Below are 140,784 nucleotides of genomic sequence, written 5' to 3' on the forward strand. Positions count from 1 at the left end.
TTATATATTTAATTATACTATTTTTTTTATTTTAATTTTTTTTAGTGATATAGTAGTAGGGCTGACAATGAACCGAACCAGTTTGAAATTCAATTCAAAAATTAAATTATTAAACTAAGTTCATGAACCAAATGAACTGAATATGAGCTAAAAACTAAGTTCGTTAACTAAATGAGCTGAACTTGAACTATACATAGTTCGACTCGTTTAGTTCATGAGTCAACTCGATTATATATGAGATAAATTATATTGTCTTTAAGAGTAGGTTTAAAGATTTGCTCCAAATCTTAGTCCCATATTTTCTTTTATTCTAACGGTTTTAATTAATAATTTATATTCTCAAGCGAGCAAAATATTTCTACAAATAATTATACAAATAAAATCAACATTGTATAAATTACGATCTAATAACTTTTATTTTATTTTTAATTTTAAAAAAATTAATTTAAACTGTCAAATATATATAAAAAATAGACTTTAAAAATTACTTTTAAGTCTATGAAACAAACAAGTTGAACCTATCGAAATACACCTAACGAACGAGTTGAACCTAGTTGTTCGTGAGCTTCTAACGAGTCGAGTTTTAGCTGAAAAAATTTGTGATGAACTCGAACTCGAACTCAACCAATTCTCAACGAGTCGAGTTTGAGCTGAAAAAAAAGTTCGTGATGAACTCGAACTCGACCAATTCTTAATGAGTCGAACTAAGTTGAGGCGAATTCGACTCAAATCGACTCATTTCTAGTCCTATATGATAGACTGCTTGTTTTCTTTTGAATGATTATATTGCATATCCATTAAACTCTTTTTTTTAAGCTGAAAATATTATATAAAAATAAAAAGAAGAACCAGAAACACAAGGGGGCCAAGCCAAAACGCTTTAAGAGCGAATTCGAAGTCTAGGGGGTACCATCCTTGTCTAACAGTAATCCTTAACAATGGCGGAATGAACAAAAGGAACCAATAATAACAACCTAAAGACAATCCTAAATTCGCAAGGAAGTCAGCACAAAAATTGGCTTCTCTAAAAGCGTGAGAAATCATGAACTCGATCGAGCGAGTGTAATCTATACAACAAAGCCAACGAGATCTAATCTTCCAAGGAACCAAAGAAAAATCCGAGAACGCTTGCACCACCATCCTGCAGTCGGTCTCCATCCAGAGTTTATTATATCCCAAATCTTTAGATTTTTCAAGAGCCACCATAACCGCCCATAACTCAGCCAAGAACGCATCCCCTTCCCCATGAAGTCACAGAAGCTACCCAAATGCAAAGCAAGATGATTGCGAAAGATGCCTCCGCAAGCAATCAAAGAAGGAGATCCTCTAGCTAAGCCATCAACATTAACTTTAACCCAGCCAAGAGGGGGAGGATTCCACAAAACCTCCAGTAAAAACAAAGTGTTGCTAGGCAAGATATTAACATCAAAACTTTTAAGGATGGAGAAGTTGTTGATGTTATTGTAAGAGCAATTAGCAGTAGTGTTCCCAATCAATTTAGCTCGAGAGATAATACGACTAATGCAAGTCTTCCAATGAATCAACTTTCCTTCAAACAATCTTTGATTTCTAGCATGCCACACATGATAAAAAAAACACTGCAAATGCAAGACAACGCCACGTCCTTAGCCTGTTGGGACCACGACGAGTTTAACAAAGTGAAGCAATCCTGAAGACAAGTAACCTGAACCCCGCATTGCAGCCTTTGCACAAGCCACTTCCAAATGTTCAAGATATACTGACTTTGAAAGAAGAGATGGGATGTTGTTTCGGAGCACTTACAGCACAACACACATCTAGAGGGAATTGATTATACTTTTAAGAAAATTAATTATTAGACGACTAAAATTTTTTTATTTTTTATTCAGGGGTAAAATAGGTATTAACTTATAATTAAAGAAAATCCACGAGTATAAGAGAAAGTCCAGAGCACTTCCGCTCGAACGAGTATCGTTGTGGGGTTTAGGGCGCAATCTTTTCACCTTTCTCCACTCTCTTCCTTTGCTTAAATAAAATCTTTCGACTTGCTTCAGCTTAGGTTGAAAAATGGAAGAAAAAAATGGAAGAAAACGCGAAGGAGAAAACCTAAAATCAAAGAAGAACAACAAAAAGCATAATCAAGTTTTCCAATACGGAAACTACAAGAGTTACTACAACTACCGAGTAATCACCTTTAACCTTTATTACATTCACCTACATTATCATCGCCGTCTTTATTATATTTTGATCTTGTTTCAGATTAGTGAAGGCGTTGATGAAGATCCTCGCTTGAAAGTGTTAAAGAAAGAGTGGTTTCAAGGGAAGGATTGTCTTGATATTGGTTGCAACAGTGGAATAATCACCATACAGATTGGTACTTTTCTGTCTTAGCAATGTCTATTTTTCATGCATGATTAGGTTTGGTTTTATGTTCTAGAGAAATTACACTAACTATTAATATTATATTTCTATTTTCCAAAGCATCTAAAGCTAGAAAATTTAATTCCCAAGTTTGAGAATCATCAAAACTAAATTATTCAAGTCATTCAACTTATGAGGGTGTAGTATAGAATCACTTAAAAATGTCCATTTTATGTTATAGCGTTGTGTTGGGGTGACACCTATAATAGAAAAGATGGTGGAAAATAGATTTAGGTGGTTTGAGTATGTAGAGACGAGACCTGTAGATTCTATGGTAAGGAAAGTAGATTAGATGAAGATGAGTCAAACAGCTAGAGATAGAGGAAGATCTAGAAAATTATAAAAGAAGTTATTAAGAAAGATCTTGAGATTAATGTTTTGGATAGAGGCTATGTTATTAATCTTGGAAAGCGGCGCGGTCAACCCCAAAATGGGAGCGACACGAAAACAGGGAGCGGTGCAAGCGCTATTTTAGCGACGCGGACACTAAAAATAAATATTTTAATGGCACTTACATGCTGAAAACATACTAGCAAATACCAAAAAAAACTCAAACTTCATGAAGTCTTGAGCAATAAAATACTTTCAAATACATAATAGCTTACTTCCAATTCCAAATACCATTAAAAGGCATAAGTCTTAAGCAAAAAATTGCAAGATACTTCCAAATAGCAATAAAATTCAAGAAAACAAACACTTAAGTATCTAAATCTTAAAATAGCTAAACAACAAAACTCTAATAAAAATTCAAGAATCATTAACATGTAAGTCTTCATCATCACTTCCTCCGCCACTAGCATCTTCTTCATCCTCTCCAATATATTCTTGATCACCAAGTTCATCATCTATTACTACCACTTCCTTTGCTCTTGGCTTAGATCATTATGAAGAAGGTGGAGGTGCAACTGCATTCTTCTGCAATGCTGCTTGGCTCCTAGTGTTGCTTTTAGGCTCAGCAACACCACTTGCAATTAAGTAGGAACTAAAATTTCAAAATCTAAAATAAGAAACAGAACAATGTAAAGGGAAGCAGGAAGGATAAATTTTTTTAGAACAGAGCAGGAAAGTGAAACAATTGTATAAGTAAAAAAAATGTGAGAAGCAAAGGAAAGAAGCAGAGAAACAGAGATGATGAAAGAAAGCAAAATACCAGAAGCAATGGAGGAACAAAGATGATGAGCGATGGAGGAACATAGATGATGAGCGATGGAGGATCAAAGAAGAACGAGCGAAACTTTTGCCATGGAGGAATATACACAACCAGCCGCAATTGAACCTAGGAAAGGAAAAGGATTAGGGTTTCTTCAAACTGTTTAAAATTAAGGGTAAAACTGTTCGTCTCGGCCCGTTTTGCCAAACCAAATAAACCGTCCGCTTTGGATCGCATTCGACACGCTACCCGACCCGCAAACCCGCTTTCTCATTTTGTGCCGAACCGGTATGCTTGGAAGCGGCTGCGCCGGCTGCTATTAACAACATAGGATAGAGTCATGATCCTGGATAGAACATTATGGCGGAAGTTGATCCATGTAGCTGACCCCACTTAGGGGGATAAGGCTTGGTTGTTGTTCTTGTTGTATGTTATAGTTTTAATTTCCAAAAGTAATTTCTATCATGGTGATCTTAATTTTACCTCCTTCTGAACAGCATTGAAGTTTAGCTGCCGGAGCATTCTTGGAATTGACATTGATTCTGGTAAGACTCATATCTATTCAGATCTTTATTGCATATGGGAACGGTTCTAGTTTAAATTCTTTGTTTTTTCTTTTTATGTTACTATCTGATGAGGCCTAAGTATGTGCCAAAGGTAGCATATTTCTGATGTGTATGCTCAAAATGAGAGATCAAACTTGCAAATGAATCCTTAAAATGCTGAATAATTATCATCATGTTACTTAAACCAACTCTAGCTATTAGCAAAGTCTCCTTGTAACATTACATAGTTGTGATGAATAGGTTGCTAATATGCATTATGCTATACAACAAAATCAGGGTAGATTGAAACACTCAACCTCAAAAAACACTTTATCTCATATTTAAGAATTAAGATGTGATCTTATGCTATCTTAAAGATTTCTGACTCATGAATCCTATTGGATGCTTATTAGAATATATAGTTTTCAATTACAGCCATACTGCTCGATATTTGGCAATAGATATTAGGAAGTCCTTCTTTTGTAATCCCAAATTGTTTAGTTTCAACTGTTTATTCTTTTGTTTTTATGGGTAATGCTAGACCGAGTGTGTGATGCAAATTGGAATTTGAGAAAAACTGCTAGATTAAAATCTGCCGGGAATAAACCTTCCAAGGTCTCCAAACTCAATGACAACAGCCACACGGACAATTCAAAGAACAGTGTCACTCCATCATCACATGTTGAAACAAAAGACATTTCAAATGAGCCTTCTTCTTTGGAGCAAGTTGATCTTTTCAGTATTGTTTCTTTTCAATGTGAAAATTTTGTTCAGAGTCCACACCCACCAGGAAAGCAATATGATACTATTCTTTGGTAAGTTGTTGTTTCTTTTTCTGCTTCTCTAAATAAAACCTTTTCTTTTGGCATTCCTTATGCCTCTTGGGATATTAAAGTCCAGTTCATAATAGTTCGCCTTTTTGATTATGTTTATACTTTTGGGCCTTTTCTGGCCTGTTGCCCATATTTGTGTTTGACTTCTGCCGGATAGTTGATATCTCCAAATGGGTTGTCTATATACTGTAGTATACATTTTTAAACATGAGCTCAGTTGCCTTTCTGTTCACCAAGCATTTACTTCATTTTTAATTACTAAGCTTCAGGTAGAAAGAAATTCTTAATCTTAAGTTTCATGCGACTTACTCTTTCTGTGTATTGTTACTATTGTTTGCAGTCTGAGTGTAGCAAAATGGATTCATCTAAATTGGGGTGATGATGGCTTAATTACATTATTTGCAGAGACTTGGAAGCTGCTCCGACCTGTGAGTATTATCTCCTACCATCCGTTTTTCTCCTTCTCTTAAGTTTTAACCACATAATATAAAAGTTCAGTTAGTAAAAGAAAAAGCCATGATATATGGGACATGTCTAATGAGAGGAATGTTGTACTTATGACGAGTGTAGCAGCATTATATTATATTCCTTGCCTGTGCTTGAACCCCTTCTAAACAATTTATATCTGTCACCTGTCTCTGATAGAACTCACAAATTTAATGGAAGAAATTGTGTTTTATTTATGGAATTTGATTGATCGTGAATTTCTACAAGTTGAAAAGATAAACCAGACTATGAATACTCAATTTGAAAGAGATGATTCTCTCCTAAGTCCTAACAGAATTCCTCATTATGCAAAAATTACCCTTCCATCTAGCCTCTCTCTTGCTAATAACATAACCCTGTAGAACAAATCAGACTAACATACTTATTCCCTTCACTCCTAGGCTCCTAGCCCATTTTTCGTTCTCGTGCAAACATGCAATATGGTGGTTTCAATCCTCATCTCCATTCCCACCAGTAACTCAACCTCTGCTGAATAATGAATTCTAGCTGAATCTGGCAGGTTCCGCTTACAAGAACAGCTCCAATCTTCTAAATTATGTGGAATTGTCCAAATTAATGTGGAGCCAATGTTTGATTGATTTATCTAGCTACTGTTTTTTGTCTATGTGACCTCAGTTTTTAAAACACCCACTCCCCACCTCAAAGTTCAAACCTCTTCTCTTTTGGCTTGCATACCCTTTCATTTGTCGGACTCAAGTCAAATGGTGCTTCAATTGTCACAGTGCTTCATCCCATCTTATCAACTCCATTGCCACTGCTTCCACTCTTGTCCTTCCTATTGAAAATCTCACCAAAGGGGGCAGTTTTCTCCCATAAACTACAAAAAGCGTGGTGCATCAAAGTGTGTTTTCTCTGTTCTAGAGATTCCAGCTCTGATTCGTTTTCTGAACTTGAATTGTATAATGGTGCACATATTCTTTGGTAAAACACACCAACTTAACCTTCTTAATATATTCTGTTACTTACAATGTAGTATTTCTTCTAAGCAGGGTGGCTTTTTTGTGCTGGAACCTCAGCCATGGAAGTCATATGAAAGCAACCGTTATGTCACAGAGGTAACAATTAGCTTGCTTTCTTTTCTGTGATTATGGATTTTATAGCTCAAACGGTATACTTTATACAATTATCTTGGATCCATTTATTTTGTTAATTAAGTGCATGGTTGTGTTTGTGGAATCATTTCCTGAAATTTGAATCTATTATGTTTAGAGATTTGCTTGTGAGCAAAGCAAGTCCTATCACGGGGATAGATGTTCTCTGTTTTCTTCTGTAATTTGACTTTATTTTGGTGGAGCAACTAATGCATTGTCAATATGCTAATACTATAACTCTTTAGCACTTTTAACTAAATAAGGAAGGGCTAGTATTGAGTCATTTTTTCTCCGTTATGCAGAATACTTCTGCCAACTTCCGTAATATTAAGATTCGACCAGAAGAGTTTCAGGAAATACTGCTAGATAAGGTTTGTATTAAATCCTTCTGGAATTATATTTTGAAGTTTGCTCCATTTATAAGTATTCCTTTTGTTTTGCCAATTTATTTATTACAATTTTGTTTAGATGCTAATGGATAATATTTAACTTATTTGTAGATTGGATTTAGAACAGTAGAAGCAATCACTTCAGATTTGACAGGTAGCACGACTGGTTTCAACAGACCAATTTTAGTTTTTCAGAAATAACCAATGTAGAAAGCCATACGAGTAAATGTGCTTCTTCCCAGCTGAGAGAAGTACTTGTTATATATTTTGAGATCAAAAGTGGTTACTAATAGACCCCAAACTTGCGATGAAGCTGCTGTTTAAGATGATTACTGGCATGCATGGAAACAAATTTTTGGTTGAATGAAAACAGTGTCTTGTGCGTAGCGTTTTTGCTGTCAAGTTTTATTATCACATAATTTTGGCCAGCAAGGGGTTGACTTGTTTTCTGCCAAATATCATGTTAATTTTGGCAGTTGGTGTCAATGAGTGAAAGCATGTTCAGCCTAATTAAAGTTGTTTTTACCTTGATACTACGTTAGTATCATTTTGGTGCAGGGTGGGTCTTTTTAGGGATGAAAAGGAAGAACATGAAATGATGATTTGTATTGTTTATTTCGATTGATACTTCATGTTTTCTTCACTTCTAATAGAATGAGGAAATTTATTTACTATATCTGTTGTTATAGTCTAAGGGACCTATTTGATTTTGAATGATGGCCTAGCTTTATTTAGATGCTTTTTCTTTTGGTCTCCGTTACTAATAGTAATTAGTACATGCCTGGGAAAAGTAATGTTATTGTCAACATCCTTTATGGAGGTTTTAAGACTTGGACAGTGCCATCTTCATTATTACACAGATTCAATAAACATTTTTTTCTTAATAGCATATATAATCATAATTATACAGTGGACAATAACTTGCGGTGCTACTTTATGGCAAAATTAATTCTCTTAATCTTAAATATTATATTTATTGTTCTAGGAGACAACATTGTTATGCACATGTCTTTGTATTTTCAGTAAAAGAAGTGTTTTTGGTGCTAGAAAAGTGTCCAAGACAAAATCTAAACCCTTTTGAGAGCTGTTTTGCTCATAGCAAAATCTCTAGCCATCAGTCCCATCAGTGGGGAAAATCAGTCAAGTATATAAATGCATGTTTTTCTCCTATCCATTCATAGACTAGAACATTTGCTGAACTAAGTGGATCTCCCTTCCTGTGGGTTAGTCAAGAAATGCACAGACATCTCTTTTTTCATAGACACTCCCACAAGCTTAAATATATCAAATAGGACATCACTAACAAAGTCATATCGATATTTAAATCCTGGAAGTTCCTTGCAATGAATATCGTGTTCCCCAAATGTATCCAAGCATGCCTTGTGGCAAACAGGACAAACCTCATCAACATGAAATAAGGGAATCATAAGTCGGTATTTAAAAATGATACTTTACTATATCAAAGATATATGTTGGCCTAGACAGTCAATAGGAATAGCAGGAGAAAATCTTGAGCATGTGCCCATCCCTAAGGTATAACCTTACTTCCTGACCATAGAGAAACTCAACCCTTAAAGAAATAAATAGACATCACACCCCCACCTCTCGTAGAATGACTGGTCGATTTATCAGGTTGAAAACATTTATGAAATTGACTGTGAGCATAGTCAAAGAGCCATCTCCATGTTACTTGCTCAATAGCTTGTTGGCACTATGTATAATGGCCTCAGCACCACCTGCCGCACCAACTCCAAACTAGAAGTCATTGAGATATCCTGCCACATCCTTACGGATCCCTTTCATTACAACTTTAGATACCAACCGCCTTCAAATAGTGTTGGGTGAAAATATGGTGTAAGAAAATAGTCTAGAGGGGGTGAATGGACTTTTAAAAACAAAATCAACAGATTTTTTGAAAATAAAATATCTGAGTTTTTTTTAAGTATGCACGCGAAAGTATTATATCAAAATAGAGTGAATTATACTTGCATAGAAATCGACTCACGTAAACACGTAATCAATATACAACAAACACAAATTGAATTAATGATGATACACATGTATTCAATTCACAAGAAATGATTATACAAAAATTCAATTCACAAATTCTAAAACAATTTTTTTAAATTTTAATCACCACTAAGGTTCGATTATGTTTCAATTCCAACAAAACATAATTTTAAGCGATAAATCGCTATCAATGCAATAATGGTAAAGAAAATAAAACTTCAATTCTGGATCTTGACTTGAATAAAACTTCACGCCAAACTCTTATGTGCAATCTTTACTCGATCGACTCTTCTAAACCTTCCAATATCACCAATTCTTCTCCAAGTCTTTATTTGTAGCAATCAACCATTTGACCCTACCGATTTTTTGAACGTGAATTGTTTGAAGATCAAAGAAGAACTCCGACTTATCCGTAGCCTTCCTCCCAGTCACTACTAAAGAAACATGGAGCGAAGAACCTCCTTCTTTTCACACTGAAATTTGTCAGCACCAATGATAACTCCTCAATCTAGCAACAATCTAGAAATCTTTAACCAATCTCCACGAATTGTTAGTTTTAATACAACGTCTCCCCCAATCAATCAAAATCTCTCATGATCAAGATTTGAAATAAAAACTGAGGTTGAAGAAGAAAAAGATTCGCATGCAAGAACTCTGAACTTTTCAAAGTGAGAGAGTTGATTTCACAGAAAATCACAAATGAATATGAAATTTCACACATGAAAAAGTGTTGACAAAAGGTTTTATATGTGCTTGAGTTTAAGCACAAAAGTGAGTGATAAAAATTGGTTAGATTCGAATCAAGAACAAATCATGGTTTGAGTCAAATGAGCAAGTGAATGGAATAAAAATAATTATGATTTTTGACCCATTTTTTATTTGATTCAAATCAAATACAATGTCAAATTCGAATCAACTGCTTCAGACCCTTAAGAAAAATGCTGAAAAACTGTGATTCCGAATCAAATTGAGTAGAGATGACCGAAAATTGCTTGATTCGAACCATGTGCAAAATCTGTTTTGAATCAAATTGTTTTGAAAAACTTTGGTTCATCCCTGTTGGATTTGATCCGAATCATAATAATGTGTATTTTAATTGATTTGAATCAAACTCTCAAAAACTCAATTTTTTCATGATTCAAAAGAGACTTTGAGATTTTTATTTGCAACTAACTTGAATCAAACACAGTTTTTATTCCACAAATTCATGCAATTGACTATAAATATCTTGATCAAATTCAAACGTAACTATTGTTTCATGCATGCTAAAATACTAATGAATTAATTTCAAACTTGATTTAAAAGATGTGCAATAATGAAAGAGACTTATGTAAACGATAATAAACGAAAGCGATAAGACAAACAAAATAATCATATCGAGGAAGCTCCCCTTGCATATGATAAGAAGATGCAACAATTTCTTTCTAGAGAAATACAACTACAAATAGAACCCACAATATTTGATCTACTCATATTTATTTTATTTTTACATTTGATATAGTTTGTTTTTATAAAATCAACTTGTTAGGTGAAAGACAAACTAGTGATGCTAATGCTTAAATCAAACTTGTACTCCAAAATTTACAAAAATCACACATGCCAAGCATCAACTAATTTTAGCAGGGCCGGCCCAATCAACGCAGAGGCCCCGTTTTAATTTTAAAAATGGGCCTAAATTTAAAATAAAAATATAATTATAATAATTGAAAAAGACACATAAAAATAAAATTATGGATTAATCAATAATATATTTAATTATAATTATTTTGAGGTTTGATCTATCTTAATTTTTGTATGCATTAAATTTTTACCATAACATTTTTTTAATTTATTTGATTTTTTTTTATAAAATTTTATTTATTTGGATCAATATTTATGAAAAAAAAATTAGACATTTCAAAATTTTGAGACTCTTTAAATTTGAGGCCCTATGCTGTAGCACTTCTTGCACATGCACAGGGCCGACCCTGAATTTTAGAGAGATTAATATAATATAGCATGCAAAGGGACAGAAGTCAAATATAGCAAAACAGCAATGTCAAAATGTTGCCATAATAGCACCCTAAATTTTCAAAACAATGACCCAATTGAATTATGATGAATAAGTGCCTCATTACTTTTTCTTTCTACGTTTTCTTCGTTAGATAACGGTCCTCATTATGGCATTTTACGACCAGTACTGCACTCATAACTCATATATATCAACACCATTGTGTAATGTTCCAACTCATTCAACATATCAACTATGGATGCCACAGGAAACTCAAAGCAACTACAAAACTCTGATAATAAAGAACAGTATACTTTCCATTATCTTCTTTTCACCCCAAAAGCCAACACTGATATTGACAATTCTGATGTCCCTCTGCATGGTGAGCATTCTTTTGAGAGCTACTCGGACTCCGACTCGTCAAGCGAGGTAGATGGTGATGTATCTCATGAAGTAGAGCTTCTGTATGATGGAAAAACAATGAATAAAATTGAAGTGTTGGCTTCAATGGTTGGTGTTGATACTAAGGAACCAGCGGTTGTGTTAACTGAAGTAGTGAGAGTTCTCAAGCTCTTAAAAGAGAGTATACCATTATCACTTTATTGTTAATATTTAGAATATCCATAGAGCCCAACTATGGTTTTTATGATTTTCTTATGGTGCATACCTAACTTGTGTATGTTCCTTGCTTCTTTTTATTCTTGTATGATCTTCAGAATCTCTTCCAATTTGATGGTTTTTACGTTTTTTCATTCTTCTCCTTCATGTAGACTTTAGAATTTGTTATAGGGTAAAACCCTCATACAAGTTTTTTCATGTATGTTGCATGTTGTGAATTTTGTTTAGAATTTTTTAATGATATATATAAAAAAGAAATTAAAATATAAAAAATACTACATGGACGTCTGAGCCATTTGAGATGGAGGGGAAACATTAAAATTATTTTTGGTCTTTCAGCGGTCAAAACTGGTTTATTTGAGATATTAATTTAGGGAAAATTCTCAGGTACACACATATAAGAAATTCTTTTACATACAACTTATCACAAAATTTTGATTAATTAAAAAATAAATACAAGATTTTAAATTCTTAGATAGACACACACATAAGAAATTCTTTTACATACAATCAATCACAAAATTTTGATTAATTAAAAAATAAATACAAAATTTTGATTAATGTAGAGTGTATTAGGAATTAGTTTTAAAATAGAGGATAATTATAAAAAAACTTTTATCAAGGCATATCTATCTTAAACGTTTAACAAAATAAATAAAAAACAATTTGATAGTTTGTTATAATCCAAGTGCAAAGTTGTTTAGTTGTTTAGTGTAACTTCTTTGTCAGGGGCGGAGCCAAGACCCAGCTAGCCCGGGCAGGCGCCCGGGCTCAACCCCTATTTTCTTTGTACTCCCCCCAATTTAATAGTCGATTTTTTGACAAATTCAGGAGCAAAATTAGGGGCAAAATTAGTAAAAATAGGGTATAAAAATTAAAACAGAGGAATAATCAATGGTGTAAAGTTTTTGCCCAGGCTGCATAAAATTTCTGACTCCGCCACTGTTCTTTGTGAAGATATAACTATGTTTTTCTAACTAATTATTCTCTCCATTTTAAAATGAGTGTCATTTAGGATTTTTGCATACAGATTAAGAAATACAATAATAATTATAAAATATTATACTTTTATTAAATTAACCTTATTAATATATTGAAATAGTATATAGAAAGTAATAACTAAATGACATAATTAAAAAAATAACAATCATTTTTATATTGAAAAGTAAAAATGACATTCATTTTAAAATAAATTTCTTCTCCTAAAACGACACTCATTTTAAAAAAGAGGGAGTAGCAAATATGTTTGTATAAATAGTCAAATGCTGTGCAAGATATATAAAGGTGTTCTAATAGTCAAATGCTTAATTTAAAAAAATATGTTCTAATAGTCAAATGCTTAATTTAAAAAAATAAACTCAACTAAAATCTTCTAAATATTTAGACTGCACAAATGGTTTATAAAGATAAGTGAATGGTAAAAATGTAACCTTTTTCTTTACTGGTGTAAAAATGGAATATTTTAGATATAGTGGACGCTTCAAGACATTATTAATTTATTATGCACGACAAAAACCACACTGATTGGAGACTAGTACAATATGTTCCAAGATGCTTTCGCGTCTTTTGTTATGTAAATTACCTTGCTCTCATCCTTTAGTTTATTTGCGTCTCTAGAATTACACATTGTTTAGTTATAGTGAACATGAGTGGATTGAAAGCATAGAGGAAAGGAAGCTTATTGGAAAATAGACTTCGATGGTTTGAAAAGAAATCTCATTGCACTCATTCAACAACTTAATAAATTATTCGACATGTTCATTATAAATGGTCTTAAAAAGAAAGAAAAGCTTAATTTTGGTGGGGCCCATATCCAAAAACTTTCACTTCAATTTGGAAGGAAAGTATGGAAAGTATGAAACGGCCATGTCATTAATAAAATGACAAAATACTCCTGATATTAATATATATTTTTCTTATATTGTTCTATTTTATATTTTTGATTAATTCTCGGCTAGCTTACACTATTCAATATTCACGTTTATATTATGACAAAACTTAAGTACAATTCCTTAGGTGTAGTTCTTCTTATTTTTCAATGAAAATATGACAAATATGTAACTTTCTCTTACACGTATGCAAATTTCTCCTATTTTTACTCACTAAATGACATTTAATTATAATTGTTATATTTTCATTAAAAAATAGTAAAAACCACACCTAAATAATTGTACCAAAATTTTATCCTTTATATTATTGATTTATGAGTTTAAAGATAGTGCCCTGTCAGTATAAAACAGTTTTACACATACAACCAATCAAAAGATTTTAATTTGTCATGTAATTTTAATTTTTAAAATTAAAAATAAAATTTATTCTGATGCATGTCTCACATTGGTTGACAGTGTAAAAATACTTTACATTGTCAGTGCATTTTCTTTTTTCCCTTGATTTATTTATTATTATTATTATTATTATTATTATTATTATTATTATTATTATTTCTTTTTTCCCTTGATTTATTTATTATTATTATTATTATTATTATTATTATTATTATTATTATTATTATTTGAAAGTAAAACTATATATAGTTTCATTAGTGTAAGGGTATTTATGTCATATACTATATATATGTCTTTCTTTCTTTTTACATTCCTTTTACTTTCATTCATACCAAACAACAAGAAAATAATCTCTTTTTCCATTCATTTTTTACTCACTTTCTTTCCTTTAATATTCTTTCCATTAACCTTCATTCCTTTCACTTTCTTTTATCATCCAAACATACCATTAATCTTCACAATCCCCTACTATTAAAAATCATAAGTTTGTCGTCAATTCCTTTGCACAGAAGAAATCTTGAATTTGAAATAGGGAAAAGATATCTATACACTAGTTTAAACAACTACACCGTATAAGTATATACAAAATATACTATTCTTAAATTTTTTAATAATTTATGCAACTTTGATTTTTGTGCACCCAATATTTTCCTCTATTGCCACATACGGTGTGCATACAGTGTAAGGAAAAGAGAGTGTAAGAATAGCACTCCTGTTTGAAATATATGTAAAAAAAAGCCATCATACATACGAAATACCTCCAAGGAGTATGCATGTACGTTGCTTCCATCACCAAATGAATGCACTAGCAGTTCTTTCTATCTAAAGATAGTCTAAAAATTATTAAGAATAACAAACCTAATAAACTAAACTATTACAAATGTGGTGTCTGTGAGAATAAATTACTGCTCAAGATATGAAATCTACCGATCTTGAGATTTTGATCTATATAAATTATTTTAGACATGTCAAACCAGTACAAAACACTGATAATACATCATTTATGTAAAGCATGGATTGATTAATAGAGAAATACATGTTGTCCTAAATAGTTTTCCGACCAACTTTCATATCATAAATAACTCTTGTTTCAAGCTTGTCACCAAGCAAGTAATTCTAAGGAAATTTGAAAAATCCCAACCGCAAAACTTTCTTTTAACAATATCGTAGTGAAACATCTAATGTTCAAGCTCCAAAGCTCATCAAACTTCAGAGGTGCAAATTTCAACTTCTCTAACAGATTCAAAATGCTCAAGAATCATGAAATAGCATGTCACATACAGGGAATCAAAATTGTGAAACCTTCAATTTGAAATTGACAAAATGTGAATTCATTGTTTTGGTGCCACTGTCAAAGATGTCAGATGAACAAACCTATATCAGCACAAAGAGCCTTCAATTTTTCTGATCGGTGTTACCTTGCATGCTCTTGCAACAAGCAAAGATAAATCAACTCATTTCTTGTCAATTGTTACTGCAATTCAAACCAAATGATTAATTTGGCGCAGAAAGAGTATCCAAAATTCTTGAATTGAAGCAACATAACTATGTAACTCCCCTTTCTCTAGTTGAAAACAATGAAAAGTTGCACAAACCAAAGAAATCACATTGACTCATAATCTCCAATATTAATTATTCCTGGGTGCATTTTCATCCAGAGTGCTTAAACTGATTTGTTCATCAAAAGTAGCAGCAGCATCATGAGTATGTTCCTGTAGATAGTGGCATATTACTTCCATTTTTCATCCATCACACAATATATTCAGCAGAAAAGGAGGTCCTGCAAAGATAAAAGTATGGACTAATACTGAGTGAGAATCACCAAATTTATTTTACCAGTTCGTTATCAGATGAAAATGAAATATACATCAATTTATTCAAACCTTGAATCACACTTGAAACACAACTAGATTCAACACTTTCATCCCTAGAATGAGATCACAAATTAACCTCAGCAAGGGTCAAATTGTGCTACCTACAGTAAAGAAGTGCTTGATCAGCATCAGAGTTATAATAAATAATTACAACAAGCTGATAAAAACATAAATAAGTACCTGTTTAGCACCAGAGTTATAATTAAAAAAACATAGAACAAGTTGATAAGATCAAAGACAAACTGAAATTTTCTTATCAATACAAATTATCAATACAGATTTTTTAATCTCTTTCAACAAAAAACTTCAAGATTCAAGCCAAACTGATAAATTCCAAAAGGTGAGATACAGATCTTGATAATTAAATCATCCCATCACCCAAGTAACAGACAAGCATGAAATAATGTGAGTGTGAATAGATGCCCCCAAGGACTACCTTCGAAAACTCATAAGAAACCATTATTTCAGTGACCTTTCAGCCATAACATTTGCCTGTGATATCAATATAACTTCTATTTTTGATAACCTGGTCATTAACAAGAAAAAGTGCAAATTACCATCATGAAATGCAGATAAATGTATGTATCAAAGAAAATAAGTCTAAATGAGAACAATTTATATTTGTGAAACTCTTTTGAGTTTAGAGCTCTCCCATTCTATGAAAAAAAATGTATGCATGATTCTAAACATGATATGTTGTAGGCTATAGAAGTGCGAGTGTACTGTTTCTAGATCAGACAGAAAAAGCGAACAAGTAAAAGGAGAAACAACGACTATAAAAACTGTGTTTAAGTATTTCTAAAAAATACCTTTACAATTCATAATATTGTCAATAAATTTAAAATTTGTAAACCAGGCTGTATTGCCACTTATCAGATGGTATATGGATAATAATCATCGAGTAACATAACAAGAAAATGGGCTACTTCACACATTAATGTTACATGAAGACACGAATACATAATGCTCTGTGCCACATTTGACATCTATGTACAGCACCGGCACTCAAACCTAGATAGACTGAATTTTGTCAGTCACCTCAAATAGGAGCTATGCAATTTGTCAACCATCCAGCACATTCACAGCGTCCGTGTCCATGGATACTTCACTTGAATATTCTTTGACCAAACACTTGAGAAAAGATGCAAGCAAACCATGACGCATTTGCAGCTTCACACATGTATTCTTCTAGGAATCTTCAAGAGATTCAAGCCCGGAGATAGAAATACTACAAAATGCAAACAATAAAGTATCAGTGTAGTTACAAATAAAACTCAAGTGAAAATGGACATGACAGCGGCACGAACCAGAAATTTCTTAAAATAACAGCATGAAGCAGAAAATTACCACATCCGACATTCATTTGGAAGAAGATATGCGCTGCAAAGATGATATCCAGCTACTTGAAGGGCCAATTTTACTTCCTTGCCCATGTCCAGGGTTGGAAGGTTCGGCAGACAAGGCAGGCTTCAAGGGGTTCCTTTTTGAAGCTCCAGCAGGAGAATGCGAAGTAGAGGGCATATTTGCTTCTCCAAAAATCTACCAAAAAGAGAATAATTACTAAAATGCTAATCTATTTAGTTTTTAGATATAATGTTGGGCGATCACAGAAAAATAACTTTAATATTGCATCACAACCTTCATAGGAAGAGTGAGTTTTTTAAGGCAAGATGACTTACATTCTTGTCAAGAGGGTTATCAGAACTCAAGTTTCTACCAGTTGGTGATTTAAACTGTACTTTAACACCAGGACCAGTAGCATTTCCTGATTTAATTCGCTCTTCACCGTGCCCTGAATATGCATTAAAAACTGAATTAGGTCATAACAAATAAGAAATTTGATTTAGTAGAAAACTAATCATTCAATGCATCTTCCAAGACAAGACTTCGACGCAAGGATTTAGCCAACCTTGCAGGTAGTCAACAAAAAATACTTGTGTTGCCTTTACTATAAATTTGTGTAGCAACCAACATAAGTTATTTCTTGATAGGAATTTAGGAAACATCTAAAACTCATAAATGATATAACATGCTTAAGACACAAACCTTGATGTTTGTCAAATTCCATTGGGACGGCACGATTGTTACTTGCCCCAGGAACTGGCTGTGATAAAACAATTTTAATATTGTCAGAAGCAGGGGAAGATTCCAGTTGTGTAATCATCACTTACCTTCAAAAATCAAATATACTTACAGATAAGGAAGGTGGCACTCTATGCTTCTGTGATTGCTGATACTTTAAAATGCTCCAATCAAAAACGAAATCAAACTCATAGCCTGAGATAAATAAAGGAAAAGTAGAGGGAGGGAAAATTATATTTGGTGTAGCAATGAAAAATAAGAGGCCCTTTTGGCATGCTTGACTACTTACTAAACAACAAAAAGATTCATGTATCTAAATTAAGTAGCACATATATATTAATATTGAGTCCTCATTCTTGAGAAAATAAGGACTTCTCCTAATCTAATCTCCCTCAATGTCCCGGCTACATGACTTCTTTGACATCAAGGATATATATATTTTTATTCCTTTAACATACTACTCAAATTTAGACAATCTTAGGTTTTCGGTTACCAAAACCAAAACATTTTATATCTATACAATTAAAATTTAGTAGATTTAAGTTAGAAAGTTAAATCTTCGGTTGTATTTGATATTTGTTTAATTGTAACTTGCTAGCTTACACCCACTCATCTTTTAATGGATGTAAGCTATCAAGGTATAGGTGTATTTGACAAATTTGTAGTCATTACATTGTGTTAAGAAGTGTGGTTAGGCCTAACTCAACCCTACAAAACCGGCTTGTAGGGTGAGGATTGCCCCCACTTATAAGGACATGTTCAGGCCATATATTGTCCGATGTGGGACTCTTAACACACCCCCTCACGCCCAGGACTAGACAACTGGAGCGTGGAAATAAATGGTGGGTGGCCCGATAGCGGAAACCATAGAAGGTGGCCCACCGGATCTTAAACGAGGCTCTGATACCATGTTAAGAAATGTGGTTGGACCTAACTCACCCTACAAAACCGGCTAGTAGGGTGAGGATTGCCCCCACTTATAAGGACATGCTCAGGCCATATATTGTCCGATGTGGGACTCTTAACACACCCCCTCACGCCCAGGACTAGACAACTGGAGCGTGGAAATAAACGGTGGGTGGCCCGATAGCGGAAACCATAGAAGGTGGCCCAACGGATCTTAAACGAGGCTCTTGATACCATGTTGAAATACGAGAGACTAAGAGACATTTGAATAAACCGTGTGTTTTGTAAAGCACTACGGAGACTTTATTATATATAGAGAGATTACAACTAATTATATGATATAGTCGATGTGGGACTATTCTATATACAAATATTATTAACACTATATATTTACAAATATCAACACATTGCTAACTGCAAGTTACAAAGATTGTAGAATAATATCAATGCATAACATATTGTGCAATGATTGTAAAGAGTACAATACTGTCGAAACCCAACTTTTTATATAATAAAAAGTGAGTAATATATGCATTGTAGAGTGTGATTAAAATTTTAACATAAATTAAAAGAAAATATTTGAAATGTGTGAATTTGAAATTAAATAGTTATGAAGAGTTTAGACATTAAGAACCAAAAATATCTATGATTGACTAAATTGAAAGAATAGCATTCGAAAGGAGCCCCATGATTTCCTTGACAAAGAAGGAGCCCCATGATTTCCTTGACAAAGAAGGAGCCCCATGATTCATTGAAAGGAAGACTAGATTAGGAGTCTCAAGTATTATAAAGATTGATAATAATGTCCATGCCCTAAAAAACAGTTTACAAAAGCATTCAAATAAAATGGTGCATGTAATTTCTTATATTAATTTAAAAAGGAAAAACAATCACCTTCCCGAGCAAATAGGTCTCTAAATAAACGCTTCAAGAATCCATAATCAGGCCGTTGATCAAACGTCAAAGAGTGGCAGTAATGGAAATATGAAGCAAACTCTACAGGATGAGATTTGCATAGTACCTTTTGGAAAGGAAAATAAAACAATAAGTATGCCAGTTATTAGTTTTATTCAGGGCAGCTGATGTGCTTCACAGTACACATAAATGGTTAAATACTAACCTCGATGGGAGTTGATACTTTCTTCTGGCATATCTTATCATACTTCTGTTTCTTTGTTGCAGCCCTTAGACCTTGCCAGGGAAGGCTAAAAAAAAAATATTTATTAATATATAATTAAGGACTATTCATTATATTGTCTCGGGAGATAATAGGTTATGGACAAAATACTTTAGGAAAGATCAGGTGGAACAGAATGCCATACCTTCCCCTAAGGAAGTAGAGAAGTACGTATCCTAGAGATTCCAAATCATCCCGTCTACTTTGCTCTAAAAAAATATGGCAAATGAGAATTTGTAAGCATTTATTCAAGCTTGAGAGGTTAATATCTTCTTCTAACTTCAGACTTACCAATCCCAAGATGAGTATTGCAACTTGCATATCGAGCAGTCCCTGTTAAATTTTTGTTCTCCCTGTGAATTACATTTGTTAGTAGTCCAGGTATTTCCAAGGGAAAGAAGACAAAATGGGGGAACTTCCAAACAAAAGTATTAGTCACGAAAACTGATTAAGGTGGTGGGATGATGAAAATAATTCATAACCAGATGAGTGCAATTTACAAGATATAAATGTTAAAAATGAAAAGAATGAACTACCTGTAAGGGATGTGGCGATTGCTTGTGGAGTCCCGATACCGTTTTGCAAGCCCAAAATCGATCATGTAAACCTAACAAGAACAACACAATTACACACACAAGTGAAACCTTAATAGGTAGCAACAAATAGTTGATGGAGGGGCAAGTCCAACTAGCCATCAATAAAAAGACAGTTACCTGATTGGCTTTCCGACCAAGTCCCATGAGGAAGTTATCGGGTTTAATATCCCTATGTAAATATCCTTTAGAGTGCACATATTCTATTCTAGTAATCTGCGCATGACAAATCGAGAAAAGACAAGAGAATTGAACTAATTAGTATCAAATATTATATGTTTTGGTGAAAAACAGAGAAGCCAGACAACATATACCATTTGATCAGCTAACAGTAACACAGTCTTCAATGAAAACTTCCTTCCACAATACACAAAAAGATCTTCAAGACTAGGGCCAAGTAAATCCATAGCCAGTACATTATCCTCCCGATCTACACCAAACCATTTTATGCTTGGAATGCCACCTGCCACAAGAAATCCAAAATCTCAACCTCATGACTCACAATCACACCTCTACCTCCATCAAACAACAAAAAAACAAAAACTTAATATTGCAAAATGCATACTTCCTCCTTGAAGAACATTGTAGACCTTTGCCTCGTAAAGTAGTTGTGGATGCTTTGTTTTACTATTCTCCTGCAACATTCAAAAGAAAGAATTAGCATCAGAAAAATCTGAAGTTAAGTTTCGGTGAATTTACTTAAGAACCTAATCCACAAATTAACGCATACTGAATTGCTACTCATGTTTTTTTACGCAGAAATTTGAAAATTCGAATAGGCAAATTGAATTAGAAAATTGGAGTACAAAAAAACCCTAGCAAATACATGGAATTGAAACTTACGATCTTGATAGCGACAATTTCATAAGTATCAATATGCGTAGCTGCAGCAACACAAGAATTCGTGAAAAAACGGTTAGAACAAATAAACCTAAAATGAAGAATCGTTTTGAAATCAATAACGGAAGCTTGAAGACGCTAACCGAGGTAGATTTCACCGAAGGATCCACTTCCGATCTTGCGGCCGAGCTTGTAGTTTCCGCCAACGATTCGCTCCATGCTTCTTCTGTCACTGGAAAATTGAAGAAAACAGAGCCACACACAATAGAAGAAGAAAAACTGCGACGAGAGGCGGGGGCATTTTTGTCATTTGAACACGCAATTGAAATCTGGACGGTGCAAAAGTAAATTCGATTTTCGGTAAAAGCCCAACTAAGATGAGTCCAAAGATGGAGGTGCAAAAAGTAACTTCGATTTCAGGGAGTGCGATGCGGAGAAGGTGAAACTGTGAAAGAGAGAGCAAAGATGGAGAAGATGATCGCAGTGGGAATAATATGGGGCGCCACCAACGCTATCATGCGCCGTGGTGCACTTCTTTGGGACGAAGCACTCAAATCCTCTTCCGCGAAACAACCACATCCTCAATCAACAAATCTCGCTCAAAAAATCGCGTTCTCTCTACGCAACTGGCTTATGCTTCTCTCCATTTGGCAATACTCGATCCCCTTTCTAGTTAACCTCTCCGCCTCCGCCACTTTCTTCTCCATCCTCTCCGAAGCTCCTCTCTCCCTCGCCGTCCCCGTCACAAACGCCACCACCTTCGCTTCCACTGCTGTCGTTGCTACACTCCTCGGCGAACAAACCAATCTCCCCCGCACTTTCTTCGGTACTGCTCTCATCATCATCGGAATTTGCTTATGTATCAATTCATAGCTTGATTTCTTTCTTTCCGTTTCATTATTTTAATTTCTGTATAATATGATGTGTAATTGAAGTTACGAGATTCGAATTCAATTAAAAAGCCAGGGTTTATGTTTGACATGAATTGAGTATAAGAGCTAAGCTCTATAGCACGGATATCTCTGAAAAATGTCTATGTGTTAGTGTCCGAAATTCACACCAACACTTGTGATTGCGTTTAATTTATTTTATTTATTATTACCGGTGTTGACGTTATCACACCAAGAACAAGTTAGTGAAGCTAACTTGTCACTCAAGCCACCTTGATAGTTAATATATTTATAGATAGAGGTAGTTAGTAAGGTTAGTTACGGTAGTTACAAGTTTGTTAGTTGTTATGATTATATAGAGCCAACCTACTATAACTATGCTACATCTATGCTGCTACTATATATGCTTCATGTATGGTGCTATCTCAATTAATGAAAAAGTGATTTTACATAATAGACGTGTCTGTATGGTGTCAATGTCATGTTTCCGATGCATGTGCTTCGTAGATAACAAGCGATTTGTTCACGGAAATTTATTGTTATTATTACTTCTTATATATAAGATGATAATTTGATTCAATACAAGAATGAAATCACTAAATCACCAAGATCGTGACAAATTGAACACATATGGTTGATTATTCATGGCAAATCTTTAGAATAGAATTAGGAATTAGGATTGTATTTTGAAGCATTCGTGAGGGATGTGTCCGTTGAATCGTTTGTAGTCTTTGCAATAGTCATAGACCATAAAATTCTTCCTCACCAAGTTCAATAGCTTTATCTGGCCATAACTCAGTTGTTTGTAGATGGAAGATTTCCACCAATTTGCTTTGACATTGGAGGCACATTGATTAATACTAACTGCTCCATTCCACTTGCAAGCCCTTGCTCTGAAATGATGAAACCCTACCTTGAATGGTGCGTTGCTCCAATCGGTTTTCACTAGACCGCCTCTTGTTGCCCAGTTATCTGCGTTCCATAGGCTGGTATAAACCCTCATTCCTTGCTTGTTTGGATAGTCAATGCCTTCGTTTTCGTAGTTCCGGAAAACCCGAATTGGTATGCTATCGACATACCACCTGAGAATTGAGAATTAAGAAATTAGATGGGTATTAATTAATATTATAGTAAGTTGTTGTGTAATAGAGAAAGTGAATTGCTTTGTTCTGCTACAACTTACACAATTTCTGTGGGATTCCAGTGAATGGTGTAATTGTGAAAACCAGCACTTGGGTCAAACCAGAGGTGAAATTGTTGCTCTCTGCTTCCTTTTCCTTGTGTATAAATGTTAGTGTTGACTGTGTAGGGTTGTCCTGAACTGTTACCTAAGAACTCAAAGTCTATCTCATCATGATGGCTTCCCGCGGAAGATAGCTGCGTGGATTTTAAGTAAGAAGCATTAACATTTCATTTACTAGCACAATTATGATAGATTTGACTGTTCTAGAGTACATTTAAATTTATCTTTTTTTAGGGAATTTAAGAAGAGAGATTATGTGTTGTGTGTATAGTTCTTGTAGGTCGAGTGAACTTACATAGTACGCTGTGACTGTTCCTGCAGAATTTCCTGGTATCAGCTTGATTAACATTTCAATACTTCCAAATAAGAAAGATCTCTTCGAGCGAGCAGCTGATCCTGAAATTCAAAGGCAACACCATATGTTTCCACATTAGCCAATAACCGATGTATACATTTCTCAGTTTATTCACTTTACTGCAGTTTGCATAATGTTCTGTCAGATTGCAAATCGTTAGTGCTAGTATAAATTTATAGACATGATTCTCTGGTATTTGGTCATAAATCATAATATCATTTTGTCTATACTAAATATTCATTTGCAACATACTATTCACTCTACCGCAGTTTGCATAAGGTTTAGCCTATGTTGATATTTTTAAAAGTCACGGTGCAACCGCACGGTATGTAAAAGCGAGCAATTGTAGTTTCAGAAAAATTGTAGTGGAAAGCATCGTAAAGCGCAGTAGCAGTGACTTGCATTGTTTCCAAAATTTTATCCTGCTAGAAGACCCAAGTCTATTGAAACCAAAACTGATGCAGCTAAGTATAAAAAGAAATTTACCCGAGGTTTTATCCAACACAAGGTGAAGATCTTCACCAATAATTGAAGAATGTTGGACACCCCAGGTGAGGTACATGCTCTTTGAAAAGTCTGCATTCACCTGGATTACGTTGGATACAAATGCACAGATAAAAAAAGCTACCAACATTTTTTCAAATTTGGCCATGTTAACCCCCATGAAAAACTTGCACCTATGTTTGTTGTAGTTCTATGAATAATGAAGTTAAAACTTGTTGATTCATAATTGGTTGCCTAGTTGTCTTTATATAAGTTCCAATCAGCAATATGAAATCCATGTTCATGGGATTTGTAGTCATGACATTATTGCTTCTAAAATGGAGAGCCTGAAGAATTTATTTCAGGATTCATAAATAAGTTGGCTCCTCATTGGATACTAGTGGTCAAATGTGATTCCAATTTGTTGTTTTGTTTTTCAAAAAATAGCTACCTCAAGAATGTCTCTGATTTTAAATGCTTGTGAATAATTTGAAATAGAGGTGGTTTTTTTTATGTGTGCGCGTAGGGTTCATGAAGCTGCCAAGCCTGGGTGGGAACATTAATTATTCCACGAGACTATTAGGATGGGAGTGGCTCTAATGGTAATGGTAATACATTCAGCTACGTGTTGGATGATAAAGCTGATTTGTCTCACTTTCAACTAGGTCGGTGAATGGTATAGTTCATTGAGAAAACTGAATCGGACCGAATTATAGTAAAAGTTCACTTAAATTAAACTGAATCGTTTCAAAATTTCAAACTCGTTAGAAGTCAATTTTTTCCATACCAAATCAATTGAATATTAAATTATTTTTTTATTTTAAAAAAATCGAAAACTTTGTTTTTATTATCTTTTTAGTTTTGATTCGATTCTAAAATTATGTGTATAATATGGTTTAATTCATTAATCAAACATAACAGCTCAATTATTTTAACTTCAATTCGGTTGTTCGATTCAGTTCATGATTTTTTTTTTAACAACTTTCTATTTTCAACATATCTAAAAACAAAACATGGTTATGAGTGTATTTATAGAACACAATTTTATTTTATTTTTAATGTGTACATTTGAAAGTCATTTTAGGGTGCAGAAAGTTATTGTTTTATTTATTTATCTTTCTTTGATCATAAACTCTAAATCAGGACAGCTATTTAAACATTATGTACACAGAATTTCAACGAGATGAATTTATAAAATAAAATAATATTTTTTATATTTTCCGATCAAAATCAAATTGTCATCTTCATGATTGCATATTTCTGATTTTCTTGTTTAAATAAAATGTTACAGTGTCATGAATTGGGATCAAAATAATTTGTAATTTGAAATAGAGTCTATCAGATCAAGCTCTTTAATATCTTTTGTAGAACGTGTTTGGTAACCGTGTGGGTAACTGCTGCCGCAAGTTTAAGGTCATTTTCATTGTAATTTTAAAAAACTGGTATATGTAACTTCCTGTCTATGGCAATTTTTCATCAAAATTTTCTAAACACACCCATAAGATTATCATTACACTTGAAACAGCTTTTTGAGAGCATATTATACATATTTACTACACGCATTTAACCAAGTGTAACTATAAATGTGTTAACCAATAGCACATTTGAAGCCTTGCAAGAATGAAAATGTTCTTCTGTTTTCTGATTTCTCCCGTAACTGCAAATGAAAAGATTTTCAAATTTACATTTCTTCTTGAAAAAATAAATAAATAAATAATGATGAGAAATAGAGTTTGTTTGTTCTACTTTTATTGAATGTGCACCCATATTCCTGTGCTTGGTATACCACGGTGGACAACAAAGAGCAAGTAATATCCAGGAGGAGCAATAGCCCCCGACGGCGGCGCCGCCGTCTTAACCCTGAAATTTCCTTGTTCTTGTTCAATGAGCTCATCAATCTTGAGAACCACAAGTCTCTGACCCATGGAGAAACCATGAGTAGTGAAAGGTGGTGCATACATTGTCACCTTTATATCATTTGCTGTCAAACCAAACCCAACTTCCACTGAAAATTCAGTTTCAAACAAATCTCCATATCTCAACACTTTCTGAGATGCAACTTCATTGATTTGTGGCCTATATCTAGCAAAAGCCTCATCCAAATAAGGAGGAGAAAATGCTTCAATCCTAGTCTCAGTTGGATACTTAATATTATCTTTATATGTATCATGTGTGTTGCTTCCACCAACCCAAATTTTTCCATTAGGAAGAACCAAGGAAGTTGAATGATACATTCTTGCAATTTGAGTAGCTTTCATTAACTTGAATCTCAACCCCTTAGGCTTCTCTGGTTCATACAAAACTGGTGTGTAATTTGGTGCTTCAGCATCCCACCATGCAGCTGTACCTAACTGTGCACCATTGATGAACAAAAGCTGTCCGTTCGGGAGGATAAGACTGTCTCCCATGGTTCTCCTCGATGGCATCATTTCAGTATCCCACTTGGGGAACTTCTCGGAGATTGTTAACCTACCGCAATCTTGAAGAGCTGGGAGGAATATTTTCTTTGTTTCGGCTAACAGGAAAGCCTCGGGGAGGTTTCCACCGCAGACTATGACTTCCGCCTTGATGGTTTCCGCGTTGAGGTCTATTGGTAGGAGAGCAGACTGACCTGAGGCGGGATAGTTACGTGATCCGCCGAGTAAAACGGGGAAGGTACGTACTACTTTATGGTTAGTTGGATTCAAAAGGAGGGAACGATTGTTTGAAAAAATAAATAGGTTTCCGTCTGTCGAAAGATGGACAAAAGGGTATAAGTTGTTCTCATCAATGTCAGAAGTTTCATATAAAAATGGAAAAAAGTAAGATTTTCCGGCTTTTTGGCCTTCTTGTAACGGAATGAACTCGTAGCTAAAACTTTTTCGTCCTCCGATCAATATGATTTCTCCGTTCGGAAGAATTTGTTGAGTTGCATACCTATTCATTTGTCATAATCAAATTAGATATTAAGTGCTTATAGCATAAGTATTCATGATATACATATTTATAGTTGAGTCGCGTATGCATATGCGTACCATCTTTCATCAACCAATGTCTCATCATATTCCCTCCATTTGCAATCTTGGCAACCGCCACCAAAGTGTCTAACGGTTTTTCCTCCGTCGGCAAAACCACCTGTACTAATAAATGTACCGTCGGGTGTAAGTCCTCCAGACGAACACCAAGGATCTCCGCGGTTTATCTAATGATATAATTAACAAATTTATATACATTCATTCTTCAATGTAAATGAAAAAAATAAAGAATATGATAATACAAACCTTGAGGGGTCTAACTTGATTTGTTTCAATATCATATTCAACAGAATGAGCAAAACAATCAATTCCATTTTCTTGAGTCCTAAAATCTTTGAATGCAAGACATGGTTCGCCTTCTGGTAATCTGATTCTCGATGTCCGATAAACCTTAGCATCATATATAATGATTTTATTTGTAGGTAACAAATTAACATGCATTGCTGATACACCAGAATCCTGTGAAATTATCTCCCATTGACCAAGAGAAGCTATTGCAAAATCAGGCTTTTTTACATTCTCTTTTACAACATCTTCTGTAGGGATAGGATTTTTAATAATGGGAGTTTCATCATTGTTATCAATTATAGGTAGATCAAAAGCTGGAAATCTTGGGAGTAAGGGATTTCTATGAAACTTGGGACGATATCTGTATGGTATGTGATGTTTAGGTTTGGCTTCCGCGGCAAGTAACAAGATAGAGAGAATTACAACAACATTTAATAATAAATGTGTCATAATTGATAATGAGGAACACAGACACACTTTCACGAGGCTTCCTCGTGAAAGCCTCGGATTGAAAGAAAATGTGTGGAAAAAATTTGAAGTTGAAAGGGGTTTTAATATAAGATTGCATTTGCTATAAATAGCAAATTAGTGGTTTCATCCTTGTTTAGAGGAGACATGATTAGAAATAGTTGTGCTATAACCAGAAAATCCAACATAAATGTGTTTATTATTAAGTGTATAGTAATAACCATTTTCATGGACAACCATTTTGATATGGGAAAGATAGGATATGTTATGAATTTTTGACCAACATGCATTATGTAAGATTGTAGTATATCAAAGTAATAACATAAAATAGCAAGTTAAAAAAAATAATATTTACTCCCTCATGTCACTAAATTTAATACATTTGTTATTTAAAGTGCACGGATATAGATGTATTTTTAGGTCAAATTTCTTATTGCGTCAACAAACAACACTGTTATTATTTCTTTATTCTCTTTATTTTTTGTCTTAGATTTGATTGTTTGAAGTTCTTTTTCACATAAGTTCTAGATTTATTATTGGTTGAATATTTATTTATATATTGGATTGTTTAGTTTGTGTGTCATTGTTATTGTATTTGTTCCACTTTTCTTTTTGAACCTTTGATTCGTTTAGAATATTGCTTAACAAATAGAGTCGTATTTGGGGACGAAACAAATCCTTCATGTATACATGATGGGCACTAAATGAGATATCAAGAAGTTTTTCAAAAACAACAATTTTGATCTATAGAAAATGAAGATTGAAGAAATTTTGATTAAACAAATATGTATAGATGCTTCTAAAGGTGAAGTGTTGATGCCTTTTGAACTCCAAGACAATTTATAACAAAAAGGTTTTATATGATCAAACTCACTACAGTAATGACATCTCCAAGTTGACGATTGGGATTTAGTTGAAATTTTATTATGTCTGCCAGGATGTTGTAACATGTGAGTGGCCATGGTGATCATTTTCTTCTTTTCAGAAGGAAAGGACTTCTCTACAGACATTTTTTTTGTTTATTATCATATTGATAATTAACTCCTGTATCTCCAGCCTCTTTAATCATATCAACTTCACCTCTCATCCTTCTCAAAGAATCTGTCATGTTATTAAGCTTGAAATTTAAGAGAGTTACCCCATTTTGTAGATGAGAAACAATACATATAATTTTCTTCTTCTCATTCTCCAATTCAGTTATGATCTTTCTCTAATTTTCTCTGTCTTAAGACTTTTTAACACCTATCACAAGGTTCCTTGTAGGACAAGGGAAAGAGGATGAAGAAAGGGAAGGAAGGTGTTTGGTTAGGAATGATATTCACTTTAACGGTGTTTGCTTCAACTTAGAGGATTAAGTTTGGTTGATAAAGTTGATAGTTTGAAAGTGGTCTTTTGTAGGAGGTATTCTCATTCCAAATGTAATTTTTATGAGTTCTTTTGTAGGAGGTATTCTCATTCCAAATGTAATTTTTATGAGTTTTGTAAGAACCCTATTTCTTGTTTAAAGTAGAATACAATTGGTTTGAAATCTCTCTTTTTGTAGTGGACAAGAGAACTTCTAGTACTTTATATATATATATATATATATATATATATATATATATATATATATATATATATATATATATATATATATATATATATATATATATATATATATATATATATATATATATAAAATAACTTGCTTTTAAAAGAAAAAAGTTCAGCAACGAATTCATAGATATTTTCATTGAAAATAAAACATGCAAGCCAAGTACTGAGAGGTGCATGATTTAAGGCGAAGAACACAACTAAAAAGCACACAATTTATATTTTCCTATAACCTTAATCAAATTCTTTCCTAATATTTTCAATCAAAATTAAAATCATCAAAGTAATAATCACAAGGATAACAATAATTGCCATCAAGTATTGGTGGAATGAATGATTTGATTTGCTCACTGCACCTTTTCTTCAAACTTTGACTCAAACTTGTACTTTTTGAAGACATATAATAACAATATTCCAGGTTAAGAGATTCAAGGAGAGAACATCCATCAAGAATGGCAACAACCCTAACAGATGTAAGCCTCCATCCTGAAATTGTAAGACTGCGTAATCCATGCATTGTTTTAGCGATAACAATTGCCTCAACATTCTGGTAAATGGACACATCGTTGTCGTATGTCAGTGTTTTCAAAAAAGGGCAACATGACCCAACAGCTTCAAAAGAATGCTTAGATAGATAGTTGTTTGAAATGTCCAGTTCATCAATCAATGGAAATTTCTTCACAACTTCAATAAATCCTTTATCTGAAAGTTTGTCACAATATACAATCCGGAGGCGCCTTAGATTACTCGCCCTGTAAAATTCAAATAAAAATCTTAACAATCTAAACAAAATATGTTGATATGAATTGAAAGTTACAAGAATAATCCTCAGCCATCACCTATCAGCTATCTATTCCAGGAGCTCATCGTTTCCAAACATATATATGTAAATGTCTTCTAGATGACCGCAACTTCGATCAACTGCATATCAGCACATCTTCATCCAATCCATACATTTATAGTGTGCATGGTAGAATTCGGGCATACGAATGGTGCGCCACATGTAAGGATCTTTGCAGATATTCCACCATAAAGGACACACTAAACATGCACTTGTGATTACTTCAACGGTATGAAGCCTCTGCAGCATGTTTAATGTGACATCTCTTGGAAGTTCAAGCCAATTTGGCTTTCTTGTTGTGTTTTCCATCTTCACTTCCCTTGCTAGAACCCTAGAAGACGCCATATTATTGATCTAGTGTTTTTATAATCTTTTATAGTATGGAGTAAGAAACGATTTTGATTGGTTGTTTATTTTACCAAATATCAATCTAATGAAAAAATAATAAAAGCATTTATTAAAGGAAATACTAGTATGTTGGAACAAATATTTTAAAAGAGAAAAAAATATTTATATATGAAATTAAGCAGTGATTGGTAGACCATTTATAGTTCAATTCGTTTTTTAATCACAATCAACAATTAAAGTTTATTTTGCAAAAAAACAAATCGAGGATATAATAATTATTTTTGTTTTATTGGTTTTTATTTTTATGTTATTATTTCTTTATTCTCTTTATTTTTTGTCTTAGATTTGATTGTTTGAAGTTCATTTTCACATAAGTTCTAGATTTATTATTGGTTGAATATTTATTTATATGTTGGAATCTTTAGTTTGTGGGTCATTGTTATTGTATTTGCTCCACTTTTCTTTTTGAACCTTTGTTTCGTTTAGAATATTGCTTAAAAAATAGAGTCGTATTTGGGGATGAAACAAATCCTTCATGTATACATGATGGGCACTAAACGAGATATCAAGAAGTTTTTCAAAAACAACAATTTTGATCTATAGAAAATGAAGATTGAAGAAATTTTGATTAAAAAAAAAGTATAAATTTTGATTTATAGAAAATGAAGATTGATGAAATTTTGATTAAACAAATATGTATCGATGCTTCTAAAGGTGAAGTGTTGATGTCTTTTGAACTCCAGACAATTTATAACAAAAAGGTTTTAGATGATCATACTCCCCACAGTAATGACATCTCCAAGTTGACGATTGGGACTTAGTTGAAATTTTATTATGTCTGTCAGGATGTTGTAACATGTGAGTGACCATGGTGATCATGTTCTTCTTTTCAGAAGGAAAGAACTTCTCTACAGGCATTTTTTTTGTTTATTATCATATTGATAATTAACTCCTGTATCTCCAGCCTCTTTCATCATATCAACTTCATCTCTCATCCTTCTCAAAGAATCTGTCATGTTATTAAGCTTGAAATTTAAGAGAGTTACCCCATTTTGTAGATGAGAAACAATACATATAATTTTCTTCTTCTCATTCTCCAATTCAGTTATGATCTTTCTCTAATTTTCCGATGTCTTAAGACTTTTTCACAACTATCACAAGGTTCCTTGTAGGACAAGGGAAAGAGGGTGATGAAAGGGAAGGAAGGTGTTTGGTTAGGAATGATATTCACTTTAATGGTGCTTGCTCCCACTTAGAGGATTATGTTTGGTTGATAAAGTTGATAGTTTGAAAGTGATCTTTTGTAGGAGGTATTCTCATTCCAAATGTATTTTTTATGAGTTCTTTTGTAGGAGGTATTCTCATTCCAAATGAAATTTTGATGAGTTATGTAAGAACCCTATTTCTTGTTTAAAGTAGAATACAATTGGTTTGGAATCTCTCTTTTTGTAGTGGACAAGAGTACTTCTAGTACTTTATATATATTCTCATTGAAAATAAAACATGAAAGCCAAGTACTGAGAGGTACAGGATTTAAGGCGAAGAACACAACTAAAAAGAACACAATTTATATTTTCCTATAACTTTAATCCAATTCTTTCCTAATATTTTCAATCAAAATCAAAATCATCAAAGTAATAATCACAAGGGTAACAATAATTGCCATAAGTATAGGTGGAATGAATTTTTTGTTTTGCTCACTGCACCTTTTCTTCAAACTTTAGCTCAAACTTGTACTTTTTGAAGACATATAATAACAATATTCCAGGTTAATAGATTCAAGGAGAGAACATCCATCAAGAATGGCAACAACCCCAACAGATGTAAGCCTCCATCCTGAAATTCTAAGACTGTGTAATCCAGGCATTGTTTTTGCGATAACAAATGCCTCAGCATTCTGGTTAATGGACACATCGTTGACGTATGTCAGTGTTTCCAAAAGAGGGCAACATGACCCGACATCTTCAAAAGAATGCTTAGATAGATAGTTGTTTGAAATGTCCAATTCCTCAATCAGTGGAAGTTTCTTCACAGCTTCGATAAATCATTTATCTGAAAGTTTGTCACAATATACAATCCGGAGGCGCCTTAGATTACTCGCCCTATAAAATTCAAATAATAATCTTAACAATCTAAACAAAATATGTTGATATGAATTGAAAGTTACAAGAATAATCATCAGTCATCACCTATCAGCTATGTATTCCAGGAGCTCATCGTTTCCAAACATATATATGTAAATGTCTTCTAGCTGACCACAACTTTGATCAACTGCATATCGGCACATCTTCACCCAATCCATACATTTATAGCGTGCATTGTAGAATTCGGGCATACGAATGGTGCGCCACATGTTAGGATCTTTGCAGATATTCCACCATAAAGGACACACTAAACATGCACTTGTGATTTCTTCAACAGTATGAAGCCTCTGCGGGATGTTTAATGTGACATCTCTAGGAAGTTAAAGCCAATTTGGCTTTCTTGTTGTGTTTTCCATTTTCACTTCCCTTGCTAGAACCCTTGAAGACGCCATATTATTGATCTGGGATTTTTATAATCTTTTATAGTATGGAGTAAGAAACGATTTTGATTGGTTGTTTATTTTACAAAATATTAGTCTAATGACAAAATAATAAAAGTATATATTAAAGGAAATACTAGTATGTTGGAACAAATATTTTAAAAGAGAACAAAAATATTTATATATGAAATTAAGCGGTGATTGGTAGACCATTTATAGTTCAATTTGTTTTTTAATCACAATCAACAATTAAAGTCTATTTTGCAAATAATTAAATCAAGGATATAATAATTATTTTTGTTTTATTGGTTTTTATTTTGATGTTATTATTTCTTTATTATCTTTATTTTTTATCTTAGATTTGATTGTTTGAAGTTCATTTTCACATAAGTTCTAGATTTATTATTGGTTGAATATTTATTTATATATTGGATTGTTTAGTTTGTGTGTCATTGTTATTGTATTTGTTCCACTTTTCTTTTTGAACCTTTGATTCGTTTAGAATATTGCATAACAAATAGAGTCGTATTTGGGGACGGAACAAATCCTTCATGTATACATGATGGGCACTAAATGAGATATCAAGAAGTTTTTCAAAAACAACAATTTTGATCTATAGAAAATGAAGATTGAAGAAATTTTGATTAAACAAATATGTATAAATTTTTATCTTTAGAAAATGAAGATTGAAGAAATTTTTATTCAACAAATATGTATAGATGCTTCTAAAGGTGAAGTGTTGATGCCTTTTGAACTCCAGACAATTTATAACAAAAAGGTTTTATATGATCATACTCACCACAGTAATGACATCTTCAAGTTGACGATTGGGATTTAGTTGAAATTTTATTATGCCTGCCAGGATGTTGTAACATGTGAGTGGCCATGGTGATCACAAGGTTCCTTTTAGGACACGTCCAGATCTTCATATAGGACATTTTCATCACATGATTCTACTTCATCTGCCCATCTGCCAGTGAGAGCAGTCACAAGTTTGACAGTCTCAATGTTAGGTTCCTCTTTTGACTTATCATCATCAGACCAAGATACAATAAAACCTTTTTTATGTCTCTTGAAAAAGGTGGGACATTTTGGTTTAATATGACCAAAACTTTCACACTCAAAATATCATTCCCTTTGATTTGATTGGACTTCTCTCCATTTCTGGTTTTCTTCTATGAATCATAGTTATGATGTCAGATGAGATGTTCTTGACATTTGGTCTTCCCTTCTTGTTCATTCTCTTCAATATTCTATCGAATTACTTCTCAAGTAACACAATGGTATTTGACAATCCTTTCTCAGTATCCAAATCATCCTGACACTCTTCATCTTCAGTATTGGATACAAAAGCTATGTTATTATTCTTTTTCTCAGGCTTGTCACTAATAACCAAATCAAAAGTTTGAAGTGACCCAACAAATTCATCAACTCTCATGATGATGATCTCCAGAGCTTCTTCAATATCTATTATCTTTATATCAAATTTTCTAGGTTGATACCTAAGAATCTTCCTAACAAGCTTTTCTTCTGACATCTTCACCCCCAAGGCGCTGGATGCATTTGCTATTTCAAGAACATTCATGTGAAAGTCCTGAATGCTCTCATCTTCTTTCATCTTTAGATTCTTAAATCTGGTAGTGAGAAGTTAAATTCTTGACATCTTCACTTTAGATGTGCCTTCATGAGTTGTCCTAGGAATTTCTCAAGCATCTTTAGCAACAACGCAAGTATTATTTAACATAAAAAACATTTTTGTCCACTTGATTGAATAGAGCATTCAAGGCTTTGGAATTTCGAAGAGCTAATTCATCATCCTCTTTGGACGAGTCTTCTATTGACTTCAAAGTCTCATTCCCATCTTTGTCCTTTACAACGGGATGATTTCATCCTTTCAAAATAGCCTTCCAAGATTTGTTGTCCATGGATTTTAGAAAACCTATCATACGAACCTTCCAATAGTCATAGTTTGCACCATCTAACAGAGGTGGTATGTTATTGTATCCTTTTTCCTTGTCCATCGTACCATAAAATATTTTCCCTGGAGCTCACCCAAAAACAGAACAGGGTGCCTGCTCTTATGCCAATTAAATTTTTGGAACTTAAAATAGATGTCTAGACTGATGTCCCAACACCAAAACACAATGTCAAGACAGATGTTAAGACATCATCTACTGACAGAATACTTTTATCAAATCAATAAATTATGCAGAAGAAAATAGCATAAGGTAAAAGACATAATCAACCCAATTTGGTGCAACTCACCTACTCTGGGGGCATCTAAGCCATGAAGGAAATCCACTATGGTAGTATTAGCTCAAAGCTTAAACAACCCTAGTTTACAATTTATCACATAATCAATACCTTATGCAACTTCTACCTATGACACTACGAGATATGAGAAACCCTTCTCACTTCCCACAATCACACTCCTATGATTGTCAACAATAACAATTGACAGAAGAACACATTTCCAATAAAACAGATTGCGCTCTTGTTTAAAAGCTCATGAGTGAATCACAATAAACAATCAGTCAAACTCTATGTATCAACATGATACTTGAGTGACATACACAACACAAAGAACGGACGAAACCCTGAAAGATATTAATCATTATTCCCCAGCTTCGTGATCTTCTTAGGTTTAGACTTCTCCTTTTATAAGACAATGTAGCGCTTGGGGTTTTAAGCAAGGGGACCCTCTAGCAACGCTCTTTTTCCTACTTATGGTGGAGGGTCTGAGTGCTTCTATGATGAGGCAGATCTCGATTGGAGCGTTTACGGGTTTTAAAGTAGTTTTATATTTCTTAGAGGTATCCCACCTTCAATATGCGGATGTCACTGTTCTAGTTTATGTTCCCTCTATGGACAATATTTTGACTATTAAGGCCATCCTTAGTAGCTTTATCCTAACTTCAGGGTTGAATGTCAATTTTGCTAAGAGTTGTATCTTTGGGCTTAATGTGGGAAGAGAATTATTTGCATTGTAACTATGATATCCTTCCTTTCAAGTACCTGATCTCCATATTGAAACTAATCCCAAAAGATAAGGGACGTGGGATCCTCTTGTTAATATTGTGTCTAAGAGACTTATTTCTTGGAGAAATATGTTTGAGGGTCGAGATGGGAGGGTTGTCCTGTTGAGTTCAGTTCTGGATTCTTTACCAATCTTCTTTCTATATGTTATGAAGATGCATGTTTCAGTTAAGAAAAAGCTATCTTGGTTACAAAGGCGCTTTATCTAAAGGACTTAAATAGGGATGCGTTTAAGGTTGCTTAGGAAAAATGGGTGGGTGTGTGCAAATCCAATTGGAATGGTGGATTAGGGGTCAAGGATTTAAGGTTGTTAACTTGGCTCTATTAAGTAAGTGGGAGTGGGAGATGCTTGAGAATAGAGCATATTTGTGGAGGAATATTATTATTTTTAGGTATGGTTATCATGCAGGTGTTCCTCAATTAGGTGGTCAGAGGAAGATTTTCTGAAAGGTATTCCCTAATGGATAGGGGTTTCTCCCTTAGGTTCTATACCCGATCAACTTTCGAATTGGTTTGCCTATTATTGCACCAAGATGGTATGAGAACTAGGTTTTGGCACAATGTTTGGGTGGAATCGAATTTGTTGTGTGTCTTTTTTGAGGGATTGTTTCTTATTTCTGAGTTAAGAGATCTGGTGGTAGGGTTGAAAAGGGAATGATTGGACACGGGATTTTAGGTGGAGGCATTTCCTCTTGGTTTGGGAAAAAGAGCTCCTGGCAGAGTTTCTTAGGTTTATTGTTGGGGTGGTGAAGAAAGGTTGGGAGGATGTGGGGTCGTGGTTGCCTGGCCGTTTGAGAGGATTTTTTTAGGACTACTTATACTAGGCTTTCCTCTTTGTTGACAGGTGTTGATAGTATGTCGGCTCGAGTGATCCAGGGGTTTGTGAGGGTTTGGAATAGTTAAGCGCCTTCTAAAATGTCGGTGTTTTCTTGGCATTTGCTTCAAGATAGGCTACCAATTAGGTAGAATCTTTCTAACCGCAAAAAACTGTTAGCAGTTTTGGTGTGCGGCATGTATAGGACAGGTCGAGTTTGTGGACCATTTATTTGTCTTGTGCAAGGTGGCCTTTTGATATGGTATAAGGTCCTTATTTGGGTAGGTCTATCTTTACCTCCTCTGTGTTCAATTCTAGGGGAGTTTGAAGTTTTCCAAGGTTTTGTTAAGGGTAAGAAGACTCGTTTAGGCCTTTTGTCGATTTGGAATTTAGTGGTTTTGATAATCTAAAAATGAACACTAAAATCATTTTTGTAGAGAAAGTTTGATGGTTAGTCACTGGGTAAATTTGATTATAAGCTTGACTTAGAAGTGAGTTCATTGTCATGCCCCGGTTTCGGCTTTCTCCTTGTTAGATTATGAGCATGATCCGCTCTGGTGCCTTCACGTTTAGAAGTGTGTCGTATGGTCAACTACCCTCCTTTTGTTTGCAGGTCGCCAAGTTTTTCTCATTTCAGTTATTTCTTTCTAGGGTATACTGCATTGTTTCCAGAATTGAGTTGTTTGTATTTGGGAGCTTGTGTTATTAGTAGGTTTTTCCGTTTCAACTTTTTGCTTTAGTTGGGTGTTGTTTTCTTTTAGAGTAGTGCTCGTGCTTTTTGGTTGTATTTGTTACACTTTTTCTCTCTCTTTGATTACATATATTATCGATCTGCTTTTGTTATTAAAAAAATCTTTACGCACGCAGAAACACTCTCACAAAAGAGAAAGTAAAAAAAAACACAATTCACAAATTTATTGTGGTTCGCCACTTCATATCTACAATCACAATATATCAACTAAACATTTCACTGTCCAACATGTCATTTTTACTGTGACAAAATTACAAATCATCATACTATTACAATATTTACAAGAAAAAATTACAAATTCTCTAAACTATTATAATTTTTTCATAGAAAAAATTGCAAACCCTATCTTTCAATTATATTTTTTTAGAAAGAAAAATTATAAACTTTCTCAATTGTAATTTTTTGTACCATTTTTTGTAGACCTTTTTGTTAAAATGCAAATGTAAGTTTGAAGTCTAACCATTTTTAAAATATTGAAGATTGAATAAATATATAAATGAGATCATAAACTTTTAAGCGAAGGTTTAGTGTCTCTTATGTAATTGCTCTTAGTCCAATGTAAATATACCCCCTCGTGACCTATCATATTGTGATTGTAATATCGTGTGTCTTTAATAAGACCACACGGTGAATTCCTAACTATCTGTGTAATTCTAACTATATGTGTTCATTTTGACATGCATTCTATCCTCCACTAGTTGGGTTCCTTTACCATACAATACAATGCAGATGATGAGATATTAATTAACTTAATCATGCTTGGTATGATCAGAGAATCATTTATATCGAACCAAATCCAATGTAGATCCTAACAGCACTTGGGATGTCGGTTTTCTTGATTATTAAACTAACAGCACTTGGGCATGAGACAATGAAGGAGAGAGGACACATCACATATATTAGTATTGCCACCTTTCCAAGTAATCAGTAGCAGCTTATGCATATAATTGCTTTTTATATTAAGGTTCTATATTCAAGAAAAGCTAGTGTTGAATTTTGAAGTTCCTTCATGCATGTGGTTAGGATCATTTCCTTGCTGTTTCCAAGGTTCCATTTCAAATGTGCCATTATACAATCTTAGCTAGTTGTTTATATTCATATGATGCGTGGAAACTTATTGTAGTTTTATATTATAAGAATATCCTTCCACCTAAGTAAAACAAGGATTTTGTGGGAATCAAAATATTTCGTAAGCATCTTAAGCAATATAGAGATCTAGGATAAAAGGTTGGAGATACATGCTTTTAAATAATTGGATATCAAGGTTTTTTTAAAGGTTCAGGGAGGACACTTCATTAAGTGTTGGAAGATAATTGTATCAAGAAAATCATAAGTTTTTAGTTTATCAATTTATAGATCAAAGTATCTCTTGACAAGTCATTTCAATAGTAAGAGTTTGACTTTATAATATAAAAAAAATAAGAGTTAAATTTCATTTTGAGTATGTAGACTTTGGGAGAATCATACTTATTTATATTTGTGTTGTTGCGTGTTTTAGAAAAAATTAAATTTGAAAATTTTGAGAATTAAAATGAGAGTTTGAAAAGATTTTTTGAAAAGGTTCTAGAGTTATGCAGCGGAAAATAAATTTGCATAATATGGAAATAAAAAGTTTAACGGAAGAGAGAAGACACTAGGAATTATACAAGTTCAATAAGAAATGACTTACTCATGTACTCAAGAATTGATTTTGAGAGTCTCCAATAAACTTAAGAGTTTTTAGTAGGTTGAACACGAGAGAGAAGCGGTGAGTCTTCCTTCTAAAAGATGGATCTAAGCGGTTAGTCTCCTTTCCACAAGAAACTTAGTGCGGTTAGACTTCAAGCTTCAAACAAATCTTGGGAGCTTTTATTACCGGGTTGAGCTCACGAAACGAAACTTGGTTTTATACCGGACTAACCAAGAACCTTTGAGATTTTACCACCGAATTGATCTCGAACTCAATAAAAAATCACGGATTGAGCTTGAACTTGAATTTGGTTTTATCACGGGCTAACCAAAAATCTAAACGGAGACTTAATCACACAATCTCCACATCAAAGCTTTTTACGAGTTTAGCTTTTAACCCAAACAAACAATCCTTAAATGGATAAGATGTTCAACCAAGGTATAAATAAATATTCCTTGTTGAACTTACAAAACTACCCTTCCAGAATTACAACTTTCTCACTTGCAAAATGACTTTCTCGAAAAGCACTTCGACTAAACTTTTAGTTAGAGAAAGTAAACAGAAAGAATTTTTTTAAAGAGAGTAAGAAGTGAGAAATGAAAACTACATTCTTGTATATGAAAAAGAGTAAAACGGGACCTCTATTTATAGGTTAAAGGTTAACACACAAAAAATTGTATGACCTTTTATGACTTATCAATTAATTGGCAACATGCACCAATCGATTAGTTGCCTACGAATTAATCGATTACTATGTTAAAAATGGAGAGGAAAGATATTTAGTTGTTACACCTTATTATGATGCTGTCTTAATTGCTTAGGTCGCATTTTTGAACTGACCCAATCGATTTGGATAAGGTGTCAATCGATTGGCAGAGACAATATTTTTTCCAAAGCTATTTTGATAGCTCCCAACTCATCTGCCACGACTTTAAGGCAAAAAAATAAGTTTGAAAACAAGTATATATGGATGTATGATTTAGCCATGCATCTTTACAAGAATGCCCTTATGCTTTGTAATATATTCACTCAGACGTTTTAAGGTAGACTTTCTTATACTTCAAGACTTGTCAGATGCTTCATCCTTATGGACACTTGCTTGAGTTTACTTTAAGATCAGGCTTGAGTTCGATTCCATTTGGTTTCCATCATTTGATAGTCAAGTCCATCAAATCCTAATATCCTGGTTGCATCTTTAACCGATTAACTACTTTATGTTTGACTTTAGTTGTTATCCTTATCTAGTACATGATCATCTTTAATAGTTGTCATCATCAAAAGCATGTTCTATGACTTGAAAATAAGGTTCCACATTCTCCCTGTTTTTTATGATGACAACGCATCTGTCAGGGAGGTGGCAAAAAATAACAAATATTTGTTTGGAGTAATTAAATTTCCCCTCAATTAAGAAGAAATAGAAGAATAAGAATAAGAATAAGAAGAAGAAAATTAGTGATAATTGAAGAAAAACAAGAAGAATAAGATGAAAAAGAATAATGGTAGACACACAAAGTTTCCACATCCGAGGAACAAACTCATAGAATTTAGATTATTTCACAAATTTTCTGATTTTGAATTGAAGGAGAAATGATTTATAACTTTTTAGTTGAATAATGTAACACATTGAGTTTTCACCTGAATGTTTTTGAGAAATTCATGTATCTTCAATGTCGAGAGCAAGATCGAAAGAAAGGGAAACTTGAAAGTTACCTTAAAATAGGCAAATTTGGGAGCCCTCATGATGACTTGGGTAGCAATGATATGTTGCTAGATACCGCTCACAGCTTATTATGTTAAATGTGATTTAATATAATTGTCAACATCACGAGAACCTACATGGTCACACACATAAGGACAGGTTGATGAGAGGTAGAGTAAATAAGGAACACTGTAAGGTATGATGCACTTAAGTGAATTATAGAACATTGTAAGGTAGGGTGCACTTAAGTAGAATACGGAATATAGTAAGGTACCACGAGCTTAAGTGATATACAATACACCATAAGGTATAGTGCACATGCACTTAAGTGGACTTTTTGGCTTGCATCCCACACAAATGGTTCTATAAATAAAACCCTTGTGCAGAAGCAGTCAATCTTGATGAAAATTCGGTGAGTGAAACCCTAGCCGTGTTTTCCTTTCTCTCACTCAAAACCATCATTCGTATCGGCTAGCACTGAGACGGAAGGCATCTGTTCGTGTGGACTGAGTAGAGACGTTGTTCTTCATCAACGCTCGTGATCACTCCTTCAATTCTGCATCAAAGGTTTTAATTGCCACAAAAAAACTGTTTCTATCACTGATCATGCTCATTCGTACGGATCACTAAAAGAAAATTTTTGTTTTCCGCTGCGCATTGTATCGCATTTTTCCTTCACTTCAGCCATTGAAAGTCTGGTATCTGTAGGGATGGCAAAGTAGGCCCGACCTGCTGGACATACCCATTTTACTCGTACTTTAGTGTAAGGCGGGCCTAGGGTTTAGGCCATCACCCTCTAATGTGCCCACCCCGCTCTGTCCCATTTTTGGCAGGCGCGAACATTAACATTAAATCTTGTATTTTTAGGCTAAAAAGTGCATTGTCCACGGGCTTGCCCTGCCCTCACTTTTAGTGTGACGCAAGCTAAGGTTTTAGGCTCGCACCTTTAATTATGATTGTTCTGCCCCATCCCATTTTTTTGCGGACTTTCGCAGGACGGGTTAAAATGAGGCCAACATTCCTGTTTTCCATCCGTACGATATGGAAGCATTAAAGTATATTTTGAGGTACCTAAGAGCCACCACAAAGAAACCTTTGTATTTTAGAAAAGAATAAATAAAAGCACATGGCTATGTTGATGCAGACTTTGTATATCACATATATAGAAAAATTGTCGTTTTATCCACTACAGAAAACGGGTCTATAACAATAACAAAAACTAACAATGAATTGATACGGCTTTAAGGATTGTTGGCAGAGTTTGGTTTCACACAAGAGAAGAGAGTTATATAACATTTATAGTCAGAGTGTGATACATCTGACAAAGAATTCAACATTTCATTCAAGGACAAATCACTTTGATCTTTTTTATCACTTCATCTTATCTCTATTGGAGAATGTAATACTAACATTGAGACGATTTAAGGAAGAAAGAACTCAATCAATATATTAAGAAAGATGATAATAATTTATAAATTAAAGTTGTGCTTAACTTTAGTTGGTATGCCAGAATAACAAATAAAGCTAATGTATTATCCAGATAACAAAGTATCTTAGAATGCAAGCTCAAGTCCCCGTGTGCATAACATATATGAGAATGAAATTGCAAGAAAAGATAACAATAAAATAGATCCTAAGAATCATGTGGAATGAATAATGCACCTTCAATGTAGTAGTTTGCATGTGTGCACAAATCTATCAGAGATACCATATACGTGTATCTATATATTCCTCACATATCCTCTTCTTAATATTATCTTTATAAAGCAGATTTGATAATTTCAGTTGTTGGATTTAATTTAGCTAACATCAAAAGAAACTAACAAACTTAACTTAAAGTTTAAGAAAAAAATCCTCAATTGAGTCAACTAATATTATAAATATTTATTTTTATTTTTCATATACCGACATAAAGAATAAAAGTTGAATGGTTCATAGCACCAAAGAAAAAAATGAAACAAATCCCAAATCATATAAAGCTAACTATTCTATTAACTATATGTAACTATAAATACTTTGAATATAAACACATCTTTTCTTGAAGCTAACGACATAATTTTAGTTGAGATTAATTAATTAGTGGGGTTTTGTTTTGTTTTGTAATTTGAATGTGTTAAATTGATTCATCACATGTCTCGCCAACAAATTGGAGAATTCACACTTTCCACCTCACAAACAACTCATAAATTATGACCCACAAATCATGTTTCAAACAGCTCAATTAGATTTGATCTCTCATCCACTTATTTATAATAACTACATTATTGTTTCTTATTTTTTTTAATTATGTGTAGATTGCTTTAATTATGTCAATATTTTGATCAATCAATACTTTTATTTTAAGCAACTTGTGGGTCGTTTTAATTAATTATAAATGCATTGCACTCATTCTTTTTTTATGTCATTTCTTATAAATGAAAATTAAAAAAAAAAATAATAGTTTAGGATCTTCATAATATCTAAATTAGGAAAAAGAAGATAATTGTTGTTTACATTGTATTAAATTATAACTCTATAAAATAAATAAATATTTAAAATTTTATAGAAAATAAATGCATGAGATAGTTAAAAAAATATTTTTTATTAATAATATAAAAAAATTAATAGTTAAAAAAATAATAATAAATAAGAAAATGTACGATAAAATAAATAAACATTAATGTGTTAGTAAACTCACAAAGTCACTATTAATTTAGAATTTAATATTACAAAAAATTGAAAAATAATAATAATAATAATAATAATAATAATAATAATAATAATAATAATAATAATAATAATATAAACTATAAACTTTAAGCTATAAATGATTTAATATATGATTTTTTTCTTTGTGTGTGTGTGTGTGTTTTTTTTTTTTACTTTAGCCCCTAGAGATTACCCTAAAAAAGGTACTAGTGTTTTGAATATCCTTTACTTAATTCCCATTTGTGGTTAAATATTTTGATTATTGATTTTACAGCTATGGCATTGATGAATTTAATACGTTATTATTAATTTTGATTTGTTAAACAAGCTTAATACATTATTATTATCAGCTGGGACAAATTGACCGTGAGCTAGGAAACCACATGCAAGATGGAACCCACTTAAAGCATTGTTACCTCCATCAATCAATGTAGCTTAAATTAATCACACAAATCAGAATCAATTAATAACTAAAAATGGCTTTCAGTCATAGTGGGACTGGGAGTGCTAACAAACAGAGAAGCTTTATATTATGAATAGTTCTTTTTAATTACATTATTTTCAACATGTCATACAATTTTAAATTCAATATAAAAATCAAACATACTGTTGAGAAGCATTCTAGAGACTAATAAAAAATAAATTGAGTCTAACTAGTAACTGTCTTAATTAATGTCAAATTAATTATAACAAATCTTCAATTATATCTTTAGTTAACATAGATGTTTGAACATTGCACCCACACCACTAATAACTTAAGTTTAGTCAAATTCTCTAATTGATATATTCTAATAAAAAAAAAATTTGTGAATTATTGTTGTCACTAACTATAATTATCATTGTTTTTCCCTAATTTAAATTATTTTCTTATAAAAAAAGAGTTTCATAATTCAACAAATTAATTTCAATACTATAATAATATATATTACTCTCTTCCAAAGTATGAACTTAAATTTATTAACAATATAATATTGTTTTTTATATATTATTTAGAAGAATGAATTAGTTTATCTTTTGATCATAATCTTTTTAAATGGCAAAGTAAATAATTGTAAATTTTCACCCCAATATCTATTTTCTACAATTTAAATTCTAAAATAATTTTTTTATTGTATATACTAAACTATCCAATTTTAAAAAAATTGTATCAAAATTAAAGTAATTGGCACATGAATTAGAGCCTCTATATTATTATTTTTAATTATATAACTTTTATTGTTTTTACAGATTTAACGTTTCTTGCTCATCAATCCGCGAATATTTTTACATAGCATTTTATTTATGAAAATAAAACATAGACGTAAAAAAATTCACAGGTTAATTTGCAAAAATATCCACATAAAATAAAATAATATGGAAATTCCAGTTCAATTGGCACACCCTATTATATATATATATATATATATATATATATATATATATATATATATATATATATATATATATATATATATATATATATATATATATATATATATATATATATATATATATATATATATATATATATATATATATATATATATATATGAATGACACATAATTGTACATTACAAACTCATAAAATAGCACTAGGCAAAAGAAAAAAAAAACAAATAGGTCATATAAAAATAAGACCAAAAAGTACTTAAAAGAAAATTAGAACTACTAACAAAAGAACTAGATTAGATTCTAAGATAACGAATCACTATCAATAAAATAGAAATTTCAAAGTGCAATCATCTTTAAAAAATTCACACACACATAAATCATTATTAACACAGGCTAAACATTAAATTCGCTATCGAATTAGAGGAAGAATGAGGACACTCCCTTGACCTAAAAGAATCATAATATTTAGAGAATTTCTTTGCCAACCTCTCTACCTTCTAGTCCACCTCTGGTGAAAACCCCATACTACCCCTGACTTCGGAAATGCATTTCCGAAATGCAAGAAAAAGGTGTTTTCGGAGATGCATCTCCGAAAACGCCTTTTTTTTTGAAAAAATTGTCTTATTTCGGAAGTTCATTTCCGAAAACACCATTTCGGAAATGAACTTCCGAAATACTGCGATTTCTGCAGATTTATCAAAACACTCCCCCTCCCCCATTCATTTACCCTAACTCAAATCAAAAACAACCAAAGGCGAAAATTTGTGCAAACAGAATTCCAAGGCTGCATCAAGGCTCCAATCACATTGCTAAACAACATTCAAAAGCCCTCAAATCACTCAATTTGTAAGTTTTGAATTTGTTAGATTCATTATTCAAATGCATGTTATTTAGGGTTTCAATTGCATAAATGATATATGGACTGGTTGTTAGTAGTATTTAGGTTGTTTAGAAGCTTTTTGAATTGGTTTTATGTTTGATTTTGGGGTCTGCCATGGAAGTTGCAGAAAACTCCATCGCAGGGGTGTTTCGGAAGTTCATTTCCGAAAACACCTCCATCTCAGTTTTCGGAAATGAACTTCCGAATTGTATCAGAAGTTCAAATTTTTTAGTTTTTTATTTTGTCTCGCATATTAATCGATTTCAATTGTTTACAGGAACATGTCAGGCAACCAACCAGCACGCATCAGACAGGGTAGGGAGACCCAGACTGCGTCAGCTACACAGGGTAGGGAGTGTCCGTTTTAATTTGCAAGTACTTTATTTTTAACGCCTTTGTTTATTGTGCCTGTTTCTTTGAAGTTTGTGTGCATGTGTTCTGCTTCACCTCCTTTGTTCTTTAATGACTTGTCCGTTTCCCAAGCGTTTTTGTCCCCTTTCTTCTTTTATAAAAGGAGGTCTCATGGACCTTTCTTTCTTCATTTTTACGCAGGAATGGGTGGCGCTAAGGGAAAAAAGGAGGTGAAGGAGAGGAAGAAGGTTTCGACCGGCTCTACTTCGTGCTCTCGCATAGTGAAGGAGGTAAAGGAGAAGAAGAAGGTTTCGACCGGCTCTACTTCTCGTTCCCAGGGGGCCCGGGGCCCGGATGCTCAAGCTCAACTATCTGGCGTGAGAGTCGTGGTTGATGCTGATGGTTCTGAGACTGAGTGGGATGAGGATTGGTATCAGTATCTTCATTCGGAGGAGTTCGCTCGTCGGGCAGAATAATGTGTTTTTGTTTTGTTTGATGTGTATTTTGTAACGCTTGTCGGGCAGAATAACGTGTTTTTGTTTTGTTTGACGTGTTTTGTTTTGTTTTGTTTTGATTTCGGATTGTGTTATTCGCACATTGTTTTTGGATTTTATTTATCATAAGGTGTATTTTCTGTTTATATGTCGCTTATTTTATTTGCCGTTTGTGTTTAATTAAAATGCGAGACTGTTTAAGAAAAAACATAAAAAAAAATACAGTTTCTGCATAATTCGGAAATGAACATCCGAATTCACCCCCATGAGGTGTTTTCGGAAGTTCATCTCCGAAGACACCCCCCATGAGGTGTTTTCGGAGATGCACTTCCGAATTATGAAAAAAAATTTAAAAAAAAAGCGCTTCGGAAGTTCATTTCCGAAGCAGGGGTATTTTCGGATTTTCGCTGGGGGTGACCCCCATAGGGAGGTGGCTAAAGAAATTTTCTAATATTTATTATCAATTAGATTCATTATTATTGATTTTCTAGATACATTCCCAAACTATAAACCATATTAAATATATGTCCACACATTGTCTTGTAGGTTACTTAGTTAACATATTAAATGATATAGATCGAATTGATTTGAGAGTTAGATATGTAGTCTTCAAAATTATAAATATATACAGTAATATGATATGAAACAAGTAGAAGATATTTTATATATATGCCATTATAAAAATAAGTTGAGAAAATAAATAGATATTAATATATTAAGGCAAGAGAATATATAGGTGAAGAGAGAGAAAGAGAGAGAATATAAAATCTAGCTATAACTATAGGTGTGTAGAAAGAAACATATTGAAATCTATACATGCAGAATCTAATCAATCCAGCTAGGCAAACAGCATGATCTGCTTATATAAAAACATCAATTGGGCATTACATCTTTCATTTCTTCCGGGATTTGCAAAATCAAACAGCTAGCTTATACCTTCATAATAATGGATACTACTAATGGATCTTCTTCTTCTTCTTCATCATCAAGAAAAGGAAAGAAGAGCAATGTTTCATCAGAAAATAGTAAAGCAAGAAAACAACCTCAAAGAGGACTTGGTGTTGCTCAGTTAGAGAAAATCAGAATATTACATTCTCAATTGCATCATCATCACCAACCACCTCCTCCTTATTTCAACTACAATGTAATTATATTATTCTATCAACTTCATCTTTTGTTTATTTTACTATATGATCTTCAATATTAGTTTAATCAATTCTTGAATATCATCAAATGCAGGAAGATCCAAGATTACTGCAAACACCATCATACTCACATAATTCATATACTTTCCAACCTCACACTATGAACATATCTGAATATGAAAGATCAAACATCAGATATGAAGATTCTCATCAACCAAACAGATGGCAACATGGCAATGTCAACCACTACTCTCCTCCTCAAACAAACACAACTCAACCGTATCTAAATCTATATGTAAGCATTTTCAATTTTTATATATAAGATATTTACTAGTTAATTGTCTGTGAATTCAAAAAATAACTGTTTTTGGTTTTTGATGTATATTTATAGGACACACAAGAGATAGGTATGCATAGAAGTGATTCTTTGGATTTGGAATCGAGTAAGACTCAAGAGCCAGATTTGGAGCTCAGATTATCTCTCTATTAATTCATTTCTCATTCTATATTTAAACATTTTTATTTACAATTCAAATCATTGTAAAAGAACATGTGTTTTGTTTTACAGTTTCAACTGCTGGAATTTTAAAGGGATAGCCAATAGACAAAGACATTGCACAAAAATATTAATGTAGTATATATATTTACATGTGTGATTCATAAAAAACATTGTACCTTTATATCCATGAGAATCGATGAAAGAGCAAATATGAGAGGATAACTATCATATATGTTAGTAATGTCTATTGGAGTAGCTATTTAATATTTAAACTGTTGAGAACAAAACATTTTACTATCAACACTTAAAACCAATTGCTATTGTGTGAAGCATTACTTGTTTCAAGCATTTAAAATGTGCTCTCAATGATATCAAAACTTGATTGATTCAGATCACCCACCATTTATGTATGTGCATTGTTCATTTGTTGAACAAAAAAAAAATGGAAAGGGTAGAGAAATGAATTATTCTCGTACGACAATAAGAACTTTGGGCGCGGCGGAGTGGGGGCGGACCTACAAAATTAGCATTCTAAGACCCTAGTGGTAGTAAGAGTGATGTGAGAGTAAGAGTGAATTCATATATGAAATGGGCGCGTACGATCCTTATATAGGATTGACAGTTAAAATTGTTTTCGGTTATTCCAGCAAGTTGTGTGGTTCACTGTTAAATTAAATCTAACGGTGAGAGATAAACCAGTGACTAGAATTTTAAGCTTTATGCTTCGTTGAGGTCTCACTTTGCTCCTTGCTTGCTCCACACCTATTATGTATTGGGCTTCATAATTGGGCCTCAATTCGTGGGCCTTGTGATTGGCCTGAAACAATTTCTCCACAAATTTGTGCTGCTTGCTACCTATTGAGGCGAGGGTTTTGTTGCTCAGGTCGTCCTTGACCATTTTCTAGGTTTCCTGGTCGGTCCCCAATTTGCAAAAATGGAAGAGTTAAGAGTGAAAGCAGTTGGCATTTCGAATGTGAGCATTAAATGCATATTTCGTAACCGTATGTTTCTTGGGATGAACTTGATGCATGAATCTAGGTCTAACAACAAGTGGCCCTTCTTTTAAGGCACTTGAGTGGTTGAAGAAATCGAGGTGGGATCACGACCATTGGTAGCATGGTTGCGTTTCTCGGTGTCTACAAGGGTTGATCGTGTGGTAGTTATGCAAGTGATACTAGAAGTCCAAGATAACTTTCTTCTCCCTTTTCCCTTTTGCCGCTAGTGAAATTTGAGACATATTTTTTTTTTTTGCTTTTCTACTTCTAACTTCATCTCTCGCATATGGTTTTTTATCAGCTATCACTCCAACGTCTTTGTTGTGCTTTTTCGATGGCCCAAATTCATGCGAGCCTTTAAGACCGCTCTCTCATCAAGGTAACAAATCAATTTTATTTCCATTCTCTACTTATTTATCGTTTGCTAGGATTTTTGCAGAGATGGTTATATGAGATTTAAACAAGGAAGTTGCGGTTGAAAGTAGGGATTGTTGGTAGCTTCGATCTCAGGGAGATTGCTAGGGTTTTCTTTATCGGCTCTGCCCTTGATGAATCTAGTTGTTGTGAATGATTTCAAGAGAGAACAAACAACTCAAAATCATATTGGAGTGCATTGTCATGCTTTTGATTGTAAGCCTGCAACTAACGAAGTAATATGGTGGTTAAAATCTCAATCTTGTGCTTATACTTATGATCGTTCCTTTTTATGTGTTGGCAATAATCTTGGAATGGACCGAAACGTTCGTCGAGTTGCCCTAAATGCAAGGGACAACAACCAAGCCGCGTGAGTGGACCAATAAATGTTGGATGTCATTTATGTTATCACCAGTAAGTATGGTTTGCAGAATGCATCTGTGCATCTGTAGATTAAGCAGCTGAGCATGTACATCAAACTGAAGAAATATGAAGACATGCATCAGAATATACAAGAGGCAACACATACTCTGTATGTGATAAGCAAGAGGCAATTTGTGAGAAAGCTAACACACATCAGAATATACATATGACTGTACCTTACAAAAGAGAGAAAATTTGTGAGAAAGCTAACACACATCAAAAGATACACAAGAGGCAACGCATATTGTGTATGTGATCAATCTACAGTGTTGTTATACACTAAACACATGCTTGTGTGAAGATGGAAATGGAGAGCATGAACGTGAAAGATGACAAGCTAATTCAATTGCTCCATTAAAGGCAACATATACTATGTGTATGATGGTTAAATTTTGAAATATACATCATATGCCTACCATGAGGAAACTCTCAAAGGATGAAGAAGTTGAACCTGCATGCTTTACAAAATGCTCCATTGAAGAAGATGAAGACATCCAGGAATACTTGATCAAGCATTAATTGATCATGTTGAAAAGCAGAGGAAACTGAATACACTGAGTTGTTTTCTCGTATAGTGTTTCACGTTTACTGATGTTAATCAATATGGTATCAGCTATAACTAGCTACATGATCAGCATTCAAGAATAAGATGAAGATCTATTTAGAAGAAGCAATCAAGATGAGAGCTGATGCTCCATATCTGCTTAAGAAGATCAATGAAGAAGAAGAAATCAAGATAATAGCTTATGCTCTTTATCTGTTTTTAGAATATGAAGATCTCATCCAAAAGTTCAAGAATAGAAGACTACAAGACTATGTATTGTTCTTGTAATTAATTTTAAAACACATAGAGTTGTTGCTCGAAGTATGTTATCTCTTAGGAATCTTTTGTAAAAATGTTTAGGCTCCAGAAGTAACTTCTAGCCAGTGAGTCATAAACATACGTATCGAGAATAGGAGACTATCTTCTTGAATAAGAAGCACATCTGTAAATCTCCAGAAGATGCCTTGAGCGACAAGTTAAGGTCAGAAGCTTGAGAAGACAATTGGCTACGATCATTGTGGAAATCTCTTGGAGACCAAGTGAAGGTCAAGAGTTCAAGAGTTAATGGATGCTATATCTTGTGGAGATCACTGAACAGTCAATTGCAGTCAGTCACAACAGGTAGTTGTGCAGGGAGTTCGTCACAACGCGTTGTTGTGCAGGTTACTAGATTGATGAAAATTATATTCAGTTGGGATCACTCGCGAGTAGCTTGTGCAGGGTTAGCCACAGCAGTTGGCTGTGCGGGATAGTTGGTCACGATGGAGGATCGTGCAGTTGTAATCATGATTTGGTTATAGTAGATTAAGACCTCTGTTGAGAGGCAAATCACCTGAAGAATGTGGACATGAGGTAACCTTATTCAGAAGGTGAACCAGGATAACAATGAATGTGTCTTTTACTTTCTGCACTATTCGTTTTAACCTAGAACGTTCAAGCAAAAGCTCCTCAGAACTGCACTGAGCAAGTCAGAAGTTCTGATGACACGCATAAGTTAAAATGAACATCTTATTGGTTATGTAGTTCTACATCTTCATGCTTCTGCAACATCAAAAGCATAATTCAATAGATGATTAAACGAAAGAAATAAAACACGTTAAAGAAAAGGAAAGGGAAATTTAAAGTGATAAAGAACACAATTCAATCCCCCTTTTCTTGTGTTTTTCTCCACCTTCAGCTTAATCTCCATGTTATTAGAGGACTATCAAATGCAAAAGGGGAAACATTTGAGGGGACAAAATCAAGCAATTGAAACTTGGGGCGCTAAAATCAAACGATTAGAAAACTTTGGTACCAAAATTAAGCAATCGAAACTTTGAGGAACAAAATCAAGCAATTGAGAAATTTAAGGGACTGAAACTATATTTAAACCAAATTTAAAAAATATAAATGTATCTTGCATAATTAAAAAATAATAATAATTCTGTGCGTCTTAAAAGAGGTTTAAATTGAGAAAAAAAACAAATTTCCTACCAATTTCATATGTTATAAGACAAAAAAAAATGAACATTAAACCGTCCACATTTTTTCAAAAAATTAAAGTGTCAAAAGTCGCCAGCTGAAACAACTGGTACGAAATCATAATTCAATGATTAATGAAGTCTCCATTGATTGTTTATTTATCCCACGAGATGTGAAAGGAAAAACATCGAATAAAACTTAAAGGGGAAAACAAACAAAGGTCTTACAACCAATAGAACGGGTAAGGATGTCAGTTACACAAGAAGAAGAGATTAGCACTCCTCACGTCCGTCGTACTCGACGGAGTCCGCTCTTGTTAGTCTAATCTATGGGTGTTATCGAAAAATCTAAAGCCTAAAAGCTAAAGGAAAATGTATGCAAAAGAAATAGAAAAGAAACACGGGGAAAAGAAAGAAATATATACAAGATTGTGCTCGTTCATGCCCGGCGACCTAATGCCTACGTATCTCTTTCAGGAATCAGAGTCACCGTAATTCGGCTCAAAAGTTTTGGTGTGTGTGTGTTTTAAAAGTGAACAAAGATAAGTACAAATAAGAGAAATAAAAGCAAGTTAACCATTTAACCAATTAATTAAAAATTGATTAAATTAATTAACCAAAGTTAAGAAAAATTAATTAACAAGACTAATTAATTTTACTTAACAAAAATCAACTAATTAAATCAATATTTAATTAATTGATTAAAAGCTTAAAGTGTGTAAAATAAAATAAGAGAATTAAAATGCTAATTAAAATATTTTGGAGTTTTTAATATGAAAATAAAATCTAAAATTGAAAACATATTTTTTTGCATTTTTGATGTTATTAGAAAATAAAACAATCATTAAAACAAAATTAAAATAGGAACAAAAAACAAAATGGGCTTAAGAAAAGAGTAGAGGGGGGTGCTAAAAGGAAGTGGGAGCTGGCCCATATAACCGCAGGTCCAAGATCTCTCAAATCTGCCAGGAGGGGTGTAGCTGGTAAAAGAGGCGCTGGGCTGAATCGAATAGAAACATGCAGGCCCAAGCAGAAACTTATGGATTTCAGGATGGGGTACGAATGGAAAAGGGGTGTATAGAATAGGTAAAACGAATTGGGCTTTTAACAACATATGAGCCCACAATTAAAACTAAAACAAAACCCTAGACTACAAGGAGGGTCCGCCTCCAATTTCTCCATTCTCACGATCAATTTCGGATAAAATAAAAATAAATCGTCGACAGCAGGGTTCGAACCTGCGCGGGCGAAGCCCAATAGATTTCAAGTCTATCTCCTTAACCACTCGGACATATCGACTGTTCGTGTTAATTACTTTCAATTTTAATTTATTATATATCTCTTATGTTGTGAATGTTTTAAAAAAAACCTTAACGACGTCGTCTTGCTCTTTTTCTTCATAGCAGAGGCCCTGCCCTAGAACACATCACTCTTCATTCCCGTCACCGCCGTATCGGTGCACCGCCCTAGCAGCATTGCCACAGCACCGCCGCTCAGAGAATGACGAATAGCCAGTTGATCGTGCACATCCCCGACGTGCCGCCACACGATCTTCACCACCAACCTACTGGTTACATTATCTAAACCGTTTACTTCAATACTCTACTACAATTTTTCTTTTCAAAATTCATTCAATTGAAAAAGTGTTGTTTCTGTTATTTACAGTTAGTGTTTTTGCTTCATTCATCGACCCAAAGCACGCCAATCAAATTGTTAGGTTAGCTTCTTATTCAAATAGTACTTCACTTCAACTCTTTATGCTCTTTAACCTAATCTTCGCTTCAATTTATGTTTAGGCGTTTGAATCAGATAGCACCACTCGGTGATCTCCGTCACGTCAAACGAATTCGGAAGAAAGTTCTAGAAGGAGGTACTTTTCATTGCTAATTAGTTGCTACATTACAGTGATAATATATATTATGCAATGAAGGGGTATATATAAATGAATAGTAGCGAATAAAATTTGGTTTAGTTAATACAATTTATTTTACATTCGTATAGTTGGAGTTATTTATGTTTTGTACAATTGTGCTGTTATGTTGTTTTCTGTTGATATGAGCTATCGTTGTTAGACTGAGTCGGCTTTCGGTGACATTGGGAGTGTTTGACAGGACAAATAGAGCTATCAGTGGTCTTGTGCCTGGCGAATGAAGGTGACAAACAATTGAATGGTGTGCCGCCTCATCTTCAGGAGATGATAAGTTCCTATCAGTTGAGTCCTTTTATTACAAATGTGGGTTTTCGTTTGTTTTTTTGTTTTGTTTTTCGTATTAGCTAATGATAATGATTGCTTAGATTATGGTTTTATCAGTTACACCTTTTGATACATGTAGTGTGGAGCTTGATTTCTGTTAAGTAGTCTAAGACTAAGAAATAAAATAGGCGCTGAGAGAGATTTGCTTCCTTTAAGTTGGTCCGCCCATCTTGACTTGGAATCAGATAAAGAGAGGTCCAATGCGACTTTCAGAACCAATAGTTTAAAATCGAAAGATTTTATCATAGAAACTATAGGATGAAGAATACATCAGATATTCATTTCTTAATAGTTATGATGGGTAGAGTAGTCAATATCATGCTGTAGCAGCATAACGAGCCCTGGCCACTTCCAGACACACACAGTAGCAGTCAAAATAGCTAGCCTCTGTCAAGGCAAATGCCGCCTACTGAATTTCAAACGTTGGCGCTTTTTGGTGTGGGTATTTTTGAAATTTCGCTATTAGAAAATACCAAAACAACATTAGCCTTCTCATCTTTCACTCGTGATGGCATTTTTAACCTCTGCATTGGTTAGTCACAAGTCACAACTAGTTGTTAAGTTTTTTATTCATATAATATTGATTCTTACAAAAATAAAGGTCAGGGGATCAGCCATCCTGCTACAGCATTTTTTGGTCATGGCTGCTCTTCCCTGCTATATGGGATTGATACCAGTGATGATGCGTTATGACTTATTTTAGTTTGATTTTTTCAAATGAGATGGAACTGATGAAAGCTATCTGATATTAATAGTGGTACTGGTATGGGACTATGGGTGGTCAATTACTTTTAATTTTCACTTGTGTAAATAATTATATATTTTAGTTTATGGCACTACTGTAATCATTGAAGTTTAATCTTGAAGCTCTCTTTTTTGGTCCTCTACATCTTGCTGACTAAATTTTCCATTTAAGATTAACAGCAAATCCTCAACATTGAAAAACAGTAGTTTCTACATGAATGGAGTTTTAATTTTATCACATGTTTATCAAATTTTAATCATGCAAAGGTTTAAGACTAAACTGTATTACTTAAATGACCATTATTACCTTTTTTAGGGCCTACTACATGTCAAGACTAAGTAATTTCAGTTGGTATCCCGAGGGCCTATGGTCCTTGTTGTCTATAAATTAGTTAGTTTGCACGCTAAATTCAACTTTTAATTATTTTAGGTCTGCAAATATGAAGCAACATCAAAAGAAGAGTGGCAAGAACAATGCAAGTTTTGGCCAACGTCATATCATCCAAGAAATTAGTAAGCTTCAAGTTCTTATTCTCTTATTAATTTACTTTATTTTGAATATTGTTGTGAGCTTTTATCAAAATTACAAATTGTTGGTTTCGTTTGAGTATTTGAAATTCAAAGTAGCTTAAATATGAAATCTGTCCATCAGAATGTTAGACGTATAAAATAGTCTATATATATTAAAACATGCACTGTTGAATGAGATTTCAAGTCCAAGAATTACATTCTTCAATTTGATTAAATGATTTAGAAGATGGTCAGGGACTAAATACAAAAAGATTATAATTTATATCCATCCGATGAGAGTTACAAGTTAGACAATGTGTCTAGTTGGCTTACATAGATGAAAATGTATCACCCTTGTGTCTATGGCATCCAATGTGTAATTGTTTTCTGTCTTTGTGAGTAACCCAGGCTTGTTTACATTTTTATGATGTTTCCACTTTCCAGTAATTATATTATCGGGTGTATCAGATTTGCAGTAGTTTTAAAAAATGATTTATTCTATGTAACGATCTAAGCGATATATGTTACGTTCTATGGGTAGAAGCTACGGAAGTTTGAATGGGAAAAGGTTAGAGGGTATTTTCAATAATTTGGACTGCACAAGTATTGGACATGTTAGGACTGTTTGATGTACCGAGATCTTTTAGTCTCATGTTTGTTTGAAAAACAATGCTCATCTTAAAATCTTTACCATACATAACCCATGCTGAATTACTTTTGGGGAGAGGGGCCCTATATCTTTTTTATTGTCAATAACCTTACTGGACTAAAATCCCAAAAATTGTCTTTATCATAATAGCTGATTTTGCTTATGATGCTGACTTTGCATTTTAACAAAATTACAGCAGCATTGATGGTATTACTGGATTTAGCGAGGAGGACTCGCATTCAGTTTTGAAGTTTATGCAATCTGCAGTAGAGTTGGCGACATCTGATGGCTTGGTAAATATACAAACTTGGCCTTTTTTATTTTGGTTGTGACAACAAATAATGTTTTGACCAGAGGCTTATCTTCTATTACTTTAATTCTTCCGATTATGCCACTACTTGAGTTATGTTCGTTCTGCCCCCTCTATCACATCTCTTGCTGAATTAATAAAACCTATTTTGGTTAGAATTTCCTACTATTCAATTTCACATTCAACTGCTGCTTACCTAAAATTTTATTAATTTAGGTAGTCAATGCTGCAGTGATAGTGGATCCTTCAGATAAGCAAATAATTTCAACCGCACGTGATCAGGTTTTTGTTTGGAATACTTGCAAAGATGACAGCTGCTATAGAAAACCAGATTTATTTAGTTCTCAGCCTATTTCCAATAGATTGGATCCCAAGAAACCAATGCATTTAAGAAGTTCCTGCAATCATCTCAAACAACCATATACAGGTGTTGCTTGCCTATATCCTGGGCAATGGACTGAGCAGCAATCACATTCACAAAGTTCATATTATTGTCATCCTTTACGACATGCTGCAATTGTAGCTATAGAATCATCTGCTGCCAGGGATAGACGTCTTTTCCCAAATGATGAGGGCAGTAAAGAGAAATATTTGGAATTGGATCATGAAAGTCCTTGTACAAGCTCTCCTTCAAAGAGACAGAAAATTGTTTCTGCATCTGTAAGTTTACCTACATACATATGATATATTATGTATTTTTAAGGAATGCCTGTAGATATGACAATGGATAATGGACTATATGGGTACTAGCAAAAATCACACAGAATGGATAGAGTAATTATCTGTTGAATGTGCATGGCTTTAGAGATGGGTAATTACCTGAAAAAAAATTAAAAGGATGGACACACATCTTAATTAATTAAAAATATTAAATTTAAAAGCAATCCATACACCCTTTTGTTAAGGCTGATCAATATCTTCTTACATTTTAATTTAACTTAATGTTCCTGTTGAAGTTAATTAAAGTGTGAGTATGAGACTTAAGTACCGATATTTTTTTAAAAAGTGGGTATGCAAACTATTACTGTTATGCTCTACTCAGTCCCTATCCAACCATCCTTATTGACTGGTGTATACCCACCCAGCTGTGTGAAGTGCAACCATTCCACTGCAACAAACATGTATAAAACATCTTGAACTCCCAGTGTTGCTTTCTTAGTTTCCAAGTTATTTGTTCTATTGGAGGCTAGTTTTTATCACCTTAATATCATGTATTTTCTGTATTATTGTGTATTATTGAGTCTGCGATATTGTTTGGATAAGTAAATATTATGCAGAAGGCTAAGGAGATAGAGCTTTAATTTGCCTAACAATTACTTCCTGTTGAAAAATCTAAGGCCTAGTAAAGCATCTCACTTCAAATTTAACATTGGCAATATGGAAACATACAAAAACAAACTACCTTGGCTATATTTGCTGTTTATTTTCAGTTGAGTGCATTAAGTAGAAATCTTTATTTGATATTTGGTGTGATGTTTCAGGTTGAGGATAATGACAAATTGAATGCTCATAGTCAAACGTCTAATCAAATTGAGGAGAATGATAAATTGAATCCTAATCTGCTGTCAGCACGGCCTTACTTATGCACTGGTTATGACATATATCTTGCTTGGGAACCTTGCACAATGTAAGACTGGCACAAGATTGTTTTATAAACTTTGAAACATTTCATTGTCTGTTGAATTTATTTGATGTCTGAATTAGTCTTGTTACTCTACTATGAAGGTAATATGAGGGAAAAAAACTAGCTGTCAGTAGCATTTTGATTCTCGTTTTTTTCTAGAGTGCCTTGTAACACATGATATGGAGAAATTCTCTCCAAATTTCATTTTCTGATGGTAAAAATCTCTTCCCAAGTATAATTTTTCTGATATATTTTCTTTCCACTTCAATGTTAGGTGTGCCATGGCCCTTGTCCATCAGAGAATTAGGCGAATATTTTATGCTTTTCCAAACCCTAAAACCGGTGCCTTGGGAAGTGTTTACAGGTTACAGGGGGAAAAGAGCTTAAATCATCATTATGCTGTTTTCAGAGTTTTAATCCCTGAAGAAGCCCTCCATAAATATCATACATCAGTTGCAGAAGCTGAAGAAACTGGAATTTGACTAGTTATTTAGTAGCACAGCTTCTTAAAATTCAAGAGTGGATGAAGAAATATTTTAGTTGTAGAGACTATTTATTAGTGAATATTGAATATTTAATGATTAAGTAGTAGATGTACTTTCAAATTGTCATTTATGACAATTTTGAAAGCAATTTTTGTCCTTGTAGATGAAATCATGGTCACATAACATTACTTGTACTGTTGTACACCAATATGTATTCGAATTTTGCTTACCAATCTAATGCATTTTTTTTTCTGATAATTTTGGTCTACTGAAAACATGGTCACATTGACATAGTATATTCATTTTCTCAACCCAATATATATGCTTTTATGGTTTTTCTCCATGGTTAATAAAGGTTATAAAATTGGATGGTTTTGAAATCGGGCAAAGCGGATCCGGTCCATCAGACATGTTTGTTTTGTCTGTATTTTTTTTTAAAAAGATCAAAGTTTTAATCCTACACACTGCACTCTAACATGTTTAAAGTTTTAATCCCGCACTCTCTAACATGTTCAAAGTTCAATCTGTGTTTTTTTTTTTTACTTTTGCATAGACATTAATAAGAATTTTCGCAAAAGTCGTATGTCTGCCCCTAATGATTTAGGGTTTTAAATCCTCACCTCTCGTGTTTTTTTTTTACTTTTGCATAGACATTAATAAGAATTTTCGCAAAAGTCGTATGTTTGCCCCTAATGATTTAGGGTTTTAAATCCTGTCTCACCCGTCCCAGTTTTTTTCCAAGTAGAGATTGTCTCATTCCTTTCTAGACTTTTCCAGATTTTGCATGTAGAGATTTTAAGTCCCTGCCCTCAACTATGTGCCAACTATCTGCGTCCCACCCTATCCCATTTCTTCAGTTTTTTTTAGGCTGGCCTAAAAAATAGACATACCCATTTGGCACCATTGAATTTGCTTTTGAAATTGACTTACTTGATAGCATAAATGTGTTTTTTAATGCAAATCATCTGAATTCTTTACTCACTATTTTAGTCACACATGGCAACTAGTTTCCAACAACCACTTATATAGTGATGGACAACTACATTTTTGATTCTGAGATTTTCTTTCTAAAAAATTAATGTCGCCATGTACACACGGTCACTTTGATTTTAATTTCATAAGAATATTGTAATTAATATGTTCCTCTTTTTGTTAATTTCATTATGTAATCAGAGTGACTTGAATGAAACCAAATGTTTAAAAATATAACAGTAAAAACATCTTCGAATGTACTAAAATAACTAATAATTGATCATGTGTCAAAAATAAGAAAAGAAAGCACGATGTTCTTTGTTTCTTACCTTTTCTATAACAAACAAAAAACTCACTTACATTAACTTGAATAGAGTATGCGAACAAGTTAACAGAGAAATACAAAATTTATATACTAATGACAAACCTAAGATACCTTGAAACATCTACTACACCAAAATGCCTAATATATTGTCATCAATATATTTGGCCTACTATAAAGTTTAGGAGTATGACACTCCAATTCTTGTATATAGAATAATAGGATTAGGATTATACATACATAAGCAAACAAGAAGGTATTTTTAAGCTTAATAAATGCGATCTTCGATCTTTGTGGATCAGTATAAACCAGCACATTGTATCGCGCTAGTTGCGACTTTTGCACTTTTCCATAGCTCGAGGTGCTGCAAAATGCAGAAATCGGTAGTATAGATGAGTCAAACAACAAATAGGAAGGAATGTTGAGGTTTTAATGTAACATTTACATTGGCCTTACCTAGTCCAATTGCTTCAGAACTCTTCATTATCCTTAGCCTCTTGCAAGACTCGGTGAACATCCTAAACCAAGAAAAACAACGTCATTATGGTGAACGTAGCTAATTATCAATGTCGTGAAAAGCCGAAACAGTTTCTTATGAATTACTATATCAGAAAATGGACTTACTCCCATGGAACATCACCGACGAGCATCCAATCACCGTCTTTGTCTTCATAAGTAAGCACATATTCTGAACCATGTAGAAGATCCACCAATCTACTCTCACTTAAAGTTTTTTCTTGACAAGAAACCCCGTACGAGCCACATTGACCTAGACTTGTCAATAAAACCATCATCAGAATCATGCAAAAACAATTGAAACCCTATACAAGATTGGTGATTATGCATGAGAGCAAACATCAAGACACTGAATGCAAGAAGATGATAACAATAAGTAGACAAGAACTCACTGATTGTAAAACAACTGAACATCTTTTCGAGTGCTGAAGAAAGTTCCCTGTAAGAGCTAAAACCATTCAGATCCACTTTCCTCAAGTACGGAGCACCTTCCATGCTAACTTTTACATAAAGACATTCAGACTTAGCTTCTGCATCACCATCATTCTTTTGAGGCGGAGAAACCATAGAGTTCTTCCTGAAAGATCGGATTGGTGGCCATCCTACAACCTGTGCCCTGATTCGCACACGAATTTGCAAAGAGAAAAAAAAACCAATTTTTAGGCCAGTAACAACAACACCTTTAACACAAAAGGCTAACATGTGAATATAGTTGCTTAGCAACAACCATCAACCTCAATTTGAATTGACTTATTTGATTTTGTATACCGACATAAACCATGTGAGACTGTTTGAAAGAACTTATATAAACAGTTTTTGACATGTCCATAAGTTATTTTAAGCTTATTTCCCTAAGCTCTTCCAGATAGCAGCTTATGGAAACTGTCTATAGCTTATATGAAAAGGATTTAACTTTACTTTATTCTCTTCTGAATTATCAACATAATCAATTACTCTAAACCAAAAGATAATCAAATCTCAACAAAATTTAGTTCTCACTTTCAACATATTATAAACACACAGAATAAACTATAAACACTAAACAGTAACAAACCAAATAAACACAAAATTTCAATCAACAAACAAATTAGAAGAAGAAACAACACAAAAAATAGACATGCAATACAAGTACATAACAGGAAGAAATCTTACTTAGCAGAAGGAGGAGAAATCTGTGGTTTATTCTCATGCAAGGTCTTTGGAGAATGAGGAACAGTTTCTTTAACAACTGTAGCAGAAAAAAGATTCTGTTGCTTGTTACATTCACCACCAACACCAACACCAACACCAGAAACTTTACCTTTAGGAGAAAACAAGTTTCCATCTTTACACAACCCCACATCAGATCCACCATTTCCAGACACACCCCATTTCCCAGAACCTCCATCTATAGCATCAGAGAAACCCCTTTTAGCTCCAGACACCAAACACTTGAGCATGGACAACCCACCATTTTCTCTCTCCGGTGACTCAGAGCCAGGCAACCCAAGCCTCAGTTCAGTAGCTTTGAGGTTCAATCCAATGTTCCTCTCAGTGGTTTCCATTAAAGGAACCTCACCACCACCATAGCCTTGTTCTACTGGCACAGACATCAAAAAACCTTAAGCTTCAAAGTTCAAAAGACACTAAAAAAAATCAGAAAATGAGAGTGAAGAATGAGAATGGAAAAAGATAAGAGAATGTTCTTTGTAGCTTATTATATAAAATGAGGAGAAAAAAACATGTACTACATGAGAACATTTATTCAAGTGTTAAATAAGGTTTTGTTTTTTTTAAGAATTTTGTTTAGGGTTGTTGTGTTGTGTTGTGGTTATTTTTTTTTTTTTTAATTTTAATTTTTTATTTTAATAAATTTTTGGTGAATCTTTTTGTGGTCAATTACTCCGACAATACACAGAAAGTACCGGCAAACTTTTCTTATTTTTATTGAAAAGGAAAAAAATATATTATGCTTTATGAATGGTGTGTAGTTAAATTAGGGTGGTATAATCATAATGTATTTAATTTTAAATTAAACTTTAAAGTAAAAAAGTATAAAAATAGAGCTGTTTGGAAAATGTGCAATTATTAATGTATTGTAAAGATGTTTTTTTATTTTTAATAATAGAATAGAATGTGTAATGTGTTAATTTGAGGGGGGAAATAAAGAAAAAAAAGGAAAGAAAGGAAAGAAAAAAGTGCATTGGGTAGTGTTTGGAGGAAAGTTGAGACAGTGAGGGCGGAAAGGTGGAGCAAGGAATAATAACAAGCTTGATATTTATTTTCTTTGACTATTTTTTTTTTTTTAAAACGGACCATTCAAGTCGGTCGAATTGAAAACTAGAAGGTTCATCCAGTTAGATTGTTGAATCTGATATGTTATTAAACTGGTGGAAATCGGTTAAAATAAATAAAAATTAATTAATTAACGGTTTTGGAAAATCAACGGTGCAAATGCATATTTTTTTTTTAAAAAAAAAAGACGGTGTTTTTATAGTTTTTTTTTAAATATAATTAGATTATATTTAAAAAACATTTTTTTATTTTTCTATTGTTTACAATTAGATCTGATTTAAAATTTATTTAAATTTGAATTATGTATTACTTTGTTGAGAGTGGTGATTATATTTAAAATTTAAAATTTAAATTTAAAGAATAAACATGTTAAATTATGATATTTTGAAATTTTGGAGGTATCGTGATATTTTTTAGAGACCGAGTCATTCGATTAGACCGGTTTAATAAATATATAGTTTTATTATAGAGACTGATTTATTCAACCGAGTTATTCGATTTAATCTGGTTTAACCATGCGGTTCGACTAATGGACTAATGACCCAATATCCTTACTAGTTTGGTTATGATTTTTAAAACATTGTTTTTATTGCTTTTTTGGATTATGGAGACAAATTAAAATAAAAGGTTTAATTGCATTTTGGTTGTTTAATTGAATTTTGACTTTATATGGTAAAGATCAGAGAGGTTCGCAAGTGTAAAAAATGAGTTAGATCAAATGGTGATCTTTAATAATTTGGTGTCGTTTCTAAGCTTTGGTTCGACATTATGAGGTGATATATGAAAATATTCTAATATTCAAGTTAGTGGTTATCGATACTTGTTAGAAGATTTATAATTCGATGTTTTGTAAAAGATTAGTATTTGACTGTATCGAAGTAGCTAGTTGAAGTAGTAAGAGTTAATTATATTTGACATAGTCGCTTAAAGGGTCAGTCTAGGATGTAGTTGTAAACTTTCCTACAAAGAATGACCAGAAATTGGGAGTCGCTTGTCCGGTATCTCTTCCCTCCCCCAAGGTAACCATCATATTTATGTACTCCTAAGGGCGAGTTAAGATGCCATTGAAGGATTTCATATCGGATCCCTCACAAGGTCGCAACTTTTCCTTTAATCCAATCTCTCGAAGAGATATGCACACGTGATATTTCAGGAATTTCTGAAATTGATCAATATCCTGGATATGTCGAAGATGAAGCTCACCGTAATTATGACCTAAGGAAAAATTTTGTTAGGAAATCATCTAACCTTCCCAATATCTTATAATTTGAGCATAGATCTCTCTAAACTCTTGCTAGAGGTACTCTCTTCCTTCTTGTTGAACCATCAGTTCAACGATATTTCTTTTTACTATGCCTTTGGACGAATTATTCATTCTTGTCCCCCCATATTGGATGCAATGTATTGGCGTTTCTCCTTATGCTCATCATCTTCTCCTTTATTTTCTTCCTGGCATTTGTTTTTGATTACATCATCAACATCTTTTTTAGGGGATTACATCCTTTAGGGGGAATCCTCTTGGCCCCTTTCGCCGTATCTAGTGTACTCATATAACTTCTCCTTATTGACCAGTCCTTCAAACGCATCATTCAATTGGATACAATTGTTAGTGTCGCAACTGGGACTCTTATGGAAACGATAGTACTTGGACATGTTCCCTGACCATATATAAATTCCTTATTTTGGTTTCCTTAAACTCTATGATAACGCAACCTTTTAAGATCATTTCTTATGAAGTGTTCAGAGGAATATACAAGTCAAACCTTGGATGTAGTATGCATTCGCATTCCTCTTTTGACTGTCTAGAATCCTTGTCAAGTTCTCCACAAGATCCAGTGTTTCCTAGTACCCAACATCCTCGTCATCCAACATCTTTTCTTTATAGTTGATGTAGGGTTGTACTTTACTCAGCAAGTCTTTCAGGTTATAGTCCTCGTTGCATCGTAACTTGTCCTAGAATGCACAATTTGGTCTAACGCCCTTCTCAAAGATCCAACACTTTAGACTCTCATTTGAGCCACCAAAAACCATTGATACTTTAGTGAAATGTCAAAGCGTGCATGGTCTCCTTCTTAACTTGTGTGACCCTACTAATAATGGCTATTGTGGATGGTTGTATTTTCCTAGTAATGAGATAGGCGATTAAAGCCTTGCACAGGTTAGTGCAAAGAGATTGCATTTCATGCCTCCTTCAGCGTGGTAGTAATCCAGTTGATCATTCACATGCTCAACATGCTCGTCCGAATCTTTGTTTTCATTATGACTTTGGAGTTTAAGAGGATTCTTCAAAAACATTAGGATCCTACTATCTAATGCAAACTGTCAGAAGCTTCTTCTTTCATGTTAAAGTGGGGCCTCTTTTTCATTCCTTTCTCTTCTCGTAGTTTGGAGGACTTTCGGGATTAGAGGAAGGAGTATGACACGTGTATCATTGATAACTTGGATACTTTTGGATTGCTTATGGATCTTTCCCTTGTTAGGAGGTTTTATACGAAGTCGCCTTCTACATAATGTTATTCTTTAGAATAATGTTATGTAGGCTTTCTTCGACCCTAGTTAATTTATTTACAAATGCTTGAGAGTTTTTTGTTGAACCATCTAGTATATGTTTTTCATTAACTCATTAGCCCTCTTACAGATCAAGATTAGCTTGCAAGAGCTGGAAATTGGGGTGTGCTTTGTGTCATGTTACCGTAGTACGTAACACAGGTCTAAAGGAAGGTTCACCTAGGTGGAACTATGGAGTGGATCCAACAAATGGAGAAAGTTGAGAATTTTCATGAGTTTCCCTAGGTTGGGAGAAATTCGGCGGCAGAGGAACAACATGAATAATTGTCATGACTTGATCGTTCGTCCTTTGAGGAGAAGGTGAAAGATTCATTGCCGCTTCCGCGATTGTAACTGCTTGTTGTTGAACAACGAAACATGTGGTCTTGGAAGCTACCATTATTTGACGGATTTGATGAAGAGAGTTTAGAGAGGGTGATTTGTGCTTTGATAGAAAGAGATTTGAATATGATTTAGTTGAATCGAGAAACGATGGATTATGGAAATCATAGAATTAAAAGTCAATTCTCACAAACGACATCGTGTTATGCTCTAGAACTCGTTTGTGATCGCAAAGGGTGAATTTGCAGTTCGTTGCAGTGGTTTAAAGCTTTCGATATGGTGGAGAGGGGGCTTACCTGCAAGGTTAGCACTCAAATGCCCAAGTCAGTAAAAGTGTGAAAAATGGAATTTGAATGGGCACGATTTGATACCTAGAGAGTGACACATTTTCCTCTTTAAATAAAGGAGATGGTTAGTAATTACATGTGCGTGAGACGCAGTTAGTTGTTCGATGGATCCTGAAAGATTGCATGGTATCCTCGTGATGGATATTCTGTGAAGCGAAGTGAAAAAAGCTTATACAATTTCCATGCATTAACCGCTTTATCTCGTTACTGGGCTTCGTATATTGGGTTTTGCGGCCGACTCAGAACATATATTTTTAAAGATATTAAAGTAATTTAGGTGAGGCGGAGAATCCTAGGAAAAGAGAATTTGTTCTCCGTCCCCGTTCTTAAAGTGCCTTGGGGGAACTTTATTCTCCATCTATGTTCCTGTAGTAGAAAATTATCTATTTCTGAATCCCGAACAAAACAATTTTTGCGAGGATCTGCATTATCTGATGCAAATTGACATCCTTGTAGAAAACTAACAAAAATACTTGATACTAATTTTTTAGTTATCTATACTTTTATATATAAAGGGAAAACTTAACTTTACATAGCCATTTTCTTCTGGATTTACCCTTTTAAATTTTTTATTTTTAATCCTTTAACTTCTCCTTTTTATTAATATGATGGTTTATATATATTTAATGTTATTATCTTTTCTTATTTTATATATAATTTTAAATAAGATTAAAAATTAATAAAAATAATAATACAGTTATATTTTCACACCTATCAACATTAGAAAAAGCAGACATACTCATAATAATACAAATTTTAAAATTATGAACTAAAGGGTAAACCTCCCATTAGTTTATTTTTAGTGACTTTAGTATATATATTGTCGTATATCTAACATTTTGTTTCGAGTCCCCTCCAAATATATAGTATATTGTTTTGAGATAACAAAAGAAACTTTAAATGATACTTTCCTTTTTTAAAAGTATTATTCTTGATTATGGGATGTTATTTCTGTTTGGTTTTGTTGTTGCAAAGTGTAGTCTTTTGATTAATGGATGAGTATGGTGGGAGACAAAACGCCGTTACTTTACTTTCCGTCGTTACTAATTGTAATAGTATATATATTTTTGTTCCTAAATTATATGCTTAAATTGCCAAATAGTTAATAATATATATATTTTTTATTACAATATTATAGTTGCTGATTTGATGTGATGTTGTCTCAATCCAAAAAGAGAAAGAGTTAATCAATTTTTTATTAAAAAAAAAAGAAAAAGAAAGCGTTGGTCAAATTTTTAACTTTAATTTCTAAAATATATATGTTTATTTATGGAACTTGTTAATTTAAGATACTCATATTTTATGTATTTTAATAATTTAAACTTATTAAATCTTGTCTACCCAAACTTAAGCTAAACATAACTTTTTTTAAATAGAAAGAGTGAAAATCCATTTTGGTCCCTCACAAATATTACACGAGTCAAATTAGTCCTTCACAATAAAATAGACTCAATTTAATCCCTTATAAAATTTAACCCGATCATATAAGTCCTTCTGTTAATATTTTTTTCAAACCGGTTTTTTTCTAGTTTTAAATCGTGACTGGATTGCCACGTTGGATTTTATTTTATTTTCATTTTTAAATTTTTATTTTCAATTTAATTTTTAAACAATTATAAATTAATAATATAAAAAAGCCAAAATTATTTCTTATAAGGAGTTGAACTCGGGCCCATGTGGTTAATCTTAAACAATTCTAAATTTAAAATACAAAATACAAAATTTGTATCAATATGGTCTCGAACCTAAGTCTCTTCAGATTAAATGACAGACAATTTAATAAAATAGAAATTGATTTGTCTATTTGTAAATGATAGTCACTTTACTAAGAATAGAAATTGATTTGTCTAATTGTTATTGATAGTCACTTTACTAACCGTAGAAATTGATTTGTCTAGTTGTAAATGATAATCAGTTTATTAACAACAGAAATTGATTTATCTAGTTGTAAATGATAGTCACTTTACTAACAATAGAAATTGATTTGTCTTGTTGTATATAATAGTCACTTTACTAACAATAGAAATTGATTTTTCTAGTTGTAAATGATAGTAACTTTAATAACGATAGAAATTGATTTGTCTAGTTGTAAAGTGAAAATCATTTAACTTGAAGGGAGTTGGATTTGAGACCTCATAGATAAAAATTTATGTATAAAATTTGTTAATATTAGTAGAAATCATGAAAATTACTTATTTAAAAATTATTTTATAAGAAATAATTTTGGCTTTTTTGATATTATTCATTGATAACTGTTTAAAAATGAAATTGAAAATAAAAATTAATTTAATATTTAAAAAATAAAAAATAAAAAAAATTCAACGTGTCAGTCCAGTCACGGTTTAAAAGTATGAAAAGAACCTGTTTAAAAGTAGGAAAAAATCGATTTGAGAAAAATATTAGCAAAAGGACTAATATGATCCGGTTAAATTTTGTAAGAGATTAAGTTGGGTCAATTTTTTTGCGAGGGACTAATTTGACTCATGTAATATTTGTGAGGGACCAAAATGGGTCTTCACTCAAATAGAAAAGATTCAAGTTTTTCATAAGACTATTTAATTAAAAAATTATATCACAAATTATAAAAAATATTTTAGATATATTAGATCAATCTATTTAAATAAATATAAAAATTATTATTATTATTATTATTATTATTATTATTAATATATTATATTTTATATTTGAAACTAATAAAATAATTATATATTAGATTTATTAGCCTAAAATTTTCACTAATTTAAATTTATTAGCCTACATTAACTATTTAAATATATTATCATATATTAGATTTAAAATATAATATTTTTTATAATCAAATTTTATAAAGTATCAAACTAAATATAAAAATAAAATTTAATTAATTTGATAAACTTATAAAAATACGTTGAAAACACTTTACGAATAATATTATATTTCAACTTTTTAATGGGTTTTTTAGTTTGTATATTTAAATATTAATTAAGTTTTTTATTTACATAATTAAATGAAATAAACATTTAAATTGGTTAACAGATTAATCAGAAATAATCTTTAACTTTTTAATATATTAATTTAATTTTTGCGAGCATGTTTTAATTCCTAATTTCCACCTTCATTTTTTTTACTGATTTTTTTTTCGAACTTTTTGACTGGTTTAATTTGCCAACATACCTAGGATAATATTTAAGAAATTTTAATGAGTTGCTAATTTACATTCATTAGAAAATGATAGGTTCAATTAGCTAATATAATAGAGGTTATAAAGATAGTGTATTAGCGGTCTAAAATAATTTTAGACTATTATTTTTTACTAAATAAAATATTCATTCATTTCAATTGACAGAGTACATTGTTGCAATATAAATTAAAAATCACCAAAAACAAAAAGGATGAATCTGCAAACAAACTCACAGCATCCATGTTAATAGCATAAAACAGCAAATTGCATATGCCTATAAATATAACTATGACTATATTGAAATGTTTGAAATATTCATGCCTCCAGATCTGTAGCGTTAATGACACCAAAGTCATAGATAGGATCTGCGCTAGATCAAAAGTCATCTTTCAACCTGAAACAAATGAACATTGCGCACAACGGAAAAACAAAATACACCGCACAAAGACGGGAAATCAAAACAAACAACGATGCACTAAAATGACAAAATCACACAAAAAAAAAACACTAAATATATATATATATATATATATATATATATATATATATATATATATATATATATATATATATATATATATATATATATATATATATATATATATATATATATATATATATAGAGAGAGAGAGAGAGAGAGAGAGAGAGAGAGAGAGAGAGAGAGGAGGGATCAAATTACACCCTAAGAGTTACACCACGAGTTACACTCGTTCAATAACCTCATTTCGAATTAATATTTTTTTAAATTCAACCGTTGGATTGAAACATAATATCATATAGATCATACCTATAGATCATACCTATAAAGAGAGGAGAAGAAAAACTTGATGGGTTATAACTATTTTACTATTCATTTACTCAATAATGGTTCAAAGATTACAAGTGAATAACAACAATCAACCTCTCTTAACAACCTGAGAGAACTGGTCTATTTATAGACTACTAAGCTAACTTAAACTACAAGTTAACTTAAACAATCAAGGTAAACAAATAGGCTTAATTCGATATGCTAACAAACCAAACATTTCGACTATTACATGCTTGAGCGTACTTCCACTACATCATGCAGGACTTCGACATCACCATGCGACTAGACTTCGACAGCACGCTTAATCTCTATCGAACCAAGAAGCTATCCTTGTCGAGACTAGAGTTCGATCCAAAATCTCACACAAACATTACTTATTGAAATTCATTTCTAACAAGTAACCGTATTGTCCAACCCAGAACATCAACCAATCAACTTATCTAATGTTACTTTTAAACAACTATCATTAAAAAAAAAAACTTTTTAATAAAGTGGCACTATATATTAATTAAATTTAAATATTTTATTTTGTATGAATATAGAAAAAAAAAAGAAATAATAGTGTTTTAATAGAGAAGTAACTTGTTGAGTCTTTAGCAACTTACTCAACTATGACTCTTATTTTATTACTTTTCTTAAATAAATAGAATTAACCCTAATCCATGAATGATAACCTTTTTGAGACAAGATGAAATGATAACAATAATTTTGACAGTGCTGCTCTTTTACCTATCAATTATGATCACATGCAAAATGCAGCTGGATGATACTCAACACACAGTGTGTCCAGGTTTTGTTAGTAAAAAGCCAAAAACACACTCCAAAAGGGACAACACAAAAAATAAAAAAGTGAAAACAAGTAGTATTAGTTACAGCAATGACATGCACACAGGCACAGGTACTTGAATAACGTGTGAAATGCTTGTCTTAATCGGACCAAAGACTTTTGTTGCAGACAACATGAATCTTCAAAAACAATTCTCTTGACCCCATCATGGATTTTACTTCACCATCATTAACTCCACTCTAACCCTATCCTTTCAATTTTACAATGCTACCCTTTAAAAACATAATTAAAATTTAAATTTATCAAAAGTAATAAATAACTATTTTTAATAATTATGTTTATTTAATTATCTAGATAATTCAAATAGTTTGTTTCGAGTAGAAAGTACAATATAAAGAATATAAGATTGATTTTTTTTAGTGAAGCAAGATACTCTAGTGAATAAAATATGGGGAACATTTTTATATAAGGATTCATCTTAAAATAATAACATTTATTTGATAGTTTAGTTCTACAAAATTATTTTTAAAACTATATTTTATTTAAGAGTTATAAAAATTATAAAAAAAATTAAAATAGGTTTTAGAGATTTTTGTTTTCAGTTTTGAAAATTGAGAAGAGAAAAAAAATGAATATTTTTTTACTAACGACAAATTTGTAATATTATATAATTTTAAAGAATTTAATTGGAATGCACTGACAGTGTAAAGAAGTTTTACACCGTCAGTGAATAATGAACGTTGGATTGTAAATTATATTATATTTTTAATTTAATCATTTATTAATTCGTATTAGTGGGTGGTTATGATTCACTGACTGTGTAAAAAATTTTACACTGACAGTGCATAGTAATTAATCTCAATTTTAAAACAGTTTTTAAAATTATGATTGTCAAACATATTTCCTTTTTATTTTTTTCAAAACTATTTTTTAAAATTGACTTATAAAATAAGTTTTAAAAAGTAAATACTAAAACTTATTCTAACAAGTCTTGAATCTTTGATTATATGTATTGTTTTTTAAATTTAGTTCCGGCTGATAGTAAGATAACCTTTTATACATAACGAGAATAAGTTAAACAGAAATATGCTTTGGTTATGGAACGGACTTTGAAACGATCGATTTGACCATTTAATTCAATTTTTACTGTATAAAATCGTCGACATCCCACTCTAGCTTTGTGTAGAGGTAAAGTAACAATGTTGACACGTTGTCACACACGGGTCAAAAATAAGTAATTTAAAATGTAGTTTACGGTAAGGACAACTCGAGTATCGTATCTCAAGGACCCTTGAATTATCATTAACCAACTGAAGCGATTATGAGGGGTTTGTTTTGAATAAGAAAGCAGAGAAAATAAGTGATTATCAAATAAGCTAAAACGACTAATCTACTAATTCTGGTTCCGACTTATCATAGATTATTATAAATTCAATCTCCTAATCTATTCTTATTCGACTACGAAATTCATTGACAAGCGCAACGAATTTTATGTGATGTAATTTCCTATTATCCGAATTATGCAAACGGATTTAAGTCCTTGCGGATTAAGCAAACATGAATTAATTAAACACGATAACGAATTAAGCAAACACTTACGTGATTATAGTTAAGGATCATACAACAATCGAATTAAATCAATATACTCTATGAAAATTGAATTAAGCAAACACAAATCACAAAATATAATTGAACGGAATAGAAACTTGATTACAATTATCATAACCTCAAAGTATAATGGAACTCGTAATCTACAGATTTCGCCTTAGGATTAGTTCTCCATTACAAACGTACAAAGCTTCAGAAATATTTTATGAATATTGAATCCTCAAATAGTATCGCGGCTGAATGCTCTTTAAATAAAATAAGGATTCACAATTCTAATTCAAACCGGGTCGCAAAACATAAAACCGACCCAAAAAATGACCCAAAATTAAATATTTCTTAAGTTTGGAACTTTAACGAATTATTCGATAATCTATCACTCCGAATCATATTTTGGCTTCAAAACAAAACTTGTAGATCTTTCTCTTAGCTTTCCAATGCATCTCATAATACGTCAATCGGATTCTCGTAGCTCAAGTTATGGTCTGCACAGTGAAGAGGTATCAAATAATTGTTAATGCTGAAAATAAAATACGAAAATAAAGTAAAGACAAAAATAAACTAAAATATAAAAACATATAACAAACTAAAGAAACGCTTAAGTACAGTAGTAGAAGAATGTGCAGCAAAATGCACTAATCAAATGTTCCAAGTGTTATTTGAATGTAATGCAACCATTTCTTCCGCTATTGCCTGACGCCAATGGGAATCATTCGTAGACCCAAAATTCAAAGCAGACACAAAAGAGACATATGAAGTAGAGAGACATGTATAATTTAAAACACAAACATATTTAAGATTAGGATGAAGAGATCGAATACCTTTTCGTAATGCTATTGGAAGGTCAAGTTCAGGTGACGTAATTAGAGGAGCAGCTAGAGCAAAAGACGGTGTTGGTGAATCAATATCATCTTTAACCTATGATGTACGGGGTTTAGTCGTTGATAGACCTACAATGGATGTGTAATGGGTGTGGGGATGATGGAAGGGATATCTGGAACATCTAAAGTACAATTCTCCCTAGGTGACACAGAGGCAGAAAATAACAGGGAACTTTCAAAGAAGGTAACATCGGAGGAAACAATGTATCGTTGAAGTTGGGGACAAAACCAACGATATACTTTTTGTATACGTGAGAATCCTAGAAAGATACATTTGAGAGATTTGGTAGGAGTTTGTCTTTACCTGGATTGAGGTCATGAACAAAGCATATGCAACCAAAGATGCGAAGAGGAATGAAGTAGATATCATATTGTGGATTAAAGATAGAGTATGAAATCTGATCTTGAAGGATCGATGAAGGCATTCGGTTGATAAGGTGACAGGCTATGAGAAGAGCATCACACCCAAAAATGAGAAGGTACATCGTGGAGAAGTAAAAGAGTATGTGCAGTTTTAACTAAATGGCGATTCTTTCGTTCAGCGACACAATTTTGTTGTGGTGTCTGAGCACATGATGATTGGTGAATAATTCCCTGTGATATTAAAAACGATTAAAACTGAGATGACATATATTCACGAGTATTATTAGTGTGTAAAATTTTAACGGAAGTGCCAAACTGGTTTTTTAATTTCAGCATAAAACTCTTGGAATATATGAAAAACATCTGAATGATTTTTCATCAAAAATAACCAAATACATCATGAAAAATCATCGATGAAGGTTACGAGGTAATAATATCCTAACGTTGAATTGACATGACTAGGACCCCAAATATCATAATAAACTAAAGTAAAAGGTGATGCAACACTTTTATTAACTCGTTGACAATAAGTGCTACGAGTATGTTTGTCTGATTGACACGACTGACACTCAAATGACAAAAGGTTATAAAAATTAGGAACTAAAAGACGTATTTTATTAAGGCTATGGTGACCCAAACATTGAAGTGTAAGGTCTTAAGAAGCAATGGGAAGCACATGCCACTGGTGGAGATATATGATATAATCCTCCAAACTCACTCCTTGCTCCAATCGTCTGTCCTGTACGTCGATCCTGGATATGAACAGAACTATCATTAAAAAAGACTGAACAATCAAGAGTACGAGTGAGCTTTTAAACAGATATTAGATTGAAAGGACAACTAGGGATATAGAGCACAAAATCTAACGACGAGTTTGGAAGTGGATGTGTCTGACCAAGGTCTTGAACTTTGATACTAGATCCATCTGCCACAGTGACAGAAGGAAAAAAATTAGATTACTACAAGTGAGATAAAAAAATTTATCATCAATCATATGATCAGATGCACCAAATTCAATGACCCAAGGGGCAAAGGAGAAGAATTTAAAGACAAAGGCTACGGGATTGTCAGACTGAGTAACGGTGGCAGAAGATGATGGTTGATAAGCTGCTTTGAATCGGAGGAACTCATTGTATTCAACGGCCGAAATAATAAAGTCTTTGGTGATAGTCGGTTGAGCAATATCAACAACTGTGGTTGTAGTTATTCTCTTGCCTTTGTATGACATTTAACTTCAATGTGACCCTAACGATTGCAATAGTTACAATGGACACCATGGTGTTGACCATCCCGTCCCCCGCTTCGTTCACCACGACCATGGTAGTGGGAATCAATGTCTCTCATGAGAGTTGATGGCTTGAAATAGAAAATGGAGTACACGTCTGAAAGAGACGATTTCGGAGGTATACGTATTTTGTCGAAACGACGTTAGGAGCAGCGACATTAATGACAGCAATGCCAATTGAGGCCGGAATAACGACAATATAATAATGACCGAAACGAGTCACCCAAAATTTTATATACAAATATTCTTAACCATCTCTATCATAATAATAACATTCAAATAAACCTCTCCAAAATTTGTTTTCCTTCCAACTTTAATTTTGTTTCCTTCATTTTAAATTTAAAACTTTGTTCTTAATTCATTGTCACACATAATCATAATTTCTAGCTTAATTACAAACTTACTCCCATAAGGGTATAAAAATGCAATTGTAAAGGTAGCCGGTGAAATGAACCATCTAATTAATTTCCTATGTCAATCAAAAATCACATCCTCACATATATTTCCACTGTCTAGGTTTGTTTTTTTCAATCAGTGGGGAGAGGTTTCATGAATCAGAAACAATGTCAGTAACATCTTAATAAAGCGTACGGTTAAATAATGCAATTGATTTGATATTAAAAAGAATGAGAAAAATATTATCATAGTAAAGTTTTATTTAATATATATCCATAAGAAAACATTTGTATATAGATATAATATCAAGCATGCATATGATAGATAGATACCACTATCCAAGTCATGTCTTGTTTGTGCTCAATGGAATCCATACTTTTACTATTAATTTCATTCAATCTTGTCAAGTATATAGCACTATATACTTTGTGGCATATTTCAAAAAGCTAGCATCAAACATGATGAATTATTGAGATTATGATTCTTTACATGAATTTTTTTGAAGATATGTTTAGTTTTGAATTGATTGATTTTGCTTTACTAATTGGGTAGTGAAAGTGTAGAGTGTACGTGATATGGTACAAGAGAAGAGAGAATGTTAGCCACTTGGAATGCACTAGCATTGGGTGTGTCAAAAAAAGAGCTTTTGGTACATAATCACTTTTTGTAAAGCTAATTAGTTTCAGACGCATGGATACAACACATAAGTTAAATCTTGAATATTTGCATTTATTTGATTCGAATAAAGTACAAAAACTGTTGGTTCTTTAATTTGTATTTCATCGCACTTCAATGTGTGAAGATCTTAGTTGTAGTTCAATCTCTCCTTTACTTAGATTTAAGTTATTAGAATACTCATTCTATATACTTCTAAATTTAAATTATGTGGTTCCTATATAATCCGTTTAAAGTGTCTTTTTGAATATAATCATCAGCATTGCTATTTGTACACCATATAATGACACTACACCGTATAAAACTATTACTTTATAATTTTTTAATATTTTAATTATTCCTCAAAATTTGGGTTTGTACACAATTTAGTATTACCACTCACATGAATATACGGTGTAGAATACAGATGTAAAAATTAAGTGTCATCATATCATTACTCTATAATCATATATGAGATATAGTGCAGATTTTTATTGGCATCAAGTTTATGGTTGGATGATTATCTCATAAAATATTAAAAAGTTCATGGTATTTGTTCTTGCTTGGGAATCAGAATGATTCATGAGATGGAGAGATAAAAATTTGAAAGGATGAATCGAATTTCCGGCACAGCGGCATGGAGGTGGATATGCAATATTAACACTTTAATATCAAAATTAGTGAGAGAATGAAAAACGATACGAGAGAATAGATGGATTTGAATATTTAAAATAACGTTTTTCTTTCTTATTTAGTATGAGCGGTTCAAACCGTCCTCGTGAGATGAAACGCGTTATGCGGGTGGCTGTTTGATCTAATCAAACGATGATCGACAAATCTGGAGGACGAAATCATACACTTTTGATGGAATGAAAGACACCTACTCCATGCATTTTTTCATTTGGTTTCACTCTTGGGCCTCTCACTATGGGCCTCGCAAACGGTTCAGAAGAGTTTCTCCCAAACCATTGTCTCTACTTTGAAGGACGAGGATTTTCCCGCATACGCTCTTAGACCAGTTGTTGGTAGGAGCAAGTGAAGGGTTTTGATGGGGCGTCATTATCGTTGAGAATAAACGGTTCAAATTTCTTTCCTATAATGGTGATGTTTCACATAAAACTTATGACGCGTGTCCTTACCCTAGTTAGCAATGATATCTCTTCTATTTTAGAATGTTTAAGTACTTCAAATGATTCACAAGGAGATCCTAATCGTTGATTGTGTGGTTTGAACTTCCAAATAAAGCGGATGGTATGGTCCCCTGTGGTTGTGCCTAAGGCACATATAAAGAGTTCCTAAAGTACAATATACTTCCCTCTTTCTTGTTTGCTCTTCTACAATGATCTTCTAATTTGGTTCACAAGTGATACTTCGTTCGACGGTATCCAAGACATATGGATAATCATCTTTGTTCCTTTAAGTAAAGTCTTTATTTTATTTTAATTCTATTTTTGCTTTCTTAAAGGAGAGTCTGTTGTTGTTGATGATTCATCAGATAGGGATACACATACATTCTAGAGAGGCCCTGTTGATATTTCTACTTCCTTTCTAACAAACTTTCATTATTGGCATGTTCTAATAGAAGTCTTGAACTTTACCCTTGAATGTGCATTATGTTGTTTCTTCATATTTGCCTTTTCTGTATTGACAATATTCCTTATAATGGAGATTCCCCTATCAGAACTTGGAATGCAAAAGAGGATAACTTGTCGGTGTAGATGGGTCAGGAGACGTTGAATATTGCATATGCTTTTGTTTGTAAAGGCAGTTTGGGTCATGCTTTTACCGAGGTGAGACCTTCCTCCGATTGGAGAGTGTTTGTCCCCGACAAAGATAAAACAGTATGTAGTAAGTATGACATGTGAGTCATTCCTCTCCATGAGTGCTTATTAGTGTAATATATATATATATATATAGTTTTGGGCTGACCGAAAGGTCTAAAAAGGCACAAAGGTCCAATACTAGAAGATTTCAAAACAAGGCGAAGGGTATAGGGTTTATATGTCTGCATCACTCAGATAAGCTCATTCACAAAACTAATTCTTACCACTACTACCTACAAGCTATTTCACAATGGTCAAAAAGGGATACCACCACATTTAACCAACCATTGTGAGGTATGAGGTGGTTGTAAGGATGATGCTTTTCACCACAGTTGAGCGACCGTGATTATAAACCAGGTAACACGCTGCATATCACAACAAGCACTTTAAATAATTGTTGAGATATTCTTAGCATTGCCCAACGACCGCATAAAATTTATCAACGGTTGTACTAAACAACCATTGTGATATATACACTGAGTTTACTATAAATTATGTGAAGTGCTTATTTCGCCAATGCTCACTAAACATATAACTTTTCAATCTGATCTAGAACATTATAATATGACAAATTAAGTTGTATTAGAAGAGCAATTTACACTGATCAGAGTTTAACAAGATTTCTTCAGCTCATTATCTGCATTTTACTCTAACAACAACATACAAGATACAACAAACAACTCTTATTAACAACAACAAAACCATCAATAACATACCATAAACTTCATACGACATACAACTTTTATTACTAACAAAACAAACAACTTTTATCAACAACAACATATCAACTCATAAAATGTTCACGAGCGTACCTGTCATGACATCCACAATGAAAGGAGGATGAAGCTGATATGAGAACTACAAACTTTTGTTAAATTCGAATGGATGTCATTTCACACAAGTTTGTAGCGATTCCTTTAGCTTTATCCTCGTTAATTTTTTTTCTTTATAGCAACACATACCATTAGTGAACCACATTCATAGTATGTGGTTTCTTGAGTTAATTTTTTATCCACCTTCCCTACCTACAAGTCAAAACCAGCGGAAAGTTCACTCATCTTAAGTTATACACGTCATATTATTCTACAAGCATTATCTAACAACTATTGAAACATAAACAATGATACATAAATAACATATTAAGCTAACTTCTAAATAAATTTTGAAACATAAACTATTGAACCATGTAAGAACCTAAGAATCTATATTATATATTGTAAAGACAAACTTGTAATGTATTCATTTCCTAAGATTTGATAAAACAAAGGTAACCCTTCGAAGAAGACGAGTTTGTTGCATGAGTTTGTGAAGAAAGATTGTCAAAATGTTAATGGAGATTAGGATATATGAGAGAGGCGAGTGAGATAGATGCCAGAGTTTTGTTTTGAGAGAGAAGAGTGTTATGTACTGAAGCGAGATAATTTTGTAAGAACAAGATTGATTTTGCATTTGGCCTTGAGTTTTGATGATAACCTTACATGTTATCTTAAGGAAAAATCATGTACTCTAATGGTTTTTGTCTAGTGTGTAACTTTTGCTAAACAGGTTCCGACTCTAGCAAGAAGCATAAAATGAAACTACTGTAGCAAAGAAAGATACATTATTATGTTTTGTTTCATAAAAAAAAGTCATGAAAGTAAAGTCATCAAAAAAATATATCTCTAGCAGAGCTTGCAAAGACTGTGCTCAATGAGACAAATCTTCCTAAGTATTTTTGGGCCGATGTAGTAGGGATGACTTGCTATGTTATAAATTGTGTCTCAATAAGACCAATGCTAAAGCAGGCGCCTTATCAATTATACAAAGGAAGAAAGATGAATATCTCTCACTTACATGTTTTTGTATGCAAATGATTTATCCTTAACAACAAGAAAGATAATTGTGGGAAATTTTATGTTAAATCTATTGAAGGCATATTCGTAAGATATTCTACTTCTAGCAAAGCCTTTAGGATTTTTAACAAAAGAAATCTGACAATTGAAGAGTCAATTCATGTTATTTTTTATGAATCCAACCCTAAACCTGTAGAAGTAGAAATTATTGATTGTACATGTATCCTGAAAAGTCAAATCTAGAGAAAAATGATCAAGAACTTGATCATGACCAAAGGGAAAATCAAGATGAAGAACCAATTCCAAATCAAATCCAAGACACTCCATCATAACACCCATATCTCTCAAAGGTATGGAGACCAACAAAAGACTATCATATCTAGAACGTTAATGGAGACATCTCTAAGGGAGTTACTACTCGACGACCTCTAATTAAAGTATGTAACCTTGTTACTTTTGTTTTGTAAATAAAGCCTACGAAAATAGACGAATCTATTGTCCATGAACATTGGTCTATTTCCATGTAAGAAGAGTTAAATCAATTTGAACAAAATAACATTTGGGTACTAGTTCCAAAAGTTTAAGATAATCCAGTAATTGGTACCCAAAGGGTATTTCGCAACAAACTAAACGAAGAGGGAAATGTTGTAAGAAATAAATTCAAGCTTGTTGCAAAGGGATACAATAAACATGAGGGAATATATTTTGATGAAATCTATGCCCCTATGCAAGATTAGAGGCCATAAGGATGCTATTAACTTTCTTTCGCATAATAAATTTCAAATTATTTCAAATGGATGTAAAAAGTGTACATGTCTTTTTAAATGAATACATATAAGAGGAGGTATCTGTTAATCAACCTCCAGGTTTTATAAACCAAACCTTTCTAGACCATGTTTTCAAACTTAAGAAAGTGTTGTATGGACTAAAACAAGCTCATATGGCTTAGTATGATCATCTGAGAAAATTTTTGCTTTAAAAAATGTTTCAACGAGGAAAGGTTGATAAAAATTTTCATCAAGAAAATCGAACATGACATATTACTAGCTCAAATCTATGTCGATGATATTATCTTCGGTTCTACTAACAAATCCTTGTGCAAAGAATTTTTTGAAACTATGCATAATGAGTTCGAAATGTCAATGATGGGAGAGCTCAAATATTTCCTAGGACTTCAATTCCATCAAACTAAAGAATGAAACTTCATAAATCAAGCCAAATACTATAAGGAATTATTCAAAAGGTTTCATATGAAAAAAGCCAAGGTATTTGAAACCCTAGTGTCAATCTCGTGCAACCTTGACAAGGACGAAGATGGAAAACCAATTGAAGAAAGCAAATACCGAGGTATGATAGGTTGTCTTCTCTATCTAATTGCATTCCGTCCTGATATAATGTTTGTTGTATGTATGCATGTTTTCAAGCATCCTCGTAAGAATCACATCTCAGCACAGTGAAACATATTATGAGATATCCATCTGGCACACAACAAATGGGTGTATGGTACCCCAAGTGAGTATATTGTGACTTATTTAGGTACATCAACTTCGATTTTTCTGGGTGCAGATTGGATAGGAAAAGTACCAATGGTACATGTCACTTACTTGAGAACTCGCTTGTCTCATGGCTTAGCAAGAAACATACAAGTGTCATGTTATCCACAACTGAGGCAGGATATGTTGTTGCAGGTAGTTGTTCTTCTCGAATTATTTGGATGAAACAACCACTCAGTGATTACAGTGTTAATCTTGGAGTCTTCTCAATAAGATGTGACAACACTAGTGCCGTACACCTCACAAAAAAAATCGATCCTTCACTCTCGGGAAAAACACATTAAAGTTAGACATCACTTTACTAGAGATCATGTTGAAAAATAAGATTTTGTAATTGAATTTGTAACATCATCTAATCACGTGCAGATATTTTTAATGAAACACTTTCTAAGGAGAACTTCTTTTTCATAAGAACTGAGTTGGGAATATTAAACAAATCATGCGTGGATTAATATGCATATATGTCTTTATCTAAATACTATGAGATCTATGTGCATATGTTTTTCGTATTTTTAATTCCTGCAGTGCATCATTTTATTCACCTTTTTTATTTTGACAACAGGGGGAAGTATACTCTCTGCTTATTTGAGGGGAGTTTAATCACTCCAAATATATTTGTTTCTTTTATCACCTCCCTTAAGAGACGCATTATCATCATCAAAAAAGGGGATAAAGTGGATCTATGTACTTTCAAGTATAAAGTTAATAATCTCGCAAAAGATCCTCTCTCAAGTTTTGATAATGATAACATCAACAGTTGTGATCCAGTGGCACTAACTCTTAACACTTTGATGATGGTGAATCAACTAGAAAAATACTCATTGCCTCATCAATAAAATAGACTTAAGATTGAAATTATTATATGATCAATGCATCATGCAAAAAAACTTGAAGCCTCAGATAAAGTGTACAAGGTCGTCAGGTAGTTTCTGTCTGAGTGGCCAGAGTTTTGTAAAAGTAAGGGAGTGACTCTTATGTTCTAAGGCCACTCACACACACATAAAAGTATTTCTCAATTGTTTTATATCTTAAAAATATTTTCAAAATCAATCCAAGTAATTAAGAACATGTCCACTATCGTTTAAACAAATTGATTGTGAAAACTTTTTTGAGCGAACCAATAGATTGGAGCATTAAGCCAATTGATTGGAGAAAGTCTAAATGATTAACCAAATGACTAAGACAACACATTAATGACTTGTAATGGCTATCTAACAAGTATTTCTTTATTAGGCAAGATAATCGATTAAAACTATTTCATTCGATCGATTGGAGCAATAAGAAAATCGATTGGGTCATCAATTTGGCCCATGAATTATTTTTTTCTTCTGGATTTTACAACTCCTATTTAAAGGAGGTTTGCCTCCCCTTCATTTCACACCATTTACCAAAGCTTTACATTTTCTTTGGAATTTATCTATATATTTTTTCTCTTTCTCTCTCTAAAAATATTTCTTGGTCACTTAAGTCGACTTAGTGCCATTTAGCGAATTTTTGCTTGTGAGGAGGATTTTTGTAAGCGTTCGTACTAGTCATTAATTCTTGAGAGTGTGGTACTCTTGGGAGATTGAGTTTGGTTCGTGGGATAAACTAGTCATAAAATTTCTATTTTGGTTTCTAGAACTTCACCGTATTTTTTTTTTAGTTATTGATGTTGGACGTGCTACTCCACACATGCATGAATTATGTGTTTCAGAAAAATAGTAATTTAAAAAAATTAGGAACATTTTAGAGTTTAAAATCATTTTTAAATATTTTAGAAATCAGGAGAAAAACTAAAATGCGGAAAGTAGTTACTTAAGGGACATATAGATAACACCAGAAATTTTAGAGGTTCGGTAAAAAAGAAAAGACCTAATCATTTTCCCAAGATTGTTTCTTGAGAGTATCCAATAATTCTTAAGAGCTTTTAGTATGTTGAACTCTCGAACCCCCTTATACAAGAAAAATGAAGTTTCTTGCAAATTTTCAACGAAATAGCGAGCACTGGAGAGAACCGGTTAATCTTAACGAAGGATTGCAGCGATTAGTCTTCTTTCTAAACAACAACTTCAAGCGGTTGGTCGCCAATTTGAACTGAGATTTTACACAAGCTTATCTCGAACCAAGGAGTGCTTTTAAACTAGGCTGAGCTCACGAATCGAACTGGGATTTTAATGAGTTGACCACGAAACTATGAGATTTTATATCGGGTTTATCTCCAACTTTAGAAAGCTTTTAAGTAGGTTGAGTTTACGAACCAAATCTGAGGTCTTACACAGGATAACCACTAACCAACTTGTAATTTTAAAACTGAATTAATCTCGAACTGATGAAATCTTTTAAACATGTTGAAGTTTCTAACCGAACCGATGAATTAGTAACTAAATCTCCAAAACAAAGCTTTTAAAGAGTTTAACTTCAAATCTAAATAAATAATCCATAAATAAATAAACTATTCAACCACCAAAAAAAATGGCCAAAGAGAATACAACTTGAACGATTGAGGATTTGGAATAACCCCGTGTATCCATATAAATAACTGAAGTAAGAAGTAAGAATGTTTTCTCAGGAGCATTTTAACATGAGTAAAAAATATTTTTTTATAAGAAGTAAAAAACTTTAGAATAAATTTTGTAAGATTTAAAACTCTTTTAGTTAATTATTCATTATACTTATATAAAAGGAGAGAGTAAATTAAATATAATATGTATTGAATTTTATTATAAAAAAATACAAGTTAATTTACTTATTTATAATATGGAACAAGAAAAATAGTTTTTTGTTTTTCTTTTATATTTTAGGTCGGAGGGAGTATAAATTTTCAGCAGCCATTAGAATAGTGAACATGAAACTGTGGTAGAAGTAGATGTTTTTTTGTATAGTTATTGACTTAATTAATGCAATAAGCAGCATGTACATTAGAGAAAATGAAGTGACCAGTCCCAATCAGTCAACCGTAGTGGCATTGAAGATAAAGTCTATACTCTATCTTTTCCAAAGAGCACCCACAATAGCTCATTATATTTGACACTACAATAGGCTTCATTATTTACACATGTAGCTATCAAAATCAACCATCTATGTCCAAAAAATGGAGACATTCATGAATCTCTACTAGGTAGGTAGTAGATAACCAAAAGTGGTAACTAACTTAACCCTTAAGGACATATTACATACATACATGAACTTAAGTCATACTCAAGTCTAGGTTGATATATTAGGCCAAATATCATGATAAATAACCCCCCCAAAATTAGTCAATATTGTGAAATCTAGAAAATTATCTAAGATTAAGAAATATACATTGTCAATAAAAAGTTATCTTACATTGACATTCTATCTTAAGACTCAAATGGTAAATTTATTAGCTTGAAAAACCCTTAGAATATGATTTGAGTTAGGGATTGATCTTTGAGTTTATTTGTTCGTAAAACCATTCTTTTTTTAATCAATAAATTGGCATGCTCAGTAGAACTAAATTAAAAATAATTCATTTGTTTTGATTGGCCCTCTTTGAGGAAGAAACAACAATCCTCCTAACCGAAACAACAACAAAGAATAACAATTATTTGAATATGCTTGATCAATAGGTTAACATATCTCATAACACATTATGTATCTTAAATAGATTAAGTAGATTAAGTTTTAAATTTAATTTTCAATTGATTAATTCAATTAAGAATAAGAACGGATATGAGTTCTAACTATTAATCAATAACTAAACATTGAATTTGAAAGGTGAAAAGGTTGGGAAAAAAGAAGCAAAATTGTGAAATCTATAGTCGATCAATCTATAATTAACGGATCGATTGAGAGAATTTTCAAAATTAACTAGAGAGGAGGATTTTCGACTTCAAGAGTTTTGAATACTTGACCTAATACAAATAAGTGGCCCAAACCCGCATGCAAATGCATTGCTTCATAGATTGGTAATTTCGACCATGAGTATGACCAAGATGTTCTTTGGTGAATGCGACGATCAAACAACAATATCATATGAAATCTTGTATCAAAACAAGGAGAGAAAATTGTTGAAATAAATATTTTGGTTACAATTAACAATTTTATTTATCACATTAAAAATACATCGGAGATGTTTGACAGAAAATTACATTTTTAATTTTTTATGATTATACAAAAAATGAATTGAAATCAAATTATATTTTTAAGTTAAAAATGTATTATAATAATATTATGTTTATTAACAAATTTTGGAGACATATCTCCGCAGTATTCTTCAATGTCAAGGATCTGATTGCGACATCCATAACCATAATTTAAAATCGTATTTTCCGCTGTAAATGGAACATCCATGATTGTTTTCCTAAAATAGAAATAATTTTTTAATTAATGGATGGATCATGTTTCGATAGGAATTTTTGAAAAGCAGTGTATAGCATGGGAAGACTTCCATTATGTATTGGAAGACTTTGAGTTTATGAAGAAAACTTAATAAGTGCGATGCATAGTAGAATTTGACATATATATATATATATATATATATATATATATATATATATATATATATATATATATATATATATATATATATATATATATATATATATATATATATATATATATATATATATATATATATATATATATATATATATATTTGAATTAAGTGTTGAGAAATTCCGAATTGGTGGTGCTGATCTCTGATAGGGCGACGCGGAGGTAGACCTACAAGATTAGCACTCTAACGTCCAAGTTAGTTCAAGATTCAAGATGATTGTAGTAAAAAGTAGAAATCAGAAAGTGTATCTTGTTTTTTGTGTGAGATGACTTTTACACTATGAGTTAAGTGAAGTGGATTTGAGTTGTTTTACGCCTCAGCCATTTGTGTCTTTGGTGAGTCTAGAACAGTTGCTCTAAAAGCTTTTCGGGCGCTTAGGAAGCCGAGAAAGTATTTAGTGGTTGTGGCCGGCCTCAAAGGGTGTTGTCTGATTCGAACAAGAAGTGAGACATTTGGAGTTAGTTGAAAAAATAGTAGGAAACAAGCGCATTAAATGTTTTTCCTTCACTAAACCGTTGTGTGTGTGGTATATATATATATATATATATATATATATATATATATATATATATATATATATATATATATATATATATATATATATATATATATATATATATATATATATATATATATATATATATATATATATATATATATATATATATATATAGGGCATATCATATGAGAATGAATTTGAAACATTAGATTTTAAAATAAATGATAAAGATTATGTGTGAATCTTTTTTTCTCTCTCATACATCTTTTATTTAATTAATGAAGGAGAGAGAAAAAAATTCACACATAATCTCCACCATTTATTTTAAAATCTAATGATTCAGATTCATTCTCACATTCTCATATAAAGAAGGCATTCTCATATGATATGCTCTATATATATATTCAAAAAAAAATTATTTTTTGATTTCTAGTTAGGTTTTCAGGATACATTAGATGTTTTAGGTACCCTAGGTAGTAGTGTAAATGAATTTGGTAGGTTATAATAACATGCAATGAGGTTTTTTGGAACTGTTAGGGCAGAAAATGGGTTGCTGCCATAGGAGACCATCGAAGGTTTCTCCGGAGATGCATCTCCAATTTTTCTCTAAACTGTTTACAAATATGCATCTCCGATTTTTCTCTGAATTGTTTTCAAAGATGCATCTTTGAATTGGACATTTGGACTCAGTCAAAAGATTGGATGATTTTGTGAAATTTGTGAATTTCTCCGAACATGTTTATATTTTTCTCTATTTATAACGCAAGTGCAATTACTGAAGACAACATTGGTTGAATTAGGCTCGAGCGTGTGTCCCAAACCGCGTCAGTACGACGTGAGAGGGCCGTAGCGAGAACTACGAGGCCACAAGTTACTGATAGCCCGTTTGATGTTGCATCTACTTTACAGCCCCAGCCATCTGATTCTCGTAGCTTACTCTCTCAGGCATCTCAAACATATGATACAGCAGAACCTGAGGATCCTGAGGCCCCTGTTGACCTTGAAGCCTTGGAGGAAGCCGATCCGGATGCGCCGTTAGAGAGTTATTCGAGAGGGCAATTTGACACCTCCTTACTTTATAATTATGCAAAGCATGCTGCTAGGCATGTCTGGCATGTAGAGGTATATTTCTTTTCTTTTGCAATACATATGTTATTAACTAATTAAATTCATTTGGATGCTTATGTTTTCTTACAGGAGCGTGATTGTTTGAAAATTATAAAGCACGACAGGAAGATATTGGAGTTTTCACTGCCCACTGATGCTTGGTTTGGTGATGTTATCCGATATTATGGCCTTGCCGGTTTATGTTCTTCTACGTACGTGACCATAAACCACGACATGCAGGTGGCTTTTGCAGAGAGTCTGCAATCAGAGACATCATCTTTCCACATACCTATAGGCAAGATGACCATCACTTTAGATGAAGTTCCGTGCCTCCTGCATCTTCTCATTAGGGAGAGATTACTAGACCATGAGAGGATCAAGCGAGAAAAAGGGGTCAATCTGATGGTCACCTTGTTGGGGGTTGACCCTAGTAAAGAGTCGGAGGAGGCAAATTGCACTAGAGGTGCGCATGCACAGTTTAGGTTTTTGGAAAAGCTTTATAAAGAACATGTGAAGTGGGGGTCTAGATGTCGTTGGTGATGATGTGCAGGTTGAGTACTACCGACATTGCGCGTTAAGGTGTTACCTTTTGTTCTTGGTTGGCACATCCATGTTTATGGACAAAAGTTCTACATATGTCGATTTGGTCTACCTTAAATACTTCACAGATCTGGCTACGATTCACGAATACAACTGGCGAGAGATATCTTTGAAAGACAAAGCAAATGACGAGGTGTTGCACGCTGCTTACGGTAATTTTTGGGTACTAATATTTTCATAATTCACTTGTTACACTTGTTATTAATATTTTATTCAAACCATTTTTCAGGGATGAATCATCTTTCACTTCGCTCACATCACCAAGTTTGAAGTTACGCCCAAATACACAGAGGACTGGACTCGTGCACCCGCTTTTGTTGCGTATAGAGGAAATGGTGAGGTCGAGTCATTCAGAGTCGCTCTTGATCGTATGGTACCAAATGAAGTTTGCTTTTGCCTATACGAGAGTCACCGCCAAACACGTCATAGTCATTTCCTTATAATTTGACTAGATGGGATGTGGGTCATCACTTATGTATCCCTATCTGTCTGAACGAGTGATGCGCTAGTTTAGCTACTTGCAGATTATTCAAAGACCTCCCCATGAGTTCGTTCCTCCCACCGTCTCCTGCAGAGACCTACAGACGATACTAGATAATTTTGAGAGTCACATGGTACAAGAGGAGTATCATCAAAAGCCAACTCATGTACACTTGACATGGTTCCATTGGGTATCACACCATATCATGACGTGAGACGCTCCTGGAAAACCATCTAGGCTAACTAACTAACCAAGAGGTACTTGAGTTTCGGGATGAGCTGGCAGAGAGCGTGACGGCGATATGTCGGTGTGTTGTGGAGATGGGTAGAGCAGTCATAGAGTCAAGACTCTTTGAGAGTGACAGTCCCCAATTGTCCCTAGTGGAGCTCATGGTTTCCGAGTTACTGAATGTCGTGTAGTATAGGCGACAGTTGAGGCAGACAGTTAGACATATCCAGTCGTTTATTTTGGGATATTTTTTTTGTATTTTCGAATGTATTTTCGAACAAATGTTATGTATGAATTATCTTTATTTTTTTATTAATGTATAAATTTTTCCCTTCCCTTAACTTTAATATAGTTTTGTTTTACATTTATTTTTCGTAAATATAAGTTAGCCTCACAAAAATTAAATGTTTGGAGAATGTTGTTGTTCTTATATGATTCAAGGAGGATTCTTGGAGATGCATTTTCGAAATAATTATCTCTTTGTATTTACCACGCTTTTAAAAACTTACAAGCTTTGTATGAGAGTTTGGAGGGGAGAGCTTTGAAAAATATAAAGGATTTGGTGAAAAGAATATAAAGATTTTGGTTGGAAGAGTTTTGAAGGATTTGTTTTTCGTCATAACACCAAAAACCTCTTAACTTGGGGAAACTCAAAATTTGTATTGAGTAAGGGTTTTGGAAGACTTACATAAATTTTCCAAATATCTTTTAAACTGTTATGGTATTTTGAAAATTAAAAATACAGTAATAATAAACAATATTTTAGGTCAAAAATGTCAAATATTTTATTATATTTTTTTAAAAATTCGTTTTCGAAAATCTTCTCTTTCCTAGGGATGTCAATGGGGCGGGGCGGGAACGGGGGATACATTCTCATCACAATCCCCGCCCTCAAATATATTCCGCATCCCCGCTTTGGATCTCCGCTACGGGGAGATTTTGTCCCCCATCCCCATCCCCACGGATCCCCGCGGGTCCCCACGGATCCCCAAGGTTTATAAACATGATTTTTTTATTTTTTATTTTAAACCAAATTAATAGTAAAAAGCTTCAAAAACTAACCACAAGAAATTTAAAAATTATTCCTCTATGATAAATATATTGTTCTAAATTTAGATCTCACTCTTTTACTAACAATACATATATATTTTAAATTTGTGTATAAGATTAATTATAAGAAATGACAAATAAACTTACCTAATAATTTAAAATTATATATTAATCAAGGACATTGTGCTATTTTAGGCGGGGCGGGGACTCCACGAGGCGGGGGATATTTACGCCACCCTCATCCCCGAAGTGCCTTCGGGGAGACTTTGTTCCCCATCCCCGTCTCCGCGAGGGGAAATTTCCCCGTCTTTGGGTCCCCAAACGGAGAATCCCCATGGGGTCCCCGCTAACGGAGGCAAGTTGACATCCTAGTCTTCCCCTCCCTTCCAAATTCACAAACAAAATCCGAGGAAACATTTTGGAGATACATATTCGAATATACTAAATGTCATACTGAGATGCATCTCCGAATCATATTTTGTTCAAAATGAGGTGGATCTAAGAATGAACATTTTGATTGTGATTTGAATAGCTCGAGATGAATTTCCGAACACATAAAATGCAATTTTGAATTTTCAAAAATATAGTATGCTTATATAAAGGTTTTATGGACAATCCCCTCTTATAATAGAACATCGATACAAATTTATTACGGTGAAATCTAGAATCTCTGAGTAATATGCACATTAATTTGTAATTTAATTAAGTTATATAGCCAACTTTCCAAAAGTTTAAGAGGGTTAATGATATAACAAATAACTATAAAGGAGGACAAATATTATTTCATTTAAAAAATATATATGTGTACGTGTAATAATATAAATCTCTGACAGAATGGATCACAACCAAAACGTAACTCAAGTCAACTAAATATTTAAATTATCATATGAAATGATTTTACATGTAGTGTAAGAATTTGATTCCCACTAAAAATGCAATGCTACTAGTAGCACTAAAGATTCGAATTCTTAGAAAATGGCTTTTATTCTTCTGTCTTATTTTTATACTTCCATGAATCTCGATTTATAAATCAGTAAATATTGTATATTGATTATAACTTTTTTCAAATCTAACATATAATTTTACTTTGAAGTCTCTCCAATCATATCTCAATAATATTTGGTCCAAAGAAAATTTATACCATATTCCTTCCTTTTTCCAGATCTTGAAGTTTGAAGTTTATGCAAAAAGTTGATACAAAAACCCAACAAAACAGACAAAGTGTGAAACACTTGAAAGGCCTGAAATCTGAATGATTGATTAGTTAAGTTTAGAGCCATGCAAAGAGAATTGTGAGAATCCCATTTCATTTTTAGAAAGAGTCATTGTTTGTGGACTATATTCCATCTCATAACATTGAAGTGAATTCATGTCCATCTATTTCATTATCTTATCTCATCATGTGTACGAACGTACTAATGAAAATGGATTCCCTTTGTTTGCCAAAACTCAGCAACAAAAACAAGTCTTATCTCACTAAGTATAGTTGACTATATGGAATCAACTAGCGTCATAATGTTCAATTAAGAATCATGCTTCTCTCAAAATCGTTACTCTCTAGATCTTTCTTAATCACAGATTATAATCAATAGATAAAATTGAATAATTCACATTTTAAGCTTAGTTTTGAATGGATGAAAGTACCTTTACTGCATGAAATAATCATGTCTTTTACTGCATCAATTAGCACTTCAAAATATTTGATCACCCTGCATTAGGATGATTACTAAACACACTGTTAAAGGATGGATTTGGCCACACACAAAAAAAATCAATCTTGGGTGAATATCGTTCCCCTTGTGGGGATCATCAAAATGAAACATTACTATTTACTTGAAAATAATGTTTCAAACCAACCAAACATAACATGTGAGACATTGAATTTATACCATTGAATGAACCACAGTAAAATATAAGCCATTAAATATGTAAGAATATCCTTCCCTGTGATAGCATGTGTTTTACAGTCTGTGATGGAGCCATGGAGGCAGAGCCACCCAAACATAATCTTCAGAAAATCACTTTGTTGGGTCACTTCTTTCTGCTTTTTGGGTCCGCATCGAGCGTCACTTCAAAATAAGTCAAATATTATAAAAAGTTATGCAGAGACAATAATTTCAATCTGAAATAGACCGTTTGGTGATGGCCTACTCCAGTTTGGTTTATGTTAAGATCTCAGTGCATCATATCATTAGGCAGCTGAGTACAGGCTGTATTGCAAACTTTGCTTAATGTGTACAATGAACTATAGGCAAATAAGTGTTTAAATGTTTACAATAATGACAATTATTGTAACTTATAATTGTAATATGTCATTGCTTATTTAATTTAATACAAAAAATAGTGTACACTGACAATCGAAAGTATCAATAAGACAATAATCAGGCAATCATAATTGCTCAACAGCTTATTGTGTGCATGATTAGTATGCAATCTAAAAATCATTTTGCAAGAGAACTCTTGAACCGGACTTCCTTGTTGATATCTTCACCAATGAGTGTGGATTCTGAAAGTCTTCTTTCAATTATTGTGTTTCCTTGATGCATGAAAAGATGTTTACCGGGATAAAATAATGCATCACGTTGAATATTCGGTTCCTTCTGACGTAGCAGACAGTAGTTCGTTCCAAGTGGCTAGTTTTTCCCTAGGCTTGTTCCTTAAACTTCCAAGCTTCCTTTCTTCAAAGTCTATCTTTTCCCAATCATGGAATGAGAAATTTCGTACATTTCTATTGTGCAAAAGATTGAGGAGACCGTCCCTACCGGGTTTTGGTGCGGCCGTTGATGAAATCAAAGCTCCTTTCTCAAGGTCTTCTAATATGCTTGAAACCTATCATGTCAATTGTCAGCAGAAAATACAAAACCAGTAATCACATGCAAACTTTAGCTACCCCTCCCTCTTCTCTGTTGTTAAAAGTTGAGCAATCATATTCTTCTATGTAACATGTCCCAAATAAGGCATTTTGAAGGGTAAAATAGGCTTTCACAGTGAACTATGTGTGACTTAAATGACATAGTTGAAATGAAAATTTGGTCGTACAAAAAATTGGTCAAATAGAGCGCCTAAGAAAAATGTGGTTTGTGAAATTTTTGCAGTTATATGTATGATGTTTCAAAACAGGTAGCTTGACGACAATCGGTTTAATTCTTTTACGGGGAATGAAGAGGACAGCGAGAAACAGATAAGATCACTATTCCCAATATCCCATAAAAAATGCATGCTGCAAAAATAGATCTACAAAGGGAAAAAACAATGTTCCTCATAAGTGTGGAATTTAGTCAACATTTAGAAAAGCTTATTTAGGCTTATCTCATAACATAAGTACTTGTACAAATGTTCGAATTATTTCAGTAAACTTCTCGGAATAGCTTATAAATAAGCATTAAATGGATATGATTTGTTAGGTATGGTATTGCAGTTGGATAGGTTCAATAACACTTACGAATCATTGAGAGGGCCAATTATGATTTGTCTTCTAAACTAGCAAGGAAAGGATCTTGTGTTTGATGAACCCACTAAGGAAATATTGTGGAGAATCTGTCCCAGATTTAGAAAAAGGAACTCAAAATGAGAAAACTAGAGTTTGACCGAGATCAAAGGAACTAGAAAGTGGAAGGACATTGAATGAACTCGGGATTGGGAATCAAGAAATACAGGGTTCGGGATTGGGAATCGAGAAATACAGGGTTTGAGAAGCTGTTGAATCAAAGCTTTAAAACGATATTAAGTAGTTGAGCTTATTCTATTTTTAACTAGAATTAATGCTGCAGGTTTTTAATACAAAGGAACAATGAAGAGAAACTTCAGCTAAATAACATGAGAAAAAACATGATCTGTTTGAACCTTTAAAATATGGGTTAAGTTAAATGGGTAACAACCTAACAACTAAAAGCTCACGTCAATCTCATTAACTCGGACTCAACTTTGAGAATTCTGACGAAAACATGAAAACTATGAGATTGGCTACTTCTAACAGTTTAACTTTTATAGGGACAATATGAATAGAAAAGAAAGAGTCGCATACGGTTTCTTCAGCACAATATAGGTTTGTCGCCACAATCCCAGTTGGCCCTCTCTTCAGCCAACCACATACATACAAGCCCTCTTCAAGAACTGCGGTATCTGTAGTCTCATGCAACACTCGACCTTTATCATTTGGAACTATACCTGAAAGGAACGCATAATATATATTAGCTAAGAACTACTGTCAGATATGACACATCTAGATACCCCAAAGTATCATGTTGCTTAATTATTGGTCAATGTCTGAAAAATATAAACATAATATTTTTTATAATGCATGAGTTATTATTATTAACAAAAGGAGAGACTACAAAGCAGGAAGATTAGAATCCTCCAATCTCTACAGAGGAAAATAAATAAATCAAATTGCATCATCCCAAAAGAGCAACCGAATGAATCCATTTATAAGTTCTACCTACAGACACTGAAGAAAAAACCAGTGAATACACTAGTGCAAGTTAAATCTATAATTTTGATTTTAAGGTTTGGGCCATCCAAGTACTGTTTTATTGCCACATAAAAACTTCTGAATCTCTGATCAACTGCTAAGTCTAATATGGTCACAGTCAATCAAACAATATAGTATTCAAAATCCTGCCATCGACAAAACCATGTTAAATATGTTTGGATCTCAACCCCAAAAATTAGTCAAAGGGTGAGATTGTCCTCACATATTTATACATTCAACAGCCCGAGAACCTAAGTAATACGGAACTTCAAACAAACTACAATAATGCAAACACATATTCAACAAACCATGTGCTCCAAAAGTTAAAAACAAATCACAACTTAGTGAAAAAAAAGGCTGAATAAATACTATTTAGAAAGTACCATTTTCCCAAAACCAGCAGAAATTTCTACAAACAAGCATATTTTGAAATTAATATAGAATAGAAACATGACTTTGTCACAAGAAAATATGTAATATTAATTAACAATAATATGAACTAAAAGAGATTAAATTGGGAACACTAATTATTCTTTCACCTTTCTTATGATCAAAAGGTAGGCCATCTACCGGTACTGATTTGTAACCAATGCTCTTAAGGACCATCCTACAAAAAAGCCAGCAAATGGCAATTTAATCAGTAAACATTCTGACCATTTTGTGATAACAGTGCAGGAATAAATATCGGTAGAGGCTGCAATCAGTCATTTGCAGAGAAAATTGTTAATCTCTTTACTCTATGCAATGCAGGATATATAATATATAATATTGTAGCATATGAAGTTTTGAATATAATAATATTAGCAGAAAATATTTCATGCCAAATGATAACAATATTTACAAATAAAAAACTTAGTGATTTAATATTGTTTCTAGGGTATACCCGCATTTTATATCTTCAAATTCTCCGGTACCAACGGCAATTTGTTTTCCAGGGCCCACACCTATAAAATCAATTTGAGTAATCAAAAAAGAATATCATGGTAAAAGAAAGACTCATATTTAATGACACTTCAAACAATCTCAGTAGTGTATATGCATTGGGCTTATCAGTTCACAAAAAATTATGCCAATTTTAAACTATTGACCGTATTCTATTATATTACCCATGTTCTAAATTCTAATAAATTAATTTCATATAAAAATGAAAATTACCTTTAAGAACAGTCTTCTCAAAACGCACGCCAGAGACATGGCCAGTACTGTCTTTTGATTCTTGAAAGCTATCTGGTTTACGGAAGAACACAAAACGGAGCTGGCGCTGGTTCAAACCAGTATGTCTTGGTCTTGAGGTGGCTGCCTTGGATAACAACTCAAAAATTCTCCGGTGTATTCGGTTGCTCTTAAGCTCTTCCTTTGCCAAGTGAAAACATCAACACATTGATAACATTAGTGAAAAGAAATCTAAGTTTTTTTAATTATAAAAACATTTACAGAATAACATATCTATATTCTCGATAGAAGATGCGAAACAGGAAAATAGAACTACAAAACGGCAAGTAGAAAATAGATACTACTCGGGGAATCTTTATATTTTCATGTTTCCTGGGTGAAGATTGGAAAAATAATGATGAATCAAATAAAATTGGTTCATCTTATACCTCATCAGCTGGGGTTAGAAGTAGATCAGACTCCTTTATTGAAATATCAAGATTGTGAATACCTGTAAATAGATGCTGGAGCTTCAGTTAGTGTAATGTAAGTGGGAATGGTGTAAAACAGTAATTGTGACCAATACATATAATAACTATAAACCAATATAATATATCAAACAGCAAGTCAAAAACTGAAATCATGCAAACCAATGGAGAATTAGAAACCAACATAACAAGGTATACTATGTAAACTGAGAAGTATACTTTTACAAAGAAAACCATTATGTAGTACATCATATAACCAAAGTGACCTTTTCCGAAGAGTTACATATAGGACGACACCAAAAAGAATCAAACAATTATGAATAAGAAAACTAAATGGGTAAAAAATAGGACTTTATGCAAAAAGCTACCTAGAACTTCACGTAGCTCTTTGGCAGTACAAGCTGCTTGGGCTGGACCACGTCTTCCAACCAAATAAACTACCCTGTAATATTGCTTATATTACTGATAAACAACATGCTGAATAATATCAATAAGAATTTATGGTTGTTTCAAATAATGCCATTAAAACCTGATAGAGCTCTCCTCTAAAGCAGCCAGAGCATGACTGGCAATATCAGTTGTTGCTAACTCTGTAGTAGGTCGTAAAAGAATACGTGCAACATCTAAAGCAACATTCCCCTGAAATTAAATAAAACCGTTCTCTAATAAACCTTAATCAAAGTTAAAAATTAAATCATATAAGTCATCTAATTGATTAGGATTTGAGCTGTGGAATCAACAACAATGGGTCAACCCTAATATGTACCTCCGTCATGGTAGGAGTTTAATAGCACAAAGTTGCTTTATATGTTTTGAAAAATCATCTCGCATGTGTGTACTTAACATTTATTTACTACAAGTATGTACTTTACATTAATTTACTGCAAGTGTCTTTTCTTATGAAAATGAAACAAAACGTTATAGCATTTTTTCAGCTCAGAGTCGCTGTAAAATTTAGCCATTGTAAGAATATATGAGGTAGAGTTACCTGTCCAAGAATTACAGCTGTATCCGTGCTCTTCAGGTCTGGATCAAGATTTCGTCCATCTGGGTGCCCATTATACCACCAAACAAATTCTCTGGCTGATATTACCCCTTTTAAGTTCTGAGAATTAAAAAATGTAAACAAGGCATTAAAATGAAAGCAACACATTATCAGTTAATGGGTAACTGTCACATGACAAATAATAAAATGTCACTTATACTATTGGAAGTATCGATGAATACAAATATTCCAGCATCATATCACTATAAGAAAAAAGAAAAATGAATAAATCAAACATACTTCTCCTGGAATACCAAGATTTCTGTCGCTTTCAGCACCATATGCAAGGACAACCTGCTCGAATGCATAAATGAGTCATTGAAAAAGATAGTACAGCTGATCATCATGTACACGGAACATTTTACCATTGGAATAACAAATTCAGAACAAAAGGCTCACCACATCATACAGCTTGCGTAATTCAGAAAGAGATATGCTGGATCCAAGGGTCACATTTCCAAAAAATGAGCATCGTTCATGTTGCGCCACTCTTGAAAATTGGTTGACGACAATCTGTTGCAAGTTTTCTGGTAAACTAAGCTCCATAGAGTTACTCTCATCAAAGAAAAATATAGAAAACCCCATCCCAACCCCAAACAATAATAACAAATTAACAAATTACGTTATAAAGTATAATATTCTGCCAAGTACTAAATCCAAAGACAGATTGTTTAACGCTAAATCTCAATTGATAATTTGACATATAGTTTTCCTTGGTCTCCCCCTATTGCTAATTATAACTATTTTCTATATAACTAACCCTCCTTACCGGTGTTTGCTTCTACTAATCTCCTTCACACATGACGAAAGCACCTAACACAGAGGCACTGCCTTTTTCCAGAAAAAAACACGCGACTCTACCATCTTCTCTACAAAACAAACTACCCTGATTTCTACAATGATAACCCAAAATGGCCTACCCAAACCCAGCACCAAAATAGTAAAACATTATTTTTTTTTAATATTTTCTAGAGTCGCCTAAAATCCATCACAAAGATATTTGACAGTAGGCACAATAGTTTGTAGAATGCAAAAATTTCATCTAAAACCCCCCAAAGCCCTCCCCTTCCAAAACCCTCCATTCTTTCCACATCATCCTTTCTTTTTTTCAAAACCCTCCATTACCCTCCTCTCCTAAACTCTCAAACAAAGCCTTAAATTCACAAATGTTACACGTTAATTATGAAGAATTAAGCACCACAAATATGACATGCATTTGTGATCATTCTTCAAACAAGAGTTCATGACAATAAAGCCAATTGTTTTCATATAAGCTATAAGTTGTTTTCATAATCTATAACATTGTTTTCCCTAAACTCTCCCAAGCTCAAATAAACCAATTTAAACCTGAAATAAATAAGAACTTCAACAATTATAAACAAATGCACCAAAACAAAATAGTAACAAAAATAGACCTTTGTTTCAGGGTGATCAGGTGCAACACCAGAGCGAACCAACCCAAAAGGCGTAGGCAACCTATCAATGATATCAACCTGTGCTTGTTGATGCGCCTTCAACATCTAAACAAATGCAATCCAATTACCCAATTTCGTTACCCATTTACAAATTTCAAAATTAAGAAACCTAAAAAGTTAACTAACCTTCTCGGCAGTGTAGCAACCAGCAGGGCCACTTCCAACAACACACACTCGCAAAGGCTCCGAGTGAAGAATGTTCGAGAAGCTTCTACAAAGCCACCTTTTAGAGTGGAAAATTCTCATTGGCAGCATTTTACCAACTGGGGGAAAAAAAATAAAAGGGCTCTGTTACCCTCCTTTATATGTGTGTTTTCTGCATAAAATTCAAATGTTTTCCGATTGAAGATTTGAAAGGCGACGATCAAGTACCATAAAGAATCGGATAACCAGACCTGGATTAATTCATTTAGGCAGGTCCGGTCCAATTTCCAGGTCTGCAATGAAATTGATTTTTAGGGCTTGGCCTTTTTGTTGGCGAGATGGGCTTGGCTTACATAACTAAGGTTTAATTAGGGGGATTGCTTGTTACACACTATGGATTTCTCAAAGAATCTAAAAACTCGAAACTGTCTTTTTCGCAAATTATCTTTTTCATTAGTTCCTTCCTTGTCACCTCACAAGGTACTCAACACTTTCCATTGGTTTCACTTTTTGAAATGCTAGAGAGGGAATTAGTTCCTCATTGTATATTCTAGCCATCTTCAATATATGTCAGCTCTACTTCCTAACTAAACTCTCTCTAACAATCTGAACATATTAATTTTGGTTCTTAAGTATGCAAAGCAGCACCAACTTAAGCAATCAAACCGAAAATATTAACCATAGCTCAACTCTGAAATCAAATTCTTCAGTTCTAATGATTGTATCACTATTAGAAATTTCATATTCTACAGAAAACCAGAACAATGTCAAAATACTAAACACAAATAATACCCATCTATAATTCTAAATAGAACCCTTGAAAATTTCCTACGACACCAAATAATACCATAAACCCTAGCTAACAACAAGCAGATTCACAATGTGATTAAGCTCTTGGATTCATGAAGATAGAAAAATAGTGAAAGATGAGAGAAGATTTACCTCAAAACGAATTCGAAGTTGTTGTTGCTGAGAGGAGGTGTTGTCGCCGCCTGAAGTGAAATCGACACGAGTTGTAACCGAGAAGGAGTTGAATTCTTGGAAGGTGAAATCAATTTGGTACTGAAACAAAAACGGAGGTGAAATTGATTTTGGCTCAAATTGTTGTTAGGGTAAAATTTCTGGAAAAAAGGTAAAGTTAACGGCGGTAAGAGGGAAAATCAAAAGGAAAATTTCATTTAATTTATTGAGATTAAACTTTTTTCTTTGGCTTTATATCACCGGTTTCCGGTTCAGGGGCGAGTTCTGGCATCAAGTGGTTTCATCACCCTCCCAATCGCAGTTGCGGAGATCGAACTGTGGTTCTCCGTACCAAATCCAACGTCAATCACCACTGAACCAACTAACGATTAGTTATTGAGATTAAACTTAGCTAAACTAATTTTACACCATGTTCTTGGTGCTTATACCTAACAAAAAGAATCTGACAAAAATTTCAGAATATAGACCAATTTTGTATTGAAAAAAGGAGTTGGAGGATTTGATCTCACATAATCAATCGGCGTGGCGTTTCATGTTGAAAGACAAATAATGGATGGGATTTTGATAGCAAATGAGATAATGGATAAGGCAAGGGGGAAAGAAGAAAGAAGTTGTGCAGTTTAAAGTGGATTTCGAAAAGGCATACGACTCGGTCAATTGGAATTTTTTATTGTCGGTGATGAAAAAAATGGGATTCCACAATAAATGGTTAAAGTGGATTAAAGAATGTTTAAGTATATATTATTTATCGGTGTTGGTAAATGGAAGTCCAAATAAAGGAGTTTAAGATGGGCAGAGGTCTTAGACAAGGGGATCCGCTATCCCCATTTCTCTTTGTGATTGCAGCGGAAGGATTTAGCACTTTGATGAAAAAAGCAGAGGATATGGGTCTTTACTCAGGCTTCAAATTTCAAAAGGGAGAGGATAGGTTTAACCATCTACAATATGCAGATGATACCATGATAATAGGGAAGAAGAGCTGGTCTAATATAAGAATCATAAAAGCAAATTTGAGGCAATTCGAGTTGATGTCGGGGTTAAAGGTAAACTTCTAGAAAAGTTCTATAACCGGAATCAATGTTTCTCAAGAATGGATGTCAGAGGCAACAAGGATTCTTAATTGCATAATCGGTGACTGTCTAATTAGTTATCTCGACATTTCAATTAGGGAGAATCCAAAAAAGAAAGAAATGTGGAAGAAGGTGGTTCAGATTGTGAGAGATAGATTATCAAGATGGAAGAACAAACATCTTTCATTTGGAGGGAGAGTAGTGCTATTAAAATATGTCATGTTTCCAATTCCGATTTACTTCCTCTCATTCTTCAAGGCTCCGAAAGGTATTATTTCTAAACTAGAGTCTATGTTTAAACAATTCTAATGGGGGAAGTGAGGATGAGAGGAAAATCAATTGGGTTAGTTGGGACAAGGTTTGCAGACCTATTGATGAAGGAGGGCTGGGAATTAGAAATTTGAAAACCTTTAATGTAGCATTATTAGGAAAATGGGTATGGTAAGTGTTAAAAGTGAAACGGGGTCTTTGGTAACAAATATGGAGAGTCAAATGTTGCAGTCGGGTCGAGAGGTAGAGAGAGTTCGGTTTGATGGAGGGATATTATTCAAATTGACTTTGCAAATTTGAGTCATCTAGAGGCATACTCAGTGAGTGAGGCGTACAAAGGATTAGTCTCGCATGGTCAGAGCGATTCGAATAAACCATGGGGTAGGGTGTGGAATAAGGCGATCCCCTCAAAAGTGGCAGGGATGGTTTAGAGAATGCTTCAGAATAGAATTCCAATAGTTGACAATTTAATTAGAAGGGGTGATTGATCACAGTTTGGGCAATTGCGTTGGAGAGTGCGGGGGAGAGGAATCAATATCACATTTGTTTTTCGAGTGCTTTGTTTTTGCATGGTTATGGAGTTCCATCCTCAAGTGGTTAAGAGTAAAGTCAGCATTGCATTCTGATGGGTGGCATCACTTGGCTCAGTTTAAAGGATTGCTTCGCCGAGACAGAACAACTCCGTCGAAGCTGGGTGCCATCTGGTTTTCATGTGTATGGACCATTTGGAAAACTATAAATGAAAAGTTGTTCCAAAACAAAGAAATAAAACTAGGAAAATTGGTGGAACAGGTGAAGATGTTATATTGGAAATGGTTACATATCAAGTCTGGATCGATTGAAAATAATATGTTGCAATGGTTCTCGCATCCGAAAGAGTGTTTGGGGTTCACGGAGGATTGAGAGTTTAATTCTGGTGTGGGTGGCTGTTTTTAGTTGGCTATAGCGGTGATGTCACGTGTGCGCGTCGCTTTGTAGGTGATCCATTGCAGCTTTTGGTGGGTTCTGTTAGTGCAGTTGTCCAAGTCAGGGAGTTGTGTGGCTGGTGCAGATGCGCGTTCGGTCCAACCACCGTATTTCATCGAATTATGCGTGGTGTCGCTTTTGCTACCTTGTGTGTCGGTGCGGCGGGGAGGTGAAGTTGGGTGGCTTGTTATAGTTTATTTCAATTTAGGAATATCAATTATGCAGCTTCGATATAATAGTTCTTGAGGATTTTGGGTGTGTCTTACTAATGGTTGTGTTCTCTTCTTAAACTAGGTCGACCGCAGTTGTTCACGGCCTGCACAATTGAGTGTTGGGAGAGGATTTTCAAGCGTTTTCAGTATATTTGTTCTGTTTTGGAATCCATGATTGTGAGGTTGAGTTGTTTTCCAAGGTTGGTTTTCAAGTCAGGTGCGTGTTCGGTGCCTCGTATGCTCTCTGCAGTGGATTTCGAGTGTTTGTAGTTTTTTGGTGTGCTCAGTTGGTTATGATGTGCTATTCTTTTCTCAATTCTTTTTTCTCATCTGCTTGATTTAGGCTTGTTTGATTCTGTTTGTATGATTAGGGAAGAGTGTTGGGGGGCTTTGTGTTGGTGTATGTGTTGTCTTATATTGGGGCAGTTGCTGGTATTTTAATTTGTTTCTAGTCTTTTTAATTTTATTGGTGTAATTGGACTATTTAGTCAAGCATGTCTTATGCTAGTGAGTTTTAATAATATCAGCTTTTGCCTTTTTTAAAAAAAAAAAAATTATACTCCCTCTGTATTACAGTGTCCTCTTTAAATTTTTTACACTTTTTAAGATAAAGATTAATTATATTGATTTCAATAATAAAATGAATATTTGTTTACAAAAATAACCTTATTAATAATAGGTAATAAATTAGTTAAATAAATCAAAACACAATAAATATGGGTAAGTTAATGAAAAATAATAAATATAGCATTGGTATTCTAAATGGACAAATAATTTGATTGACAAATAAAATTAGGAAAAATGACACCTATTATGAGACGGAGGGAGTAACATTCAGTTAGGAGTGTTCAAAATCGAACCAATCAAATAGAAATCCGCAAAATCGAATAAAACTAAATCGAAACCGTAAAAAATCGTCAATGGTTCAGATATATTTGAATCATTCTTTAACAAAACCGTACGGTTCGGTTCAGTTTGCGATTTATATTTTACAAACAGAACCAAACTGCATCATGTTACAACCCAAACTTCACTTAATCCACATCCAACCCAAACTCAAACCTATTATTCCTTAGCCTTGCGATTACGATTGATTTTTTCTTCCTCACACTTAAGATTTCAGTTTAAGTCTTCTTACATCTCTATTAGCGGTATTGCACATTCTTCTCATATTCTTTTTCAAGTACATTTCGCATCTTCTTCTCTAGTCTCTCATCTCCTATGTTCTTTCTTTTTCATCTTATTTATTTTATTCTATTATTCTCTCTTTTAATTATGTTTTTAATACACCTCTTTTTTTCTAATCTCTCACCTCTAATGCTCTTTCTTTTGCATCTTCTCTAATATTTCATCTTTTATATTTTATTATAATATTTTCTATATTGTTTTGTGCTATTATATTATAGTTTTTATTCCACTTTTGTTTAATCTTATTTTTGTATATTAAATGAAAAGTTGTTATCCAAATATGATAAAATTTAGAGAAATGATTAATGTCATTAAAATAATTTTCACGAAGCGGTATTTCTTTTCATGCAAATCATACACTGAAAGAAAAGGGAAAGGAAGATTGTATTGCTCACTACTCTCATTTAGGGGTGTGCAAAATATTCGGTTATGAGGCCCAAATTTATAACCGAATCCAAATCCATTTTAAATATTCGGATATAAGTAAATGATTATTAATCGGTTTAGTTATTAATGATTTGGTTATCCATTCATATAATCTGGATATAATCAAATGGTTATTAACCGGTTAAGTTAACTTTGGATTTGGTTATAAAAATTTAAAATTTAAATTCACCTCCAAATTTAAATAATTGAAAATAAGTCCCTAATAATTTTAAAATTTTACAAGTTGGTCCTTCCAAATTTTCTTAAAATGCAAATTGATCTCTATTTTTCATATTTTAAATTAGACTCAAAACTTTTAAAATTTATAAAAATGACCCAAAGAATTGACAATGACTAATTTACTACTCTATCCAAAGAAAAAAATTTAAAATTTAATGGATCTTAATTGAATAATTTGAATTGCTTAGAATTCTAAATTCTCTAAAAAGTTTCAATTACCTCATACAAAATTTATTATTTGGATAAAAAATATGAAGAATTGTTAAAATGATGGAATTTTATGAAATATTTTGCCCAAATTAAATTTAATGATCTTAAAATGACATTTAGAATAAAAGAATTTCAAACTCCATAGAATTTCAATATCAATTTGGTTTGTATTATTATTTTAAATTTTGCAAATTGATTCCCATATTTTCTAAAATTTTAAAATTGACTCCTAAAATTTTCAAAAAATTGTAAATTGGTCATTTAAATTTTAAAAATTGCAAATTGATCTATTTTAAAATTAAAATTTTGGCCCAAAAACTTTAAATTTTATAAAAACGACTCTAAATAATTTATCTTAATACTCCATAAAAAAACTTAAAAAAATAAATGAATTTTAATAAAATTATTTAGAATTTTAAATTTTTTATTATCTCATCCAAAGAAACTCTAAAGATAACCTTAATACTCTATAGAATCTCCTAAAAATTACAAGGTGCAAAAGTGGGTTTGGCCAAAAATATTTAGCAAAATGAAATATAAAGTTGATGACGTTTTTGGATTATTTTTGTGATATCATCATATACATACCTATGAAGTCGTCAACGAAAATTTCAAAATGGTATGATTCAAGAGTTGTTTGGTGGGATTCTGATGAGCACGCGAAAGAAAGAAAACATAATGATAAAACTTTTTGATTTGTGATTTCATCCAAGGGGATCATTGCTTAACAAACTTGCAAATGGCACAACACTAAACAAGTATATAAGTGAAGCTTTGTGTCCTTTTCAAACAACATTAACTAATATGTGGTTGTGTGAATTTTAAGGATAAAAAACAAAAATAAGATAGTGAAATAATTAGAATGTGGACCTAGCATTGATTTTGGGATGGAGAAAAATGTTATTTAAAAAAGTGGGGGAGAGAGAGATAGAAAAGAGGTACTATCATTTTTGGTCTTTTGCTTTATTAAATGAATAAGAAAGAAGACAAAGTAGGGTATGAATAAGGGACACAACACTAAGATTGAGTAGTTGTGTCCAAAAACATTAGTCATTGTCAAACAAAGCCCAAATAGAAAGGAGTTTCCTTTGTTTGGAACTCTTTTCGGACCATAGCAGCCAGCCTGGACTCATAAACTGCCTCTCCACCTCCTAACTACTTTTTTCAGGTAAAATATTTTTCTATTTTTTTAGTTTTCTTTTTTAATTTTTAAAATATATTGAAATTTTATTCGGTCAATGTTAAAGATATCACATATAATATTGAGACAATGTGTGAAATAATATAATTTGAAAGGAGTGAAGAACAAATGAGCAAATTAAATAACACAATAATTGGTAATCCATTTTAGTGCAACATCACAAATATTTGACTTACTACAATTAAATGAAAGAAAATTCACTAATTCTAAAGTCAATAGTGCACAACGACCTCATATGAATTTTCCTATATCAATGTTTGTTTTCTTAATACTACTGTGAATTTTAATCTAAACTTTCTTTGAATATGAAATTTCCCCACTTACACCCAAATTCTCTCTCAAGTGTTTGCAAAAGGAAACAATTATATATGGTGTGATTCAAATCACAATTACAAATCAAATACTCTATCCTTCCAATCATTGTAAATTTAATTTCTTTCTTTTATTTATAATACCCATGAATCATTTAAGGATAAATCACTAGTTCCCATAGATTATGTCCATTTTAGATGAATTTTTTTCAATAGTGTGAACCATGTGTTATGCTTGGTTTTTAATTCAAAATGCTTATCTTTCGTCTATGAAATTAGTATAAATGATCTAGGTAAAATTGAGAATTGGTTATAAATTTTTCGTCTATGAAATTAGTATAAATGATCTAGGTAGAATTGAGAATTGGTTATAGATTGGCATTTCGTAACTAAATAAGAGTGTGAGATTGTTTTTAATTTCTAGAAATATGGCATATTCAGTTGTGATATTAGATAACTTTGTTGCGATTTAATAAGGGTCACTGGTTAGTATAAGATAATTTTTCAAATACAACATAATTTTTCATATTATTATTTCCAAAAATAATTTAATAGATTATATGTTAAAAGAAAGGTTAGTGAAACAAACAATCGACATTAGATATAATAAACTCAATTGTATTTTTTATCACTATAATGTCTTTTTGACATGTTCAAAGGAACAAGATGAGAGCTGCACAAAGAATAAAAAAAAATAACCTTAGTCTCAAACTCAATATCAACAACTAAACCATAACTAGACTGTGAAGTCAAGCTTCTTCAACATTATGTTTTGATGAAGACAACTACTATGTGCATATATCAAAGGATGAGCAAAAACAATATGAGCAAAATGGTCATGGATCAAGATTGCAACTTTATGAAGACTAGCATTGATCTTAATTTATTGAGGTATATAAGCATGCAATCTATATTGATAACTTAGTGCTCAAAATTACTCCAAATATTCACTTGCATGCATGGTCCAAAGTAATTGCATTAAAAATTGTTTATGCACATTAAAAACTAATATTTTTTCAATTTTCAGTTCAGGAAATCAATTACCCCAGTTTCATAAATTAATTTCCTTCACTAAATTTTGAATTTCCAAAAAACAGTTTTTAGTTCAGGAAATCAATTATCCATATTTCAGAAATCGATTTCATTCACTAAATTTTGAATTTCCAAAAAAACAGTTTTCAGTTGAGGAAATCAATTACCCCTATTTCAGAAATCGATTTCCTTCACTAAATTTTGAGCTTCTAGAAAACCGTTTTAAGTTCATGAAATCAATTACCCCTAATTCAAAAATCGATTTCCTGAGTTGACAGAGCCAATTTTGACTGTTATGTAATCTGAACTTTTTCAAAATAACACCTTTTGAATATTGCATTGTTTCATTAATTCACACACATTCATAGAGGTGTTATAAATATTCCTATTTTCAAAATACAAATCTCACCTCTTCCATGACAATTTAACATCATGCTATTCACTAAAAATTTCAAACAAGTGTTTTTGTTCTTAATATTTCATAAAGATTTTTCTGCATGTATGTTCATAACAGTCAAGAAAATTCATATCATTCTCATGACAATAGTAAAATCTCTTTCGTATTGAAAGGAGACTAGAGTACTCTCGGACTGTGAGGGAAACCAGGATACATCCTTGTGTTCTTTAATTTTCCGCATTTACCACTTTCACAAATCATAACTAGAAAATAAAGTAACACATTTCAAAACTCTTGCACCAAATCGGAAAAATAAGAACAACTTGTTTCTAAAACCAGATAAATTTTAAAGTACCTAATTCACCCTCTCTTAGGCACACTCTTGAACTTACATAGACAACAACAAAAATAACATCAACAACTACAAAAACAATAAATAATAACAACATTAACATTATCTCAATCTAAACAACAACTAACATTAAACAACAACTAAGAAATTAATATCTCCACAAAAATACAGTGACATCAACAGTAAACCTATAACATCAATATCAATGAACCTATAACATATTTATCATAACAAAAACAACAACATATAACGTCAATATCAGTTTAAACAACAATAACAAGATCAAACCTCTAAGGTTTCGGGTCTCAATAACAACAAACAATAACAAACAACAACAAAAAACAACAAGAACAACAACAACGTTAATGTAGCGTGAATAGTAATGTTAGCCATACCCGATTTGTAAAGAAGAAGTAGGAGAAGAAGATAAGCGAACAACAACGCTAAACACATTTCATTTTTGCATTTCCTTGTTTTTTAGGAGTTGGAAGATGATGTGTTTAGAGCTCTCGTTGTCTAGAGCTCTTCGTTAGGTTCCTATAGGTTTTTTTTTAGTATATGTTTTTTAGGTGTTTTTTTAGTAAATATGAGACATGATCAAATGACATCAAGATGTCAAACTTAGTAACATGACACCTCCGATAATTCTTTACCGCATATTCGTATAACAAAATCCACCGTTGGATTTAAAGCTATTACCATATAGATCATGTCGATAAAATCTAACACCAATTATAAATCATCTGACATGTCAATGAGATGCATAAAAATTAACGTCTTATAAAACTTCATAAAAACCGTTAGTTTTGATAATTCTATTTAACACCTTGGTGTCATTTGATTTTATATATATTTATATATATATATATATATATATATATATATATATATATATATATATATATATATATATATATATATATATATATATATATATATATATATAATCAAATGACACCAAGGTGTTAAATAAAACTAAGGTGAAAAGTAATTTATTTTTTAATGACTTAAATATATTTTTGGTCCCTCTAAATATAACAATTTTGAACTTTAGTCCCTCTAAACATTTTTTTCTAAGAATGATCCTCCTAAAAATTTTAGTTTTAACTTTTGGTCCCTCACGGCAAAACTGTAGCTAAAATGGTTTCTAATTCCGTTGCTAAATAAAAAAATATCGGTAAAAACCGTTGCAAAAATTATTGCTAAAATGTAAAAACTGTCACTAAATTATAGGAGGGACCAAAAGTTAAAATTAAAATTTTTAGAAGAACCATTCTTTGAAAGAAATGTTTATAAGGAGTTAAGGACTAAGGATGAAAACCGCTATATTTAGAAGGAGCAAAAACATATTTAACCATTTTTTAATTAAAAGCATAATCTGAAGTTGCTGGAATTCGAAATCTCTATCCTAAATTAGTTTACTCTCCGGTTTTCTAGCAAAACTGATGGGTAAATTAATTTGAAGTATAAACTAAAGTTGTTGGGATAACCTTAGTTATTTTACCTTTTATTTTTTTTTAAAACCAAATCGAGAGAATAGTTTGTTCATTTTTTTTTAAAAAAAATGACGTGTTAATGTATTATACGTCATTTAAGATAAAAACATTGTCATAAAATATAATATTTATAAAAGTATAATCAAAATTAGTTCTAATTATTTTTATGATAGATAAAAAAGTTTTTTCATCTAGAACAATTATGAGCTCGAATTATTTGATGAGTATAGGTCCGTGACCTATATGTTAGTTTTTGGTGAATATATATATATATATATATATATATATATATATATATATATATATATATATATATATATATATATATGTATATATATATATATATATATCCACTATTGTAAGCAGAAAAATAATGTAATAGATGGATCAGAAATCAAAAGAGAATATATAGATAAGAAAGTAAAGACAAGAAGGAAGTGCTATTCTACTGTGTATATTTATTTATCGGAAAGTAAAATGAGAAAAGATTGTTGTGTTTGTGTCCTGTGCATGTTGTGTGCACTAGAAAGAAATTAAATATCACTGCGCACGACAAAGATTTGGATGTACGGCAGAGACAATTATCTAGTATACTGTCACCATTCCTTTGTCCCTAGATATTTGTTATGGTGAGCTTGCCAAACAGAATACTATAACAGTTTCTCATTTCCAAGTCTCAGGTCATTCAGGCTAGTCTTAAATCGAGATTTAAGATATTATTTGTCTGTTTGTCGAACTATACAGTTTAAGGGAATGTTTGTCTCTAATTTAGAATTAGTAATTGTATATTATTAATTATAGTGAATGTCTATTTTAATCCTGCATAAAAACTGCAGAGGTCATATTAATTCTTGAGAAAAAAAATTCCTATTAAATCTTTTATAAAATTTAACCGAACCATGTTAGTCTTTCTAATATTATTTTTTCAAATCGATTTTTTTTTATTTATTTTTGAATCGTGATTGGACTGCCAATGAAGACTATTTTAGTCCCTCACAAAAAAAGAGAGTCCAAATTAGTCCATAACAAAAAAAAAAGTCTCTATTTAATCCCTTAAAAAATTTAACTGAGCCATGTTAGTCTCTCTTTTAATATTTGTTTCAAACGATATTTTCTTATTTTTAAACCATGACTCGACTTGACAAGATAGACTTGCTTTTAGAAATTGAGTACGGGTCGGAGGTTAAGTTCCTTTGCACATGGTCTTCAGAGTCTGAGTTACCACAAGAAGCTGGGTTACATAGTTGTGAGATATCAGAATCTTATCATTCAGAATTTGAGTCATCAGATTATGATCTTTCATAATCCAAGTCTCAAGTTTCTCTTCATATGTTCCAATCAAAGTTAGAGCCCGATAAATTCTTTGAATTATGATCCTGCACACTTGAACATATGGTTAGTATACGTAATTGTTCATTAAATAATATGTTATCATCAAAACCTAAAGAACACGGTATAAACCAATTTTCTTCCAACATATCATGTGTATTATTTTCGCCACAAGTAATATTTACAAAAGTATCATTAACAACTGAAACAATAACAACACCTAATACATAACAAGAAAAATCGTAGTCACCCACCCATAAGCCTGATAATAAACCCAACAAAAAAAGAACATCGTGGTATCGCGATGATTTATCTACAATCCCTTCACAAATAATTTCAAATCAACAGTCGTAAAATAAGAGTCTAGTCATAGTTTAAAAATAGAAAAAATCGTTTGAAAAATATTAAAACAGGGACTAACGTGGCTCAGTTAAATTTTGGAAGAGATTAAATAGAGATTTTTTTTCTCAGGAACTAATTTAGACTCTCCATTTTGTCTGAGGACTAAAATGAGTCTTCACTAACAGTCCAGTCACGGTTTAAAAGTTAGAAAAAAACCGGTTTAAAAAAATTTTTAGTAGAGAGACTAACATGACTCGATTAAATTTTGTAAGGAATTTAATTGGAACCTTTTTTTTCAGGGACTAATCTGACCTATGTAGTTTTTATGAGGGGACTAAAATGGATCTTCACTCTATTAATTAATTAATTAATTGTTTGTTACTATTCTTATAGCTAGCTACCAGCCAAAGGAGCCCCATCATCAGTTTTATTTTATTAATGGCAAAATAAGATTTCAATTTATGTAACTAAATGGTTGGAGATATTGCAAGAAATTGAGATTCCGCAAGTAAATCCACAACTAATTATATTTTGATAATTAAAAATAAAATAAACTAAATTAAATTTATTTGTTAAATAGAAATAGTGTTATATACAAGTCATCATGAGTTTAGTTATTGTTGTTTTCCTATACAGAAATTTCATGAGATCATATTGTATAAATGATGTGTAACGTCAAGGGCTTTAGAATCTTTTTATCTGCATTGTGTGTTTTTGAATAATTTCCAAGTTCAAATAAACTTATGCGTTTCATCTTCATGGTGTGCTATACCCTATCATCATGCATGATAATTAGAAATTTTACAATTGATAGAATAATTAAAAATAATTCAGTAAAATTATTTAAAGTTTAATCACATTAAAAAATTTGATATGCGAAGACAAATAACAATGACAATCAAAAATAAAAAAGCTTCAATAAAAATTAACTCTCTTTAAAATTAGACACCAATTTAGCTTGACAAAAGAAAATAAAGTAAAGACAATGAACACAATAACTTGTTTACACAGTTTGATCAAAAAATCTCAATACTACAAATAATATTTCATGATAAAACTTTCACCTCAGTTAAAGAAAATCCGAGGTCAAATGACCTGAAACATATCATTTTTTTTAAAACAAGAATGTAGATCAGGGTTTGAGCTTCGAATCCTGACTCCTGCAAATTTATGCTTTTATTTAGAACCAAAATCTCTCTTTTATTTTATAAATAATCTTATACCTCATTTTTTTTTAGAAAATCAGCATTATAGGTTGATTAATATTTTATTTAAATAAATTAAACGTAGTTTTTACCTCGGTTAATTCTTTTGTTTTTCTGAAAATCGAGATGTAAACTCTATTTAATATTTTACTCACTCATCAGAATGTTAAGTTTCATTCATTCGCTTTTTACGCCCTAGAATTTTTCTTCAACTAAAATACCATTCTCCCGACCTAACGAACTGAAACACCATCTTCTCCAAGGAGGAAGGAAGTTTGAATCTCAAATCAACACTTTTCTCCATCATGTTTTCGATATGTGTAACTCTCTCCATGTTGTTGTTGTTGTTGTATTTGTAGTAGTTGTTATTGTCGTTGTTATTGTCGTCGATGTTATTGTTGTTGTTGGTATTGTTTTTTTTGTTGTTGTTAATGTTATTGTCATGATTTTTGAGACTTAGGGTATTATGAAATGTTATTTTTTAGGTATTTGTAGTTGTTGTATTCTTTTGAAATGTTCATTTTTATTTTACTTTTAGAAGTTGTATGTTATTATGGATCATAGTTGGATGAGAACCAATAGATTAATTAAAGAGTATGAGAATTGATTGATTCAATTTCTTGAATTTGCAGAAAAAACTTTCTAATCATAATGAGATTTTTTGACGTCCTTGTAAAATTTGCAGAAATACGCAAAAACATCTAAGAGATGTTATATTCAATCATTGTGGTTGTGATGAAACTATTCAAAATTACACGAAATGAGTATGGCATGGTGAAGTGACAAAAAAGGCATGTGTCACATAAAGTTGAAGATGACGAATTTATGAATGATTCTCTAGAAGATATGATTCATGATATTAGAGTATATCTTTTAAGAAAGCCCATGTGAAATATACTTGAAAAAGTGACATGGAAGAGTCGTTATATTCAGATGCAAAAAAGTTTACAAGATTGTCAGCTGTGTTAAGACTATTTAATCTCAAGGCAGGAGGTGGGTGAGCAGATAAACGTTTCATTATAGTGTTTGAATTGTTGCAAGAAACGCTTCCAGAAGGTAACATGTTGCCGAACCGTAGTTATGAGGCTAATAAGATATTGTGTCCAATGGATTTGGACTATGTCAAAATACATGCATGTCGTAATGATTGCATATTATATAGGAAAGAGTTTGAAAACTTGAAGGAGTTCCCGATTTGTGGGGTTTCACGCTACAAGAAGAAGGACAATATGGTGCTGAAGATGATAATGTAAATGATGTAAAGAATACTAGATGGCAAACAAATGAAAGATTATGTGATGGAAAATTCGTCATGTAGCTGATTCATTGCAATGGAGGATAATTGATATGTTGTTACCAGATTTTTCCCTTGAGCCAAGGAACCTTAGACTTGGACTTGACACCGAGGGAATAAACTCGTTTGGTGATTTGAGTACTAGCCATAATTCATGGCCTATTCTTCTCATGATTTATCACTGATCTCCGTGGTTGTGCATGAAGCGCAAATATATGATGTTATCAAAAGATGATTTTGGGTCCAAAACAACCAGGGAATGCCACTGTCACTGGCTCTGCCTCCAACATTCCTCCAAAATTTAATTTATTAAACCGAGTTAATAATGCTAATTTATCTTCTCGATTCCTAAAAAAAAACTAGAGGTAATGGTGGGTGTGTAATCAAGTTCTAAAAATAATAAAAATTCCGAAACTGAGGATCGAACCCATGCGAAGAACACTTTATCCCTCGGTTTTGCAATAATCGAGGGGTAAAGTGACAATTTTTCACCACGCCCTTCGTTACCCCGCCTCTGTAATCAAGGTTAAAGCCCTTTCGCGTCCGAGGTCAAATCCCTTTTTTGTAGTAGTGTCTACTATGAGGGAGAGAATAACTCTCTGAATTACTATTTCCAAGAGTTGTTACAAAAGATTACAAATGAGTTACAAGAAAATAGTCATCTAAGATCCCAAGAACAAATCGAATTTTCTACCCAAGTGTTTCCCCATATCTCCAACAGTTTCCCAACCCCTCTTAGATATCCCCAACAATTTTCAAATTCTAAGAATATACTCGTAGAAATTTACCCATGCCTCTCTAAGATTACCACTAGGTTTTTTAACCCTTCTATCTGTCATCAGCTCTAAAGTTATGAAGTTCGTGATAGCAAGCATGTAAGAGATACATATTTATAATTGGTAGAAACCAATGGGTCCATGAAAAGCCTAAAATATAAACCAACAATGGATGCAACCTAATACACATGAATTAAAAAAAATTGTACTCGAGCTCCAACAAATCTAATTGCCCGCCAAACCCGTAACCACTATTACGCCACTGCCATTAGCTGCCTCCAACATTCCTCCATGCTGGCTCCACTGTCAACCTCACGTTACATTGTCGCGCCAGCTTAGGTACTAGCCTTACACTGTGATAGTTCGTGGTCAGCCTCATACCATGCTAGCTCCACAGCTAACCTCCCTCGTGGTTATGTCTTCTTTGTATACTTCCAAACAAAATTGTGATTTCTACAATCTCAAAATATATATATTTTCTCTTCATCCCTTAAGGTTTTAAAACATATTTCAACAATCTCCACCTTGACTTGAAACCATGCTGATGCTAATTTAATCATCAACCAACCATGTTAAATCACCATTCAACATCATTGATAAAGTTCAAGCCTCGCTTGAACCTTTATCATGCCACTTGCATTGACTTGCTTCAAACAACCTTTTCGTGCTTTAGTAGTTTAACAAGCCCCCAAGTATGATTTTTCAACCTTATTTGATCCCACCTACTTTATAATGCCTCCCTAAAGGTCATTGTTTCAGAGTTTTGTAACCCTTTAGCCACATTCATAGCATAACATCCAAGGCGTGCTTAACCATCCCTTTGAGATGGCACAATCTCTCTCGTGATAATCAAAGACCTCTAAAATTATTCTTTAGCTACTAATAAGCCTTCTTTCAACCCTCCAAGTTCCACTCGTAAGAGCTCATAACCCTTCCTACTTCTTGGGTAACCATTAAAGACACAACCCATAACTTTACCATCAAGCCGAATTCGATTGATTTAATCAATAAGCAATGTTTAAATAACTTTCAAAATAGAGTAGGTTACAGTGTTCTTACTCTAAACCTCCATAAGTATTTGTAAGTCTATTCTTGTAAATGAATACCTGTTGATGACATTTTATCATTGCGTAATATTTGCGAGTATTTTCGATGAAATTGATGGGATTATGAGCCTAGGCCAAGCTAAAATGATGAAGTAGTGAGCAAAAATGCAAAAGTGGTAGAAAGTTAGGACTTGTAAAAAATAAGAGAAGAAAGGAAGGAAAAGGAAATTTTTGCCATTGGATTTCTCACGATTGTGATAGAGCAATATCGTGACTGTGATGGACAAAGAAACAAATCATGAATGAACCCAACCCGAGCTATTTGATTACATCAAAACATTGTACCCGGTCTTAAAAAGAAAATTGAATCACTAGATGGAAGTGGTTCAATTCAAAAAGATTATGGAGATGCTGAAAAAATAAAGGTTAACAATTCATTATGTGAAGCTCTAGAACATATGCCATTTTATGCTAAATTCATGAAAGAGCTCTTATCGGGAAGACATAAATCGAAGTATGATAAGAATATTACTTTGGCGGAAGAGTGCATCGCAATCATTAAAAAAATCTTCCACTCAAACTTACTGATCTAGGTAGGTTTACTACCCCTTAATCTATTGATTCACTAACTACTGGTTATACTTTGTGTGATTTAAGAGCTAACATTAATCTGATTCCACTGTCCATGATGAGAAAGTTAAACTGTGGTGAACTAAAGCCAACTCAGATGACTATGCCATTAGTTGGTCGTTCTATCACTTATCCATAAGGAGTTATTGAAGATGTACTGGTTAGAATGGATGATTTGTTGTTCCCATCATATCTGGTGATTCTTGACATGTTGTTGAAGCGGGCATAGTGGCAAGCAACAAAAGATTTGGAAATATTTATCCTGGAATTATCGTGTCCACAGAGATGGTGAGAATGTCGTTCAACAATTTCTACGGTTTCGAGCTCGGGTTTGAATGTTCAAAAGTATAAAAACAGAAAAGTAAATATCAACACAAAAGAATTCTTTCTTCGAAAAGATAAGATTTATCAAGCATTGCATACAATCTACTTCTCACAAACTTAAACTTATCGACCAGTTATACTCAACCTACGATACTCGTCAATTTCATCACGTATCTCTTACATCAATGTCCATCTCTGGAGCACCTATGAGATCAACTCACAACCAAGGTTATCTCTAACGCAAAATCGCAAGAACATCCATATTCTCGCATCGACAATCTCTCGTGCGCCACTTAAGCACAAAAGCATTAATTACAGATACCCACCTTGAAATGTTAGCTCTAAACCTATCTCTAGAGTTCAGAAACTAACAGATAATTATCCTAGATAAGGATTCAAGAAGTTTATCTCTAAAGCAACCCAAATCTCGAGCACAAAGCAAAAAACTAAGACAACAATCAACACAGATTTGTAAATCAAGTTTTATATAACGCCATGGACAAAAAATAAACATGAGTTCAAAGTAAATACATACATGAAACCCAACTATTAGAGAAAACACAAAGAGGAAGAGAAATCAACCGACAATCTCCCGGTTTGTCAGCTCCGTTCGACGATCAATCCACCTTCAATCATCCAAATGCAAGCTCCATAGTTGTTTTTTAACCTAATCTATCCTAAAATGAAAGTGATGAAGTTTGAGAGAAAAAATCCCCAAAACCCCATAACCTAGAAATGTTACAAATGAAAGAATATAAAGAAAATTCTATGCAGGCTCGCTAAACGAGTTGTTCTGGCTAAGCGAGCTGTTATTAAATATCTAGTATAGTGGACTTGGCCAAGCGAGATAATCTGGCTAAGCGAGATGATCTGGCTAAGCGAGCTCAGAAAAATTTTCTTCTCTGTTTTGGGCTTGAAGATGGCTAAGCGAGCTTCTGCATAATTTTCATTTTATTGCTCCAAAACTGCGAAATCGAAGTCGTGCCTTTGACATTTTATTCCTCGAGGCTCTGATATGCATAAATGGTACACAAAAGGAAAAACTATCAAACGATACACAAAATGAATCAAAACTCAAGTATACGAATATTTACTCAAAAGTTGGGATTTTATTATAAAAACAGAATTAATAGAATCAGTAAGTGCCACAAATATATACTAAAAAAAAGACATTTTGGCACTTATCACATGCCAGACGACTCTAAGTCACCACTATTTCTTGGAAGACCGTTCTTAGCAACAAGTATAGCTCTCATTGGTGTGGATATGGGAGAATTGTTTTTTAGACTAAAAAAAGCATGTTGTGTTTAAGGTGTTTGAAGCCATGAAACATAAAAAAGAGAACCCGCGATGCTATAGAGTTGATATAGTTGAAGATGTAGTTGAGGAAGTGACTTTAAGTGAGTCACCTTTGTTACCTATTGAATATATTATGATAAACTCTATTGACACGACTGAGGAAGGAAAATATAAAGAAGTCAAAAAGTATGTGCATGTCATATAAAATGCGAGACCTTGAATAATCATGAACCAAGTGTCTTAGTGTCCTCAAAAGTTAAAAAATTTAAAATCTTTTTCGTGAAAGAGAATCCTCCATAATCAAAGTTTACTCTCTTAAGAAAACAACCAAGATAATCTGATCAAACTTATAGTCCTTTATTTATTAAAAAAAATAGAGAAACCTAAAAGAGTATTGAGAAAGAATAAGGGAACACGTGATTGGAACAAATGTGGTCTAAAAGGAAGAAATCTGACTAAATGCATACACAAGACCAAGTTTGGTTTTAAATCAATCAGATACACTGATACAAGTTTGAAGAAAGAACTTAATTAGAGAATTAAATGGTCAAGGTAAGGAACTTAAATAAGCGCTTAATGGGAGGTAACCCATCAAATAAAATTTTATTTCATTCAAATTTTAATTTCATGTTTATTCTTTCTATTTGTCTTTTATTTCGTAGCATGTTGTCATGGAGAAGTTATATTTCAGGATACCATGGAGGATGTGCGCAACTACTTCAACAAAAACATGTGACTTAGGAGTTATCATGTAAAGCATATTCTGAACAGGTGAATTTTTCAATTTTTCCTCCTTTGTTTTGGGAAATTTTGTTTCTTCCCTTTCAATCAAATCATTCTCCAACTCTTTTTCTTCAACTTTTTCCCATTTTCTTCTTTTTTTATCCCACAACAACTTATTTTCTTCATCATTGCCATTTTCACTCACTTTATTCTGTTCAATTGATTTAGTTGAACTATTGGCATAAGTTTGTTGAGAAAGTATATGCTTGACCAAATGACCAATTTGCATCACGAGGTTTTTGATTGAAGTGTCTACGCTTTTATGGCCTTCCATAGTCACGTGCACAATCTGATTCAGTTTCTCCTTAAATCTTGAGGTACTCTTCTATTGGGAGGATTCTGGTGTCTTGCTATAGACAATTGCATGTACTGATTTATATTCCTTCCATAATTTGAGTTGTTTTTATATTGGTATTGCCATGGTCTTTCTTGGTTATTAAAGAAGTTTATCACTTCATCTAGTGCAGGGCAATTTCATGTGGGATGATTTACACTACAAAACTCATAATAATTAATTTTCCAGTGCATAAACACCTCATGCATTCCTTTGTGAGAGCTTTGACGAATGTTTTATTACCTTACATAAATAACTTTAAACAAAGCTATCCAACAACGATTAATAGGTTAGTTGAATTTAAACGAAATATAAATTAATATAAAAAAAATATTTAAAATGATAAAAAATATTGCAATGTATTTAAAAACTAATCCCTGATAGCAATGCCATTTTGTTGCAGTACAGATAACAAGTGAGTTTTTATCGTCTCCACATGGACTTGATCAATAGTCTCCATTAATATAAGTTTGTTTTATCAGAAGAATGATTGTTTGGTGAATACTTGAAAAGTAAAACATCAGAAAATAAGCTTTCAGTGTTTCAGCAGTGAGAAATTTTTATGGGGGTTTGACTTCATTAACATGTTTTTATGTAGCATCTTTGACCAGTAATATGCCATTCTAAATAGGTATTATATTACCTCCAGAAGCTCTTACCACAACTCATGTTTGATTCAATTACGTGAGATCATTTGTATTACCTAATAGACGATCTTTCAACCTATTAACCAATATGTCAACATATTAAGTTTCAACAATAAATGCATATATTAATGTCCACTTTCACATATATCATTATTAGTGCAAATATCAAACATAAATCTATGTCTAGACTTTAGCGTCCAATAAATGATAGACTTGGATCTGTAATCACCATCTTTCTAATGTCAAATCATACCATGAAACCATGTTTTAGGTAGCGAATTTGTTGAAAACACTTTATAGGACAAATATTTGCTTTATCGTTTCCACTAGGATTGTTGTGATATTACCGCCGTTCTATAGTTTAATGTGTAATAATCATAATTTTGCATTAAGGATTTGCTTATTTGGAAGTATATGCTACAATGCAATCATCCTTCTTCTAAGACATGACACTATAAATTAAGCTAATGATGAAATAAAAATAAATTAAAAGTTGATTATTTGCACAAGTTAAGGATTCTTAATTAACAAGGGCTTGCAAATATGTATACTAGACAATAATTAATTAATGAGCATACATTTTTATTAAGGAACTCTACATAGCATCATGAGCAATCAGCCTTAGATAATTTTATATATAGCAGATTGACTGCTCATGATGCTATACAAATTTCCACCATCTAATTCCCTCTTAATTTGTATGCTTTTAATCCACATATATATGAATAATTAATTGCTACCCCAATTAATATTAATTAATTAACCCAATGAAATCTATTGAAATCCAGCACCAAATGCAGGAGCCCAATAATCAGCTCCATTTTCACTTCCAACTTGCACTGTGCATGAAACAGGAACCAAACACAATCCTCTACTCTTCAAATCCTTATTTTCTTCTTCTTCGCAACCCTCACTAACAGCTTTTCTTTTCAAACAATTCTCATTCAGCAGCTATAACCATAAAGTAATAAAATACAATTAGAATATATTTAATTCATCGGATCAAAATACTCCGTCTCTTACTATTTATTAAAAAAAATTACTTTTTAAATTTATTGAATAATTAATATATCTGATTTATATATTGTTTAAATATATTCATTATTCAATGAATATAAAAAATAATTTTTTTTTATAAATAGGATCAGAACCCGAGCCAAAGCCAGTAATATTTTACTATTATAGATACATGCAAGTTGATCAAATTCTTCAAACCTAATGGAACCAAGGAAAAGCATATATACATACCTGACCAGGATGTTCAGGGAAGAAACAACTTTTCTCACCTTGAACCTATAGCATAAGTAATTAAAGAATAATTACAATTAGTGCAACATAATTACAAGTTAATTGGTGTGCATGCAGGCTGCTAGCACATGCAGAGAAAGTGATTATTCTTTTGTTGCATTGGAAAGAGAGATAGAAAAAAAAAATGCTTTTCTTACAGATTGTTGTTGCTGGTTCTTGATAATGTTTGGTGATCCATTTCCCAAGTATGGTAAACTAAGAGCCTGCATGATCCACGGGGAAAAAGTAAAGAAAATGAAATGTACTTTTAACAATGTGATTGTGAGTGAAGAGAGGAAAAGAAATATTACCTCAATTTGACTATGAAGGAATCTTATGTAACCAATAGATTCTAATAAGACAGATGCTGTGTCAGTCTGCAAAAGTTAAAAACACCACACTCAACAAATTATCATAAAAAATAAAAATAAATAAAGAAGATGGGAAAGATGAATATAAAATAGGTTACCTTTAGCATTGTTTTTATTCTTTTCAATGCAAGTTTAATATTCATACGTACCTTCTTTTATTTTATTCTAATTTTGAGCATAAGTTAACTTTATGCACAAATTAAGTCTTTTTTACTAGATCAAACCACATTAATATGAATTACCAAACACACACTTATGTATAGTATTATATATTTTTAATGTTCACGAAATCATAATTTAACACACTTAATCACTTTGGAGACAAAAGATTATTCCATTTTATTTTTAAATTATTAATTTATAAATATCAACAATTTATTTAAAATAATATACTATGAAAAATATATTTAAAATTTTGAAAATACACGTTGTACCAACAATTTATATTCTTTTAGTTGAATACATATCTAATAAACTATTTAACCCACCAAATAATAAAAAATTATAATATTATAAAGTTAAGTAAAATGTCATGTTTGGTGCAAAATATATACTATATAATTTACTAGATATTAATATTGTAGAATCAATCGACTATATTTAAAATATATAAAATCATAAATGTAATTTATTAATTAATATATAATATTAAAAACAATAATAAATTAATAAAAATTTTACACTAATGAAAAATATGTACTATTTTATATGCAAATTTCAATTTTATTTTGAAAATATATTCCAAAAATTTTCTCAACCAAACAATTTTCACAAAAAGGAGATTTTAAAAAATTAAACAAATTCGGTTTTGAGCATGTTTTTATTATTTTAATCAGTTTGTGATTTTGATTTGGATAAGAATACACTAGATCTATATTGGAACTAATTGAAAAGTTTAATCCACATAATATGTTATGATTTATGAACACCACTAACAAAGCACCTAATTTTGTTGTAAGCATCAATTGAATTGAACAAATTAGGCTTATGTACCTTTCCAAATGGTGAAACAAGTTGATGAAGGGCTGTAATTCTATCACCTAACTTCTCCTTCCTAACCTGAAAAATGGAGAGATGAAATTAAGAAATCATAAAACTATGGACATGTGGTGTTCAAATAAGGCCTTCTTAAGTTTTTCAGAGGGCATGTATAAGTTAACCATGATTTTGTCATCATAGTTTAACCGTTACATATGTTTTATGAGATTTTTAATTACAATTTAAACGTGTCAAATTTTATACTCTATATAATAGTCTGTCTTACATGTTCTCAAAATAGTTCTGACTTCAACTATTTGTTGATTTTGGTTCTACATCTTAAGAGAAAGAAATTTTTTGAAAACACAACATGATATTGAGAACAAGACAACCATGAAAGACAAGAGTTACAACTCACATATGATGTGTGTTTTTGTTGAAAAAGAGATTTTAGAGTTGGAAGTATCTATCTAGAATTGTTTGAAATTGAAATTATACCTTGAAGGTAGACTGAGTTGTAGATGGTTGAACCCTAGCTTTCTTCAATGCCCCACCAGCTGCACCACTATTACACTTTTGAGAAAGAAAAAAAAAATTAGTTAATAAAAATTATAAATAAAAATGTAAAAAAAAAAAACACACAACACAACACAAATCAAATAGAATATAGAAATTTTTTTTTTTTGTGTATATTTGTATTTATTTTTAGTTAAAGAAGATAAACAGAAAGAATAGAAGAACCATTTTCAGAATAAAGTTGGAAGATATTATCCATTTATTGAAAAGTAAAATTCAATTGACAATTAGTTTGAATTAGTAAAGTTACACAAAAATTAAACATGTGTAATTAATAAACTTTAAGCAAACCAATGAAAGAAAAAAAAATCTAGCTTTAATTAATCATGAAGTTAATTAATTAATATGATATAAACCTGATCAGAAGATGGATCTGATGAAGGAGATCTTGCACTGTTAGAGAAATCCAACATGCTGGATTTGGAGGAAGAAGAAGAAGGCACCGACACTATTTGAGACCAAGTAGAATTTGTTGTTCCATGAAATTCTTCATTTCCATAGACATAATTGTTCACTGAACTTTCATGTTTTACATGATCAACAAGAGAAGAAGCACTTAGAGCAGGCTGAGTTAGCATAACTTGTTCCTTATCTTCTTCATACACCACGCCGCCGCTCCTAAAAAATTTACAAAATCATCACAAATCAACACAAAAATTAAACTATAGTATTTACATGCAACCGTTATTAGGTCAGATGTACTAGAAAATTTTAATTATAGACAAAAAAAATGATAAAATATATTTAATTTAACCGCGCTAAGTGTTCGAGAAGAAAACATCAGAGATCAGTAATTTATTTTCTTATCATATCGGAGGGAGTGTTAGAATTAATTACATCAGTAGTTGAGTCCATGAGTTATCAGGAAGTTGTTGATTTTCATGCCAAGAAGGAAGAGGAAGAGGAAGAGAAGATGAAGAAGGATATGGAGTAAGAAAGTAATTGGAAGGAGGTTGAAGATGATCAGGAGCAGGAGGGTTCCACCAGTTGTTAGGGTTTCCAGCCATCATTTGTTGTTGCACTGGTGAGGTTTGAAGATGAACACTTCTATTCATGCCTTGGTAGAAGAAACTTTGGGAGGTGGTTTTGTTGTTGTTGATGTTGTTGGTTAAGTAGCTATAGAGGGAAAGGAGAGGAACACTATTGTTGTTTGGTTGTATACTGTTTTTGAGGAGAATTTGAATTGATAATAATGATGGAGTTTTAGAACCTTTTGTCTTTTGTTTACTCTCTTTTCTTTTCTTCCTTACCTTTCATTTCTTTATTGCTTTTCTTTTTAACTTTCCTTTTTCTTTGCTTTTCTATTTCTATTTTCCCTTAGCTTTGCTTGCTTTTGCTTTAGCATAAAGTAGGAACAAAAGGTGGCAGCTCTACCTCCTTAATTAATTTAACTAGCTCCTCAATATTCTATCCTTGAAATATGCAGAAGAAAAATTATTGATGATGTGTAATTACTTAAATTTTTTTAAAGTAAGTTGTAATGAAAATTATCCATAATTTTGTCTATATCTTATTAAAAGCTAGAGTGTTTAGTCCCTACTAAAGGATTACTATCATTTGTTTTTATAATAAAAAGTAGGAACTACAAAATAAATTATCCATAATTTAAATTATATATTTATAAATTGTGTATTTTCTCTATAAGTTGTATTTAAAACATAAACATTAGTGTACTTGCTATCAAAGTACACTAAGGTGACCTTGTGTGTTTGTAGGGTTGGGTGTAATATTTAGGGTATTTGAATAATGCTTAGCACTAGCTTACGCGGAGTGCGAAGTGGTGAGAAGCTTTGTATATATGATTTTAGGGAGAATTGGATATACCTCTCTCATTCTAGGAGATGTGTTTATAAAGACTCATTGTCTTGAATTAGAAATTCAGTGAGTGGTTTGCCTTAACTTTACGATTAAAGAATATGGTCATCAAAGAACATGGTCTCCCAGAATCGCGGGGAGAGCGATTTTCTCTCTTTGTCTAACCCTAAGTCAATTGGTATTTGGGAAACATAATTGCTCACGCTCACTGCAAGAGTAACTAATTCGGATGGATCAAACCTAATTGGGTGGCTAGGTATCCATGTCGGACGGGTATCTCCAATCGCCTAACATCATGGGGCAAAGTTATGGTCGATCAAAGGTTCTACCTGTATACTAGCCAAGCCTAATGTGTTTGGCTTTTCCTTTTTATTCTTAGATTTTCCCTCCTTAAGGCCTAATAATATTATACCGATACATAGTCCCTCAAGCACAAGGGTTTGAAAAGGGCGAAGATATTTAGTTGCTTTGTCAAGTGTCTATGACAAGAGATGCCTTGATTCCAACCTTGGGGGAGCTATTTTATGTTGAGATTTTAAGTTGAGTCCCTTAGGCGAGACTTAAAGGCGAGTCTCTCAGGAAAGACTTTATGTCGAGTCCTTTAGGCGAGACTTTAAGTTGAATCTCTCAGACGATACTTTAAGGTGAATCCCTCATATGAGTCTTTAAGTTGAGTCCCTTAGGTGAGTTAGTCTAACTTTTAAGGCCTTGCTTTGGTACTATTCGCTTTATTTCCCTGTTAGAGTGACTCTGGCGAGGATCCTTTCTAGAAGGTACAATATTCAAATTGCCTATTAGGTCGACAATGATACTTTGGTGAAAGGTCCAACACTAATAATATCTCTGAGCGCAAAAAAGATCCTTCAATGAAGGTCCTATTAGACAAAGGCAAGTTATCTAGAGGGGATGAATAGATCCCCGATTAAAAATTACTTGGTGAAAAATAATTTCAAAATGGTTTAACTATGGACAACGGAAAACACCCAAATCAACTCGTCTAATCTGAACCGTTATCGAAAAACCAGGATATATGTTAAAACCAAAGAGAATTGCAATGATAATGAAAAGCAATTGAATCAATATATTTCAACAATCAACACAATCTGTTTGGATAATGATTACACTAGTAGTGTGTTTACAATGAAATATAAAGCAATAAACGATAAGAGGAAAATTGTCAAGCACTTGGAATGCAATCAATGTTGATCATTTTTTTTAAGTTTTGTTGATTTGAAGCAAAATTACATTCTTGTGGATTGTAATCTCTTTCAACAAAACAATTTTGGAATGATAACAAATATATCTAATCATTTTAATTGCACAATCAACTAGTTTAACAATTTGCAATTGAAAGTAAATGAAAGATATATATATATATATATATATAGAGAGAGAGAAAGAGAGAGAGAGAGAGGGAGAGAGAGTGAGTGACAGAGAGAGAGAGAGAGGACACAATGATTTATTAAGGCAATTCACAAATTCATCATCGCTATGGCTACGTCTGCCCCTAATTCCAAAGGAATTGAGATAATTAATCTTACTTTGCAAAAATCTTTTACAAGATAAATGTAGTGATCTAACTCTACAAACCATATGTTTGTTATTAATCCTAACTCTTTCTCTTCCCTTGATCCAAAGCTTGATCAAGTGAACCCGATAACACCAATCGATCCCCCGGTTACCGGTACTCCTTCAACAAAACACCTTTCTTTAAAGCTTTCACTTTACTGAATCCAATTGCAAATTATCGTGACCCAAGATTTCCAAACGATGCGTCGGTTACCGCTACTCCTTCAAAAGAACCACCTTCTTCGAAGCTTTCACTCAACTGAATCCGAATTACAAAGTCTTGTACAAAGAGCCCCAAATCAACACCTTGATGACAAACCCTAACTGGTTTTTACCAATGAACCTATATGACACCCAAACAAATAATGATTACGTGTAATTGTTTGTGCGTATGCATAGATGTAAGGTTGAAGATTAAGAGAACTATTTGTATGTTTATGGTTTCATCAACTTTCAAATGATGCATGTATGAGGTATTTATATGTTACAAGTTGGAGGCAAAAAGACAAACTAGAAGCTTTTTGAAAAAAAATGTAATTTTTCAAAAAATACGTTGCATTTGTCGACACGTACAAGTCATGTGTCGACTCATATTGATGCATTTTTCGACCTATATAAGGTCATGTGTCGACTCATGAGAAGTAGAAGTTGCAGGCTTTAAAACTGAGGAGCATATGTCGACACATTCATCGTATGTGTCAACCTGAAAGCCCTCTTGTGTCGACACATGCAAACAGAGGCTACATGCTTTAATAAAGATCCATATGTGTCGACTCATTACAAGTATGTGTCGACACATAAGCTTGTTTTTCACATAAAACATGAATTTTGATATATACAACCTTTTCTAAATGCATTCTAAGTTCCATAATACTAAGATGCATATTAAGACTAAGAGACACCATCCAATATACAACAATGCTAAAGTTTTCCTAGTTTTGACATCATGCAAAATATTTCTAATGGGATAGTGAACTCACATACTCCCCCTTTTTTATGACGGCAAAACTTGTGACGATGCATTTCGTGTCTTCATGAAGGCTCCCCCTGAACATCAGCATCTAAAATTCATCTTGCAATGCTTCTCCCCCCTTTGACAACATCAAAAAGAGACAAAAACAAGTCATGAGAAGCATCATATATCACACATAAACCAATATATCACATAAAGGCGTTTGCAAAGAAAGAATGTGCACTCACATACCACACAAGTACATGAAATGGCGTAAAATTGAAATGCTTAAACATAAATAAGAAGTAAATTAAAGCAACATTTATAACATTGTTGTCATAAAATTGTCAATACATAAACATAGAAACAAAGCATGAAAGATAGAAAATGCAAAATGACTCAAAACATGAAATGCATGATAGAAATGTTCCAAAGGGCTTGATCCAAAATCATAATGACTTAACACTTCATTGTCTCCTATGACCTCTATGACCCCTAGGTTGTGGCCTGGCATTTTGATCTATAAAATCGCGCATCTCCTGGTAGAATTGTGAGTTTTCGTCATGATTTTCAATCTCAGGGTCATCATGCTATTGATTTTGGTGTGTGTAGCAGCATGGTTGGTACCCATCTCACTACAGATAAAGGAAAATTCCCCAATGGCATAGGAGGCAAAAGCATGAAAATTTGCATCTTGTGTAGTTAAATGCTCTTGAACAAGACTAAACTGTTCTTCTTGAGCTGCCTCAAAATCAGCTCGCCAACATAATTCCTCCTCATAACGCTCATCCTGTTTAACCTGCATGCCCTTTGTTAGGAGTGAATTAGTAGTGTTTTCATTTGTCAAATTAACTACCTTTTGAGCTGGAAGTGAACATATCTTGTGCTTTTTAAGGATTTTATAGTTAGAATTGAACTTTAGAGGTTCGATGCTAATTTTAGAACAACTTGCGTCACTTTGGGTGTTATTTGTGCAGATATTGAAGTTTAGAAGTAAAGACGAAGAAACACGCAGGTGTAGAGCTTCTAGAGAGGAAGAATCACAAAGAAGGAAGGTGAAACAAAGGCCGAGTCGCGCCAATAAGGAGCGAGACGCGCCATTCCTTCTGAGTTGGGTTCGCGCCGCGCCAATACGTGCCGAGGCGCGATGGTTGCGTTACAAGGATAAATTGTTATAAATAGAAGCCCTAATCCTCATAAGAGGAGAATCTGGGGTGAACGAATTTCAGAGAGCAATCCTATTCCAGAGCAACAGACAACTTCTGACGGAGAATTCAAAATCAATAGATGACATTCCCTTGATGAAGATGAATCCTTCCATGATATCTTGTGTGTTCTTCATGACTATGGAGAGCTAAACCCCATTGTGTTGAGTTTAAGGTAGTAGTTAACCTATGAAGATACAATTACTTTGATTAATTCTTGTGAACAATTGTTTAAGCTTTATTATCAATGAAAAACCTTGCTTTTATTTTATATCATTGTTGAACTATCAATCGAGAGATAGGGTTTATACTTTCGCCTTAGGTTTTTACATTGAATTGTTGATTAATACTCAGAGATGAGGTTTTGAAGAAGTTTTCATATATCATCGTTGTTCATTCCCTTTATCTTTATAGTTATTCTGAGAGATCGAATATCATACCCGTAGAGGTGGTTCTAGATTGATCATTAGATATAATATCAGTTTTGAGGATGAATGAAGATAATAACTTAGATAATGTTCACATCTGGATTAATTGATTATTGTATGTGAATAGGTTGATGAACCCTAGAACTCAACATACTCATTCACCATTGTTATTCAATCTTAAAGCTTTTATTCATTTAAATCTTATTTTATTAATAACAATTTGAGATCATATAATCAAACAAATACTTTTCATAACTCATTATAATTCAACTATAGAACGACAACAATAGTACTCAGTCTCTGTGGATACGATATATTAGAAAATATATTTACCCAAGATACTTTCAACAAATTGGCGCCGTTGCCGGGGACTGTGTCAATATTGTACGCATTGAAATAGTCGTATTATTTTTAGTTATTTACTTAATTTTAGATTTTTTGTTGAGTTACTTAATTTTAGATTTTTTTTGTTTAGTTCCTTTATTTTAGATTTTTAGTTTAGCTCCTTTATTTTTGATTTTTAGTTAGTTACTTTATTTTAGATTTTGTTATTGCAATAGTCTTCTAATTTTGATTTTTTTTATTATTATTTTTATCTTGTTATTTCACTTGGTTGCTAGTTTTGTAGATTTTTGTTTGTCAGAATGTTTGACCCAAATATAAATGTTGCGATTCATGCTCAAAACGAGATCCTAACCCAACAAATGGAGTATCTCCTTCAAAGTGTGTTACAGTTCACACCTCAAGTTAATGAGTTTTATGACATCGGATGGTGCACACTGGAAGATGCGATGGAGTATCATATGGCTAACCATGAATATCAACAACAAGGGCTCTCACACTATAATCAAGGTTATCAAAGAGGACCCTCTGAGTTAGAGGAAACCATGAATCAATTCATGCAATTCTCTTTAGCCATTCAACAAAACCGGAAAACGCAAGATGTTCAATTTACCAAATTCTTCACCGAGCAAAATGTAAGGCAAGTCTCAACTTTTCAAAACCCTATGACTAGTGTAGAAACTTGCAATGCTACTTCAATAAAGAGTGCAAAAGTGCTTGATGAGGAAGTTGAAAACAATGATGTTGAAAAGGAAGAGGATAATCGTGCAGCGGAAGATGAGGAAGATGAAATTGTTGTAACTGAGGTGAATAAAGAAGTGAAAAAAAGAGATCAATCCAAAAGGAAGAAAGCATGTGACAAGATGGCAAGCATGGTGATACCGAGTCAACACCTCCCATACCCACATGCACCATCAAAGAAAGATGATGCTAGGCAACATGCAAGGTTTATGGACATATTTAAACAACTTCATATAAATATTCCATTTGCCGAAGCGTTGGGGCAAATGCCCAAGTATGCTAAATTCATGAAGAATATGATCACAAAGAAAAATAAGTACACAGATGAGGAGACCGTGTTGCTTGATGCCCAGTGTAGTGCCATAATCCAAAGAACTACTCCAAGAAAGGAATTTGATCCGGGATGAGTCACTTTGCCATTAAATATTGGAGGTAACTTCACTGGTGACAGGTTGATTGATCTGGGGTCTAGCATCAACTTAATCCCTTTATCTATTGTCAAGAAATTAGGGAACATTGTGACGAAGCCTACTAGGATGACATTGCAATTAGCCGACAAGTCTATCACCTCACCATATGGAGTGGTTCAAGATTTGCTAGTAAAAGTAGACAAATTCTTTTTCCTGGTGGATTTTGTGGTAGTTGACATGGAGGAATATCACGAGGTACCATTAATTCTTGGAAGCACATTCATGAAAACCGCCCGAATGATGATTGATATGGATGCGGGGATCATGAAAGTAAGGGTGCAAGATGAAGAGGTAAAGTTTAATCTTTTCGAAGCCAAGAAGCATCCTAAGAACAAGAAGGATAGTTTCCAAATCGATGCCACCGAAGAAGAACTCAAAGATGCTGAAAATCAAGTTCAAAAAGACAAAATGAAAGCATCTCATGATAGAAACATCAGCCACAAAGAAATTCAAGTTGGAAAAATGGTGCCCTTGTGCAAATCAGGACTCAAGTTATTTCCGAATAAAGGGAAGTCAAAATGGTCGGGACCATGTCAAAATGGTCGGGACCATTTGTGGTAAAAGAGGTATGCAATTATGGAGCCATTGTGGTAGAGAATCCTAAGACAAATGAGAGTTGGACCGTTAATGGAAAACGGTTGAAAGATTACTTCGGCGGAGTGGAACAACATGCACCATTTTTAGTTCCTTGAAAGCGTTGACCATCAAGCTCAAACGACGTTAAACAAAACGCTTGTTGGGAGGCAACCCAACGCAGTAAGCTTTTATTGTTTTCTCGTTTTTTATTTTAAGTTTTTATGTATCATCAAACCGGTTTGATTGAGCAGGAACAGAAACCTAAGAAAAATGCAGCACCGCGTCGCGAGACCTCATACCGAGGCGCGACATGTTGGCAGAAGCTGTCGCGCGTCGCAGAAGATCTGCGCGCGCCGCAGTGATGCGAAAGCAGATTTTTTTCTCTAACCTGCAGATTTTTTTCTCTAACCTACCCTCAGTTACCTTGCGTACTGTGGTTAGCCGGAGCCCAACCCTCTTCTTTTGGGGGGGAGATGCAGGTGCTCGACCAGATGAGTTCCAGGAGTAACCAAAAGGGGATAGTGAGCTGTTTCGTTTATGGTAACTGTCATGATGATATTTTATTTTGATTTAGTTGATGATATTTTATTTTGATTTAGTTGCCCCCAGTTTAGAATGAGTAGTTCCACAGCATAATGAAAAGCTCAAGCAAGATAATGAAAGTACCAACAATGGAGCAACATGCATGAAAGTGGTAGTGAGTGAAAATTTTTCAAAAATTAATTTTTTACTTCCTTTTTCGATAAGTGACAAGGCAGGTATGAATTTTCGAACTTAAACTCTTAGTATGTGCATGAAACTTAGGTTGTTAGTAAATACTGGCAGAAGTTTTTTATGGTACATTATTTTTGTTGGATCAGCTTAGCCTTAACCATTGTGAGGAAAGCTTTCCATTGTTTATTATATGCAGGAGACCATCGATTACTTTGACTTGTTTGTATTATGCTAAACCGTTTGTCGCATCGTTTGTGGAAATCTGTGGAAGTGATTTAGGCATTTGTTTGAATCTGAGAGTTTCTTTGAGCCGATTCCATCTTAAAACTTATTTTCTTCTGTGAGAGTGTGATCCTTTGCTAACCATTCTTTGAGCCTGAGGTCAAGATAAATTTCATAATATGCACCAAGAAAAATACCTGGTGAGTTTTGATCTCAATAAAAAGTTTTGTTTTGGACCATCAACCATAAACTTTGGTGATGTGTTTTCTCTTTGACCTTCATAGAAAGTAGGGGAGCATGCATAGAATCTAGATACAGGTTGATCTCCAAGTTGGGGAGAGTCATAATCAAAAGAAGAGTAAGTATATATGTGGTGATTTGTAAAGAACGAAAGAAATTTGTAGCTTGAAAAAACAAAGAGAGAAGAAACAAAAGAAGAACAACGTTTGAAAGTAAACAGTTGTTGGACAAAAACAAGAGAGAAACATAGAGCTACGAGTGAAAAATAGGAATGGGTGAGAAAGTTAAAGGTATAAAGAAAAAGGGAGGAGTTATGATTCAGATGCTTCCCTATAATAGGAACAACCCTTGATTATCGTCTTTTCTTTGAATCTAAACCACATTACAACCCTGGAAAGACCTTCTGATTCTCAGATTCCACAGGACTTGATGCTAACAATATGGTGAACGTATGATATGGATTCTTGTTGATTGAATTGTTTGGATGAGTGTTTAACCCCTCTATTATTCATCATACTTTTTGATGAGAGTGATTAGTGCTGATTCAATTGCAATTGTGTAATGTTTTGAACTTCTGGAGGTAATTTTCTTTCAAAATCTGTTTCATGTGTATGTTCTGAGTTTGCAGGAAGAGGAAGAGTATCTGATTTGGTTACTGAATCGAACCACTTGAAAAACCTTTTTGGAAAGCTTGTTGCATGATTGTTGGTATGTTTTGTTGTATTCATTGAGGTAAGTAATTTTGTTTAGGGACAAACAAAACTCTAAGTTGGGGAGAGTTTGTTAGGAGTGAATTAGTAGTGTTTTCATTTGTCAAATTAACTACCTTTTGAGCTGGAAGTGAACATATCTTGTGCTTTTTAAGGATTTTATAGTTAGAATTGAACTTTAGAGGTTCGATGCTAATTTTAGAACAACTTGCGTCACTTTGGGTGTTATTTGTGCATATATTGAAGTTTAGAAGTAAAGACGAAGAAACACGCAGGTGTAGAGCTTCTAGAGAGGAAGAATCACAAAGAAGGAAGGTGAAACAAAGGCCGAGTCGCGCCAATAAGGAGCGAGACGCGCCATTCCTTCTGACTTGGGTTCGCGCCGCGCCAATACGTGCCGAGGCGCGATGGTTGCGTTACAAGGATAAATTGTTATAAATAGAAGCCCTAATCCTCATAAGAGGAGAATCTGGGGTGAACGAATTTCAGAGAGCAATCCTATTCCAAAGCAACAGACAACTTCCGACGGAGAATTCAACATCAATTGAAGACATTCCCTTGATGAAGATGAATCCTTCCATGAAATCTTGTGTGTTCTTCATGACTATGGAGAGCTAAACCCCATTGTGTTGAGTTTAAGGTAGTAGTTAACCTATGAAGATACAATTACTTTGATTAATTCCTGTGAACAATTGTTTAAGCTTTATTATCAATGAAAAACCTTGCTTTTATTTTATATCATTGTTGAACTATCAATCAAGAGATAGGGTTTATACTTTCGCCCTAGGTTTTTACATTGACTTGTTGATTAATACTCAGAGATGAGGTTTTGAAGAAGTTTTCATATATCATCGTTGTTCATTCCCTTTATCTTTATAGTTATTCTGAGAGATCGAATATCATACCGGTAGAGGTGGTTCTAGATTGATCATTAGACATAATATCAGTTTTGAGGATGAATGAAGATAATAACTTAGATAATGTTCACATGTGGATTAATTGATTATTGCATGTGAATAGGTTGATGAACCCTAGAACTCAACATACTCATTCACCATTGTTATTCAATCTTAAAGCTTTTATTCATTTAAATCTTATTTTATTAATCACAATTTGAGATCATATAATCAAACCAATACTTTTCATAACTCATTATAATTCGACTATAGAACGGCAGCAATATTACTCAGTCTCTGTGGATACGATATATTAGAAAATATTTACCCAAAATACTTTCAACACCCTTAAGCATAGTAATGACTAAAGACTCATTTCCAGATGCAGCACCAAAACCATTACCGTGTGAACAATAACCATACTCTTGTGAACCAACATCATAATCTCTTGAGCCACCATCATAATATCCTCTATAAGCATAACAATGTTGTGCCCAGGAGGTTTTATGCCACTGGCCCTATCCTTGGTTTTCTTCAAGTTGCGGATAGGGTGTACTATTTAGCCACATTGTGTCATCCCCATGATCAACATCAAGCATGTCTGCATCATTTTGATGAGGAGCACCAATAGGTTGATTTATCAACCACATGTGGTTCAACAGTAAAGTCAACAAACTCAACAGGGTCATCAAAATAGTAGATACGCTTATGTGACCCCCTTCATGCTGTAGTAGTACGTCTTGGTGTCATTATCCCGAAAATATCGCATGTTGGTCTAGGTGCATTGTGTGAACTCTTTAGCCGAATGTTGTAAGCTATATTAAGGATTAGGAACCCCAATGTTGAAGAAGTTGATAATCTTAGAAATCATAGAAACGTGCCAAAAATAAGTTCCTTTGTTACATTCTTTGATGGTAAACATACGAGAGACAAAGTAGTTAGCCCAATTGATCTTGATCTTGTGGAGGAGGATGTAGATAAGGTAGACCTCAATTTATTCAACCCTTGAATGCCCACCATTTAAAGTGTCTCCTTGAGCCACAAGTCTAGCCTTGTTTATGGTGACAACTCCATTTTCGTCATATTTATTCTTGTATACCCATTTTGTTCCAATGACATTTGTTCCATTAGGCTTAGGAACCAACTCACATACTTCATTCCTCTTAAACTAACCCAATTCTTCTTGCATTGCATTTATCCAAAATTCATTAGTTAAGGCTTCCTTCACATTCTTAGGTTAAATATTAGAGACAAATCAAGAATTTGAAAGTACCTCTCTTGATCTAGTAGTAATCCCTTCATGAAGATTTCCTATAACGAGATCTTTAGGATGATCTTTTTGAATTCTCATCGAGGGATCTTTGTTGACTTGATTTTCATCAGGTTCAACATCTTTTGTATCAGCATCAATATCATTATTCACCATATTATCTGGATCATTATCCATCTAGAATGATGTTCCAACATTTGCTCTGACATCATGTCCACTCTCTATGATTCAGTCTTCAACCACAACATTTATAGATTCCAGCATGACTTTGGTTTTTGAATTAAAAACCCTATAAGCTCTGATGTTTGTAGAGTAATCCAAAAATATCCCTTCATCACTCTTGGGATCCATTTTTCTTCTTTGATCACGATCAACCAAGATGTAACACTTACTTCCAAAGACATGAAAGTATTTGACAGTAGGATTTCTTCCTTTCCATAACTCATAGAGTGTAGCTGACGTACCAGTCCTTAAGGTGACTTTATTATGAGTATAACAGGCAGTATTCATAGCTTCAACCCAAAAATGTTATGGCAAATGCTTAGCATGAAGCATGACTCTAGCTGATTCTTGTAGAGTCCTATTCTTGCGCTCAACAACTTCAGAGGAGCATAATTCAGTAAATTTGTTGTTTTCAAATTCCTTACCATGATCACTTTTAATCCTTATAATAACAATTTCCTTCTCTTTTTGAAGTTTTTGACATAACCCTTTGAGGACTTCAAAAACATTTTACTTTTTTTTGATAAAACTCACCCAAGTGAATCTTGAAAAATCATCAACAACAACATACACATACCTTTTTCCACTAAGACTTTCAACTTGCATAGGTCACATTAAGTCCATGTGAAACAGTTCCATAACTTTTGAGGTGGGTTGAATATTGTGGTGTGACATCTTGGTTTGCTTTTTAATTTGACCCTCACCACAAATTCTTCCTTCTTCAATTTTGAGCTTAGGAATACCTCTGATAGCTTCTATAGACATAATTTTCTTCATACCTTTCAAGTGTAAGTGACCAAGTTTTTGGTGCCACAACTTGACTTCAGCTTACTTGGACATCATACATGTGGGGGAGCAGATAATTTCTTAAGGTGTCCATAGGTAACAATTATCTTTAGACCTTCATCCTCTCATCAAAACTTCATTCTTCTCATTAATCATCACACATTCAAACTTAGTGAAATTAACTTTAAAACCTTGATCACATATCTGACTGATACTTATAAGATTAGCAGTAAGGCCCTTCACAAAAAGAACATTATCAAGCTTAGGAGATCCCTCACAAGCTAGTCTTCTAACACCTTTGATTTCTCCTTTGGCACCATCTCCAAAAGTGACATAACTCGTGGGGTGATTTTTTAATCCACCGAGAAGTTCTTCACTCCTGTCATATGCCTAGAGCAACTACTATCAAAATACCAATCTTCTTTAGATGATACCATAAGAGAGGCATGAGCTATGAGACTAGTGACAACATTCTCCACTCTCAATTCCTTTCTAGTTTTAATCCTTACATGATTAACCCTAGGTTGAGGTGAATGTGTTGGATAGCCATACAGTTCATAACATAATGTCTTTATGTGACTATATTTTCTACAATGATGACATTTCCAAGACCGATGCTTGGTTCTGATATGAATTTCCTGACACTTAGTTGGATGTTATAACATTTGGTCAGACATTTTGTTGTTATCTTTTACTTCAGTAGAAACAAATTTCATCATAGAGTTCTTCTTATTCTTTAAGGTTTGATAATTAAACCCATTACTAGTATATCTTCTACCTCATTCCACGTCTTGAAATATTTCATCCAGCACATCAGATCCATGGTTCAACATCCTTATGGACTTGGACATATTCTCAAGTTTAGATGTTAGCAAAGTCACTTTATCATGTAGATAAGAAATATCAGCTAGACAATCCTCTTTTTCAGGTTGTAGTTGAGTTATGATCTCTTGTTGTTTCTACCCTAGTTGATTGAATTCTTCACTTTTAATGCATAATTCTTTGTAAGCAGTATTCAATTCATCATAATACATTTCTTTAACATTGAATTTTTCATCAAAATCCCATTTGCCACCGAGGGCAGACACATGCTTAGCAGTCTCACCCTTTGTTTCATCTTCAGATTCATCACCATCATACCAAGACACAAAAAATCCTTCTTTTGTTTCTTGAGGAAGGTGGGACATTCAAACTTAATGTGACTAAAGCCTTCACATTCAAAACACTTAATGCCTTTATCTTGATATGACTGCTCTTCAGTCCTGTTTCTTTCCTGAAAATCATAGTTCTTGCTGATGTCAGGTGAGATGTTCTTAACATCGGGTTTTGCCTTTCTATTTATTCTCTTCATCACCTTGTTAAATTTCCTCCCAAGTAACACAATGGCATTTGACATATCTTCCTTAGTATCAAGTTTATATTTGCCCTTTTCATCTTCAGTGTTGGAAACTAAAGATATGTTCTTGTTCTTCTTATTATATTTGTCACTAATAGCCAATTTAAATGTTTGAAGTGACCCACAAAGTTCATCTACTCTCATGCTGCTACTGTCTCGAGCTTCCTCTATGGTTGTCACCTTCATGTCAAATCTCTTAGGTAGAGGGTAGAGACTTGAGTATTTTTCTAACCAAATTTTCTTCTGATAATTTCTCTCCCAAGGCACAAGTAGAGTTGGTAATATCAGTAATGCTCATGTGGAAGTCATGAACGGATTCATCCTCCTTCATCCTAAGATTCTTAAATTGAGTAGTGAGAAGCTAAAGTCTTGACATTTTAACTTTTGAAGTTCCTTCATGAGTGGTTTTGATAATTTTGCATGCATTTGTAGCCATAGTAAAAGTATTTATCAACCTGAACATGTTTTTGTCAACAACATGTACTAAGACATTCAAAGATTTGGAGTTTTCAAGAGCAACATCATCTTTTTATTTAGACCAGTCATCTTCTGATTTCAAGGTTTCATTCCCTTCTCTGTCCTTCAAAACAAGATGGTTTCGACCTTTTAAGATAGCTTTCCAAGTTTTAATATCTATAGATTTTAGGAATGCTACCATACATGCCTTCCAATAATCATAATTGGTGTCATCTAAGAGTGGTGGTATGTTATTGAAGCCTCGTTCTTTGTTTATGGCACCAGAAAGTATCTTCCTTGGAGCTCACCCAAAATGGAACAGGGTGCCAGCTCTGATACCAATTGAAATTTTGGCACTTTAAAATAGATGTCAAGACTGATGTTCCAACACCAAAACACAATGTCAAGACAAATGTTAAGACATCATCTGCTGACATAATACTTTTACCAAAATAATAAATTATCCATAACTTAATAGCAGAAGGTAAAACACACAATCAATTGTTAACCCATTTCGATGCAACTTCCCTACTCCGGGGGCATCCAAGCCATGAAGGAAATCCACTACGATAGTATTATTTCAAATCTAAACAACCCTACTTTAAAACTTATCACCTAATCACTACCTTATGTAATTTCTACCTAGGACACTCCTAGATATGAGAACCCCCTCTCACTTCCCACAATCACACACCTGTGACTGTCAACAACAATAACAATTGACATGAGAACACACTTCCAATTAAACAGATTGCATTCTTGCTTAAAATTTCATGATTGAATCACAATGAACAATCAATCAAACTCTATGCATCAAACAAGATACATGAGTGACATACAAAGAATAGACGAAACCCTAAAAGATACTAATACTTATGCCCAACTTCGTAATCTTCTTAGGTTTAGACTACTCCATTTATAAGCCAGTGGAACACTTTGGCTTGGATATTCAATCAGGCTATAACCTTCTACAGATCAAATCTTCAAACGCAAGGAAAAAGGTTTTGACATCCAATCAAGCAAATTAGATATTCTTTTATTTCTTCAGCTTTTAGATAATTCAATCTTCAATATGCTGCTTGATCCACAAATGACAAAACAAATTTTCTGGAACAATAGAAACAGATCTTCCAGAAATAGAAACAACACATGCTGCAATGTCGTAGCAACGTGTCACGACAACTTGTCCAACAACTTGTTGAACTTATTGTTTTTCAAAATACAGTCAACAAACTAAAACATAATATTGTTGTTTTAAGCTTAAATATCACACATTCTAGCTTCAACTAACATCATCGTTCATATCTCTCTGCATTGGAGCCATTGATTCACTCCAAGCAGAGATAATTTTATAGAAAACACGAAGAACTCTAGCTCTTCAAAGCTAAATTAAATGCTTAATATAATCAATAAATGGCAGTAAAATAAGGCTTTGAATCACTGAGCCAAGACGAAGAGAGTGGTAACTTGCTTGTTATGAAATGTAACTCGTATATACTTTTCCCAAGTGAGCTTCAGAGGACTGAAAATGGTGAAATGGTGATGATAATTGCAAGGTGTTTCAAACTTTTGTAATGCTTCAACTAGCTTCAGATGATGCTGATGAAGGTTTCTGGTAGTGATTTGAAGTTAAAACAAGCTTGAAATAAAGAATCAACTTCTGGTTTTTTTGAGTATCCAATTGAGATTTCTGCAGAGTGTGAAATGATTCTAGAATTTTCTATTTTTTGAAACTGTGAGAGTGATGAAAAGCATGATTTCTCAAGAATTATAGGTAGTTTGTACTCAATAGGATGCGTTTAATAAAGCCAAAGAGGTTTGCACATGTGAGAGTGCTCCCAAGTTAAGTTTCACGCGTTTTTTTATTTCATGTCATGTACCAAAATAAAGAGTTTGAGTTGCCAGTTCATACGTAGGCCAAATCCAATTCCCTCGTGTGTTTAGTGATTTTTCTTGATCCAAGTGATCCTTTCAAGAAGGAGAATAAAATACAAAAAGAATGGAATTAAAAGAGTGATTGAGCTTAAAATGGCAAGTTTGCAAAGTTGAGGTCGTGCCAATGAAAATCAGGTCAGGCATTAGGTCCAACATGACATGGACCTTATTTTGTGCACAAATGACCTAAAATCCAATTCAAAATTTGAGATGCTTAGAGGTTGAATTGATATTTGACCTCTAAAGAAAATTTGTAGAGGACATAAAGAGGGACATTTAGCCTCAAAAAGAACCCATAAAGGTTGAAAATTGAGAAAATTGTGCCTTTTAGACCAAATGGTATGCCATACTTGATTTTAGGTCAAACACACTTGTACCAACTTGAAAATTTTGATGTTTTCTTACATTTCAAAGCTTAATGATGATCAAATGACTACCATATGAATGAAACTTAAATGGCCTTTGATTAAACCTTAACGATTGCTTGAGAAAATGCATGGAAATAAACCATGAACCAAACTTGAATCACTTGTGAAAATAAACATCAATCTTGAACTTCTTTTAATCAAATGAAGTTGAATGAAGCTTGACATGAGTTTGGACTAATATTATATGTCATTTCTTGAATAAAAGTCTATTTGACCAAGAGTTGACCACAACTTTGACTTTGAGGAACCAAAACCCTAATTTGGAAACAATGCTTGATCTTTGGGAAAACTTCAACCACAAACCAAGTTACTTTGAGCTTTTGAACGTCTTTGATTATGAAATAAGACCCTCTTAAGTGTTGGTCACTCCCTTGACTCTTTGATTGTCAACGCTACTTTGCACAATAAGAAAACAAAAGCATGTTTTTGTATTTTGAATAATGGTTAGCAAAGTTAGATGATGAAACAAAAGCAAATAAATATGCAACAAAGAAACACAAAAGATGCTTGGTGATCTCCCACAAAAGGTAAATTCAAGGACTAAGGGGATGGAGGAGAACCATGCTTGTGATCTTGTTCAAATACATATGATTGATAAGTGGAATCTTAGGGACATCAATTAGGGTATGACAATATCTCTATATTTGTGAGGTATTCTAGTTTGGTGTAAGAGCATATTTGTAATATCTCATTGAGAGAAATATAGCTTGGTTGAGAGCTAAGTCAGGTGAAAAGATTCATTTTGTTTGTTGAGGAAAACCAAATTAAGCCTCTATTTGGTTGGGGAGGTCTACGTTATTAAAATTTTCAGTCGATTTCTAAGTTTAGCCATGTATTAAAAGATACTTCTTGGTTTGGAGTTTAACATGTGCTAAAATCTCTCAGTTGGTTGAGGATGTCTCTGTACTTAAAATCCAAGTCTTGGTTGGATAGTTAGTCATTGAAAAACTCCAATCCTTGTAAAAGAATATTTATGGGCATAT

General features: G+C 33.0%; 12 protein-coding genes and 1 non-coding gene across 18 annotated transcripts; 5 read left to right on the top strand and 8 right to left on the bottom strand.

Moving 5' to 3' along the window:
* Positions 1-1,936: 1,936 nt before the first annotated feature.
* On the top strand, positions 1,937-7,589 carry LOC131603844 (probable RNA methyltransferase At5g51130). Its single transcript, XM_058876280.1, has 8 exons — positions 1,937-2,163; positions 2,239-2,353; positions 4,048-4,095; positions 4,637-4,910; positions 5,269-5,356; positions 6,425-6,490; positions 6,829-6,897; positions 7,027-7,589. The coding sequence occupies exons 1-8, from the start codon at positions 2,047-2,049 to the stop codon at positions 7,114-7,116; spliced, it is 867 nt and encodes a 288-aa protein (XP_058732263.1). The 5' UTR covers positions 1,937-2,046; the 3' UTR covers positions 7,117-7,589.
* Positions 7,590-14,818: 7,229 nt separating this feature from the next.
* LOC131603845 (casein kinase 1-like protein 3) lies at positions 14,819-21,525 on the bottom strand. 3 transcript variants are annotated; one of them, XR_009284533.1, is made up of 18 exons: positions 21,434-21,525; positions 21,294-21,334; positions 21,016-21,085; positions 20,765-20,913; positions 20,571-20,666; positions 20,394-20,464; positions 20,149-20,210; positions 20,003-20,066; positions 19,801-19,885; positions 19,575-19,701; positions 17,887-17,969; positions 17,739-17,796; positions 17,372-17,484; positions 17,040-17,231; positions 16,731-16,920; positions 16,129-16,218; positions 15,702-15,793; positions 14,819-15,598 (listed from the first exon to the last, which is right to left on the bottom strand). XR_009284533.1 is itself a non-coding variant. In XM_058876281.1 (15 exons), the coding sequence occupies exons 1-14, from the start codon at positions 21,507-21,509 to the stop codon at positions 17,052-17,054; spliced, it is 1,275 nt and encodes a 424-aa protein (XP_058732264.1). In that variant the 5' UTR covers positions 21,510-21,525; the 3' UTR covers positions 16,448-16,920; positions 17,040-17,051. The 3 variants fall into 3 exon arrangements, 1 of the variants encoding a protein (XP_058732264.1); XR_009284534.1 differs by having other exon boundaries at positions 14,819-15,619; XM_058876281.1 differs by lacking the exons at positions 14,819-15,598; positions 15,702-15,793; positions 16,129-16,218 and having other exon boundaries at positions 16,448-16,920.
* A 230-nt stretch (positions 21,526-21,755) lies between these two features.
* On the top strand, positions 21,756-24,934 carry LOC131603847 (uncharacterized). 2 transcript variants are annotated; one of them, XM_058876283.1, is made up of 2 exons: positions 21,756-22,116; positions 24,788-24,934. In XM_058876283.1, exons 1-2 carry the CDS (start codon positions 21,756-21,758, stop codon positions 24,859-24,861), a joined length of 435 nt encoding a protein of 144 aa, XP_058732266.1. In that variant the 3' UTR covers positions 24,862-24,934. The 2 variants fall into 2 exon arrangements, with proteins under 2 accessions (XP_058732266.1, XP_058732267.1); XM_058876284.1 differs by lacking the exon at positions 24,788-24,934 and having other exon boundaries at positions 21,756-22,269.
* LOC131603846 (probable xyloglucan endotransglucosylase/hydrolase protein 26) lies at positions 22,801-24,481 on the bottom strand. The gene is made up of 4 exons (XM_058876282.1): positions 24,265-24,481; positions 23,719-23,819; positions 23,364-23,557; positions 22,801-23,262 (listed from the first exon to the last, which is right to left on the bottom strand). Exons 1-4 carry the CDS (start codon positions 24,440-24,442, stop codon positions 22,854-22,856), a joined length of 882 nt encoding a protein of 293 aa, XP_058732265.1. The 5' UTR covers positions 24,443-24,481; the 3' UTR covers positions 22,801-22,853.
* An 809-nt stretch (positions 24,935-25,743) lies between the features above and the next one.
* LOC131608187 (aldehyde oxidase GLOX1) lies at positions 25,744-28,091 on the bottom strand. Its single transcript, XM_058880112.1, has 4 exons — positions 27,522-28,091; positions 27,276-27,442; positions 26,008-27,177; positions 25,744-25,918 (listed from the first exon to the last, which is right to left on the bottom strand). Exons 1-3 carry the CDS (start codon positions 28,011-28,013, stop codon positions 26,010-26,012), a joined length of 1,827 nt encoding a protein of 608 aa, XP_058736095.1. The 5' UTR covers positions 28,014-28,091; the 3' UTR covers positions 25,744-25,918; positions 26,008-26,009.
* Positions 28,092-29,883: 1,792 nt separating this feature from the next.
* On the bottom strand, positions 29,884-30,810 carry LOC131606001 (F-box protein SKIP19-like). The gene is made up of 2 exons (XM_058878290.1): positions 30,560-30,810; positions 29,884-30,376 (listed from the first exon to the last, which is right to left on the bottom strand). The coding sequence occupies exons 1-2, from the start codon at positions 30,808-30,810 to the stop codon at positions 29,884-29,886; spliced, it is 744 nt and encodes a 247-aa protein (XP_058734273.1).
* A 17,011-nt stretch (positions 30,811-47,821) lies between these two features.
* On the top strand, positions 47,822-49,006 carry LOC131608189 (protein SPEAR3-like). The gene is made up of 3 exons (XM_058880113.1): positions 47,822-48,234; positions 48,330-48,530; positions 48,627-49,006. Exons 1-3 carry the CDS (start codon positions 48,037-48,039, stop codon positions 48,723-48,725), a joined length of 498 nt encoding a protein of 165 aa, XP_058736096.1. The 5' UTR covers positions 47,822-48,036; the 3' UTR covers positions 48,726-49,006.
* A 4,781-nt stretch (positions 49,007-53,787) lies between these two features.
* Positions 53,788-53,869, bottom strand: TRNAS-UGA (transfer RNA serine (anticodon UGA)). The gene has a single exon. It is a non-coding gene; the product is annotated as a tRNA-Ser (tRNA).
* Positions 53,870-53,965: 96 nt separating this feature from the next.
* Positions 53,966-59,662, top strand: LOC131603850 (tRNA-specific adenosine deaminase TAD3). Its single transcript, XM_058876285.1, has 9 exons — positions 53,966-54,140; positions 54,236-54,287; positions 54,367-54,440; positions 54,682-54,803; positions 55,999-56,081; positions 56,924-57,020; positions 57,254-57,697; positions 58,519-58,664; positions 58,936-59,662. Exons 1-9 carry the CDS (start codon positions 54,071-54,073, stop codon positions 59,141-59,143), a joined length of 1,296 nt encoding a protein of 431 aa, XP_058732268.1. The 5' UTR covers positions 53,966-54,070; the 3' UTR covers positions 59,144-59,662.
* A 752-nt stretch (positions 59,663-60,414) lies between these two features.
* On the bottom strand, positions 60,415-62,698 carry LOC131603851 (auxin-responsive protein IAA27-like). Its single transcript, XM_058876286.1, has 5 exons — positions 62,109-62,698; positions 61,349-61,572; positions 61,065-61,209; positions 60,897-60,958; positions 60,415-60,804 (listed from the first exon to the last, which is right to left on the bottom strand). Exons 1-5 carry the CDS (start codon positions 62,546-62,548, stop codon positions 60,767-60,769), a joined length of 909 nt encoding a protein of 302 aa, XP_058732269.1. The 5' UTR covers positions 62,549-62,698; the 3' UTR covers positions 60,415-60,766.
* An 11,095-nt stretch (positions 62,699-73,793) lies between these two features.
* LOC131606002 (protein MAIN-LIKE 1-like) lies at positions 73,794-88,261 on the top strand. Its single transcript, XM_058878291.1, has 3 exons — positions 73,794-73,892; positions 87,524-87,736; positions 87,812-88,261. The coding sequence occupies exons 1-3, from the start codon at positions 73,794-73,796 to the stop codon at positions 88,259-88,261; spliced, it is 762 nt and encodes a 253-aa protein (XP_058734274.1).
* Positions 88,262-92,366: 4,105 nt separating this feature from the next.
* Positions 92,367-100,011, bottom strand: LOC131603852 (NADPH:adrenodoxin oxidoreductase, mitochondrial). 2 transcript variants are annotated; one of them, XM_058876287.1, is made up of 14 exons: positions 99,798-100,011; positions 98,838-98,974; positions 98,652-98,756; positions 97,636-97,749; positions 97,477-97,530; positions 97,180-97,296; positions 96,721-96,830; positions 96,560-96,633; positions 96,153-96,214; positions 95,707-95,905; positions 95,435-95,495; positions 95,091-95,158; positions 94,105-94,247; positions 92,367-92,909 (listed from the first exon to the last, which is right to left on the bottom strand). In XM_058876287.1, the coding sequence occupies exons 2-14, from the start codon at positions 98,964-98,966 to the stop codon at positions 92,658-92,660; spliced, it is 1,488 nt and encodes a 495-aa protein (XP_058732270.1). In that variant the 5' UTR covers positions 98,967-98,974; positions 99,798-100,011; the 3' UTR covers positions 92,367-92,657. The 2 variants fall into 2 exon arrangements, with proteins under 2 accessions (XP_058732270.1, XP_058732271.1); XM_058876288.1 differs by having other exon boundaries at positions 98,838-99,027.
* Positions 100,012-119,693: 19,682 nt separating this feature from the next.
* On the bottom strand, positions 119,694-123,710 carry LOC131603853 (transcription factor bHLH68-like). Of its 2 annotated transcripts, XM_058876290.1 has the most exons (8): positions 123,266-123,703; positions 122,785-123,046; positions 122,351-122,425; positions 121,868-121,933; positions 120,815-120,880; positions 120,662-120,727; positions 120,465-120,509; positions 119,694-120,167 (listed from the first exon to the last, which is right to left on the bottom strand). In XM_058876290.1, the coding sequence occupies exons 1-8, from the start codon at positions 123,481-123,483 to the stop codon at positions 119,991-119,993; spliced, it is 975 nt and encodes a 324-aa protein (XP_058732273.1). In that variant the 5' UTR covers positions 123,484-123,703; the 3' UTR covers positions 119,694-119,990. The 2 variants fall into 2 exon arrangements, with proteins under 2 accessions (XP_058732273.1, XP_058732272.1); XM_058876289.1 differs by having other exon boundaries at positions 120,662-120,880; positions 123,266-123,710.
* Positions 123,711-140,784: the final 17,074 nt, after the last annotated feature.

Source organism: Vicia villosa, linkage group LG5, assembly GCF_029867415.1.
Source record: "Vicia villosa cultivar HV-30 ecotype Madison, WI linkage group LG5, Vvil1.0, whole genome shotgun sequence".
In the NCBI taxonomy this organism is placed as follows: Eukaryota; Viridiplantae; Streptophyta; class Magnoliopsida; order Fabales; family Fabaceae; genus Vicia; species Vicia villosa.

Bases quoted from the DNA above. Each gene is read 5' to 3' on its own strand.
- LOC131606001 (XM_058878290.1), bottom strand. From the start codon at position 30,810: ATGGCGTCTTCTAGGGTTCTAGCAAGGGAAGTGAAGATGGAAAACACA. The intron at 30,377-30,559 runs GTGCTGATATGC...TGAATTTTACAG, and splicing joins TGTATGGATTGGATGAAGAT to GGCGAGTAATCTAAGGCGCC.
- LOC131603853 (XM_058876289.1), bottom strand. From the start codon at position 123,483: ATGAATAGAAGTGTTCATCTTCAAACCTCACCAGTGCAACAACAAATG. The intron at 121,934-122,350 runs GTATAATTTCAA...TCCATTTTTCAG, and splicing joins CAACTCAGTCTACCTTCAAG to GTTAGGAAGGAGAAGTTAGG. The intron at 120,510-120,661 runs GTAAGAAAAGCA...CTTATGCTATAG, and splicing joins AGAACCAGCAACAACAATCT to GTTCAAGGTGAGAAAAGTTG.
- LOC131608187 (XM_058880112.1), bottom strand. From the start codon at position 28,013: ATGACACATTTATTATTAAATGTTGTTGTAATTCTCTCTATCTTGTTA. The intron at 27,443-27,521 runs GTTTGTATTATC...TTATATCATTAG, and splicing joins ATCAAGTTAGACCCCTCAAG to ATAAACCGCGGAGATCCTTG. The intron at 27,178-27,275 runs GTACGCATATGC...ACAAATGAATAG, and splicing joins ACATTGGTTGATGAAAGATG to GTATGCAACTCAACAAATTC.
- LOC131608189 (XM_058880113.1), top strand. From the start codon at position 48,037: ATGGATACTACTAATGGATCTTCTTCTTCTTCTTCATCATCAAGAAAA. The intron at 48,235-48,329 runs GTAATTATATTA...CATCAAATGCAG, and splicing joins CTCCTTATTTCAACTACAAT to GAAGATCCAAGATTACTGCA. The intron at 48,531-48,626 runs GTAAGCATTTTC...GTATATTTATAG, and splicing joins AACCGTATCTAAATCTATAT to GACACACAAGAGATAGGTAT.
- LOC131603852 (XM_058876287.1), bottom strand. From the start codon at position 98,966: ATGCTGCCAATGAGAATTTTCCACTCTAAAAGGTGGCTTTGTAGAAGC. The intron at 97,750-98,651 runs GTCTATTTTTGT...AACTTGCAACAG, and splicing joins CTGATCACCCTGAAACAAAG to ATTGTCGTCAACCAATTTTC. The intron at 95,906-96,152 runs GTATAAGATGAA...CACTTGGCAAAG, and splicing joins TTCTAACCCCAGCTGATGAG to GAAGAGCTTAAGAGCAACCG.
- LOC131603845 (XM_058876281.1), bottom strand. From the start codon at position 21,509: ATGGAGCGAATCGTTGGCGGAAACTACAAGCTCGGCCGCAAGATCGGA. The intron at 20,211-20,393 runs GTAGTTCATTCT...TGTAATTCACAG, and splicing joins AATCGCCACATCCCTTACAG to GGAGAACAAAAATTTAACAG. The intron at 19,702-19,800 runs GTTAGTATTTAA...CCTTTCCAAAAG, and splicing joins AAGTATCAACTCCCATCGAG to GTACTATGCAAATCTCATCC.
- LOC131603851 (XM_058876286.1), bottom strand. From the start codon at position 62,548: ATGTCTGTGCCAGTAGAACAAGGCTATGGTGGTGGTGAGGTTCCTTTA. The intron at 61,210-61,348 runs GTGAGTTCTTGT...TGACAAGTCTAG, and splicing joins GTTCAGTTGTTTTACAATCA to GTCAATGTGGCTCGTACGGG. The intron at 60,805-60,896 runs GTAAGGCCAATG...TGCATTTTGCAG, and splicing joins TTCTGAAGCAATTGGACTAG to CACCTCGAGCTATGGAAAAG.
- LOC131603850 (XM_058876285.1), top strand. From the start codon at position 54,071: ATGACGAATAGCCAGTTGATCGTGCACATCCCCGACGTGCCGCCACAC. The intron at 54,141-54,235 runs GTTACATTATCT...TGTTATTTACAG, and splicing joins TCTTCACCACCAACCTACTG to TTAGTGTTTTTGCTTCATTC. The intron at 54,804-55,998 runs GTGGGTTTTCGT...TAATTATTTTAG, and splicing joins TGAGTCCTTTTATTACAAAT to GTCTGCAAATATGAAGCAAC.
- LOC131603847 (XM_058876283.1), top strand. From the start codon at position 21,756: ATGGAGAAGATGATCGCAGTGGGAATAATATGGGGCGCCACCAACGCT. The intron at 22,117-24,787 runs GTACTGCTCTCA...GTGTGCGCGTAG, and splicing joins TCTCCCCCGCACTTTCTTCG to GGTTCATGAAGCTGCCAAGC.
- LOC131606002 (XM_058878291.1), top strand. From the start codon at position 73,794: ATGGGTGTGGGGATGATGGAAGGGATATCTGGAACATCTAAAGTACAA. The intron at 73,893-87,523 runs GTAACATCGGAG...TCTACTTTACAG, and splicing joins ACAGGGAACTTTCAAAGAAG to CCCCAGCCATCTGATTCTCG. The intron at 87,737-87,811 runs GTATATTTCTTT...GTTTTCTTACAG, and splicing joins GGCATGTCTGGCATGTAGAG to GAGCGTGATTGTTTGAAAAT.
- LOC131603844 (XM_058876280.1), top strand. From the start codon at position 2,047: ATGGAAGAAAAAAATGGAAGAAAACGCGAAGGAGAAAACCTAAAATCA. The intron at 2,164-2,238 runs GTAATCACCTTT...ATCTTGTTTCAG, and splicing joins AGAGTTACTACAACTACCGA to ATTAGTGAAGGCGTTGATGA. The intron at 5,357-6,424 runs GTGAGTATTATC...TCTTCTAAGCAG, and splicing joins CTTGGAAGCTGCTCCGACCT to GGTGGCTTTTTTGTGCTGGA.
- LOC131603846 (XM_058876282.1), bottom strand. From the start codon at position 24,442: ATGGGGGTTAACATGGCCAAATTTGAAAAAATGTTGGTAGCTTTTTTT. The intron at 23,820-24,264 runs GTAAATTTCTTT...TTTGAATTTCAG, and splicing joins TGTGTTGGATAAAACCTCGG to GATCAGCTGCTCGCTCGAAG. The intron at 23,558-23,718 runs GTAAGTTCACTC...AAATCCACGCAG, and splicing joins GAACAGTCACAGCGTACTAT to CTATCTTCCGCGGGAAGCCA.